General features: G+C 39.2%; 12 protein-coding genes across 12 annotated transcripts in view; 10 read left to right on the forward strand and 2 right to left on the reverse strand.

The window, feature by feature from the left end:
* The first annotated feature begins 5596 nt into the window (after positions 1–5596).
* On the forward strand, positions 5597–25232 carry LOC136178976 (uncharacterized). Its single transcript, XM_065953571.1, has 23 exons — positions 5597–5642; positions 5864–6742; positions 7048–7330; positions 7523–7657; positions 9330–9521; positions 9714–9944; positions 10137–10271; positions 11945–12136; positions 12329–12559; positions 12752–12886; positions 14560–14751; positions 14944–15174; positions 15367–15501; positions 17174–17365; positions 17558–17788; positions 17981–18115; positions 19788–19979; positions 20172–20402; positions 20595–20729; positions 22402–22593; positions 22786–23016; positions 23209–23343; positions 25016–25232. Exons 1-23 carry the CDS (start codon positions 5597–5599, stop codon positions 25230–25232), a joined length of 4908 nt encoding a protein of 1635 aa, XP_065809643.1.
* Positions 25233–26415: 1183 nt separating this feature from the next.
* LOC136179036 (uncharacterized) lies at positions 26416–29673 on the forward strand. The gene is made up of 5 exons (XM_065953660.1): positions 26416–26426; positions 27216–27407; positions 27669–27777; positions 27977–28918; positions 29620–29673. Exons 1-5 carry the CDS (start codon positions 26416–26418, stop codon positions 29671–29673), a joined length of 1308 nt encoding a protein of 435 aa, XP_065809732.1.
* A 562-nt stretch (positions 29674–30235) lies between these two features.
* On the forward strand, positions 30236–32873 carry LOC136179041 (mucin-2-like). The gene is made up of 2 exons (XM_065953719.1): positions 30236–30248; positions 30691–32873. The coding sequence occupies exons 1-2, from the start codon at positions 30236–30238 to the stop codon at positions 32871–32873; spliced, it is 2196 nt and encodes a 731-aa protein (XP_065809791.1).
* Positions 32874–32936: 63 nt separating this feature from the next.
* On the forward strand, positions 32937–38965 carry LOC136179045 (uncharacterized). The gene is made up of 6 exons (XM_065953777.1): positions 32937–32947; positions 33737–33928; positions 34190–34318; positions 34631–34780; positions 34919–34998; positions 36783–38965. Exons 1-6 carry the CDS (start codon positions 32937–32939, stop codon positions 38963–38965), a joined length of 2745 nt encoding a protein of 914 aa, XP_065809849.1.
* Positions 38966–39028: 63 nt separating this feature from the next.
* Positions 39029–41162, forward strand: LOC136179052 (uncharacterized). The gene is made up of 3 exons (XM_065953815.1): positions 39029–39039; positions 39826–40017; positions 40346–41162. Exons 1-3 carry the CDS (start codon positions 39029–39031, stop codon positions 41160–41162), a joined length of 1020 nt encoding a protein of 339 aa, XP_065809887.1.
* Positions 41163–41912: 750 nt separating this feature from the next.
* On the forward strand, positions 41913–51665 carry LOC136180986 (uncharacterized). Its single transcript, XM_065960826.1, has 11 exons — positions 41913–41916; positions 42026–43326; positions 43651–43715; positions 43996–44144; positions 47116–47321; positions 47427–47491; positions 47784–47932; positions 48015–48430; positions 49342–49406; positions 49513–49658; positions 50062–51665. Exons 1-11 carry the CDS (start codon positions 41913–41915, stop codon positions 50163–50165), a joined length of 2670 nt encoding a protein of 889 aa, XP_065816898.1. The 3' UTR covers positions 50166–51665.
* Positions 51666–59870: 8205 nt separating this feature from the next.
* Positions 59871–78211, forward strand: LOC136179055 (mucin-2-like; the record flags this gene model as incomplete). Its single annotated transcript, XM_065953849.1, has 24 exons — positions 59871–59996; positions 62194–62245; positions 62513–62551; positions 64795–66455; positions 66807–66871; positions 67079–67227; positions 67361–67432; positions 69677–69999; positions 70369–70433; positions 70668–70816; positions 70949–71014; positions 72516–73783; positions 73982–74046; positions 74306–74454; positions 74586–74657; positions 74818–75494; positions 75693–75757; positions 76017–76165; positions 76297–76368; positions 76529–77169; positions 77359–77423; positions 77514–77656; positions 77769–77852; positions 78012–78211. Coding segments are annotated over exons 2-24 (6273 nt in total), but the record flags the coding sequence as incomplete, so codon positions are not given.
* A 665-nt stretch (positions 78212–78876) lies between these two features.
* LOC109994142 (transcriptional regulatory protein AlgP) lies at positions 78877–82445 on the forward strand. Its single transcript, XM_020647336.3, has 7 exons — positions 78877–79147; positions 79337–79401; positions 79492–79634; positions 79738–80378; positions 80777–80841; positions 80929–81074; positions 81334–82445. Exons 1-7 carry the CDS (start codon positions 78893–78895, stop codon positions 81432–81434), a joined length of 1416 nt encoding a protein of 471 aa, XP_020502992.3. The 5' UTR covers positions 78877–78892; the 3' UTR covers positions 81435–82445.
* Positions 82446–93859: 11414 nt separating this feature from the next.
* On the forward strand, positions 93860–95783 carry LOC109994121 (5-hydroxytryptamine receptor 4). Its single transcript, XM_065956910.1, has one exon. The coding sequence runs from the start codon at positions 93918–93920 to the stop codon at positions 94992–94994; it is 1077 nt and encodes a 358-aa protein (XP_065812982.1). The 5' UTR covers positions 93860–93917; the 3' UTR covers positions 94995–95783.
* Positions 95784–97021: 1238 nt separating this feature from the next.
* aip (aryl hydrocarbon receptor interacting protein) lies at positions 97022–102171 on the forward strand. Its single transcript, XM_020647302.3, has 7 exons — positions 97022–97179; positions 97712–97894; positions 98859–99047; positions 99582–99758; positions 99861–100002; positions 100683–100906; positions 101031–102171. Exons 1-7 carry the CDS (start codon positions 97081–97083, stop codon positions 101034–101036), a joined length of 1020 nt encoding a protein of 339 aa, XP_020502958.2. The 5' UTR covers positions 97022–97080; the 3' UTR covers positions 101037–102171.
* Positions 102172–102939: 768 nt separating this feature from the next.
* cdk2ap2 (cyclin dependent kinase 2 associated protein 2) lies at positions 102940–109312 on the reverse strand. The gene is made up of 5 exons (XM_020647303.3): positions 109152–109312; positions 107287–107442; positions 106775–106866; positions 105332–105452; positions 102940–103619 (listed from the first exon to the last, which is right to left on the reverse strand). Exons 2-5 carry the CDS (start codon positions 107339–107341, stop codon positions 103552–103554), a joined length of 336 nt encoding a protein of 111 aa, XP_020502959.1. The 5' UTR covers positions 107342–107442; positions 109152–109312; the 3' UTR covers positions 102940–103551.
* A 32253-nt stretch (positions 109313–141565) lies between these two features.
* Positions 141566–144179, reverse strand: part of gpr83 (G protein-coupled receptor 83) — a 17111-nt gene continuing 14497 nt past the window's right edge. Inside the window, exon 4 of the mRNA XM_020647295.3 lies at positions 141566–144179. This exon is cut by the window's right edge and continues 632 nt beyond it. Within this exon, the coding sequence (XP_020502951.2) occupies positions 144094–144179 (86 nt within the window). The 3' untranslated portion in view covers positions 141566–144093.

Genomic DNA, 144179 nt, shown 5'->3' on the forward strand with positions numbered 1-144179 from the left:
ACCAAGTATATTCAGCTAAATATGGAACTAGCTTCAACAGAACTGTGATCAACGGTTTCAGGTAAAGCATGTTGCTACAGATATGATTGCAAACTTTGATGTTACCTTTTATAAACTTTCAAAATGTAAAATATCATTATAATTTGGTTGAACCTTTACTAATCTTAAGTAGAAGTCCAAATGTGGGCATGCTGTTAGCATTGAAGCTAAAGCGCTCCATATGAAACTCTGCACTTCACATTCAAATGAAACAGATATTCCTTTCTTGAATGTTTTTACTAGACTTTCAAATTAAGTGATTAACTCTTTAATAATATTTCATTACAGTCAAGGATCCATTGTGGTAGACGCTGAGGTGATATTCAATAATGTCAGCTCACTACCAACTGCCAGTTCTTTTGCTGAAACTTTGGGGTCTGCTGCTTCCAGCTCTAATTTCTCTCTGAGTATAAACACATCGTCCATTGTCGTGACAAGTAAGACTTTAAAGTTATTACCAGGCTTCAGTGTAAGTTGGTTTACATGCGTTCTTTATTGAGCGTGTCAACCAATGTTTACATCTTTTTTAACAGATTATGTTGTTTGAGTTATCCCTGCATCAACATTAAATACAATTTAACATGTCAACTTTACAGCTGTGTTGGCACCAACTCAAGCTGCTACGACAATTCCATCTTCAACTCCTACCACTTCAATACCTCTAATTGTGACTTCATCGCAACTACATACGAGTTCACCAAAGCTTGGTTCAAGAACAACAACTGGAACGTCTCATTTGCCATCAAGAAGTACAAGTTCAGAAACAGCAACAACTGCATCACATGGAAGTACAACTTTTGCATCCTCAACTGAGACATCCAAACCCCTTGATACCACTTTAGTGCAACAGACCACAACACTGAAAGTCAGTGAAACATCAACTGTATTTCAAACCTCTCCACCAATTGTAACTTCGTCCCCTGCAAAGTCGACTGCAACACTTGTAAAGTCATCCCCAACACCAATATCATCAACTTTAGAGACAGTCAAGACAACGTCAGCACCAGTCAGTGTATCATCAGCAACTCAAACTTCCACTCCACTCACTACAAATCAAAAAGCAAAGAAAACAAGCTCACCAGCAGTCAACCCAACTTCATCGCAACTACATACGAGTTCACCAAAGCTTGGTTCAAATACAGCACCTGGAACGTCTCATTTGCCATCGAGAAGTACAAGTTCAGAAACAGCAACAACTTCATCACAAGGCAGTACAACTTTTGCATCCTCAACTGAGACATCCACACCCCTTGATACCACTTTAGTGCAACAGACCACAACACTGAAAGTCAGTGAAACATCAACGGTATTTCAAACCTCTCCACCACTTGTAACCTCGTCCCCTGTAACGTCGACTGCAACACTTGTAAAGTCATCCCCAACACCAATATCATCAACTTTAGAGACAGTCAAGACAACCGCAGCACCAGCCAGTGTATCATCATCAGCAGCTACTCAAACTTCAACTCCACTCAGTACAAATCAAGCAGCACAGAAGACAAGCTCACCAGCAGTCAACCCAACTTCATCACTACTGAGTACAAGTTCACAAAAGCCTGATTCAAGTGCAGCACCTGGAACATCTCATTTGCCATCAAGAAGTACAAGTTCAGAAACAGCAACAACTGCATCGCAAGGCAGTACAACTTTTGCATCCTCAACTGAGACATCCACACCCCTTGATACCACTCCAGTGCAACAGACAACAACACTGAAAGTCAGTGAAACATCAACTGTATTTCAAACCTCTCCACCACTTGTAACTTCGTCCCCTGCAAAGTCGACTGCAACACTTGTAAAGTCATCCCCAACACCAATATCATTAACTTTAGAGACAGTCAAGATAACTTCAGCACCAGTCAGTGTATCATCAGCAACTCAAACTTCCACTCCACTCACTACAAATCAAGCAGCACAGAAAACAAGCTCACCAGCAGTCAACCCAACTTCATCACTACTTAGTACAAGTTCACAAAAGCCTGATTCAAGTGCAGCACCTGGAACGTCTCATTTGCCATCAAGAAGTACAAGTTCAGAAACAGTCAGTGTATCATCATCACCAACATCTCAAACTTTACCTGGCTTCCCAACTTCCTCATCACCAGTTTTAACCTCAAATGTTCCGTCAACTCTTCTTCAAAGTGGAACTTCACCAGCACCATCAATTGCAACAACTAATGCATTGGAAACAACTAAAACTGCATCACCACCTGAACCAAAAATTATCTTGCAATTCAAATTGCAGCAGAACTTTACAGCCCAGCTTGCAAATAAATCCTCACCAGAGTTCAAAGAATTGAAAAACAAAGTATCCACAGCAGTAAGTAATTTGGAGTCTTTTGTCATTTGAAGAATTTTTGTGAAACTATATACTGTTGCACTTTGTTAAGGGTATATTTCAATTCAATTGGTAATGAAACCTAGGTTAGGATCCAACTGGGTAGGGATTTTGGACAATACAGATCATATCACGTTCAATATAATCAGACAATTTACAGACTCACACATAAAATAAGAAATGCATTTCCTCTGACCTTTTTGCAATATTTTTCCCAAATTTGCCTTCAACAGCTCGACCAAGTATATTCAGCTAAATATGGAACTAGCTTCAACAGAACTGTGATCAACGGTTTCAGGTAAAGCATGTTGCTACAGATATGATTGCAAACTTTGATGTTACCTTTTATAAACTTTCAAAGTGTAAAATACCATTATAATTTGGTTGAACCTTTACTAATCTTAAGTAGAAGTCCAAATGTGGGCATGCTGTTAGCATTGAAGCTAAAGCGCTCCATATGAAACTCTGCACTTCACATTCAAATGAAACAGATATTCCTTTCTTGAATGTTTTTACTAGACTTTCAAATTAAGTGATTAACTCTTTAATAATATTTCATTACAGTCAAGGATCCATTGTGGTAGACGCTGAGGTGATATTCAATAATGTCAGCTCACTACCAACTGCCAGTTCTTTTGCTGAAACTTTGGGGTCTGCTGCTTCCAGCTCTAATTTCTCTCTGAGTATAAACACATCGTCCATTGTCGTGACAAGTAAGACTTTAAAGTTATTACCAGGCTTCAGTGTAAGTTGGTTTACATGCGTTCTTTATTGAGCGTGTCAACCAATGTTTACATCTTTTTTAACAGATTATGTTGTTTGAGTTATCCCTGCATCAACATTAAATACAATTTAACATGTCAACTTTACAGCTGTGTTGGCACCAACTCAAGCTGCTACGACAATTCCATCTTCAACTCCTACCACTTCAATACCTCTAATTGTGACTTCATCGCAACTACATACGAGTTCACCAAAGCTTGGTTCAAGAACAACAACTGGAACGTCTCATTTGCCATCAAGAAGTACAAGTTCAGAAACAGCAACAACTGCATCACATGGAAGTACAACTTTTGCATCCTCAACTGAGACATCCAAACCCCTTGATACCACTTTAGTGCAACAGACCACAACACTGAAAGTCAGTGAAACATCAACTGTATTTCAAACCTCTCCACCAATTGTAACTTCGTCCCCTGCAAAGTCGACTGCAACACTTGTAAAGTCATCCCCAACACCAATATCATCAACTTTAGAGACAGTCAAGACAACGTCAGCACCAGTCAGTGTATCATCAGCAACTCAAACTTCCACTCCACTCACTACAAATCAAAAAGCAAAGAAAACAAGCTCACCAGCAGTCAACCAAACTTCATCGCAACTACATACGAGTTCACCAAAGCTTGGTTCAAATACAGCACCTGGAACGTCTCATTTGCCATCGAGAAGTACAAGTTCAGAAACAGCAACAACTTCATCACAAGGCAGTACAACTTTTGCATCCTCAACTGAGACATCCACACCCCTTGATACCACTTTAGTGCAACAGACCACAACACTGAAAGTCAGTGAAACATCAACGGTATTTCAAACCTCTCCACCACTTGTAACCTCGTCCCCTGTAACGTCGACTGCAACACTTGTAAAGTCATCCCCAACACCAATATCATCAACTTTAGAGACAGTCAAGACAACCGCAGCACCAGCCAGTGTATCATCATCAGCAGCTACTCAAACTTCAACTCCACTCAGTACAAATCAAGCAGCACAGAAGACAAGCTCACCAGCAGTCAACCCAACTTCATCACTACTGAGTACAAGTTCACAAAAGCCTGATTCAAGTGCAGCACCTGGAACGTCTCATTTGCCATCAAGAAGTACAAGTTCAGAAACAGCAACAACTGCATCGCAAGGCAGTACAACTTTTGCATCCTCAACTGAGACATCCACACCCCTTGATACCACTCCAGTGCAACAGACAACAACACTGAAAGTCAGTGAAACATCAACTGTATTTCAAACCTCTCCACCACTTGTAACTTCGTCCCCTGCAAAGTCGACTGCAACACTTGTAAAGTCATCCCCAACACCAATATCATTAACTTTAGAGACAGTCAAGATAACTTCAGCACCAGTCAGTGTATCATCAGCAACTCAAACTTCCACTCCACTCACTACAAATCAAGCAGCACAGAAAACAAGCTCACCAGCAGTCAACCCAACTTCATCACTACTTAGTACAAGTTCACAAAAGCCTGATTCAAGTGCAGCACCTGGAACGTCTCATTTGCCATCAAGAAGTACAAGTTCAGAAACAGTCAGTGTATCATCATCACCAACATCTCAAACTTTACCTGGCTTCCCAACTTCCTCATCACCAGTTTTAACCTCAAATGTTCCGTCAACTCTTCTTCAAAGTGGAACTTCACCAGCACCATCAATTGCAACAACTAATGCATTGGAAACAACTAAAACTGCATCACCACCTGAACCAAAAATTATCTTGCAATTCAAATTGCAGCAGAACTTTACAGCCCAGCTTGCAAATAAATCCTCACCAGAGTTCAAAGAATTGAAAAACAAAGTATCCACAGCAGTAAGTAATTTGGAGTCTTTTGTCATTTGAAGAATTTTTGTGAAACTATATACTGTTGCACTTTGTTAAGGGTATATTTCAATTCAATTGGTAATGAAACCTAGGTTAGGATCCAACTGGGTAGGGATTTTGGACAATACAGATCATATCACGTTCAATATAATCAGACAATTTACAGACTCACACATAAAATAAGAAATGCATTTCCTCTGACCTTTTTGCAATATTTTTCCCAAATTTGCCTTCAACAGCTCGACCAAGTATATTCAGCTAAATATGGAACTAGCTTCAACAGAACTGTGATCAACGGTTTCAGGTAAAGCATGTTGCTACAGATATGATTGCAAACTTTGATGTTACCTTTTATAAACTTTCAAAGTGTAAAATACCATTATAATTTGGTTGAACCTTTACTAATCTTAAGTAGAAGTCCAAATGTGGGCATGCTGTTAGCATTGAAGCTAAAGCGCTCCATATGAAACTCTGCACTTCACATTCAAATGAAACAGATATTCCTTTCTTGAATGTTTTTACTAGACTTTCAAATTAAGTGATTAACTCTTTAATAATATTTCATTACAGTCAAGGATCCATTGTGGTAGACGCTGAGGTGATATTCAATAATGTCAGCTCACTACCAACTGCCAGTTCTTTTGCTGAAACTTTGGGGTCTGCTGCTTCCAGCTCTAATTTCTCTCTGAGTATAAACACATCGTCCATTGTCGTGACAAGTAAGACTTTAAAGTTATTACCAGGCTTCAGTGTAAGTTGGTTTACATGCGTTCTTTATTGAGCGTGTCAACCAATGTTTACATCTTTTTTAACAGATTATGTTGTTTGAGTTATCCCTGCATCAACATTAAATACAATTTAACATGTCAACTTTACAGCTGTGTTGGCACCAACTCAAGCTGCTACGACAATTCCATCTTCAACTCCTACCACTTCAATACCTCTAATTGTGACTTCATCGCAACTACATACGAGTTCACCAAAGCTTGGTTCAAGAACAACAACTGGAACGTCTCATTTGCCATCAAGAAGTACAAGTTCAGAAACAGCAACAACTGCATCACATGGAAGTACAACTTTTGCATCCTCAACTGAGACATCCAAACCCCTTGATACCACTTTAGTGCAACAGACCACAACACTGAAAGTCAGTGAAACATCAACTGTATTTCAAACCTCTCCACCAATTGTAACTTCGTCCCCTGCAAAGTCGACTGCAACACTTGTAAAGTCATCCCCAACACCAATATCATCAACTTTAGAGACAGTCAAGACAACGTCAGCACCAGTCAGTGTATTATCAGCAACTCAAACTTCCACTCCACTCACTACAAATCAAAAAGCAAAGAAAACAAGCTCACCAGCAGTCAACCAAACTTCATCGCAACTACATACGAGTTCACCAAAGCTTGGTTCAAATACAGCACCTGGAACGTCTCATTTGCCATCGAGAAGTACAAGTTCAGAAACAGCAACAACTTCATCACAAGGCAGTACAACTTTTGCATCCTCAACTGAGACATCCACACCCCTTGATACCACTTTAGTGCAACAGACCACAACACTGAAAGTCAGTGAAACATCAACGGTATTTCAAACCTCTCCACCACTTGTAACCTCGTCCCCTGTAACGTCGACTGCAACACTTGTAAAGTCATCCCCAACACCAATATCATCAACTTTAGAGACAGTCAAGACAACCGCGGCACCAGCCAGTGTATCATCATCAGCAGCTACTCAAACTTCAACTCCACTCAGTACAAATCAAGCAGCACAGAAGACAAGCTCACCATCAGTCAACCCAACTTCATCACTACTGAGTACAAGTTCACAAAAGCCTGATTCAAGTGCAGCACCTGGAACGTCTCATTTGCCATCAAGAAGTACAAGTTCAGAAACAGCAACAACTGCATCGCAAGGCAGTACAACTTTTGCATCCTCAACTGAGACATCCACACCCCTTGATACCACTCCAGTGCAACAGACAACAACACTGAAAGTCAGTGAAACATCAACTGTATTTCAAACCTCTCCACCACTTGAAACTTCGTCCCCTGCAAAGTCGACTGCAACACTTGTAAAGTCATCCCCAACACCAATATCATTAACTTTAGAGACAGTCAAGATAACTTCAGCACCAGTCAGTGTATCATCAGCAACTCAAACTTCCACTCCACTCACTACAAATCAAGCAGCACAGAAAACAAGCTCACCAGCAGTCAACCCAACTTCATCGCAACTACATACGAGTTCACCAAAGCTTGGTTCAAATACAGCACCTGGAACGTCTCATTTGCCATCGAGAAGTACAAGTTCAGAAACAGCAACAACTTCATCACAAGGCAGTACAACTTTTGCATCCTCAACTGAGACATCCACACCCCTTGATACCACTTTAGTGCAACAGACCACAACACTGAAAGTCAGTGAAACATCAACGGTATTTCAAACCTCTCCACCACTTGTAACCTCGTCCCCTGTAACGTCGACTGCAACACTTGTAAAGTCATCCCCAACACCAATATCATCAACTTTAGAGACAGTCAAGACAACCGCGGCACCAGCCAGTGTATCATCATCAGCAGCTACTCAAACTTCAACTCCACTCAGTACAAATCAAGCAGCACAGAAGACAAGCTCACCATCAGTCAACCCAACTTCATCACTACTGAGTACAAGTTCACAAAAGCCTGATTCAAGTGCAGCACCTGGAACGTCTCATTTGCCATCAAGAAGTACAAGTTCAGAAACAGCAACAACTGCATCGCAAGGCAGTACAACTTTTGCATCCTCAACTGAGACATCCACACCCCTTGATACCACTCCAGTGCAACAGACAACAACACTGAAAGTCAGTGAAACATCAACTGTATTTCAAACCTCTCCACCACTTGAAACTTCGTCCCCTGCAAAGTCGACTGCAACACTTGTAAAGTCATCCCCAACACCAATATCATTAACTTTAGAGACAGTCAAGATAACTTCAGCACCAGTCAGTGTATCATCAGCAACTCAAACTTCCACTCCACTCACTACAAATCAAGCAGCACAGAAAACAAGCTCACCAGCAGTCAACCCAACTTCATCACTACTTAGTACAAGTTCACAAAAGCCTGATTCAAGTGCAGCACCTGGAACGTCTCATTTGCCATCAAGAAGTACAAGTTCAGAAACAGTCAGTGTATCATCATCACCAACATCTCAAACTTTACCTGGCTTCCCAACTTCCTCATCACCAGTTTTAACCTCAAATGTTCCGTCAACTCTTCTTCAAAGTGGAACTTCACCAGCACCATCAATTGCAACAACTAATGCATTGGAAACAACTAAAACTGCATCACCACCTGAACCAAAAATTATCTTGCAATTCAAATTGCAGCAGAACTTTACAGCCCAGCTTGCAAATAAATCCTCACCAGAGTTCAAAGAATTGAAAAACAAAGTATCCACAGCAGTAAGTAATTTGGAGTCTTTTGTCATTTGAAGAATTTTTGTGAAACTATATACTGTTGCACTTTGTTAAGGGTATATTTCAATTCAATTGGTAATGAAACCTAGGTTAGGATCCAACTGGGTAGGGATTTTGGACAATACAGATCATATCACGTTCAATATAATCAGACAATTTACAGACTCACACATAAAATAAGAAATGCATTTCCTCTGACCTTTTTGCAATATTTTTCCCAAATTTGCCTTCAACAGCTCGACCAAGTATATTCAGCTAAATATGGAACTAGCTTCAACAGAACTGTGATCAACGGTTTCAGGTAAAGCATGTTGCTACAGATATGATTGCAAACTTTGATGTTACCTTTTATAAACTTTCAAAGTGTAAAATACCATTATAATTTGGTTGAACCTTTACTAATCTTAAGTAGAAGTCCAAATGTGGGCATGCTGTTAGCATTGAAGCTAAAGCGCTCCATATGAAACTCTGCACTTCACATTCAAATGAAACAGATATTCCTTTCTTGAATGTTTTTACTAGACTTTCAAATTAAGTGATTAACTCTTTAATAATATTTCATTACAGTCAAGGATCCATTGTGGTAGACGCTGAGGTGATATTCAATAATGTCAGCTCACTACCAACTGCCAGTTCTTTTGCTGAAACTTTGGGGTCTGCTGCTTCCAGCTCTAATTTCTCTCTGAGTATAAACACATCGTCCATTGTCGTGACAAGTAAGACTTTAAAGTTATTACCAGGCTTCAGTGTAAGTTGGTTTACATGCGTTCTTTATTGAGCGTGTCAACCAATGTTTACATCTTTTTTAACAGATTATGTTGTTTGAGTTATCCCTGCATCAACATTAAATACAATTTAACATGTCAACTTTACAGCTGTGTTGGCACCAACTCAAGCTGCTACGACAATTCCATCTTCAACTCCTACCACTTCAATACCTCTAATTGTGACTTCATCGCAACTACATACGAGTTCACCAAAGCTTGGTTCAAGAACAACAACTGGAACGTCTCATTTGCCATCAAGAAGTACAAGTTCAGAAACAGCAACAACTGCATCACATGGAAGTACAACTTTTGCATCCTCAACTGAGACATCCAAACCCCTTGATACCACTTTAGTGCAACAGACCACAACACTGAAAGTCAGTGAAACATCAACTGTATTTCAAACCTCTCCACCAATTGTAACTTCATCCCCTGCAAAGTCGACTGCAACACTTGTAAAGTCATCCCCAACACCAATATCATCAACTTTAGAGACAGTCAAGACAACGTCAGCACCAGTCAGTGTATCATCAGCAACTCAAACTTCCACTCCACTCACTACAAATCAAAAAGCAAAGAAAACAAGCTCACCAGCAGTCAACCCAACTTCATCGCAACTACATACGAGTTCACCAAAGCTTGGTTCAAATACAGCACCTGGAACGTCTCATTTGCCATCGAGAAGTACAAGTTCAGAAACAGCAACAACTTCATCACAAGGCAGTACAACTTTTGCATCCTCAACTGAGACATCCACACCCCTTGATACCACTTTAGTGCAACAGACCACAACACTGAAAGTCAGTGAAACATCAACGGTATTTCAAACCTCTCCACCACTTGTAACCTCGTCCCCTGTAACGTCGACTGCAACACTTGTAAAGTCATCCCCAACACCAATATCATCAACTTTAGAGACAGTCAAGACAACCGCGGCACCAGCCAGTGTATCATCATCAGCAGCTACTCAAACTTCAACTCCACTCAGTACAAATCAAGCAGCACAGAAGACAAGCTCACCATCAGTCAACCCAACTTCATCACTACTGAGTACAAGTTCACAAAAGCCTGATTCAAGTGCAGCACCTGGAACGTCTCATTTGCCATCAAGAAGTACAAGTTCAGAAACAGCAACAACTGCATCGCAAGGCAGTACAACTTTTGCATCCTCAACTGAGACATCCACACCCCTTGATACCACTCCAGTGCAACAGACAACAACACTGAAAGTCAGTGAAACATCAACTGTATTTCAAACCTCTCCACCACTTGAAACTTCGTCCCCTGCAAAGTCGACTGCAACACTTGTAAAGTCATCCCCAACACCAATATCATTAACTTTAGAGACAGTCAAGATAACTTCAGCACCAGTCAGTGTATCATCAGCAACTCAAACTTCCACTCCACTCACTACAAATCAAGCAGCACAGAAAACAAGCTCACCAGCAGTCAACCCAACTTCATCACTACTTAGTACAAGTTCACAAAAGCCTGATTCAAGTGCAGCACCTGGAACGTCTCATTTGCCATCAAGAAGTACAAGTTCAGAAACAGTCAGTGTATCATCATCACCAACATCTCAAACTTTACCTGGCTTCCCAACTTCCTCATCACCAGTTTTAACCTCAAATGTTCCGTCAACTCTTCTTCAAAGTGGAACTTCACCAGCACCATCAATTGCAACAACTAATGCATTGGAAACAACTAAAACTGCATCACCACCTGAACCAAAAATTATCTTGCAATTCAAATTGCAGCAGAACTTTACAGCCCAGCTTGCAAATAAATCCTCACCAGAGTTCAAAGAATTGAAAAACAAAGTATCCACAGCAGTAAGTAATTTGGAGTCTTTTGTCATTTGAAGAATTTTTGTGAAACTATATACTGTTGCACTTTGTTAAGGGTATATTTCAATTCAATTGGTAATGAAACCTAGGTTAGGATCCAACTGGGTAGGGATTTTGGACAATACAGATCATATCACGTTCAATATAATCAGACAATTTACAGACTCACACATAAAATAAGAAATGCATTTCCTCTGACCTTTTTGCAATATTTTTCCCAAATTTGCCTTCAACAGCTCGACCAAGTATATTCAGCTAAATATGGAACTAGCTTCAACAGAACTGTGATCAACGGTTTCAGGTAAAGCATGTTGCTACAGATATGATTGCAAACTTTGATGTTACCTTTTATAAACTTTCAAAATGTAAAATATCATTATAATTTGGTTGAACCTTTACTAATCTTAAGTAGAAGTCCAAATGTGGGCATGCTGTTAGCATTGAAGCTAAAGCGCTCCATATGAAACTCTGCACTTCACATTCAAATGAAACAGATATTCCTTTCTTGAATGTTTTTACTAGACTTTCAAATTAAGTGATTAACTCTTTAATAATATTTCATTACAGTCAAGGATCCATTGTGGTAGACGCTGAGGTGATATTCAATAATGTCAGCTCACTACCAACTGCCAGTTCTTTTGCTGAAACTTTGGGGTCTGCTGCTTCCAGCTCTAATTTCTCTCTGAGTATAAACACATCGTCCATTGTCGTGACAAGTAAGACTTTAAAGTTATTACCAGGCTTCAGTGTAAGTTGGTTTACATGCGTTCTTTATTGAGCGTGTCAACCAATGTTTACATCTTTTTTTAACAGATTATGTTGTTTGAGTTATCCCTGCATCAACATTAAATACAATTTAACATGTCAACTTTACAGCTGTGTTGGCACCAACTCAAGCTGCTACGACAATTCCATCTTCAACTCCTACCACTTCAATACCTCTAATTGTGACTTCATCGCAACTACATACGAGTTCACCAAAGCTTGGTTCAAGAACAACAACTGGAACGTCTCATTTGCCATCAAGAAGTACAAGTTCAGAAACAGCAACAACTGCATCACATGGAAGTACAACTTTTGCATCCTCAACTGAGACATCCAAACCCCTTGATACCACTTTAGTGCAACAGACCACAACACTGAAAGTCAGTGAAACATCAACTGTATTTCAAACCTCTCCACCAATTGTAACTTCGTCCCCTGCAAAGTCGACTGCAACACTTGTAAAGTCATCCCCAACACCAATATCATCAACTTTAGAGACAGTCAAGACAACGTCAGCACCAGTCAGTGTATCATCAGCAACTCAAACTTCCACTCCACTCACTACAAATCAAAAAGCAAAGAAAACAAGCTCACCAGCAGTCAACCAAACTTCATCGCAACTACATACGAGTTCACCAAAGCTTGGTTCAAATACAGCACCTGGAACGTCTCATTTGCCATCGAGAAGTACAAGTTCAGAAACAGCAACAACTTCATCACAAGGCAGTACAACTTTTGCATCCTCAACTGAGACATCCACACCCCTTGATACCACTTTAGTGCAACAGACCACAACACTGAAAGTCAGTGAAACATCAACGGTATTTCAAACCTCTCCACCACTTGTAACCTCGTCCCCTGTAACGTCGACTGCAACACTTGTAAAGTCATCCCCAACACCAATATCATCAACTTTAGAGACAGTCAAGACAACCGCGGCACCAGCCAGTGTATCATCATCAGCAGCTACTCAAACTTCAACTCCACTCAGTACAAATCAAGCAGCACAGAAGACAAGCTCACCATCAGTCAACCCAACTTCATCACTACTGAGTACAAGTTCACAAAAGCCTGATTCAAGTGCAGCACCTGGAACGTCTCATTTGCCATCAAGAAGTACAAGTTCAGAAACAGCAACAACTGCATCGCAAGGCAGTACAACTTTTGCATCCTCAACTGAGACATCCACACCCCTTGATACCACTCCAGTGCAACAGACAACAACACTGAAAGTCAGTGAAACATCAACTGTATTTCAAACCTCTCCACCACTTGAAACTTCGTCCCCTGCAAAGTCGACTGCAACACTTGTAAAGTCATCCCCAACACCAATATCATTAACTTTAGAGACAGTCAAGATAACTTCAGCACCAGTCAGTGTATCATCAGCAACTCAAACTTCCACTCCACTCACTACAAATCAAGCAGCACAGAAAACAAGCTCACCAGCAGTCAACCCAACTTCATCACTACTTAGTACAAGTTCACAAAAGCCTGATTCAAGTGCAGCACCTGGAACGTCTCATTTGCCATCAAGAAGTACAAGTTCAGAAACAGTCAGTGTATCATCATCACCAACATCTCAAACTTTACCTGGCTTCCCAACTTCCTCATCACCAGTTTTAACCTCAAATGTTCCGTCAACTCTTCTTCAAAGTGGAACTTCACCAGCACCATCAATTGCAACAACTAATGCATTGGAAACAACTAAAACTGCATCACCACCTGAACCAAAAATTATCTTGCAATTCAAATTGCAGCAGAACTTTACAGCCCAGCTTGCAAATAAATCCTCACCAGAGTTCAAAGAATTGAAAAACAAAGTATCCACAGCAGTAAGTAATTTGGAGTCTTTTGTCATTTGAAGAATTTTTGTGAAACTATATACTGTTGCACTTTGTTAAGGGTATATTTCAATTCAATTGGTAATGAAACCTAGGTTAGGATCCAACTGGGTAGGGATTTTGGACAATACAGATCATATCACGTTCAATATAATCAGACAATTTACAGACTCACACATAAAATAAGAAATGCATTTCCTCTGACCTTTTTGCAATATTTTTCCCAAATTTGCCTTCAACAGCTCGACCAAGTATATTCAGCTAAATATGGAACTAGCTTCAACAGAACTGTGATCAACGGTTTCAGGTAAAGCATGTTGCTACAGATATGATTGCAAACTTTGATGTTACCTTTTATAAACTTTCAAAATGTAAAATATCATTATAATTTGGTTGAACCTTTACTAATCTTAAGTAGAAGTCCAAATGTGGGCATGCTGTTAGCATTGAAGCTAAAGCGCTCCATATGAAACTCTGCACTTCACATTCAAATGAAACAGATATTCCTTTCTTGAATGTTTTTACTAGACTTTCAAATTAAGTGATTAACTCTTTAATAATATTTCATTACAGTCAAGGATCCATTGTGGTAGACGCTGAGGTGATATTCAATAATGTCAGCTCACTACCAACTGCCAGTTCTTTTGCTGAAACTTTGGGGTCTGCTGCTTCCAGCTCTAATTTCTCTCTGAGTATAAACACATCGTCCATTGTCGTGACAAGTAAGACTTTAAAGTTATTACCAGGCTTCAGTGTAAGTTGGTTTACATGCGTTCTTTATTGAGCGTGTCAACCAATGTTTACATCTTTTTTTAACAGATTATGTTGTTTGAGTTATCCCTGCATCAACATTAAATACAATTTAACATGTCAACTTTACAGCTGTGTTGGCACCAACTCAAGCTGCTACGACAATTCCATCTTCAACTCCTACCACTTCAATACCTCTAATTGTGACTTCATCGCAACTACATACGAGTTCACCAAAGCTTGGTTCAAGAACAACAACTGGAACGTCTCATTTGCCATCAAGAAGTACAAGTTCAGAAACAGCAACAACTGCATCACATGGAAGTACAACTTTTGCATCCTCAACTGAGACATCCAAACCCCTTGATACCACTTTAGTGCAACAGACCACAACACTGAAAGTCAGTGAAACATCAACTGTATTTCAAACCTCTCCACCAATTGTAACTTCGTCCCCTGCAAAGTCGACTGCAACACTTGTAAAGTCATCCCCAACACCAATATCATCAACTTTAGAGACAGTCAAGACAACGTCAGCACCAGTCAGTGTATCATCAGCAACTCAAACTTCCACTCCACTCACTACAAATCAAAAAGCAAAGAAAACAAGCTCACCAGCAGTCAACCAAACTTCATCGCAACTACATACGAGTTCACCAAAGCTTGGTTCAAATACAGCACCTGGAACGTCTCATTTGCCATCGAGAAGTACAAGTTCAGAAACAGCAACAACTTCATCACAAGGCAGTACAACTTTTGCATCCTCAACTGAGACATCCACACCCCTTGATACCACTTTAGTGCAACAGACCACAACACTGAAAGTCAGTGAAACATCAACGGTATTTCAAACCTCTCCACCACTTGTAACCTCGTCCCCTGTAACGTCGACTGCAACACTTGTAAAGTCATCCCCAACACCAATATCATCAACTTTAGAGACAGTCAAGACAACCGCGGCACCAGCCAGTGTATCATCATCAGCAGCTACTCAAACTTCAACTCCACTCAGTACAAATCAAGCAGCACAGAAGACAAGCTCACCATCAGTCAACCCAACTTCATCACTACTGAGTACAAGTTCACAAAAGCCTGATTCAAGTGCAGCACCTGGAACGTCTCATTTGCCATCAAGAAGTACAAGTTCAGAAACAGCAACAACTGCATCGCAAGGCAGTACAACTTTTGCATCCTCAACTGAGACATCCACACCCCTTGATACCACTCCAGTGCAACAGACAACAACACTGAAAGTCAGTGAAACATCAACTGTATTTCAAACCTCTCCACCACTTGAAACTTCGTCCCCTGCAAAGTCGACTGCAACACTTGTAAAGTCATCCCCAACACCAATATCATTAACTTTAGAGACAGTCAAGATAACTTCAGCACCAGTCAGTGTATCATCAGCAACTCAAACTTCCACTCCACTCACTACAAATCAAGCAGCACAGAAAACAAGCTCACCAGCAGTCAACCCAACTTCATCACTACTTAGTACAAGTTCACAAAAGCCTGATTCAAGTGCAGCACCTGGAACGTCTCATTTGCCATCAAGAAGTACAAGTTCAGAAACAGTCAGTGTATCATCATCACCAACATCTCAAACTTTACCTGGCTTCCCAACTTCCTCATCACCAGTTTTAACCTCAAATGTTCCGTCAACTCTTCTTCAAAGTGGAACTTCACCAGCACCATCAATTGCAACAACTAATGCATTGGAAACAACTAAAACTGCATCACCACCTGAACCAAAAATTATCTTGCAATTCAAATTGCAGCAGAACTTTACAGCCCAGCTTGCAAATAAATCCTCACCAGAGTTCAAAGAATTGAAAAACAAAGTATCCACAGCAGTAAGTAATTTGGAGTCTTTTGTCATTTGAAGAATTTTTGTGAAACTATATACTGTTGCACTTTGTTAAGGGTATATTTCAATTCAATTGGTAATGAAACCTAGGTTAGGATCCAACTGGGTAGGGATTTTGGACAATACAGATCATATCACGTTCAATATAATCAGACAATTTACAGACTCACACATAAAATAAGAAATGCATTTCCTCTGACCTTTTTGCAATATTTTTCCCAAATTTGCCTTCAACAGCTCGACCAAGTATATTCAGCTAAATATGGAACTAGCTTCAACAGAACTGTGATCAACGGTTTCAGGTAAAGCATGTTGCTACAGATATGATTGCAAACTTTGATGTTACCTTTTATAAACTTTCAAAATGTAAAATATCATTATAATTTGGTTGAATCTTTACTAATCTTAAGTAGAAGTCCAAATGTGGGCATGCTGTTAGCATTGAAGCTAAAGCGCTCCATATGAAACTCTGCACTTCACATTCAAATGAAACAGATATTCCTTTCTTGAATGTTTTTACTAGACTTTCAAATTAAGTGATTAACTCTTTAATAATATTTCATTACAGTCAAGGATCCATTGTGGTAGACGCTGAGGTGATATTCAATAATGTCAGCTCACTACCAACTGCCAGTTCTTTTGCTGAAACTTTGGGGTCTGCTGCTTCCAGCTCTAATTTCTCTCTGAGTATAAACACATCGTCCATTGTCGTGACAAGTAAGACTTTAAAGTTATTACCAGGCTTCAGTGTAAGTTGGTTTACATGCGTTCTTTATTGAGCGTGTCAACCAATGTTTACATCTTTTTTAACAGATTATGTTGTTTGAGTTATCCCTGCATCAACATTAAATACAATTTAACATGTCAACTTTACAGCTGTGTTGGCACCAACTCAAGCTGCTACGACAATTCCATCTTCAACTCCTACCACTTCAATACCTCTAATTGTGACTTCATCGCAACTACATACGAGTTCACCAAAGCTTGGTTCAAGAACAACAACTGGAACGTCTCATTTGCCATCAAGAAGTACAAGTTCAGAAACAGCAACAACTGCATCACATGGAAGTACAACTTTTGCATCCTCAACTGAGACATCCAAACCCCTTGATACCACTTTAGTGCAACAGACCACAACACTGAAAGTCAGTGAAACATCAACTGTATTTCAAACCTCTCCACCAATTGTAACTTCGTCCCCTGCAAAGTCGACTGCAACACTTGTAAAGTCATCCCCAACACCAATATCATCAACTTTAGAGACAGTCAAGACAACGTCAGCACCAGTCAGTGTATCATCAGCAACTCAAACTTCCACTCCACTCACTACAAATCAAAAAGCAAAGAAAACAAGCTCACCAGCAGTCAACCAAACTTCATCGCAACTACATACGAGTTCACCAAAGCTTGGTTCAAATACAGCACCTGGAACGTCTCATTTGCCATCGAGAAGTACAAGTTCAGAAACAGCAACAACTTCATCACAAGGCAGTACAACTTTTGCATCCTCAACTGAGACATCCACACCCCTTGATACCACTTTAGTGCAACAGACCACAACACTGAAAGTCAGTGAAACATCAACGGTATTTCAAACCTCTCCACCACTTGTAACCTCGTCCCCTGTAACGTCGACTGCAACACTTGTAAAGTCATCCCCAACACCAATATCATCAACTTTAGAGACAGTCAAGACAACCGCGGCACCAGCCAGTGTATCATCATCAGCAGCTACTCAAACTTCAACTCCACTCAGTACAAATCAAGCAGCACAGAAGACAAGCTCACCATCAGTCAACCCAACTTCATCACTACTGAGTACAAGTTCACAAAAGCCTGATTCAAGTGCAGCACCTGGAACGTCTCATTTGCCATCAAGAAGTACAAGTTCAGAAACAGCAACAACTGCATCGCAAGGCAGTACAACTTTTGCATCCTCAACTGAGACATCCACACCCCTTGATACCACTCCAGTGCAACAGACAACAACACTGAAAGTCAGTGAAACATCAACTGTATTTCAAACCTCTCCACCACTTGAAACTTCGTCCCCTGCAAAGTCGACTGCAACACTTGTAAAGTCATCCCCAACACCAATATCATTAACTTTAGAGACAGTCAAGATAACTTCAGCACCAGTCAGTGTATCATCAGCAACTCAAACTTCCACTCCACTCACTACAAATCAAGCAGCACAGAAAACAAGCTCACCAGCAGTCAACCCAACTTCATCACTACTTAGTACAAGTTCACAAAAGCCTGATTCAAGTGCAGCACCTGGAACGTCTCATTTGCCATCAAGAAGTACAAGTTCAGAAACAGTCAGTGTATCATCATCACCAACATCTCAAACTTTACCTGGCTTCCCAACTTCCTCATCACCAGTTTTAACCTCAAATGTTCCGTCAACTCTTCTTCAAAGTGGAACTTCACCAGCACCATCAATTGCAACAACTAATGCATTGGAAACAACTAAAACTGCATCACCACCTGAACCAAAAATTATCTTGCAATTCAAATTGCAGCAGAACTTTACAGCCCAGCTTGCAAATAAATCCTCACCAGAGTTCAAAGAATTGAAAAACAAAGTATCCACAGCAGTAAGTAATTTGGAGTCTTTTGTCATTTGAAGAATTTTTGTGAAACTATATACTGTTGCACTTTGTTAAGGGTATATTTCAATTCAATTGGTAATGAAACCTAGGTTAGGATCCAACTGGGTAGGGATTTTGGACAATACAGATCATATCACGTTCAATATAATCAGACAATTTACAGACTCACACATAAAATAAGAAATGCATTTCCTCTGACCTTTTTGCAATATTTTTCCCAAATTTGCCTTCAACAGCTCGACCAAGTATATTCAGCTAAATATGGAACTAGCTTCAACAGAACTGTGATCAACGGTTTCAGGTAAAGCATGTTGCTACAGATATGATTGCAAACTTTGATGTTACCTTTTATAAACTTTCAAAATGTAAAATATCATTATAATTTGGTTGAATCTTTACTAATCTTAAGTAGAAGTCCAAATGTGGGCATGCTGTTAGCATTGAAGCTAAAGCGCTCCATATGAAACTCTGCACTTCACATTCAAATGAAACAGATATTCCTTTCTTGAATGTTTTTACTAGACTTTCAAATTAAGTGATTAACTCTTTAATAATATTTCATTACAGTCAAGGATCCATTGTGGTAGACGCTGAGGTGATATTCAATAATGTCAGCTCACTACCAACTGCCAGTTCTTTTGCTGAAACTTTGGGGTCTGCTGCTTCCAGCTCTAATTTCTCTCTGAGTATAAACACATCGTCCATTGTCGTGACAAGTAAGACTTTAAAGTTATTACCAGGCTTCAGTGTAAGTTGGTTTACATGCGTTCTTTATTGAGCGTGTCAACCAATGTTTACATCTTTTTTAACAGATTATGTTGTTTGAGTTATCCCTGCATCAACATTAAATACAATTTAACATGTCAACTTTACAGCTGTGTTGGCACCAACTCAAGCTGCTACGACAATTCCATCTTCAACTCCTACCACTTCAATACCTCTAATTGTGACTTCATCGCAACTACATACGAGTTCACCAAAGCTTGGTTCAAGAACAACAACTGGAACGTCTCATTTGCCATCAAGAAGTACAAGTTCAGAAACAGCAACAACTGCATCAAATGGAAGTACAACTTTTGCATCCTCAACTGAGACATCCAAACCCCTTGATACCACTTTAGTGCAACAGACCACAACACTGAAAGTCAGTGAAACATCAACTGTATTTCAAACCTCTCCACCAATTGTAACTTCGTCCCCTGCAAAGTCGACTGCAACACTTGTAAAGTCATCCCCAACACCAATATCATCAACTTTAGAGACAGTCAAGACAACGTCAGCACCAGTCAGTGTATCATCAGCAACTCAAACTTCCACTCCACTCACTACAAATCAAAAAGCAAAGAAAACAAGCTCACCAGCAGTCAACCCAACTTCATCGCAACTACATACGAGTTCACCAAAGCTTGGTTCAAATACAGCACCTGGAACGTCTCATTTGCCATCGAGAAGTACAAGTTCAGAAACAGCAACAACTTCATCACAAGGCAGTACAACTTTTGCATCCTCAACTGAGACATCCACACCCCTTGATACCACTTTAGTGCAACAGACCACAACACTGAAAGTCAGTGAAACATCAACGGTATTTCAAACCTCTCCACCACTTGTAACCTCGTCCCCTGTAACGTCGACTGCAACACTTGTAAAGTCATCCCCAACACCAATATCATCAACTTTAGAGACAGTCAAGACAACCGCGGCACCAGCCAGTGTATCATCATCAGCAGCTACTCAAACTTCAACTCCACTCAGTACAAATCAAGCAGCACAGAAGACAAGCTCACCATCAGTCAACCCAACTTCATCACTACTGAGTACAAGTTCACAAAAGCCTGATTCAAGTGCAGCACCTGGAACGTCTCATTTGCCATCAAGAAGTACAAGTTCAGAAACAGCAACAACTGCATCGCAAGGCAGTACAACTTTTGCATCCTCAACTGAGACATCCACACCCCTTGATAACACTCCAGTGCAACAGACAACAACACTGAAAGTCAGTGAAACATCAACTGTATTTCAAACCTCTCCAACACTTGAAACTTCGTCCCCTGCAAAGTCGACTGCAACACTTGTAAAGTCATCCCCAACACCAATATCATTAACTTTAGAGACAGTCAAGATAACTTCAGCACCAGTCAGTGTATCATCAGCAACTCAAACTTCCACTCCACTCACTACAAATCAAGCAGCACAGAAAACAAGCTCACCAGCAGTCAACCCAACTTCATCACTACTTAGTACAAGTTCACAAAAGCCTGATTCAAGTGCAGCACCTGGAATGTCTCATTTGCCATCAAGAAGTACAAGTTCAGAAACAGTCAGTGTATCATCATCACCAACATCTCAAACTTTACCTGGCTTCCCAACTTCCTCATCACCAGTTTTAACCTCAAATGTTCCGTCAACTCTTCTTCAAAGTGGAACTTCACCAGCACCATCAATTGCAACAACTACTGCATTGGAAACAACTAAAACTGCATCACCACCTGAACCAAAAATTATCTTGCAATTCAAATTGCAGCAGAACTTTACAGCCCAGCTTGCAAATAAATCCTCACCAGAGTTCAAAGAATTGAAAAACAAAGTATCCACAGCAGTAAGTAATTTGGAGTCTTTTGTCATTTGAAGAATTTTTGTGAAACTATATACTGTTGCACTTTGTTAAGGGTATATTTCAATTCAATTGGTAATGAAACCTAGGTTAGGATCCAACTGGGTAGGGATTTTGGACAATACAGATCATATCACGTTCAATATAATCAGACAATTTACAGACTCACACATAAAATAAGAAATGCATTTCCTCTGACCTTTTTGCAATATTTTTCCCAAATTTGCCTTCAACAGCTCGACCAAGTATATTCAGCTAAATATGGAACTAGCTTCAACAGAACTGTGATCAACGGTTTCAGGTAAAGCATGTTGCTACAGATATGATTGCAAACTTTGATGTTACCTTTTATAAACTTTCAAAATGTAAAATATCATTATAATTTGGTTGAATCTTTACTAATCTTAAGTAGAAGTCCAAATGTGGGCATGCTGTTAGCATTGAAGCTAAAGCGCTCCATATGAAACTCTGCACTTCACATTCAAATGAAACAGATATTCCTTTCTTGAATGTTTTTACTAGACTTTCAAATTAAGTGATTAACTCTTTAATAATATTTCATTACAGTCAAGGATCCATTGTGGTAGACGCTGAGGTGATATTCAATAATGTCAGCTCACTACCAACTGCCAGTTCTGTTGCTGAAACTTTGGGGTCTGCTGCTTCCAGCTCTAATTTCTCTCTGAGTATAAACACATCGTCCATTGTCGTGACAAGTAAGACTTTAAAGTTATTACCAGGCTTCAGTGTAAGTTGGTTTACATGCGTTCTTTATTGAGCGTGTCAACCAATGTTTACATCTTTTTTAACAGATTATGTTGTTTGAGTTATCCCTGCATCAACATTAAATACAATTTAACATGTCAACTTTACAGCTGTGTTGGCACCAACTCAAGCTGCTACGACAATTCCATCTTCAACTCCTACCACTTCAATACCTCTAATTGTGACTTCATCGCAACTACATACGAGTTCACCAAAGCTTGGTTCAAGAACAACAACTGGAACGTCTCATTTGCCATCAAGAAGTACAAGTTCAAAAACAGCAACAACTGCATCAAATGGAAGTACAACTTTTGCATCCTCAACTGAGACATCCAAACCCCTTGATACCACTTTAGTGCAACAGACCACAACACTGAAAGTCAGTGAAACATCAACTGTATTTCAAACCTCTCCACCAATTGTAACTTCGTCCCCTGCAAAGTCGACTGCAACACTTGTAAAGTCATCCCCAACACCAATATCATCAACTTTAGAGACAGTCAAGACAACGTCAGCACCAGTCAGTGTATCATCAGCAACTCAAACTTCCACTCCACTCACTACAAATCAAAAAGCAAAGAAAACAAGCTCACCAGCAGTCAACCCAACTTCATCGCAACTACATACGAGTTCACCAAAGCTTGGTTCAAATACAGCACCTGGAACGTCTCATTTGCCATCGAGAAGTACAAGTTCAGAAACAGCAACAACTTCATCACAAGGCAGTACAACTTTTGCATCCTCAACTGAGACATCCACACCCCTTGATACCACTTTAGTGCAACAGACCACAACACTGAAAGTCAGTGAAACATCAACGGTATTTCAAACCTCTCCACCACTTGTAACCTCGTCCCCTGTAACGTCGACTGCAACACTTGTAAAGTCATCCCCAACACCAATATCATCAACTTTAGAGACAGTCAAGACAACCGCGGCACCAGCCAGTGTATCATCATCAGCAGCTACTCAAACTTCAACTCCACTCAGTACAAATCAAGCAGCACAGAAGACAAGCTCACCATCAGTCAACCCAACTTCATCACTACTGAGTACAAGTTCACAAAAGCCTGATTCAAGTGCAGCACCTGGAACGTCTCATTTGCCATCAAGAAGTACAAGTTCAGAAACAGCAACAACTGCATCGCAAGGCAGTACAACTTTTGCATCCTCAACTGAGACATCCACACCCCTTGATAACACTCCAGTGCAACAGACAACAACACTGAAAGTCAGTGAAACATCAACTGTATTTCAAACCTCTCCAACACTTGAAACTTCGTCCCCTGCAAAGTCGACTGCAACACTTGTAAAGTCATCCCCAACACCAATATCATTAACTTTAGAGACAGTCAAGATAACTTCAGCACCAGTCAGTGTATCATCAGCAACTCAAACTTCCACTCCACTCACTACAAATCAAGCAGCACAGAAAACAAGCTCACCAGCAGTCAACCCAACTTCATCACTACTTAGTACAAGTTCACAAAAGCCTGATTCAAGTGCAGCACCTGGAATGTCTCATTTGCCATCAAGAAGTACAAGTTCAGAAACAGTCAGTGTATCATCATCACCAACATCTCAAACTTTACCTGGCTTCCCAACTTCCTCATCACCAGTTTTAACCTCAAATGTTCCGTCAACTCTTCTTCAAAGTGGAACTTCACCAGCACCATCAATTGCAACAACTACTGCATTGGAAACAACTAAAACTGCATCACCACCTGAACCAAAAATTATCTTGCAATTCAAATTGCAGCAGAACTTTACAGCCCAGCTTGCAAATAAATCCTCACCAGAGTTCAAAGAATTGAAAAACAAAGTATCCACAGCAGTAAGTAATTTGGAGTCTTTTGTCATTTGAAGAATTTTTGTGAAACTATATACTGTTGCACTTTGTTAAGGGTATATTTCAATTCAATTGGTAATGAAACCTAGGTTAGGATCCAACTGGGTAGGGATTTTGGACAATACAGATCATATCACGTTCAATATAATCAGACAATTTACAGACTCACACTTAAAATAAGAAATGCATTTCCTCTGACCTTTTTGCAATATTTTTCCCAAATTTGCCTTTAACAGCTCGACCAAGTATATTCAGCTAAATATGGAACTAGCTTCAACAGAACTGTGATCAACGGTTTCAGGTAAAGCATGTTGCTACAGATATGATTGCAAACTTTGATGTTACCTTTTATAAACTTTCAAAACGTAAAACATCATTATAATTTGGTTGAACCTTTACTAATCTTAAGTAGAAGTCCAAATGTGGGCATGCTGTTAGCATTGAAGCTAAAGCGCTCCATATGAAACTCTGCACTTCACATTCAAATGAAACAGATATTCCTTTCTTGAATGTTTTTACTAGACTTTCAAATTAAGTGATTAACTCTTTAATAATATTTCATTACAGTCAAGGATCCATTGTGGTAGACGCTGAGGTGATATTCAATAATGTCAGCTCACTACCAACTGCCAGTTCTTTTGCTGAAACTTTGGTGTCTGCTGCTTCCAGCTCTAATTTCTCTCTGAGTATAAACACATCGTCCATTGTCGTGACAAGTAAGACTTTAAAGTTATTACCAGGCTTCAGTGTAAGTTGGTTTACATGCGTTCTTTATTGAGCGTGTCAACCAATGTTTACATCTTTTTTAACAGATTATGTTGTTTGAGTTATCCCTGCATCAACATTAAATACAATTTAACATGTCAACTTTACAGCTGTGTTGGCACCAACTCAAGCTGCTACGACAATTCCATCTTCAACTCCTACCACTTCAATACCTCTAATTGTGACTTCATCGCAACTACATACGAGTTCACCAAAGCTTGGTTCAAGAACAACAACTGGAACGTCTCATTTGCCATCAAGAAGTACAAGTTCAGAAACAGCAACAACTGCATCGCAAGGCAGTACAACTTTTGCATCCTCAACTGAGACATCCACACCCCTTGATACCACTCCAGTGAAACAGACCACAACACTGAAAGTCAGTGAAACATCAACTGTATTTCAAACCTCTCCACCACTTGTAACCTCGTCCCCTGTAACGTCTACTGCAACACTTGTAAAGTCATCCCCAACACCAATATCATCAACTTTAGAGACAGTCAAGACAACCTTGGCACCAGTCAGTGTATCATCATCAGTGGCTACTCAAACTTCCACTCCAGTCACTACAAATCAAGCAGCACAGAAAACAAGCTCACCATCAGTCAACCCAACTTCATCACTACTTAGTACAAGTTCACAAAAGCCTAATTCAAGTGCAGCACCTGGAACGTCTCATTTGCCATCAAGAAGTACAAGTTCAGAAACAGCAACAACTGCATCGCAAGGCAGTACAACTTTTGCATCCTCAACTGAGACATCCACACCCCTTGATACCACTCCAGTGCAACAGACAACAACACTGAAAGTCAGTGAAACATCAACTGTATTTCAAACCTCTCCACCACTTGTAACCTCGTCCCCTGTAACGTCGACTGCAACACTTGTAAAGTCATCCCCAACACCAATATCATCAACTTTAGAGACAGTCAAGACAACTGCGGCACCAGCCAGTGTATCATCATCAGCAGCTACTCAAACTTCAACTCCACTCAGTACAAATCAAGCAGCACAGAAGACAAGCTCACCAGCAGTCAACCCAACTTCATCACTACTTAGTACAAGTTCACAAAAGCCTGATTCAAGTGCAGCACCTGGAACGTCTCATTTGCCATCAAGAAGTACAAGTTCAGAAACAGTCAGTGTATCATCATCACCAACATCTCAAACTTTACCTGGCTTCCCAACTTCCTCATCACCAGTTTTAACCTCAAATGTTCCGTCAACTCTTCTTCAAAGTGGAACTTCACCAGCACCATCAATTGCAACAACTACTGCATTGGAAACAACTAAAACTGCATCACCACCTGAACCAAAAATTATCTTGCAATTCAAATTGCAGCAGAACTTTACAGCCCAGCTTGCAAATAAATCCTCACCAGAGTTCAAAGAATTGAAAAACAAAGTATCCACAGCAGTAAGTAATTTGGAGTCTTTTGTCATTTGAAGAATTTTTGTGAAACTATATACTGTTGCACTTTGTTAAGGGTATATTTCAATTCAATTGGTAATGAAACCTAGGTTAGGATCCAACTGGGTAGGGATTTTGGACAATACAGATCATATCACGTACAATATAATCAGACAATTTACAGACTCACACTTAAAATAAGAAATGCATTTCCTCTGACCTTTTTGCAATATTTTTCCCAAATGTGCCTTTAACAGCTCGACCAAGTATATTCAGCTAAATATGGAACTAACTTCAACAGAACTGTGATCAACGGTTTCAGGTAAAGCATGTTGCTACAGATATGATTGCAAACTTTGATGTTACCTTTTATAAACTTTCAAAATGTAAAATATCATTATAATTTGGTTGAACTTTTACTAATCTTAATAAGTAGAAGTCCAAATGTGGGCATGCTGTTAGCATTGAAGCTAAAGCGCTCCATATGAAACTCTGCACTTCACATTCAAATGAAACAGATATTCCTTTCTTGAATGTTTTTACTAGACTTTCAAATTAAGTGATTAACTCTTTAATAATATTTCATTACAGTCAAGGATCCATTGTGGTAGACGCTGAGGTGATATTCAATAATGTCAGCTCACTACCAACTGCCAGTTCTTTTGCTGAAACTTTGGTGTCTGCTGCTTCCAGCTCTAATTTCTCTCTGAGTATAAACACATCGTCCATTGTCGTGACAAGTAAGACTTTAAAGTTATTACCAGGCTTCAGTGTAAGTTGGTTTACATGCGTTCTTTATTGAGCGTGTCAACCAATGTTTACATCTTTTTTAACAGATTATGTTGTTTGAGTTATCCCTGCATCAACATTAAATACAATTTAACATGTCAACTTTACAGCTGTGTTGGCACCAACTCAAGCTGCTACGACAATTCCATCTTCAACTCCTACCACTTCAATACCTCTAATTGTGACTTCATCGCAACTACATACGAGTTCACCAAAGCTTGGTTCAAGAACAACAACTGGAACGTCTCATTTGCCATCAAGAAGTACAAGTTCAGAAACAGCAACAACTGCATCACATGGAAGTACAACTTTTGCATCCTCAACTGAGACATCCACACCCCTTGATACCACTCCAGTGAAACAGACCACAACACTGAAAGTCAGTGAAACATCAACTGTATTTCAAACCTCTCCACCACTTGTAACCTCGTCCCCTGTAACGTCTACTGCAACACTTGTAAAGTCATCCCCAACACCAATATCATCAACTTTAAAGACAGTCAAGACAACCTTGGCACCAGTCAGTGTATCATCATCAGTGGCTACTCAAACTTCCACTCCAGTCACTACAAATCAAGCAGCACAGAAGACAAGCTCACCAGCAGTCAACCCAACTTCATCGCAACTACATACGAGTTCACCAAAGCTTGGTTCAAATACAGTACCTGGAACGTCTCATTTGCCATCAAGAGGTACAAGTTCAGAAACAGCAACAACTTCAACACAAGGCAGTACAACTTTTGCATCCTCAACTGAGACATCCAAACCCCTTGATACCACTTTAGTGCAACAGACCACAACACTGAAAGTCAGTGAAACATCAACTGTATTTCAAACCTCTCCACCAATTGTAACTTCGTCCCCTGCAAAGTCCACTGCAACACTTGTAAAGTCATCCCCAACACCAATATCATCAACTTTAGAGACAGTCAAGACAACGTCAGCACCAGTCAGTGTATCATCAGCAACTCAAACTTCCACTCCACTCACTACAAATGAAAAAGCGAAGAAAACAAGCTCACCAGCAGTCAACCCAACTTCATCGCAACTACATACGAGTTCACCAAAGCTTGGTTCAAGTGCAGCACCGGGAACGTCTCATTTGCCATCAAGAAGTACGAGTTCAGAAACAGCAACAACTTGGTCACAAGGCAGTACAACTTTTGAAGCCTCAACTGAGACATCCACATCCCTTGATACCACCTCAGTGCAACAGACCACATCACAGACAGTCAGTGAAACATCAACGGTATTTCAAACCTCTCCACCAATTGTGACTTTTTCCCCTGCAGAGTTGACTGCAACACTTGTAAAGTCATCCCCAACACCAATATCATCAACTTTAGAGACAGTCAAGACAACTTCAGCACCAGTCAGTGTATCATCAGAAACTCAAACTTCCACTCCACTCACTACAAATCAAGATGCACAGAAAACAAGCTCACCAGCAGTCAACCCAACTTCATCACTACTTAGTACAAGTTCACAAAAGCCTGATTCAAGTGCAGCACCTGGAACGTCTCATTTGCCATCAAGAAGTACAAGTTCAGAAACTGCAACAACTGCATCGCAAGGCAGTACAACTTTTGCATCCTCAACTGAGATATCCACACCCATTGATACCACCTCAGTGCAACAGACCACATCACAGACAGTCAGTGAAACATCAACTGTATTTCAGACCTCTTCACCACTTGTAACTTCGTCCCCTGCAGAGTCGACTGCAACACTTGTAAAGTCATCCCCAACAACAATATCATCAACTTTAGAGACAGTCAAGACAACCGCGGCACCAGTCAGTGTATCCTCATCAGTAGCTACTCAAACTTCCACTCCACTCACTACAAATCAAGCAGCACAGAAAACAAGCTCACCAGCAGTCAACCCAACTTCATCACTACTTAGTACAAGTTCACAAAAGCCTGATTCAAGTGCAGCACCTGGAACGTCTCATTTGCCATCAAGAAGTACAAGTTCAGAAACAGCAACAACTGCATCGCAAGGCAGTACAACTTTTGCATCCTCAACTGAGACATCCACACCCCTTGATACCACTCCAGTGCAACAGACAACAACACTGAAAGTCAGTGAAACATCAACTGTATTTCAAACCTCTCCACCACTTGTAACCTCGTCCCCTGTAACGTCGACTGCAACACTTGTAAAGTCATCCCCAACACCAATATCATCAACTTTAGAGACAGTCAAGACAACTGCGGCACCAGCCAGTGTATCATCATCAGCAGCTACTCAAACTTCAACTCCACTCAGTACAAATCAAGCAGCACAGAAGACAAGCTCACCAGCAGTCAACCCAACTTCATCACTACTTAGTACAAGTTCACAAAAGCCTGATTCAAGTGCAGCACCTGGAACGTCTCATTTGCCATCAAGAAGTACAAGTTCAGAAACAGTCAGTGTATCATCATCACCAACATCTCAAACTTTACCTGGCTTCCCAACTTCCTCATCACCAGTTTTAACCTCAAATGTTCCGTCAACTCTTCTTCAAAGTGGAACTTCACCAGCACCATCAATTGCAACAACTACTGCATTGGAAACAACTAAAACTGCATCACCACCTGAACCAAAAATTATCTTGCAATTCAAATTGCAGCAGAACTTTACAGCCCAGCTTGCAAATAAATCCTCACCAGAGTTCAAAGAATTGAAAAACAAAGTATCCACAGCAGTAAGTAATTTGGAGTCTTTTGTCATTTGAAGAATTTTTGTGAAACTATATACTGTTGCACTTTGTTAAGGGTATATTTCAATTCAATTGGTAATGAAACCTAGGTTAGGATCCAACTGGGTAGGGATTTTGGACAATACAGATCATATCACGTACAATATAATCAGACAATTTACAGACTCACACTTAAAATAAGAAATGCATTTCCTCTGACCTTTTTGCAATATTTTTCCCAAATGTGCCTTTAACAGCTCGACCAAGTATATTCAGCTAAATATGGAACTAACTTCAACAGAACTGTGATCAACGGTTTCAGGTAAAGCATGTTGCTACAGATATGATTGCAAACTTTGATGTTACCTTTTATAAACTTTCAAAATGTAAAATATCATTATAATTTGGTTGAACTTTTACTAATCTTAATAAGTAGAAGTCCAAATGTGGGCATGCTGTTAGCATTGAAGCTAAAGCGCTCCATATGAAACTCTGCACTTCACATTCAAATGAAACAGATATTCCTTTCTTGAATGTTTTTACTAGACTTTCAAATTAAGTGATTAACTCTTTAATAATATTTCATTACAGTCAAGGATCCATTGTGGTAGACGCTGAGGTGATATTCAATAATGTCAGCTCACTACCAACTGCCAGTTCTTTTGCTGAAACTTTGGTGTCTGCTGCTTCCAGCTCTAATTTCTCTCTGAGTATAAACACATCGTCCATTGTCGTGACAAGTAAGACTTTAAAGTTATTACCAGGCTTCAGTGTAAGTTGGTTTACATGCGTTCTTTATTGAGCGTGTCAACCAATGTTTACATCTTTTTTAACAGATTATGTTGTTTGAGTTATCCCTGCATCAACATTAAATACAATTTAACATGTCAACTTTACAGCTGTGTTGGCACCAACTCAAGCTGCTACGACAATTCCATCTTCAACTCCTACCACTTCAATACCTCTAATTGTGACTTCATCGCAACTACATACGAGTTCACCAAAGCTTGGTTCAAGAACAACAACTGGAACGTCTCATTTGCCATCAAGAAGTACAAGTTCAGAAACAGCAACAACTGCATCACATGGAAGTACAACTTTTGCATCCTCAACTGAGACATCCACACCCCTTGATACCACTCCAGTGAAACAGACCACAACACTGAAAGTCAGTGAAACATCAACTGTATTTCAAACCTCTCCACCACTTGTAACCTCGTCCCCTGTAACGTCTACTGCAACACTTGTAAAGTCATCCCCAACACCAATATCATCAACTTTAAAGACAGTCAAGACAACCTTGGCACCAGTCAGTGTATCATCATCAGTGGCTACTCAAACTTCCACTCCAGTCACTACAAATCAAGCAGCACAGAAGACAAGCTCACCAGCAGTCAACCCAACTTCATCGCAACTACATACGAGTTCACCAAAGCTTGGTTCAAATACAGTACCTGGAACGTCTCATTTGCCATCAAGAGGTACAAGTTCAGAAACAGCAACAACTTCAACACAAGGCAGTACAACTTTTGCATCCTCAACTGAGACATCCAAACCCCTTGATACCACTTTAGTGCAACAGACCACAACACTGAAAGTCAGTGAAACATCAACTGTATTTCAAACCTCTCCACCAATTGTAACTTCGTCCCCTGCAAAGTCCACTGCAACACTTGTAAAGTCATCCCCAACACCAATATCATCAACTTTAGAGACAGTCAAGACAACGTCAGCACCAGTCAGTGTATCATCAGCAACTCAAACTTCCACTCCACTCACTACAAATGAAAAAGCGAAGAAAACAAGCTCACCAGCAGTCAACCCAACTTCATCGCAACTACATACGAGTTCACCAAAGCTTGGTTCAAGTGCAGCACCGGGAACGTCTCATTTGCCATCAAGAAGTACGAGTTCAGAAACAGCAACAACTTGGTCACAAGGCAGTACAACTTTTGAAGCCTCAACTGAGACATCCACATCCCTTGATACCACCTCAGTGCAACAGACCACATCACAGACAGTCAGTGAAACATCAACGGTATTTCAAACCTCTCCACCAATTGTGACTTTTTCCCCTGCAGAGTTGACTGCAACACTTGTAAAGTCATCCCCAACACCAATATCATCAACTTTAGAGACAGTCAAGACAACTTCAGCACCAGTCAGTGTATCATCAGAAACTCAAACTTCCACTCCACTCACTACAAATCAAGATGCACAGAAAACAAGCTCACCAGCAGTCAACCCAACTTCATCACTACTTAGTACAAGTTCACAAAAGCCTGATTCAAGTGCAGCACCTGGAACGTCTCATTTGCCATCAAGAAGTACAAGTTCAGAAACTGCAACAACTGCATCGCAAGGCAGTACAACTTTTGCATCCTCAACTGAGATATCCACACCCATTGATACCACCTCAGTGCAACAGACCACATCACAGACAGTCAGTGAAACATCAACTGTATTTCAGACCTCTTCACCACTTGTAACTTCGTCCCCTGCAGAGTCGACTGCAACACTTGTAAAGTCATCCCCAACAACAATATCATCAACTTTAGAGACAGTCAAGACAACCGCGGCACCAGTCAGTGTATCCTCATCAGTAGCTACTCAAACTTCCACTCCACTCACTACAAATCAAGCAGCACAGAAAACAAGCTCACCAGCAGTCAACCCAACTTCATCACTACTTAGTACAAGTTCACAAAAGCCTGATTCAAGTGCAGCACCTGGAACGTCTCATTTGCCATCAAGAAGTACAAGTTCAGAAACAGTCAGTGTATCATCATCACCAACATCTCAAACTTTACCTGGCTTCCCAACTTCCTCATCACCAGTTTTAACCTCAAATGTTCCGTCAACTCTTCTTCAAAGTGGAACTTCACCAGCACCATCAATTGCAACAACTACTGCATTGGAAACAACTAAAACTGCATCACCACCTGAACCAACAATTATCTTGCAATTCAAATTGCAGCAGAACTTTACAGCCCAGCTTGCAAATAAATCCTCACCAGAGTTCAAAGAATTGAAAAACAAAGTATCCACAGCAGTAAGTAATTTGGAGTCTTTTGTCATTTGAAGAATTTTTGTGAAACTATATACTGTTGCACTTTGTTAAGGGTATATTTCAATTCAATTGGTAATGAAACCTAGGTTAGGATCCAACTGGGTAGGGATTTTGGACAATACAGATCATATCACGTACAATATAATCAGACAATTTACAGACTCACACTTAAAATAAGAAATGCATTTCCTCTGACCTTTTTGCAATATTTTTCCCAAATGTGCCTTTAACAGCTCGACCAAGTATATTCAGCTAAATATGGAACTAACTTCAACAGAACTGTGATCAACGGTTTCAGGTAAAGCATGTTGCTACAGATATGATTGCAAACTTTGATGTTACCTTTTATAAACTTTCAAAATGTAAAATATCATTATAATTTGGTTGAACTTTTACTAATCTTAATAAGTAGAAGTCCAAATGTGGGCATGCTGTTAGCATTGAAGCTAAAGCGCTCCATATGAAACTCTGCACTTCACATTCAAATGAAACAGATATTCCTTTCTTGAATGTTTTTACTAGACTTTCAAATTAAGTGATTAACTCTTTAATAATATTTCATTACAGTCAAGGATCCATTGTGGTAGACGCTGAGGTGATATTCAATAATGTCAGCTCACTACCAACTGCCAGTTCTTTTGCTGAAACTTTGGTGTCTGCTGCTTCCAGCTCTAATTTCTCTCTGAGTATAAACACATCGTCCATTGTCGTGACAAGTAAGACTTTAAAGTTATTACCAGGCTTCAGTGTAAGTTGGTTTACATGCGTTCTTTATTGAGCGTGTCAACCAATGTTTACATCTTTTTTAACAGATTATGTTGTTTGAGTTATCCCTGCATCAACATTAAATACAATTTAACATGTCAACTTTACAGCTGTGTTGGCACCAACTCAAGCTGCTACGACAATTCCATCTTCAACTCCTACCACTTCAATACCTCTAATTGTGACTTCATCGCAACTACATACGAGTTCACCAAAGCTTGGTTCAAGAACAACAACTGGAACGTCTCATTTGCCATCAAGAAGTACAAGTTCAGAAACAGCAACAACTGCATCACATGGAAGTACAACTTTTGCATCCTCAACTGAGACATCCACACCCCTTGATACCACTCCAGTGAAACAGACCACAACACTGAAAGTCAGTGAAACATCAACTGTATTTCAAACCTCTCCACCACTTGTAACCTCGTCCCCTGTAACGTCTACTGCAACACTTGTAAAGTCATCCCCAACACCAATATCATCAACTTTAAAGACAGTCAAGACAACCTTGGCACCAGTCAGTGTATCATCATCAGTGGCTACTCAAACTTCCACTCCAGTCACTACAAATCAAGCAGCACAGAAGACAAGCTCACCAGCAGTCAACCCAACTTCATCGCAACTACATACGAGTTCACCAAAGCTTGGTTCAAATACAGTACCTGGAACGTCTCATTTGCCATCAAGAGGTACAAGTTCAGAAACAGCAACAACTTCAACACAAGGCAGTACAACTTTTGCATCCTCAACTGAGACATCCAAACCCCTTGATACCACTTTAGTGCAACAGACCACAACACTGAAAGTCAGTGAAACATCAACTGTATTTCAAACCTCTCCACCAATTGTAACTTCGTCCCCTGCAAAGTCCACTGCAACACTTGTAAAGTCATCCCCAACACCAATATCATCAACTTTAGAGACAGTCAAGACAACGTCAGCACCAGTCAGTGTATCATCAGCAACTCAAACTTCCACTCCACTCACTACAAATGAAAAAGCGAAGAAAACAAGCTCACCAGCAGTCAACCCAACTTCATCGCAACTACATACGAGTTCACCAAAGCTTGGTTCAAGTGCAGCACCGGGAACGTCTCATTTGCCATCAAGAAGTACGAGTTCAGAAACAGCAACAACTTGGTCACAAGGCAGTACAACTTTTGAAGCCTCAACTGAGACATCCACATCCCTTGATACCACCTCAGTGCAACAGACCACATCACAGACAGTCAGTGAAACATCAACGGTATTTCAAACCTCTCCACCAATTGTGACTTTTTCCCCTGCAGAGTTGACTGCAACACTTGTAAAGTCATCCCCAACACCAATATCATCAACTTTAGAGACAGTCAAGACAACTTCAGCACCAGTCAGTGTATCATCAGAAACTCAAACTTCCACTCCACTCACTACAAATCAAGATGCACAGAAAACAAGCTCACCAGCAGTCAACCCAACTTCATCACTACTTAGTACAAGTTCACAAAAGCCTGATTCAAGTGCAGCACCTGGAACGTCTCATTTGCCATCAAGAAGTACAAGTTCAGAAACTGCAACAACTGCATCGCAAGGCAGTACAACTTTTGCATCCTCAACTGAGATATCCACACCCATTGATACCACCTCAGTGCAACAGACCACATCACAGACAGTCAGTGAAACATCAACTGTATTTCAGACCTCTTCACCACTTGTAACTTCGTCCCCTGCAGAGTCGACTGCAACACTTGTAAAGTCATCCCCAACAACAATATCATCAACTTTAGAGACAGTCAAGACAACCGCGGCACCAGTCAGTGTATCCTCATCAGTAGCTACTCAAACTTCCACTCCACTCACTACAAATCAAGCAGCACAGAAAACAAGCTCACCAGCAGTCAACCCAACTTCATCACTACTTAGTACAAGTTCACAAAAGCCTGATTCAAGTGCAGCACCTGGAACGTCTCATTTGCCATCAAGAAGTACAAGTTCAGAAACAGTCAGTGTATCATCATCACCAACATCTCAAACTTTACCTGGCTTCCCAACTTCCTCATCACCAGTTTTAACCTCAAATGTTCCGTCAACTCTTCTTCAAAGTGGAACTTCACCAGCACCATCAATTGCAACAACTACTGCATTGGAAACAACTAAAACTGCATCACCACCTGAACCAACAATTATCTTGCAATTCAAATTGCAGCAGAACTTTACAGCCCAGCTTGCAAATAAATCCTCACCAGAGTTCAAAGAATTGAAAAACAAAGTATCCACAGCAGTAAGTAATTTGGAGTCTTTTGTCATTTGAAGAATTTTTGTGAAACTATATACTGTTGCACTTTGTTAAGGGTATATTTCAATTCAATTGGTAATGAAACCTAGGTTAGGATCCAACTGGGTAGGGATTTTGGACAATACAGATCATATCACGTACAATATAATCAGACAATTTACAGACTCACACTTAAAATAAGAAATGCATTTCCTCTGACCTTTTTGCAATATTTTTCCCAAATGTGCCTTTAACAGCTCGACCAAGTATATTCAGCTAAATATGGAACTAACTTCAACAGAACTGTGATCAACGGTTTCAGGTAAAGCATGTTGCTACAGATATGATTGCAAACTTTGATGTTACCTTTTATAAACTTTCAAAATGTAAAATATCATTATAATTTGGTTGAACTTTTACTAATCTTAATAAGTAGAAGTCCAAATGTGGGCATGCTGTTAGCATTGAAGCTAAAGCGCTCCATATGAAACTCTGCACTTCACATTCAAATGAAACAGATATTCCTTTCTTGAATGTTTTTACTAGACTTTCAAATTAAGTGATTAACTCTTTAATAATATTTCATTACAGTCAAGGATCCATTGTGGTAGACGCTGAGGTGATATTCAATAATGTCAGCTCACTACCAACTGCCAGTTCTTTTGCTGAAACTTTGGTGTCTGCTGCTTCCAGCTCTAATTTCTCTCTGAGTATAAACACATCGTCCATTGTCGTGACAAGTAAGACTTTAAAGTTATTACCAGGCTTCAGTGTAAGTTGGTTTACATGCGTTCTTTATTGAGCGTGTCAACCAATGTTTACATCTTTTTTAACAGATTATGTTGTTTGAGTTATCCCTGCATCAACATTAAATACAATTTAACATGTCAACTTTACAGCTGTGTTGGCACCAACTCAAGCTGCTACGACAATTCCATCTTCAACTCCTACCACTTCAATACCTCTAATTGTGACTTCATCGCAACTACATACGAGTTCACCAAAGCTTGGTTCAAGAACAACAACTGGAACGTCTCATTTGCCATCAAGAAGTACAAGTTCAGAAACAGCAACAACTGCATCACATGGAAGTACAACTTTTGCATCCTCAACTGAGACATCCACACCCCTTGATACCACTCCAGTGAAACAGACCACAACACTGAAAGTCAGTGAAACATCAACTGTATTTCAAACCTCTCCACCACTTGTAACCTCGTCCCCTGTAACGTCTACTGCAACACTTGTAAAGTCATCCCCAACACCAATATCATCAACTTTAAAGACAGTCAAGACAACCTTGGCACCAGTCAGTGTATCATCATCAGTGGCTACTCAAACTTCCACTCCAGTCACTACAAATCAAGCAGCACAGAAGACAAGCTCACCAGCAGTCAACCCAACTTCATCGCAACTACATACGAGTTCACCAAAGCTTGGTTCAAATACAGTACCTGGAACGTCTCATTTGCCATCAAGAGGTACAAGTTCAGAAACAGCAACAACTTCAACACAAGGCAGTACAACTTTTGCATCCTCAACTGAGACATCCAAACCCCTTGATACCACTTTAGTGCAACAGACCACAACACTGAAAGTCAGTGAAACATCAACTGTATTTCAAACCTCTCCACCAATTGTAACTTCGTCCCCTGCAAAGTCCACTGCAACACTTGTAAAGTCATCCCCAACACCAATATCATCAACTTTAGAGACAGTCAAGACAACGTCAGCACCAGTCAGTGTATCATCAGCAACTCAAACTTCCACTCCACTCACTACAAATGAAAAAGCGAAGAAAACAAGCTCACCAGCAGTCAACCCAACTTCATCGCAACTACATACGAGTTCACCAAAGCTTGGTTCAAGTGCAGCACCGGGAACGTCTCATTTGCCATCAAGAAGTACGAGTTCAGAAACAGCAACAACTTGGTCACAAGGCAGTACAACTTTTGAAGCCTCAACTGAGACATCCACATCCCTTGATACCACCTCAGTGCAACAGACCACATCACAGACAGTCAGTGAAACATCAACGGTATTTCAAACCTCTCCACCAATTGTGACTTTTTCCCCTGCAGAGTTGACTGCAACACTTGTAAAGTCATCCCCAACACCAATATCATCAACTTTAGAGACAGTCAAGACAACTTCAGCACCAGTCAGTGTATCATCAGAAACTCAAACTTCCACTCCACTCACTACAAATCAAGATGCACAGAAAACAAGCTCACCAGCAGTCAACCCAACTTCATCACTACTTAGTACAAGTTCACAAAAGCCTGATTCAAGTGCAGCACCTGGAACGTCTCATTTGCCATCAAGAAGTACAAGTTCAGAAACTGCAACAACTGCATCGCAAGGCAGTACAACTTTTGCATCCTCAACTGAGATATCCACACCCATTGATACCACCTCAGTGCAACAGACCACATCACAGACAGTCAGTGAAACATCAACTGTATTTCAGACCTCTTCACCACTTGTAACTTCGTCCCCTGCAGAGTCGACTGCAACACTTGTAAAGTCATCCCCAACAACAATATCATCAACTTTAGAGACAGTCAAGACAACCGCGGCACCAGTCAGTGTATCCTCATCAGTAGCTACTCAAACTTCCACTCCACTCACTACAAATCAAGCAGCACAGAAAACAAGCTCACCAGCAGTCAACCCAACTTCATCACTACTTAGTACAAGTTCACAAAAGCCTGATTCAAGTGCAGCACCTGGAACGTCTCATTTGCCATCAAGAAGTACAAGTTCAGAAACAGTCAGTGTATCATCATCACCAACATCTCAAACTTTACCTGGCTTCCCAACTTCCTCATCACCAGTTTTAACCTCAAATGTTCCGTCAACTCTTCTTCAAAGTGGAACTTCACCAGCACCATCAATTGCAACAACTACTGCATTGGAAACAACTAAAACTGCATCACCACCTGAACCAACAATTATCTTGCAATTCAAATTGCAGCAGAACTTTACAGCCCAGCTTGCAAATAAATCCTCACCAGAGTTCAAAGAATTGAAAAACAAAGTATCCACAGCAGTAAGTAATTTGGAGTCTTTTGTCATTTGAAGAATTTTTGTGAAACTATATACTGTTGCACTTTGTTAAGGGTATATTTCAATTCAATTGGTAATGAAACCTAGGTTAGGATCCAACTGGGTAGGGATTTTGGGCAATACAAATCATATCACGTACAATATAATCAGACAATTTACAGACTCACACTTAAAATAAGAAATGCATTTCCTCTGACCTTTTTGCAATATTTTTCCCAAATGTGCCTTTAACAGCTCGACCAAGTATATTCAGCTAAATATGGAACTAACTTCAACAGAACTGTGATCAACGGTTTCAGGTAAAGCATGTTGCTACAGATATGATTGCAAACTTTGATGTTACCTTTTATAAACTTTCAAAATGTAAAATACCATTATAATTTGGTTGAACCTTTACTAATCTTAAGTAGAAGTCCAAATGTGGGCATGCTGTTAGCATTGAAGCTAAAGCGCTCCATATGAAACTCTGCACTTCACATTCAAATGAAACAGATATTCCTTTCTTGAATGTCTTTACTAGACTTTCAAATTAAGTGATTAACTCTTTAATAATATTTCATTACAGTCAAGGATCCATTGTGGTAGACGCTGAGGTGATATTCAATAATGTCAGCTCACTACCAACTGCCAGTTCTGTTGCTGAAGCTTTGGGGTCTGCTGCTTCCAGCTCTAATTTCTCTCTGAGTATAAACACATCGTCCATTGTCGTGACAAGTAAGACTTTAAAGTTATTACCAGGCTTCAGTGTAAGTTGGTTTACATGCGTTCTTTATTGAGCGTGTCAACCAATGTTTACATCTTTTTTAACAGATTATGTTGTTTGAGTTATCCCTGCATCAACATTGAATACAATTTAACATGTCAACTTTACAGCTGTGTTGGCACCAACTCAAGCTGCTACGACAATTCCATCTTCAACTCCTACCACTTCAATACCTCTAATTGTGACTTCATCGCAACTACATACGAGTTCACCAAAGCTTGGTTCAAGAACAACAACTGGAACGTCTCATTTGCCATCAAGAAGTACAAGTTCAGAAACAGCAACAACTGCATCACATGGAAGTACAACTTTTGCATCCTCAACTGAGACATCCACACCCCTTGATACCACTCCAGTGAAACAGACCACAACACTGAAAGTCAGTGAAACATCAACTGTATTTCAAACCTCTTCACCACTTGTAACCTCGTCCCCTGTAACGTCTACTGCAACACTTGTAAAGTCATCCCCAACACCAATATCATCAACTTTAAAGACAGTCAAGACAACCTTGGCACCAGTCAGTGTATCATCATCAGTGGCTACTCAAACTTCCACTCCAGTCACTACAAATCAAGCAGCACAGAAGACAAGCTCACCAGCAGTCAACCCAACTTCATCACTACTTAGTACAAGTTCACAAAAGCCTGATTCAAGTGCAGCACCTGGAACGTCTCATTTGCCATCAAGAAGTACAAGTTCAGAAACTGCAACAACTGCATCGCAAGGCAGTACAACTTTTGCATCCTCAACTGAGATATCCACACCCATTGATACCACCTCAGTGCAACAGACCACATCACAGACAGTCAGTGAAACATCAACTGTATTTCAGACCTCTTCACCACTTGTAACTTCGTCCCCTGCAGAGTCGACTGCAACACTTGTAAAGTCATCCCCAACACCAATATCATCAACTTTAGAGACAGTCAAGACAACCTCGGCACCAGTCAGTGTATCCTCATCAGTAGCTACTCAAACTTCCACTCCACTCACTACAAATCAAGCAGCACAGAAAACAAGCTCACCAGCAGTCAACCCAACTTCATCACTACTTAGTACAAGTTCACAAAAGCCTGATTCAAGTGCAGCACCTGGAACGTCTCATTTGCCATCAAGAAGTACAAGTTCAGAAACAGTCAGTGTATCATCATCACCAACATCTCAAACTTTACCTGGCTTCCCAACTTCCTCATCACCAGTTTTAACCTCAAATGTTCCGTCAACTCTTCTTCAAAGTGGAACTTCACCAGCACCATCAATTGCAACAACTACTGCATTGGAAACAACTAAAACTGCATCACCACCTGAACCAACAATTATCTTGCAATTCAAATTGCAGCAGAACTTTACAGCCCAGCTTGCAAATAAATCCTCACCAGAGTTCAAAGAATTGAAAAACAAAGTATCCACAGCAGTAAGTAATTTGGAGTCTTTTGTCATTTGAAGAATTTTTGTGAAACTATATACTGTTGCACTTTGTTAAGGGTATATTTCAATTCAATTGGTAATGAAACCTAGGTTAGGATCCAACTGGGTAGGGATTTTGGACAATACAAATCATATCACTTACAATATAATCAGACAATTTACAGACTCACACTTAAAATAAGAAATGCATTTCCTCTGACCTTTTTGCAATATTTTTCCCAAATGTGCCTTTAACAGCTCGACCAAGTATATTCAGCTAAATATGGAACTAACTTCAACAGAACTGTGATCAACGGTTTCAGGTAAAGCATGTTGCTACAGATATGATTGCAAACTTTGATGTTACCTTTTATAAACTTTCAAAATGTAAAATATCATTATAATTTGGTTGAACCTTTACTAATCTTAATAAGTAGAAGTCCAAATGTGGGCATGCTGTTAGCATTGAAGCTAAAGCGCTCCATATGAAACTCTGCACTTCACATTCAAATGAAACAGATATTCCTTTCTTGAATGTCTTTACTAGACTTTCAAATTAAGTGATTAACTCTTTAATAATATTTCATTACAGTCAAGGATCCATTGTGGTAGACGCTGAGGTGATATTCAATAATGTCAGCTCACTACCAACTGCCAGTTCTGTTGCTGAAGCTTTGGGGTCTGCTGCCTCCAGCTCTAATTTCTCTCTGAGTATAAACACATCGTCCATTTTCGTGACAAGTAAGACTTTAAAGTTATTACCAGGCTTCAGTGTAAGTTGGTTTACATGCGTTCTTTATTGAGCGTGTCAACCAATGTTTACATCTTTTTTAACAGATTATGTTGTTTGAGTTATCCCTGCATCAACATTGAATACAATTTAACATGTCAACTTTACAGCTGTGTTGGCACCAACTCAAGCTGCCACGACAATTCCATCTTCAACTCCTACCACTTCAATACCTCTAATTGTGACTTCATCGCAACTACATACGAGTTCACCAAAGCTTGGTTCAAGAACAACAACTGGAACGTCTCATTTGCCATCAAGAAGTACAAGTTCAGAAACAGCAACAACTTCATCACAAGGAAGTACAACTTTTGCATCCTCAACTGAGACATCCACACCCCTTGATACCACTCCAGTGCAACAGACCACAACACTGAAAGTCAGTGAAACATCAACTGTATTTCAAACCTCTCCACCAATTGTAACTTCGTCCCCTCCAAAATTGACTGCAACACTTGTAAAGTCATCCCCAACACCAATATCATCATCTTTAGAGACAGTCAAGACAACCTCGGCACCAGTCAGTGTATCATCAGAAACTCAAACTTCCACTCCACTCACTACAAATCAAGATGCACAGAAAACAAGCTCACCAGCAGTCAACCCAACTTCATCACTATTTAGTACAAGTTCACAAAAGCCTGATTCAAGTGCAGCACCGGGAACGTCTCATTTGCCATCAAGAAGTACAAGTTCAGAAACAGCAACAACTTCGTCACAAGGCAGTACAACTTTTGAAGCCTCAACTGAGACATCCACATCCCTTGATACCACCTCAGTGCAACAGACCACATCACAGACAGTCAGTGAAACATCAACGGTATTTCAAACCTCTCCACCACTTGTAACCTCGTCCCCTGTAACGTCGACTGCAACACTTGTAAAGTCATCCCCAACACCAATATCATCAACTTTAGAGACAGTCAAGACAACCTCGGCACCAGTCAGTGTATCCTCATCAGTAGCTACTCAAACTTCCACTCCACTCACTACAAATCAAGCAGCACAGAAAACAAGCTCACCAGCAGTCAACCCAACTTCATCACTACTTAGTACAAGTTCACAAAAGCCTGATTCAAGTGCAGCACCTGGAACGTCTCATTTGCCATCAAGAAGTACAAGTTCAGAAACAGTCAGTGTATCATCATCACCAACATCTCAAACTTTACCTGGCTTCCCAACTTCCTCATCACCAGTTTTAACCTCAAATGTTCCGTCAACTCTTCTTCAAAGTGGAACTTCACCAGCACCATCAATTGCAACAACTACTGCATTGGAAACAACTAAAACTGCATCACCACCTGAACCAACAATTATCTTGCAATTCAAATTGCAGCAGAACTTTACAGCCCAGCTTGCAAATAAATCCTCACCAGAGTTCAAAGAATTGAAAAACAAAGTATCCACAGCAGTAAGTAATTTGGAGTCTTTTGTCATTTGAAGAATTTTTGTGAAACTATATACTGTTGCACTTTTTTTGAACATGGGATAAATTTATTAACAGCTAATAACTTCATGAAAACAGTCCTTTTAACAGTCAAAAAAAATGTTAAGGGTATATTTCAATTCAATTGGTAATGAAACCTAGGTTAGGATCCAACTGGGTAGGGATTTTGGACAATACAGATCATATCACGTACAATATAATCAGACAATTTACAGACTCACACTTAAAATAAGAAATGCATTTCCTCTGACCTTTTTGCAATATTTTTCCCAAATGTGCCTTTAACAGCTCGACCAAGTATATTCAGCTAAATATGGAACTAGCTTCAACAGAACTGTGATCAACGGTTTCAGGTAAAGCATGTTGCTACAGATATGATTGCAAACTCTGATGTTCCCTTTTATAAACTCTCAAAATGTACAATGTTATCATAATTTTGTGGTAGTCCAAATGCAGGCATGCTGTCAGCATTGAAGATAAAGCGCAGATATTCCTTTCTTGAATTTCTATTTTGTTTGTCTTCATTTAAACAATTCTTACTATTTATCACGAAGTGCATTAATACAAAAAAAACATTTGTAATTAAACTGTACTGTAATTAGTGATTCACTTTTTACTATGTTTTCATTACAGTCAAGGATCCATTGTTGTAGATTCTGAGTTGATATTCAATGATGTCAGCTCACTACCAACTGCCAGTTCTGTTGCTGAAGCTTTGGTGTCTGCTGCTTCCAGCTCTAATTTCTCCCTGAGTATTAACACATCGTCCATTGTTGCAACAAGTAAGACTTTACTTCCAAGATATATTTTTTCACTGACAACTTTAAAGTTTATTTACAGCCTTCCTTGTGCAAAAATCTAGAATGTCATTTATAAAACCCCAAGGATTCAAAATTGAACTTTCAAATTTGCAGCTGTGGTGGCACCAACTTACACGGCTGCCAAAGTTTAATTTTGAACATCTATCATGTAATTTTTTCAAAATGTGACTTCATCACATCTCAATGTTAGCACACCACCAGTCTTGAGCCAATTCATCTATTTCTGACCTTAGCTCTGAAAGTTTTCGAACAAAAAACTACTCTTTACCAGCAACAACTGCAGAACATCACCAGTTGTGACAATTTCACCACCATTTCAATCAAGTCCTGCACCAGCAAGCTTTTTTTTGCATCTATCAGCAGAAGTTCAGAAACAGCAACAACTTCATCACAAGGCAGTACAACATCATCATCAAAAACTCAAACTTGACCTGACTTCTAAACTTCCTTAATACCAGTTAATAGGAGCTCAAGCTCCACCATGAACAAAACTTCACCTCAAACTTTTTCAAGTCGATCACCACTTTTATGGTATTGCTTCCAGGCATTAAGACATCACCAGCTGTGTGTGACAATTTCACCACCATTTCATCTGAGTCCTTCACCAGCAACATCATATTTGCAATCTATCAGCACAAATTTAGGAAGAGCAAAAACAACTTCATAACAAGGCAGTTCTACTTTTCAGCAGTCATGGGCATCTCCATCCATTTAAATAACTTTAGTGCAACTTATGACATCAAAATTTGTGAATATTATATTTAGAGTAGGTCAGACTTTTTCACAAAGTGCAACTTTTCCAGCAGTCATCACAACTGTAACACCAGGAGCAACAATATTAGGGTCAGTCAAAACAACTCTTCCAGTCGCAAATTAACCCTGACCCTCCCATCTCTGCAAGTCATGAGCATATTTCACCTTTCAGCACAAGTATTGAAACAGCAACTTCAAGCCCTAAACTAGGTAGAACAACTTGCCAAGACATTTTCAAATGTCAGTGAAACTGATCACATCAAATGGTCAATGGTAAATGGACATGAGCTTGTATAGTGTTTTTCTAGTCTTCTAACTACTCAAAGCGCTTTAACCCACACACCTACACCTACCCACTCACACCACACACAGTCACACACTGATGGCAGTGGTTGCTATGTAGTGAGACCATCAGAAGTAACTAATCCCATTCATACTAAGGGTGTGCATGTGTACCCAGTTAGTAAATCATAACCGTTTAGGAAAAATCAGTAAACGAAAACCGTTTAAAAAAAATAAATAAATAAATAATTTTAAAATGTTTTAGAGACACGCATTCAATCATCTCTGATCGGGTTCTGGCTTTCCATGTCGCCCTTTCGCAGCGGCGGTAACCGGTTGAACGTAAGTCCGTGAGCCTCTCTCAGGCTTGCGCAGTCCCGATGGTCAGGCCCATTCGACTACGACCTCAGATCAGACAAGACAACCCGCTGAATTTAAGCATATTACTAAGCAGAGTGTTAACCTTCTTGCTTCGCGTTCCAACCGTGGTCAGGGCGCACAGGGGAGACTTATTTCTGAAAAGCGGCCACACCCTCCATTGGTTGTATAGCGCGATTGCGGTCCACTTTTTTTTTCTTCTTGATTAATAAAAAAAAAAAAAAACGGTTAACCGTGTACACGAAAAAAATGATGTTGTGTAACTGTTTCCAATTTTTGTGTAACCATTCACACCCCTAATTCATACGCATTAATTCACTGCGAATGAAGCAGCGGGAGCAATTCTGGGTTAAGTGTCTTGAACAAGGACATATCATACATGTTGCTGAGGAATCTAGGGATTGAACCCTTGACCTTCCAGTTGAGAGACGACAACTCTACCAGCTGAGCTACAGCCACCCCATCACTGTTAGCCAATTATACATCTACTGCAGATCAACCTTTTTGCCACTTGCCTCTACCAGTATTAAAGTTGAATATCACAGGTAACTTGTGTTAAACACAAGTGGTATAACAGAGTTAATGAAACAGTTGACAACTTAAAAACCTAACTAAATCTTTCTCCCCAGAAAATATTCTATCAACTTTAACTCCCATCACTGCAAGTCGAACATCAAAAAACACAAACGTCATTCAGCTATATCACCATTGCTTACAATTTCACCACCACTTGATCCAAGTCAAGCATCAGCATCATCAGATATTTCACCTATCAGAATAAATTTGAAATCAGCAACGACAACTTTACAAGGCAGCACAACTTCAACAACAGTAAAGGAGACCTTCCTGTACAACTTCTGAAACCGAGGACCTCACTGCAAGTCAATGATACTGTACATCAACTTTAGATAAAACCTCTTCAGCAAGTGTAGTTTTACCATTGGTCAATACAGCTGGAACATTTGCAAAGTCATCTCCAACACAATTAGTTCCAACTTTAGAGTTGGTCAACACAACTATATCAGTAGAGACAAAAACTTCACCTACAGCAACTCAAACCTCATCTGCCACCTCTTCAATTTATGGACTACTTAACACAAACTTGCTATCAGTCAGTCCAAATTGATCACGGCTACATGCAAGTTTATCAAAGTTTGACTGAAGTCCATAACCAGGAACATAACTTGTGCAATTGATCAACATTGGTTTAGAAAGTGCAACATCATCACAAGGTAGTACAGCTTTGGCACCTGAGCCCTTGCTAACTATCAACAAAACTTCACTGCAACTAATGACATCACTGCATGTCAATGATACATCAACTTCTGATCAAACCTCTTCACCACGTGTAATCTTTCCACCTCTCGGCACAAGTGTAACACAAGAATGTATCATTAATAAAACTGTACATTCAGTCAAGATCACTTTGCAATCAGTCAGGCAACCTTTACAGTAACCTTTACAGCAGTGAATGCAACACCACCTGTCAGTGAGAGCTTATCACCATTTACTTCCTCAGATCCTCTATCACCTTCTCCAACTGCTGGAACTTCAGCAGCACCAACAGAAGCAACAACTGCTGCCTTGGAAATGACTAAAACAGCTGCCCCAACATCTGAGCAAAAAGTCATGCTGGAATTTAAATTGTTGCAGAATTTTACAGAACAGCTAGCAAACAAATCCTCCTCAGAGTTCAAGGAACTGGAGAACACAGTTTCCACAGCTGTAAGTCTTATGTTTATATAAACACGCACATCCACAAGTTTTTTCATTCTAAAAAATGTTTTTTTCCTGTTACTCTTGCAATCAGTCTCATTAATATTTCTACAGCTCAACCAAGTTTATTCATCTAAATATGGAGCGCTCTTCAAAACAACTGTGATCACTGATTTCAGGTAGATGATTATGTTTCATATGTATTTGAAGACTGCCGTTTTACTTTTTGACCTCTAAAAATGTTCAAAGACTGTTGAAAAAAATGTTTATTTTTTTATCTGGTAAAGGTTAAAGTTAAAGTTTTGTTTTTCAAACTAACTACCGTTTGCAATGGGCCATAGTCCTTCATTTGCACATTATTCTGCATCTTCCTTCGCCTTTTGATCTTGTCTTTTTTTCCCTCTAATGATCAGCCAAATTGATTACAACATTTGAATAACTAATTAAAAAATTTATATATTTCTGTTACAGTCAAGGATCAATTTTGGTCAAAGCTGAAGTGATATTCAATAATGTCAGCTCACTAGTAAATGCCAGTTCTGTTGCTGAGACTTTGAAGACTGCAGCTTCCAGCTCTAATTTCTCCCTCAATATCATCTTATCATCCATTGTTGCAACAAGTAAGACAGCTTTTATTGTCAGACAATTGTCTAATGGTCAACATCACCAATTTTTGTTGTAAAAATGTTGTTATTATTACAGGCTCAAGTACAGCAACAACTGCTCCAACAACTCTTACTACATTGCCTCTTGATCGAACGTCCGTCCTCAATACTACAGGGGCTTCAACTAATACTCCTTCAGCTAAAGCTGCCTCCTCTGCCACTCCCAATGCAACACCAACTATGACTGCAGCTTCTGCAGCTTCTGCGGCTTCAACTGAAACTCAATCCCTTGCTCCTAGTGTTACAACTGTTTCAACCACCCCTCCAACAGATCCACCTTCTATGATGACTTCTTCCATTACAGAAGCCACTACTATGGCTTCAACGAATCCTCCCTCGTCCAGTGAGGGAACACTTGGTCTTCAGTTTAGTCTAGACCAAACATTTACATCAGACCTATCAAACTCGTCCTCCACAGTGTATACAACGCTATCTTCAACAGTGGTCTCTCAGGTAAAAAGATGGTTTTGTATATCTTTTGACAAAGGGGCCATAATTATCTAGAGTAGCTGAATGTTTGGCAGCACTTTGAGTCCAAGACAAATTTCCCCAAGGGGACAATAAAGTGTATCATATCATATCGCATCTCAAAGATTAGGAGTGAGACATTTCTTCTTACAACTGTTAAACAAAAAACACCTGGTTAATGCTTAAGTGCCAACCTGGAAGCCCCCTCTGCTTATAAGCTCATATACTCAATTCTGAGCTATAAAGAAATCTAACAGCTATATCTATTAATTTACATATTCTCAAAATGCGTACAGCCTAGTATCACCATCTGCTGGGCTGAAATACATGTACACAGAAAATACATAGAAGTTTCCATTATTTAACCTAGGAATCCACTTTCAAATAACGCACTAACTCACCATATTGTCATCAGAGAATAATCACCAGGTGATAGTGATCAGGATTCTTCTTCATCTACCCTAAAAATGTTAAAATCTTAACACATAAGAAATAAAGCGTAAGTCAAGAACAATAATCAACAAAAGCAGAAAACTATATTTCCAAAACAATTAGGAAGGCGGTGAGGAGAGAATCTTAGTTTTCAACCCAATTCTTCCTTGTCCCTCAAACAGAAATGATCTGGATTTTATGAGGGGAAAAAGTTATATTGAATCAAAATAGTAAAACATCATACAAGCAGGGGTATGGTTTTTTGATTTGTATGCTTCATAAATAGCTGCTACTTTACCATACCTTTTTTTGTACAATCCAATGATGACAAAGTTATTTTAGGAAAAAAAATACAAAGACTTAATATAATTTTTGGCTCATGTTTATGAAACACAGATGAGTCTTTTTGTATTACTGCTGCTAAAAACTATCATTATATAATTAACAGCTTACCTCTCCTTTAGGTCAACATGATTTGTCGGAAAGTTTATTCGTCAACTTTCAGTCGCTCAATTGTTAACATGTTCACGTAAGAATAAAACTTATTTACTATGCAGTCTACTTTTTTCACTTTGATATTAACTAATACTGATCACTTCCTATATTAAGAGTTTGATTTCTCCTTGTCATTGCAGGAGAGGATCCGTGGTTGTTGACATGACTCTTGTCTACAAAAATAAATCCTCAGTTCCTTCAGCAAGCAGCGCAACTGCAAAACTCAGCACTGAACTAACCAGCAACACCACCTCCCTCAACATTATACCTGGCAGTGTTATTGCATGTAAGTTGCGAGTAACTCATTTTGATCTTAATAGAGTACAAACTGGCTTAGAGGCAGGGTTGGTAATTTTCAAAAAACTAACATGATTTTGAAAGTAGCATTCCCTCAGTGCTGTATCTGCACCCACCCCGCTCTCCAAAGTGGATCTGGAGTAAATTATCAACCCTGCCTTTAAGTAATGTTAATAATTTTGCTGAAATTAATGTTGGGTTATGATTTTGTGGCAATATTTATTATAAATTAGAAGAGTACACTACATGAAACACAGTTATTAATTTTAAAAAAGTAACAAAAAAACAATGCTTCATGGATTATCTTAATTATTCACACCTGATTTTTTTTCCTTATATTTTTAGCAAAGATTATTTAACTTGCTTCTTCATTTGCATTGCTTACATTTCAGATTCATCAACATCAGACAGCCCTCCGCGCCCTCAGGGGGTCACCGTGGCCATTCTTTTTTCCTTTTCACTTCTAGCTGTGGGACATATGCTAACAGTATTCTAGCTGAATCATGAGACTATCGCTCACTGCATGAATGGCTTTTGAAGTTGTATCAAGCATATAGTGTGGAGAAATAATGTTCAAATAAATTCAAAATGTATTTTCATGTACGACCAGTGTAGTAAGATGCACAGTTACAACTTCACACAAATTATTGTTCTTCACTTTTAAAGGCAGGGTTGGTAATTTTCAAAAACTAGCATGATTTTGAAAGTAGCATTCCCTCAGAGCCCCGTCTGCACCCACCCCCTCCCCTCTGTGCTCCCTCAAAAGCCACGCCCCTCACTTCCATACACGAGTGCGATGCTAATAAAGCAGACCTCAGCTCATGCTTTTGAGTGTGGGCCCATTGGGTAGAGAATGAGCAGGGAGAGGACCTAAAGACAATTTCAACCAAAATATTAAAAAGTGTATCTGGAGAAAATAAGCAACCCTGCCTTTAATATGTAATACTTAAGATGTAAAAAGATCAACCCATTTGCAAATTTACTACACAAATGAGGTAATCACAGGTCTTGCATGGTTTAAGGTATGTCATCTATGCATTTATTAATTTGATTGCAAAATGTTATTGGAGGACAAATTGCAAATCAACTGTTTTCTGTTGCTAGGAACGAACTGTAACTCATGTGACACATCACTGCACGGCATCTATAAAACTAGAAGATAATGTAACCATGTTTAAACCTCCTGTCATTGTTTCCAGTCAGTTTAAGAAATTATACTGATTATGTTTAAAGCACTTAATGGTTTTATTCCCATTTTGTATATCAAAATAGGTGACCCATCTAGTCTGAACTGTCATGTATTGAATTCCCCCCAAAAAACAGTGGTGCACTCAAATGCAGTGTAAACACTGAAAACTAAATGTAGGATTATCAACAGAAAAATTCAAACTGTGACATAGAGAAACACAAGGATAAGAAATTACAAAATAAAACAGGACACACTTAAGACGTAACTAGTTAAGATTAAAATTAAGAAACAAACAAGGGAAACAAGCTACACCAGGGATGAATGAGACAAAATAAAAAATCTAAACACTAAAAATATATACAATATACATAACTAAACAAGACCAAATCATGGCATGAACTTCCTGTTGAAGGATCAGTGACAACCTTTTAAACCACTTTTATTTCAAACATGTCTTTTCTGTTTTATAACTGGTTTCTTAGAACTGTTTTTATCTGGGGTGTTTTAATCTTTTGCTCAATTCAATTTCATGTATGTATTATTTTCAGTTGTCTCATTTGATTTACTTCATTACATTCCTAAGTGTCTTTTTTATCGTGCCTCAACAATGTAAAACCCTTTACCTTTGTATTATAAAGGTTAGTTTTGTGTTATTATTATTGTGTAAATGAGAAATATGAAATATGTATAAAATGATTTAAATTTACAGCTGCAGATTTGTAGATCCATTTTTTTAACAGAGCCGCAACAGCATTATGTTGTAGTTTTGGAATATGTACCATGATTCGAAATAAAACATTAGTTATATACTTTTTTTTTTTTTGGGGGGGGGGGTCTTTTATTCGAGTGTGACATTTATATTGTTGATCATTTGCAATTCAGATCTCTTTAAAGCTTAGTTTCAGGTTTACTTCCATCAGTATGTTGCGCTATTGCAGGAGTAAAGCAGGCTGTGGGGTTTGTGGGGGGAAAAGTCTGCTCTGAAGGTCAGGTATTAATAGGAATGGTAAAAAAAAAATGTTTCGATGGTGCAGGGGTGGGGGTTTAAAGCATCTGGTGTTTGTGGAAGCATATTAATGCAGCCGCCAGCGTAAGTGGTGTTCACTGACCACATCCTGTGTGCCACTGGTGGGAGCGACCAGGATGTGGCCATAGAGCAGTCATAGCTAGCATAGAGTCTCCCCCTCCTCCTCTGTTAGCTACACACTGATACTGCACCAACGTAACCTACAGTCAGAGTCAGCTGTCTGTGATTCAGTATGCTGTTAAACTTTTTTCCTGGCTTTTGGGCTGTTTACCGTTTGTATTTCCTTTTATTGCTTCTATCATGATTTACAATTACTTGCTTAATTTAACTGCTTTAAGCTTTCTTGATTTTTCTACCTATTGTTGGTGCAATTATTACTTTATGGATTTTACCTTTTTACTGCTGCTTTTATCAGTTTTTATTGTTTATGTTTGCTTTCATCATCTTACATATTTGGCACCTCTGGTCTTAATTCATGTTGGTTGGTTTCTTGCATTGTCTGGGTTCTTAGGATGGTTTTTATGGTATTTGGGTTTATTATGTTTGTTGGGATCTTGCTTAGCCTGGGTTCTTTCAATGTTTCTTATGGTGTTTGGGTTTGTTATGTTGGTTGGGATCTTGTCTTGCCTGGGTTCTTTGGATTGTTTTCATGGTGTTTTGGTTTATTTTGTTGGTTGAGTTTTCTGTTGTTGTATTGGTTCTTTTACTGTTGAGTTCTTGTTGCACCAGCAACAAAGACAGGTTTAAATCCTATTTATCAGATCGAGTTCAGTTTGTACATGTTAATGACAGGTCCTCTGTGCACACCAAAGTCAACCATGGAGTGCCACAAGGCTCAGTGCTTGGACCAATTCTCTTTACATTATATATGCTTCCTGTGTAATATTATGTGGAAACTCTCCATACATTTTCGTTGTAATGCAGATTATACTAAGCTATACAAGAATGTACAATAGAAACGTGCCTTAAGGACATTAGGACCTGGATGACCGGAAATGTTTTGCTACTTAACTCAGACAAGACTGAAGTTATTGTGCTTGGCCCTAAAACCCTCAGAGACTTTATCTAATGATATAACATCTAGCACCCCTGCTAGGAATCTAGGAGTTCTATTTGATCAAGCTATGTGCTTGAACTATCACATAAAACCAACTTCAAGACAGCCTCTTGTCACCTTCGTAATATCTCTAAAATCAGGCATATCCTGTCGCAAAATGATGCAGAAATCTAGTCCATGCATTTTTTACCTCCAGGTTGGATTATTGCGATTCTCTTTTATCATGGTGCTTTGGTAAATAAAGTTACTATTATTTTTTTTGTATTCTCAAAGGTTTATTTCACAAAACGTATTAATGCTTTAAAACCTTGTAATATGTAACTTTTTTCTTACAGTGCTGAGTTGGAGAACTGCAGGAGGGGGATGTAATATGGCCTTGGAGAGGCATGCAGCAGGAGCAGCAGCAGCATCTGGGATTAGTGCATGGTGCTGAGGATGAGAGAGTGGCAGAAAATATGAAATATAAGTAGCAGATTGTAATAGGCTGTTCCATTTATGTGCGTCATAAATGTACTAAAACCTTGCTCGTCTAACCTCATTAATCTGCTGAATAATCGCTCACCTCATAGAAAATAAAATAAATAAACTTTGATTGTTGAAGACTCGTAGATGGATCATCAATCTCCAGTTAAAATGTTAAAGGTCTGCTGATAATACAAGCTTGTCACTGCTAAATGTTGGCAAACCTGATCCAGTGTTCAGTTGACTTAAATTCCGGTACTTTGATGGTGACTGAGAGGATTATGTAGGGTGTTTCAAGCAGACAGAGAAGAAGAATTAAACAAATGGCATAAAAAAAGAGTTCAATCATGTAATGTGACAAATCATGCAATCTCAATCTACTGCAGTGTTCAAAACATGTAGGCTTTTTTCTTTAAAACCTTTAAGCCTCTACAATAAAGTCTTTGAGAATCATTCTCCTGATGTTGCTTGTTTTAATTTGGAGCCTTTTTGTTTGTTGCACTTTCATGTTATCCCTTTTTTCCAAGAAAACCGATTCAGTCCGTCTATCTATCTCTCGCTCGCGCTCTCGAAATAGCTCTATATATTTGAAGCACTGCTGTCAAATAACTTTAATATTTGTTTAGTTCAAGTCACACAACATGCATTACCTCGCTTTATTGTGTAGTTCATCTATTAAAAATAAAATAAGATACATAAATTGGCCAGCTGAAATGAAATAATTTTTTGTTTTCAAATAAAATAGTCTTGTCTACATGAGTTGTTGTGTTATTTTTAAAAATGTTATTATACCATTGTATACATACTACAGCACAGATGTCAAATTCAAAGCCTGTACAGTCATGTTCAGCCTTCAAGATAATATATTTTTTCTATCATAACTGCCCCTCTGGTCTTAAGCACACACACCACTGGGCACCCAGAATGCCCTCCAGCTCCCCCTCCCCTCAGACACTGACTGTTAGATCACAGACATGTTTGATGCAATGAGAGCTTTCTGAGAAAAGTTGCGCCTGTGGGAGACCTTACAAGAAATTAGATGCTCTCTTTTCTGAATATCAATTTTGTGATTGAGGTGGTGTCAACTTGTTTGATCATCCTATTTATGTTAACAAAATATATTAAATATAAGAATTGTTACAACCCGGTCTCTTAGGCTGCAACATAAAGAGTCGAAGACAAGGCATACCAACAGTGACAACAAATTAATTTACAACATAATAAAAAAATTGTGAAACCGCGCCACTATGTTCACAGAGGGTGTGAGAACAAGAGGAGAGTGGAAGTCTGTCTGGAGAGGAGGACTATATGGACTACCCCGGGCCCAAGTGTAGCTCATCCCCTGATTACGACCCCGCCTTGACCGGAACCTGCAACAGAAAGACAAACCAGCAACACGGGAACACCAATAGGTGTTAGAATATATATATATAGAATAATTCATGGTTAGTTATTTAAGAAATCCCATAACAGAGAGGTCCCCGCAGAAGCTTTTTAAAGCTTACTGTAATCCGCTGTATACTGCTCACTTGTGGTGCATTACTGTAAAGCTAAAATGAGACCGTTACAGGCGGCATATAATGATGCATTTAGAATATTTCTCAAATCACCTAGATGGTTGAGTGCAAGTCAAAGGTTTGTTATAAATAATGTCTTCACATTTAATGCTGTATTGAGAAATTGTATGTATAAATTTATGTGTCGATTAATTGATTCAGATGATGTCATCATAGTGTCTCTCACTCAGCCCAAACTAAATGACTCAAGGTCGTCCTCAATTTTCTGGAAACACCGGTGCAAATGTCTCTTTGTATTTTAATCACTGACAAATTGTGAACTGCATCGATTCCTTTTGTTGATGTCCGTCCATCCATCCATCCATTTTCTTCCGCTTATCCAAGGTCGGGTCGCAGTGGCAGCAAGCGCAATAAGTCAACCCAGACTTCCCTATCCCCAGAAACGTTGTCCAGCTCCTCCCGGTGGATTCCGATATGTGCAGGCTAGATGGAATACATTTTCCGACAGACTACATCACATCCCTCCTGTCCTCACTTCCCTCCACTGGATTCTGGTAAAAAAAACCAAAAAAAAACAAGCTCACCTCCTGTGTTGTCTCCCAGGGGGCAAGATGACGAGTTGTCATTGAAGCTCAAAGCTGAATTCGTCGGCACACCCTGCGGAAGAGAGGGGCGGAATGAGAAGAAGCTCATTGCATTTAAAGAGACACACACACCAAAACGGAGCGTTCTGAGAGAGCTAGTTTATACAGGGTCACAAACCTACTCTGGTGCTTGATTCATGTTATATTTTGACCAAAACACAGAACAGATGTTTCATTTAGACGACAGGGGACTGTTTGAAAAGGTAGAAAAGGGGTATATGTCCTCTTTAATTATGAATATAAACTTAGCCCCTTTAATCAAACACTTAACAAAATCGATAACAGAACTGCACAACAGGATATTAAAAAGACAAATTAGTTTTAAATAAATGTAGGATGCTGTCATTATGAACAAATGTGAGGTATGGCCATTGTCTCTCCTGTTTCCAATTGTTTTATCCCAAAAATTTCACTTTGCTTACTTCATCTGGTGTGGGTCCTTTTCTGGTGACAGTGTGATGTACGTAGTATTGGATGACAGCGTTAAAAGTGATAGCTGTGGTTGTGTTCCAGTGCTCAATCGAATGAAAATTCCAATTCTGGCATTCCTGACGTAGCATGACTTCGCTTTTCCATCCAGTGTGACTTCTGCGTGTGTGTGTCTGCGTGTCTGCGTGTCTGCGTGTGTGCGTGTGCGTGTGCGTGTGTGTGTGTGTGTGTGTGTACACGTGCGAAAACACGTGCGTGAACTCAAAGTTTACAAGGACATTGCATTCCTCAATTGAAGAACAGTAGTGCAAACTTCAGTTCAAGAACACCTCATGAATCTGACTGGGTATTTCTTAGGAACATTCAAATCTAACACAAAATCTTAAGAAGAAATTGATGAATGAGGCTCAATGTCTTTCCAGTACATATTTGTATAAGTCCCCTTATGTGCCAGCACAATGCAATAGAGAGCCAATGTTTTATATTCTTGTAGAGACTGTCTGTGAACAGAAAGGATTGGACTCCAATGAGAACTGGTAATAAAGGGATAAACCAGAATTGGAATATATCAAACTTGCTGTTATCACCCCATTGAGCAAGGGATGGGGTTTGGTTAGGGGGGAGGAATGGGTGTTGTTCTGCAGGTTGAACGTGTAGTATTTCTTCCTGTCATTCCTGTCATTTTTCTGTATCAGTCGACAGCCCCCACCCATGTCTGCTGAGCTGCTCATTACAGTGCATCTTATCTCAACAGAAACTTCTGAAAAATGAGTCACAGCAGACGAACTAAATGTGAAGAAAGTCTTTGTGTATAGATTTACACAAAAAAAAAGTTCTTACAACAATCAACCAGTTTATTTCAAAAACTTTTTAAAAAAGGGTTGTCTTCTGCTAAAATGCAGGAAGCAGAGATTTTTGGTTTTAGTTATTTTGGTCTCATTTCAAGTACTTCTCTAGAAATAGTTTAATTTATTTAATAAGGGTAAAAAGGGAAAGATTAAACAACAGCCAATATTTTTGGAGCAAACCTTAACATAAAATGTTAATCTTGAAAATGTGTTTGAACTTTCCTAAATGATTTTCTTCACTACAGCTGTTCCATAAATGAACCCCCTTTATTGTGATACAAATGAGTTTCCCTCTGAGATGGTGTTTACTTTCCCTCTGCTGGAGAAAAAACTTCTGGACACTTTTTGGTAGCGGGTGATGTTTTACTCTATACATGATTTGGATGGTTTTAAAGAATTTCAGTGTATTCAGTTTGATGAAGAGTGGGTTTGTTGGTTCTCTGTTGGTGGATTTGGTTATAATTTGTATGGCTCTAAAAGCAACTTGACAGGCAGGAACAATCCAACTGTAACTTGAACAATTTTTCATTTGGAAAAAAAGGCTGCAAAGTCAGAAACATAGCAATGTTCTTTCCTTGGTTTTCTCGTATTTTCCACTCAACGTTGCTTATGCAGTCGTTTCAGCTTTTTGAAGCTAATTCTATCATTTGCAGCGTGTTTCCGTCTTTGTATTTGTATTCATACAAGTGTCACTAAAAGTCCACTTAGGTTAAATCAATCTATGCATCCTGATTAGTCATTACAGATAAAGATTTAGAAATTTGGTTGTAAGCTTAAGAACAATTTAGAGCATCTTCAGTTCATATTACTTTGTGAAGCTACCAGTTGAAAGGGCAAGAAATAACCTACTTTCTCAAAAAGCCAATATTATTTACTAATAAAATATCCTTTATGTAGCTTGGAGAAGTTTTATTACAGAATAGAAACATGCTGCGATTCTATTTGTATTGTGCACACCCTTAAACATGACGCTATTAGTCCTTCGGCAAAAAATGTCCTCACTGTAAAAACACGCCAAAAAAAGACTCTTATAACATCTCTCCTAGTCTGTTGTTCCAGCAAAGGGCATTCACCTCTGTGTAACTGACGCAGGTGTTTCCTTGACAAGGTGTATTCTTAGTGAGGATTAGTTAAAAATAATGGAAGGCATGCATTTTGTGCTCACACATGACAAAAGAGGCTGGCAATCCAAGATTATTCAGACACATGGTTGCAACAATGAAATAATAGAAGCTGTAAGAATTGTCTTTGTTCAAATACCTCAGCCAGAGGTCAGAATGTGGAGACCTTTATTCATGCTATGTATTCAACCTTTGACTCCTCAGATAAAGTCTATATTTAACAGAGACAACATAGAAAATAATATTGTCTTTTGTATGTGGATTTTAACAAGCTAGGGATGTAACGATTCACTCAACTCGTGATACGATTCTCTCACGATTTAGTTAACAAAATGAGACTGTAGACAATTATTGTGACTGAAAAAGATTCCTTAAGGGGCTGCAAATCCACTTGCTTTTTAATGGTTTTTTTCTCCCAACAAGGGGAGGTGATTGGAGCTTCTCGTTGTGGTGTTGATTAAATGCTGCATCATGTTGGTTGTGCTATTTGTGTAGTTCCCTGTCTTCTTGTAATATTTGCACACAGTTTTTGTCTTGTCTGTTATCTTCTCATCTCTTTCATTGTCTGTCTCAGGGAAGCCAAAATGCTTCCACACCTCCGATTTAAAAGACGGTGGTGCGTCCTCAATTTCAAAATCTCGTGTGATGTGATTTTTCAGAGCACCGATGTGAATCTCGACACCTTCGAATCGATTTATCACGATTTTACGATTAATCTTTACATCCCTATTGTTGCTTTGTCAACTCTTTCTGCCTCTCTGAGTTTATAGTGAACTATAATTACTTAATCCATTTCACACAAGTGTCCACATTCTTAGTCTGAAATGGTTTTGGCCGTTAGTTATCTGGCATAACTGCATTAGAAGCTGCAGATGCTTTATTGGCACAAAACAATCAATAGTAATATAACATCTAAAACATTTAACAATTATATTATATCTTAATATATACATTTTTTCAAGCTAGGCCACCATTAATCTGTTATCTAGCTTGCTAATTGTCTATCTCTTTATATAGTAGGACTGCATAATCTCTACACTACAGTGTTTTCCTTTTGTCATCTTTCACGTCATGGATAGTATGACAGCATGCCGAAACAGTTAGCATACCAGGACTTTGTGTCTAAAATTAGATGTGTTCATTTTTGTCTACTTCCTTTGATGAGTTGAGTACAAGATGAATTTATTGTGTTTCTGTCTTCAACACACTTCAACAGTATCACTCTCATTTAAATGCTAACGCTCAGAGCGTTGGACTTTAACAGTCAAATACCTGATTTTGTGGCATAACCTGTTGGAGCTGCTGGCAATAAATTAAGGACTGATGCATTCAGTCTGACTTTTCAATAGGAAGCAGTGCAAAACCTGCTGTAGCTGAAGATTAAGACAATAAAGAAATGACTGTGTGTGGTTCTTTAAAGAATATCTTTTTAGGACTCTGCTGACCTTAAAATAAAAAAAATAAGTTTCATACAAAGTTGCCACAAAGTGACATACCTATCCTCGGTTGCTCGAGATGCAAAAAAAAAGGTGGTTGTAAAGTAATAAATCAGTCGTCCCCGTGATCATCATTAAAGGTAATGGTGCAGAGCAAGATGCATTGCTCGCTCACAACCATGTTACAGACAATAGGCTACTGGATCTTTTTAAGTATTAATGGTAAGGGTGACATATGGAACCAGAAGCTTAGACTAAATTGTGACACCTTGCACATGTTTGAAATAGTAGGGATGCGTTCACTGCTCGCAATGCATGCATCTCTCAACGGCCATGAACTGTACTTATTGTGCCTTGAGCTCTGCTCCATCCTTTCTGCCTGGAAATGATGCCCAGCAAAACAAGTCTGGCAAGTTATGTCATGTGTTTGAAAGAGCAAGCATTTCTTGTCTCTAACAAAAACCTCACTCACCGACAAGTTCTCACTTCCAATTTCTGACCCAAGCAGGTGAGACACTTCTAAGTGTCAGCTCTTACAACAACTGCTGTGAATATAACAAGACTTTTTTGCAAAGTTGGACTTAGGACTCCACAGGGGTAAGAGAAAATAATTTCAACATGGCTTTTAATAACTGAACATTTCAGACATTTACAACACAATCTTACACTGCATCAGATTAGAACAGATTAGATTAGATGTTTAATGCCATTTGTAAAGAAAAAAAAGATAAACTGTACAGAAACTATCAACTCTTTTGAAGATAAAAATTACAAAGGGAGACACTGTACAATGAAATAAAAATATAAATATGTTTTCTTGTCCTGCAAAATTCTGTACATCTCTTACATCTGTTATTGCACCTAAGATTATTGCAGACATATCTTTTTCACATTATATATTTGCACTGTTTTGTTTTTGTTTGTTCGTCACGATGTTTTACTTCTACTAATTTGAAAATGTGTCTTCTAATAAGCCACAGATTGTGCATCAATTTTCTCTGCTTAATACCAATATGAATACACACTACTTTGAATCGGTTATTTTAAGTACTGATTTTTTTTGTTGTGTGTATTGAATATTTTTATTTTGAATGGAAGATTTCAATTTGGGTTCAGAGGCAATCTTTTACAGGAATATTTTCAATATGCTGTCCATCTTTGTTTCTCCTTTGAAGTTAATTTATTTACGACTACTTTATACGTATTTGCTCAGGCACAGCTTTGACCTCTGTTGTGCTGTTAAACAAAATAAAGTAAACTTAAGCTTAAGCTCAACAAAACATTAGTTAAAAACAGTGCCTATTATTCTGAAGGCTTTAACTGTTAAACATGCATTCATGCAAACATGCATTCATTGTTAACACTGATGGATTGCAATGCTAGGTGTCGTCAGGGTGTGGCTCGCTATCTGCAGCTCAATGCATTGACCGCTTGATGTAACATACATAAGAGCAAAGATATTCCACTGTAGCAACTCAATTAATCTAACATGGATTTCCACAAATGAAGATTTTATTTACATTGTAAAAAACAAACATGTTATTACAAATACACAAATTGAGTTAATCCCAGACCCTAACTGAAAGTTCATACAATTTAATGTCCTGAAATTGTGAATTCAATTCTATTAATTAATGATCAAGAATGTTTGATTTATTAAGGCAGTAACTGCAGTACAGAGTCCCAAAAAAAGTCCCCTACAGCTTAATCAAAGTACACCTTATCTTATCTTACAAGTTTACTTGTGTGGTTGCCTCTCCCCGCTAAGACAATCTGCATGACAAAACAATGAGATCTTTTTGACAGACAACTGACAGACTTTATTTGCTAATTTCAGCCCATATGAAAGTTGATGATCTTACTTTTATCATCCTAGCTGTGGAGATTTGTAAATATATTTTAGCTTTGACACTTCTTTCAGGATTCTATCCTGAAAATATTGTGGAGGTTTAGAGTTAGGGCACAATTTGATAACTTCCTTCTAACTTATAGATATAATACTTAAGTTAACTACAAAGAAAAAAAAACTTGTAAAGTGATCACTTAGTATTCATTACCACTAAACAGGCTGGCTCATTGGGCAATAAGTCCCCAAGATTCTGCCCATCTCCGGGATCCTTCTCTGTGGTACCTTAGATGTGTTGGTGGTATTGGAGCTCTCTTTCATTGCCCTGCAAAATGTAGCTATTCTCTCTATTTTTTACCCTCTAGGATTCAACATGATGCCACAAGTCAAATCCAGATCCGCACTGCTCAATTAAATAAGAGTTTTCTGAAAGGAATCTGAGTTATAATTGTGTTATTATGAGTTGTATTGGTGGAGACACTTTACTAGTCTTGCACATACAGTGTGTGCCTGTGTTTGAAATCTTGAAAAACTAAATAAATGGAGCTGTGACACTCCCTTACCAGATAAGGGAAAACTAGCCATACTGGCCCCTCCAGATTGTCTGCATACTTGATGAAGCATGTCACACTCAGCATGTTTTCAGTCTCTTAAATTTTGAGTGCCTGCCAAATCATGTGTGTGACAAGCATCTCTCAGAAATAACAGTGTAAACCAGAATTTCCCTCAGGGATTAAAAAAGTATTTAAAAAACAATTACAAATAATCCAAAAAATTCAGTTGCCAGATTATCAGGTTCTGACTATACATTCTGGTAATGTCTGAGGCTGCTGTTTGTGGTGTTGTAGATCTGTTTACTTTACAATGAGATGGGTTTTTAATATAGTAGTATTCATGGACAATATACATGTATAAATGTATAAATAATGAATTCTCAACTTCTCACAGGAAACAAACGGCAGGAAGATGGACCCCCCCATACTCCTTCTCCTATTAGCAGGTATTTTGTTCGAGTGCATTAATCTTTGTGACTGTGTGTGTGTGTGTCTGCGTCAGATTTAGTATTTTTTTTTTTTAAGATTTATTTTTGGGCTTTCCGTGCCTCCAATGGAGAGATAGGACAATGGATAGAGCCGGAAATCAGGGAGAGAGAGAGAGAGAGTGGGGAATGACATGTGGGAAAGGAGCCACAGGTGGGATTCGAACCCAGTCTGCCAGAATTTGACTGATTATATATTTGACCATTTTTACATTTTTTCTCCTACAGGACTTCTGGGAACAGCATCGACCACCAACTCGACAACGGGTAAGATCACAGTGCAACTGTACATTCTTTAAAGACTTGTGAGTACAAAATCAAGAACAACGTGTTCAAATGGTGCCTTTTTTTTATTATCTGACATCACGGCTAACAAGGAATACATTTTTTTCAACAAGGAAAGAACAGTCTAGGAAATAGTAAATAAAACTTGTCATGAACAGGAAGTGAGAAACAGTTTGTTGAGCTCATTGGTTAGCCTGCTGTCATAAACTCTGGACCCACACAGAGACCCTATGACAATGTCAAAAAAAAGTATACCACATAAATAATATTAATCACATTGTTGTACGTACATTAAGTTTAAATGTTTATTTATTTATTTATATTTAAATGTTTTTATTGAGTTTGATTGAAGCTGCAGAGTTTATCATTGTTGTTTGTAGACCTCGGATGTTAAAATCCTGCATACAATTTTAAAATGAAAGAGTACCTAAAGGTATTAAATTAATTCCTAAATTTAAGCTTGATTAGCAATATGTTGATATGATAATGTTTATGGGTCTGTAGAGCGTTAAAGGGAATACATTAAGCTAATGACTGGCTCTGAGTAATAGTAAGCAGAATTATTAATAGTAGAATAATTATTTGACGGACAACAATACTGTATGTATATGATCAAATTATTACTTCAAATTATTAATAGAAAAATATAATCACAATCAATAACTAAATTTCAGTAGTCAATCGTGATTAATCAACTGTTTGATCGCAACTCGTGTGAGTTTGATATGTATTTTAGTCTTTAAGAGGTAGACACTCCTAAAATATATGTTCAAAAACACTGTGACAGTTGATTTTTCCAAAAAGTGGATGTCCCTTTTAATAATATTTTTAATTGACCAAAAGATTTCCAACACACTTTTGAGTTGGTGAAACCAACCTTTTACATGACAGTTTTCTTTTAAAGTGTCATTAAATATTTACACTCTATTTAAAAATGACTTTAAAGGACCATTTGACTTAATTGGTTCTAGAGAGGTTATATCTTGAAAATGAACCAATGGGAATGGGGCTGGGTGCAATGAGGTAAGGTAAACGGAAATATTATGGGAAGAGCAACAACTTCATGCTTTCCATCTTTTAATGGTTAAAAGCTCTCAAAATCGTATCATCCTATCTGGCGCTGGATTGGCTACATAACTGAAGCTTATTGGGTTGGACCCGAGAAGACTGTTGATGGAGATCGGAGGTCTCTTTCGAGTATTGACCGCAGCGTGGGTCTTCTGCATTGAATAGGACATGGATCACTAACAAAATTTGGTCTCCAAAAAATAACAATCTTTTGTTTTTGTGAGAGACTGATTGTTTAGCCAGGTTGATATGTAAGCCACTGAATATGTTCAGGGTGTCTAGTGTTGCAGTGAAATTGTTCTTTAACATAACACATTTAGAATTATCAAGATTCAAAGTGAATTTATTCCATTTAAATTTTGGTTTATATTTTAAAACTCTATAAAATGAATATCTGATGCAATGTGGGTGTTGTATTTTGTTTGTATTTATTCTGAGAGTGGACTGGCACATCTTTATAACCCCCACATCTTGATTAAAATTATATCTGAGTTCGACAAAGTACAGACTTACTTTGTGGGTATGTGAATGAGGCACTATGATTTTATTTACCGTCTTTGTGGTTTAAAACTGTTACAGCAGGTTGATGAGTTTAGTTTGTTATTGAAGCTTATTGTCTGAAATGTCATGAAAATGTTGGTAAATTTGATTAATCAAAATATGAGCAAAGCAAAACATAAAAGAAGCCAAGGACTGTACTCTAATTATGTATCTTTAAACATCAAAGTTATTGTGAAGGATAACAGAAATAAAATCAATATACAATTTGAAATAACCCCATTGTTAAAGACTGAATGGATACTTTCATAACTTATCTACACATAAATGTCTGTTAGTGGTAGCACAACATCTAGTGCTTAGACTACAGACTATAAGACTACAACAATGAAGGAAAGGACACTTGTAACTGGAGGATTTGATACATTTAAGGTTGATGATTTTTTTTAAATTATTTTGTTCAAACCAATATGTGATTGAAAACATGTAGAACTTAAACTTATCACAAAGTTGTAAAATAATATCAAGGTTTCCGACCACAAATATAAAAACCTTAATATTGTATCAAAAATACTTTTAGTGTATATCAGAAACAAAAGGAAAAAAGTTATTCAACTGTTTTCAGTAACTTTGTTTTTGCTTATTTCACATTCCTACAGTTAACACAACATCACCAATCAACATAACATCATCACCAATCAACACAACGTCATCACCAATCAACACAGCATCATCACCAGGCAGCATATCTGCAACATTCAAAAGTGTCTCACAACAAACCACTTCAAAGTCTCAATCAATCAAGACAACATCTTCAGTCAATGTAACCTCACCAACAGTCATAATAACCTCAACACCAGTGTATGACACCTCATCCATGGTCAACAGGGCCCCAACACCAGTTAACCAAACATCATCACCAAACCAAATGACCTCAGCCTCAGTCAATGTAACCACACCACCAGTCCATTTGAGCTCAACACAAATTAATTTAACAACTACACTTGCAAATACTATTTCACCATTCCTGAAAGCAACTACTCCAATAAGCAATACAATCTCACATGTTGATGTCACATCATCATCAAGAGAAATGACCTCAACTCAAACTAATGCAACTTCATTTCTAGACAATACAACCTCACTGCCAAGTGATAAAACCTCAACAACTGTCATGGAAACCTCACCTCCATACAGTAAAACATCACCATCCATCCACCTGACCTCAAACCCATACAATACCTCATCATCACCAACTGAAACCTCACCAATTACAGATTCAACGTCTCTAACAGAAAACCCAAATTCACCAAATATTAGCTCATCCCCAGTTAACACAACCTCACCACCACTCAACGCCACATTACCAACAGACAATGTAACCTCATCATCACATCACCTGACGTCATCAAATGTCAAAGCATCTACTCAAGATGTAACCATGATCTCACCAACAAGCAATGGAACCCCATCAACAGGTCACTTTTCTACAAAACTGTTAAATGAAACCTCTGCAGGTGCCATCAAGACTACACCCTCTGCCAAAATGACTTCACTGCCAGTCAATGCAACCTCAACTTCAATCAATGTCACCTCATTCACAGTCAACAAAGCCACACCACCATTGAGTCAAACCGCAGCAGGTGTCACCATGACATCATCAATTGCTGAAATTACATCTCTAACCACCAGTGCAACTTCACCACAAGCGAACATGACCTCAACAATTGTCTGCGTTTCCTCTGCACCTGTCACTAAAAGTGAGGCATATACCTCAAATCCAGTAAATTACACTTCATCACCAGTCAACAAAACTTCACCATTGGTCACCATAACATCACAAACAGGCATTGTAACCTCATCCCTGCATCCATCCGCAAAAACTCGAGATGAAAGCTCAGCAGGTGTAACTGTGACTTCACCAATAGCTGAAATGACATCTCTTAATGCCAGTGCAACTTCACAAAATGCCAACATGCCTTCAACAATTGTCAGCATTCCCTCCTCACCTGTCACTAGTGAGGAATTTACCTCAAGTCCAGTAAATTACACTTTGTCACCAGTCACTGCATCCTCACCAATGACCTCACCACAAGTCACAATGACCTCACTTTTGACTCGGATGACTACAACAGCAATAAGTGCAACCTCAGCACAAACAATTACCACAACCGGTGCACCAACCACGACAACTACAACTGCCCCACCAGCAGAGCCAAAAATTAAGTTGGAATTCAAGTTGCAGCAAACATTTACACAAGAACTTACAAACCAATCCTCGCCAGAGTTCAAGAAATTGAATGAGCAAGTAACCAACACAGTAAGTTCAAATATACTTAATTGCAGTTTCTGCATCTTTCCACATCAGATTTCAGATTTGTTATTCAAGTCCAGCTTAATGTTTATATATTTTAAAACACCAATATTTTAGAGGCTAATCAATGTGGAATATTGTAAGATTCTTTTGACTAGCAAACAGTATGAAATAAATAAAAATGCTGGTGTTTGAAATATACAGTATAATTATGATGATTGACATGACGAGGGACATTTAACTTATTTTCAAAGAGTAATTAACATTCATGGACGCAGAATAGCTTACAATAGACCAAAAAAAAGATACTCATTCTCTTTTATTGATTGAAAATGTTCTTTAAAAAATAATTTGCAGCTCAACACAGTCTATTCACAAAAATTTGGACCCACCTTCAATCGAACTGTCGTCAAAGGTTTCAGGTATAAAACACTGCTTGCTTTTCAATTTTAAAAATTGTTTCATACATTTTGATAATTTATTAATTAATTTCTTCCATGAGAAATAAGAAAATGTATGTTTTTTTCTCCTTGATTTTACATTGTTCTCTCATTCAAAAATGTTATCCTCCTTGAGACTTTATACAAAGGAAATAATAGCCAAATATTTTAAAACTATTTCTGTCACAGTCAAGGATCCGTTGTGGTAGATGCTGAGCTGATATTCAATAAGGTAGAAACACTACCAAATGCTAGCTCTGCAGCTGACACTTTGAAGACTGCTGCTTCCAGCTCTAATTTTTCTATCTCTGTAAACACATCATCAATCACTACAACTGGTAAGAAATGTCATCTATCTCAAAATGTTAATGCCAAACATTGTTGTAGATTATTTTTTTTTTTTAGGAAAATACTAACCCAAAATTACTAATAAGAGAACATCATCACATATTAAACACATCTTGTTTTTAGTTGTGTTGGCACCAACTGAAGCCCCAGCCACGGCTGCACCTTCAACACAGATGAAAACCACTCTCGCATCAGGTACAGTCATGACACAATCATCCATTGAATTGCAAATCCATTCAGCTTAGCAAATGAAATACAGCACAACTTAGATGGACTTGCTGTCACAATATGTCATTTCTGTCACTTAAATATGAGCAGCTTATTAGAATTCCTCTTCAATTGAAAAACTCACTCAGCAACTGAATCTCTGTTTAAACGATTATTTTAGGAATACTCTTCCACTAAACTGTCTACACTCTTACACAATTATTGATTGGGATAAAAAATGTTCCATTTAACTAACATAATCAAATATTTACCCAGTCAGACAAACCTCTCCTACTGTAAAATCATCCTCACCACCACCACCAACAACCTCTGAATCACTCCATTTGACCACATCGGCAAGCATTCCAACCACATCAACAGAACATGTTACATCATCATTAGCCAATGTAACCTCAACACGACGTGCCATGGTTACATCAGTAGCCAATATGTCCTCACCAACAGTTAATGAAACCTCAACTCCAATCCATATTACCTCATCAACAGTCCATGTAACCTCCCCGCCATTAAATGAAATCACAGCGGGAGTCAACAGGACTTCACCAACTGTTGAAGTCACCTCAGTACGAGTCAATGCAACCTCAACTCCAATCCATATTACTTCATTAACAATCAACAAATCTTCACAAATCTTCACCAATGTCACCTTAACATCACCAGCAGTCTCTGCAACCTCATCAACTGAACACAATACATCACCATCAGCCAACATAATTACAACACCACTTAACATGGTTACAACAGTAGTCAGTATGACCTCACCACCAGTTAATACAACCTCAACTCCTATCCATATCACCTCATCAACAGTCCATGTAACCTCCCAGTCTGTAAATGAAATCACAGCGGGAGTCAACAGGACTTCACCAACTGTTGAAGTCACCTCAGAAAGAATCAATGCAAACTCAACTTCAATCCATATTACTTCATTGACAGTCAACAAAACTTCACCATTGGTCACCATAACATCATCAGCAGTCACTACAACCTCATCAACAGAATACACTACATCATCATCAACCAATGTAACTTCAACACCACTTAACATAGTTACATCAGTAGCCAATATGTCCTCACCAACAGTAAATGAAACCTCAACTCCAATCCATATTACCTCATCAACAGTCCATGTAACCTCCCCGCCATTAAATGAAATCACAGCGGGAGTCAACAGGACTTCACCAACTGTTGAAGTCACCTCAGTACGAGTCAATGCAACCTCAACTCCAATCCATATTACTTCATTAACAATCAACAAATCTTCACAAATCTTCACCAATGTCACCTTAACATCACCAGCAGTCTCTGCAACCTCATCAACTGAACACAATACATCATCATCAGCCAACATAATTACAACACCAATTAACATGGTTACAACAGTAGTCAGTATGTCCTCACCACCAGTTAATACAACCTCAACTCCTATCCATATCACCTCATCAACAGTCCATGTAACCTCCCAGTCTGTAAATGAAATCACAGCGGGAGTCAACAGGACTTCACCAACTGTTGAAGTCACCTCAGAAAGAGTCAATGCAAACTCAACTTCAATCCATATTACTTCATTGACAGTCAACAAAACTTCACCATTGGTCACCATAACATCATCAGCAGTCACTACAACCTCATCAACAGAATGCACTACATCATCATCAGCCAATGTAACTTCAACACCACTTAACATAGTTACATCAGTAGTCAGTGTGTCGGCACCACCAGTAAATGCAACATCAACATCAACTCTAATCCATATCCCCTCATTAACAGTCAACAAAACTTCACCACTGGTCATTATAACATCATCAGCAGTCACTACAATCTTATCAACAGAACACATAACATCATCATCATCATCCAATGTAACCACAACACAAGTTCACGTGGATACATCAGTTGTGAGTGTGTCTTTACCACCAGTTAACACAACCTCAACTCCAATCCATATCACCTCAATGACAGTCAACAAAATTTCACCATTGGTCACTACAACATCACCAGCAGTTACCACAACCTCATCAAAAGAACACATAACATCATCAGCCAATGTAACCTCAACTCTAATCCATATAAATTCATCAACAGTTGATGTAACCTCCCAGCCTTTTAATGAAATCACAGCAGGAGTCAACAGTACTTTACCATATGTTGAAATCAACTCAGTACTAGTCAATGCATCTTCATCTCCAATCCATATCACCTCATCTCCAGTCAACAAAACTTCACCTTTGGCCAGCATAACATCAACAACAGGCATTGCAACCTCATCCATTCATCCATCCACAAAAACTCGAGATGAAAGCTCAGCAAATGTAACCATGACTTCACCAATTGCTGAAATGACAACTCTGACGACCAGTGCAACAAATGTCAGTATACCTTCCTCACCTGTCACCACCTCTACAACCACAACTGCTCCACCAGCAGAGCCAAAAATTAAGTTGGAATTCAAATTGCAGCAAACATTTACAAAAGAACTTACAAACAGAACTTCGCCAGAGTTCAAGGAATTGAATGAGCAAGTAACCAATGCGGTAAGTTCAAAAATGACTTATTGCTGTTTTTGCATCATTCCATAATTAGATTCTGTAGTTGTTATTCAAGTTTATCCTAGTAATTCTATATTTATACACCTTTGATCAGAGGCAAATCATGAGCAACGTGAAAAAATTTGGGATTTACTTGAATAATAAGCAGTTTTGAAGAAACCACAATGCTAGAGTTAAAAATGTATAATCAGGTTGACTGAACAAGGCACATTTAACTCGTTTTCCAAAAGTAATGAAAATTTAGAAACACAGAATACATTAGAACCATAACATCTGATTATTTTTAACATTACAACTTCATTCTCTTCATATTTATGGAAATTTATAATCTGTTCTTTAAAAAATAAATTACAGCTCAACACAGTCTATTCACAAAAATTTGGACTGACCTTCAATCGAACTGTCGTCAAAGGTTTCAGGTATAAAACACTGCTTGCTTTACATCTTAAAAAGTTTTAGACTTTTTAAAAATTGTATCAGCTCTTTTCTTACAGTATGTAAAACAATAAGTATTTTTTGCCTAGAGTTCTTACATTGTTTGCTTGTTAAAAAATATTGTCCTTCTCCTGGAGACAGTATTCAACAACAATGGCAACATTGGCCAAATATGAGTAGGCCGAAAAAATGACTCATTACAACTATTTTTGTCACAGCCAAGGATCTGTTGTGGTAGATGCTGAGCTGATATTCAATAAGGTAGCAACACTACCAAATGCTAGCTCTGCAGCTGACACTTTGAAGACTGCAGCTTCCAGCTCTAACTTTTCCCTCTCTGTCAACACATCATCAATCACTACAACTGGTAGGACATCATTTTATTACCAAATAATGAATGTACAATTTGCAACTCTTCATTCCGCCCTCAAGCTGAATCTGTGACATTGATGATATATCCTAAAGAAAACAATAACCATTTGATAATTCTTATTTTCAGTTGTGTTGGCACCAACTGAAGCCTCAGTTGTCTCTACAACACTGACAAACAAAACTCCCTCACCAGGTATTAAAATGACATCAGTCCAAAAACATTGTCCAAGACACGAGTAAAAAGTCATTGTCACAGTTATAACAGTTGAACGTAATCTCAACTAAAAGGGGAAAGGTCAAATCTTATATTTAGTTCATCAAAATGATTGGACTTTACAGCAAGACTTCTCAAAGTAACCTCAAATACAGTTCTAATGACCTCACTACTAATCAACATGATCTTAACATCAATCGATAAGCAAACCAGCAGTAAATGTAACATTCTAAACATTTAATGCAACCTCAACAGCAGTCCACATGTCCTCACAAACTGTCAATGCAACCACTCATACTGTCTCTGGCAGTCCATTTAAACTCCCGAAAGTATGTGTGTATGTGTTACATAACCAGTACCACTAAGAAACAAAGCCTTGCTACAAGATACAACTGCATGAAAACCAGTTCACACAACTCTATTTTCAGGTAAAACTCTTCACTTTCTTTGAATTTCTCTGCTGATGATTTTAAATCTATTTTTTCCCATTCTTTTGTTCTTTCATATTTGGTTATACAACTATAACATTAGCTGTCTGTTTTCTAAAAGTGGTGAAATTAACTAGTTAACTGCTAACTGTCCCTGAGAGGCAAAGCTTCAAATCAACAAATGCTAATTAGCATACATCCACCCCAAATCTAAAATCGACTTAATTTGACATACTGAAGAGAGATGAGGTTTGAGTTAATTGAAAACAGTATTTCTTGATTTTGCAACAGTAAATTATTTTTATTGTATTTCACGTGGATATCTTCATTTAAAACTTTCCATTGTGTCTTGTCTAGAAAGAAGAAGAACATAAGGATAACTTTTCTAATGTATTATTGTAGTTATGGGTCATATTGGGTCAACGCTTATCTGGTATTAAACAATGTGAACATACTTCCTATAGAAGTGCTGCAAAAGATACTTTGTTGGCTGCTGAAAACACTGTCTATACTCAGCATCAACCCATCATCTATATGTTTGTTTTTTCAATATTTTACAGTAGAAATAGACATACTACACTACATAGACATACCGTTGAAACATAATTAAAATGTGATTGAACATATGTGAATAACACTATTTTAATATTTTTTCCAGTTTTTCTTGAACAAACTAATCACCAACTTCAACTACTGCTGCCACAGTTATACCATGAACATCCAGTTCATGTCAATGTTACTCCCATTCATGTAACTCAAGACATTCACCTTGATGCTTTGAATACAATTTCTTAGAAAAACTAAATTCTTTAAACCATGATTTTACTGTACAATGGCATTACAAGATACTGTTTAAAATGTCAAAGTATGTTATACAAATAAAGTTGCCTTGCCTTACCATGCTTGTATTGTTTCATTTTCAGTTACTTAGGTGTTGTATTGTGAAATTCAATGAAATTCTGTTTAAAAGAATTAAGGGTGTCACTTAACAACTCACACAAATACATTGTAATTATCACATCTCCAATGAAATTTTCACGCTTTCCTTACAGAAACTTCACCGCTGGTCAACATGACCTCACCACCACCTGTCAACATGACCTCACAACAACCTGTAAACATGACCTCACCACCACTCAACGTAACCTCACCGCCTGTCAACATACCCTCACCATCGCTCAATGCAACCTCACCACCTGTCAACATGACTTCACCACCACCTGTAGAAATAATATCCACACCTGTCAACATGACCTCACCACCACTCAACATGACCTCACCACCACTCAACATGATCTCACCACCAGTCAACATGACCTCACCACCAGTCAACATGACCTCACCACCAGTCAACATGACCTCACCACCACTCAACATGATCTCACCACCAGTCAACATGACCTCACCACCACTCAATGCAACCTCACCGCGTGTCAACATGACCTCACCACCACCTGTAAACATAACCTCACCACTCATCAATATGACCTCACCACCACTCAATGCAACCTCACCGCGTGTCAACATGACCTCACCACCACCTGTAAACATAACCTCACCACTCATCAACATGACTTCACCACCACCTGTAAACATAATATCCACACCTGTCAACATGACCTCACCACCACTCAACACAACCTCACTGCGTGTCAACATGACCTCACCACCACCTGTAAACAGAACCTCACCACCACCTCTAAACATGACCTCACCTCCAGTCAACATGACCTCACCACCACCTGTAAACATAACCTCAGCGCCAGTCAATATGACCTCACCACCTTTCATTGCAACCTCACCACCTGTCAACATGACCTCACCACCACCTGTAAACATAACCTCACCACCAGTCAACATGACCTCACCACCACCTGTCAACATGACCTCACCGCATGTCAACATTACTTCACCACCACCTGTAAACATAACCTCACCTCCAGTCAACATGACCTCACCACCACCTGTAAACATGACCTCACCACCACCTGTCAACATAACCTCACCGCATGTCAACATGACCTCACCACCACCTGTAAACATAACCTCACCACCAGTCAACATGACCTCACCACCAGTGAACACAACCTCACCACCTGTAAACATGACTTCACCACCACTCAATGCAACCTCCCCAGTAGAAACTGGAACATCAGGACAACCAGTTACAACAACTGGTCCAGCTACTACATCAACACCTCCACAACCAATAGAACCAAAGATTGATCTGGGATTTAGTTTGCAGCAAACGTTCGAACAAGATCTGGCAAACAAATCCTCACCAGCTTTCAAAGCGTTAGAGATGCAAGTCACCAACTCAGTAAGTCAAACTGTTTTCTATTGTGGTTTTTGCTTGCTTCAAAATCATATACAGCATAAGCATGAGATGTGTATACTGTATGACAAGCTTTGGAATATGAAATCAATGAAATAGATATGTATTTAATACATGTGATATACCATGAACTGTTTATCATTGTGTATATTGAATATTTCCATGTAAATATTTATTCCACAGCTCAATAAGGTATACTCACAAAGATTTGGAGATTCCTTCAATCGAACTGAAGTCACAGGTTTCAGGTATTGATCACTTCATGCTATTACATGTTTTTATAGATTTGTTTTTGTATTCTTAGGTTATATCTTGAAATGGAGGTATATGTTGTACTTTGCTTTGTTTGACTATGCATTTTGGTTTATCATTGAAATTAGAAAATAGTTTTCAGGTTATATGGACAGATTTTGGGGGATTATTTGTTCAGAAAACAACAATGGCAATTAAAAGTTAAAATGAAAAAAGGGCTGAAAAAATATATTTTTCAATTCATTTCTGTCACAGGCCAGGATCTATTATGGTGACTGCTTTGCTGATCTTCAATGATGTGCAAACACTGCCAAATGCTAGCTCTGCAGTGGACACTTTGACGACTGCTGTTTCCGGCTCTAATTTTTCCCTCCCTGTCAACACATCATCTATTAGTGCAGCTGGTAGGACATTATGTGATAACCGAATAGTTGATGCGAAATTTTGAAATAATTTATTGAAAGCACAAACTGTATCCGTAGTGATGAGAATATAATTTAAAGAAAACAATAACATCTTTAATGAATCTTTTCAGTTGTGTTGGCACCAACTCAAGCTCCTGCCACAGATGCCCCTACAACATTAATGAGCACAACTTCTCCACCAGGTATTACACAGTCGTACTGTGAAATTGAAATTAAATTCCATTTAAGAAGTGAAATGTTGTCACTTAACAACTCACACAAATATATAATTTATGTACAAATACAAATACGTAATTATCACAACTCCGGAGAAAATTTTGTCTTTTTCTCCTTTCCTTACAGAAACCTCACAACTGGTCAACATGACATCACCACCACTCAATGCAACCTCACCCCCCATCAATATGACCTCACCACCTGTCAACATGACCTCACCACCACCTGTAAACATAACCTCAGCGCCAGTCAATATGACCTCACCACCTTTCATTGCAACCTCACCACCTGTCAACATGACCTCACCACCACCTGTAAACATAACCTCACCACCAGTCAACATGACCTCACCACCACCTGTCAACATGACCTCACCGCATGTCAACATTACTTCACCACCACCTGTAAACATAACCTCACCTCCAGTCAACATGACCTCACCACCACCTGTAAACATGACCTCACCACCACCTGTCAACATAACCTCACCGCATGTCAACATGACCTCACCACCACCTGTAAACATAACCTCACCACCAGTCAACATGACCTCACCACCAGTGAACACAACCTCACCACCTGTAAACATGACTTCACCACCACTCAATGCAACCTCCCCAGTAGAAACTGGAACATCAGGACAACCAGTTACAACAACTGGTCCAGCTACTACATCAACACCTCCACAACCAATAGAACCAAAGATTGATCTGGGATTTAGTTTGCAGCAAACGTTCGAACAAGATCTGGCAAACAAATCCTCACCAGCTTTCAAAGCGTTAGAGATGCAAGTCACCAACTCAGTAAGTCAAACTGTTTTCTATTGTGGTTTTTGCTTGCTTCAAAATCATATACAGCATAAGCATGAGATGTGTATACTGTATGACAAGCTTTGGAATATGAAATCAATGAAATAGATATGTATTTAATACATGTGATATACCATGAACTGTTTATCATTGTGTATATTGAATATTTCCATGTAAATATTTATTCCACAGCTCAATAAGGTATACTCACAAAGATTTGGAGATTCCTTCAATCGAACTGAAGTCACAGGTTTCAGGTATTGATCACTTCATGCTATTACATGTTTTTATAGATTTGTTTTTGTATTCTTAGGTTATATCTTGAAATGGAGGTATATGTTGTACTTTGCTTTGTTTGACTATGCATTTTGGTTTATCATTGAAATTAGAAAATAGTTTTCAGGTTATATGGACAGATTTTGGGGGATTATTTGTTCAGAAAACAACAATGGCAATTAAAAGTTAAAATGAAAAAAGGGCTGAAAAAATATATTTTTCAATTCATTTCTGTCACAGGCCAGGATCTATTATGGTGACTGCTTTGCTGATCTTCAATGATGTGCAAACACTGCCAAATGCTAGCTCTGCAGTGGACACTTTGACGACTGCTGTTTCCGGCTCTAATTTTTCCCTCCCTGTCAACACATCATCTATTAGTGCAGCTGGTAGGACATTATGTGATAACCGAATAGTTGATGCGAAATTTTGAAATAATTTATTGAAAGCACAAACTGTATCCGTAGTGATGAGAATATAATTTAAAGAAAACAATAACATCTTTAATGAATCTTTTCAGTTGTGTTGGCACCAACTCAAGCTCCTGCCACAGATGCCCCTACAACATTAATGAGCACAACTTCTCCACCAGGTATTACACAGTCGTACTGTGAAATTGAAATTAAATTCCATTTAAGAAGTGAAATGTTGTCACTTAACAACTCACACAAATATATAATTTATGTACAAATACAAATACGTAATTATCACAACTCCGGAGAAAATTTTGTCTTTTTCTCCTTTCCTTACAGAAACCTCACAACTGGTCAACATGACATCACCACCACTCAATGCAACCTCACCCCCCATCAATATGACCTCACCACCTGTCAACATGACCTCACCACCACTCAACGCAACCTCACTGCCTGTCAGCATGACCTCACTACATGTCAACATGACCTCACCACCACCTGTCAACATGACCTCAGCGCCAGTCAATATGACCTCACCACCTTTCAATGCAACCTCACCATCTGTCAACATGACCTCACCACCACCTGTAAACATAACCTCAGCGCCGGTCAATATGACCTCACCACCTTTCAGCATGACCTCACTACCTTTCAATTCAACCTCACCACCTGTCAACATGACCTCACCACCACCTGTAAACATAACCTCAGCGCCGGTCAATATGACCTCACCACCTTTCAATGCAACCTCATCACCTGTCAACATGACCTCACCACTTCTCACATCAACAGCTGCACCAACCCCATTACAGACTGTGAATATTACATCAGCTACTCCCAATGCTACAGCTGGTCAAACTGCAGCTAGTGAGGGAACCCTGGGTCTTCAGTTTAGTCTCAACCAAACATTTACATCAGATCTCTTAAACACATCTTCCTCAGAGTTTCAGGCTTTAGCTTCAACAGTGGAGTCACAGGTAAGATTTCAATGCACTCCTACCATGCACAAATATTCTTATGAAGCCAAAGACAATTTTCCACATTATAGACAAAAACAAGTTCTGATACAAAGATCTGTACAATATAAGTTATCAAATAACATGTTGCAGCCTCCATAACAAACAAATCACAACCTATGAGCAACTGACAATAATGTTGTCTTTCAGTTAAATGAAGTGGGTCGCAGACTATATGGACCAAGCTTTATCTGCGCCAAAGTTAACTCATTCATGTAAGCCAAAATTGAAATTGCTTACAAATTTTGCTTTGTATTTGCGGCTCACATGCTTTGACAGTATATGTTTCCCTTTATTTACTGTAGGAGTGGATCAGTGGTTGTCAGCTCAACCCTCACGTTCACGAATCAAAGTTCAGTTCCTGAAACAAGCACTGCTACCTCACAACTCAGCAGTGAACTAACTAGCAACTCAACTCTGAACGTTTTAGCAGGCAGTGTGACTGCAGGTTAGTAATTGGAGACATAGAGATCAAATTGAATTACCCTGCAAATGTATACAGGTACATACATGATCAATGCCATATTTTCTTTTTTTGTTAATTATTTGTTCCGGTTTAGTTTCTTCAGCTGCCACTACCACAGCTCCAACAGCAGCAACAACTGCTGCCCCTTCAACATTAATGAGAACAACTTCTCCACCAGGTATTACACAGTTGTACTGTGAAATTGAAATTAAATTCCGTTTAAGAAATGAAATATTGTCACTTAACAACTCAGACAAATACATAATTTGTGTACAAATACAAATACGTAATTATCACAACTCCGGTGAAAATTTTGTCTTTTCCTCCTTTCCTTCAGGAACCTCACAACTGGTCAACATGACCTCACCACCACTCAATGCAACCTCACCCCCCATCAATATGACCTCACCACCTGTCAACATAACCTCACCACCTGTCAACATGACCTCACCACCACCTGTCAACATGACCTCACCACCTGTCAACATGACCTCACCACCACCTGTAAACATGACCTCACCACCTGTCAACATGACCTCACCACCACCTGTAAACATAACCTCACCACCTGTCAACATGACCTCACCACCACCTGTCAACATGACCTCACCACCACCTGTCAACATAACCTCACCACCTGTCAACATGACCTCACCACCACCTGTAAACATAACCTCACCACCACCTGTCAACATGACCTCACCACCTGTCAACATGACCTCACCACCACCTGTCAACATGACCTCACCACCTGTCAACATGACCTCACCACCACCTGTAAACATAACCTCACCACCTGTCAACATGACCTCACCACCACCTGTCAACATGACCTCACCACCACCTGTCAACATGACCTCACCACCTGTCAACATGACCTCACCACCACCTGTAAACATAACCTCACCACCTGTCAACATGACCTCACCACCACCTGTCAACATGACCTCACCACCACCTGTCAACATGACCTCACCACCACCTGTCAACATGACCTCACCACCACCTGTCAACATAACCTCACCACCTGTCAACATGACCTCACCACCACCTGTAAACATGACCTCACCACCACCTGTCAACATGACCTTACCACCACCTGTCAACATGACCTCACCACCTGTCAACATGACCTCACCACCACCTGTAAACATGACCTCACCACCTGTCAACATGACCTCACCACCACCTGTAAACATAACCTCAGCGCCGGTCAATATGACCTCACCACCTTTCAATGCAACCTCATCACCTGTCAACATGACCTCACCACCTCTCACATCAACAGCTGCACCAACCCCATTACAGACTGTGAATATTACATCAGCTACTCCCAATGCTACAGCTGGTCAAACTGCAGCTAGTGAGGGAACCCTGGGTCTTCAGTTTAGTCTCAACCAAACATTTACATCAGATCTCTTAAACACATCTTCCTCAGAGTTTCAGGCTTTAGCTTCAACAGTGGAGTCACAGGTAAGATTTCAATGCACTCCTACCATGCACAAATATTCTTATGAAGCCAAAGACAATTTTCCACATTATAGACAAAAACAAGTTCTGATACAAAGATCTGTACAATATAAGTTATCAAATAACATGTTGCAGCCTCCATAACAAACAAATCACAACCTATGAGCAACTGACAGTAATGTTGTCTTTCAGTTAAATGAAGTGGGTCGCAGACTATATGGACTAAGCTTTGTTCGCGCCAAAGTTAACTCATTCATGTAAGCCAAAATTGAAATTGCTCACAAATTTTGCTTTGTATTTGCGGCTCACATGCTTTGACAGTATATGTTTCCCTTTATTTACCGTAGGAGTGGATCAGTGGTTGTCAGCTCAACCCTCACGTTCACGAATCAAAGTTCAGTTCCTGCAACAAGCACTGCTACCTCACAACTCAGCAGTGAACTAACTAGCAACTCAACTCTGAACGTTTTAGCAGGCAGTGTGACTGCAGGTTAGTAATTGGAGACATAGAGATCAATTTACCCTGCAAATGTATGTACATGCATGCTTAATGCCATATTTTCTTTTTTTGTTAATTATTTGTTCCGGTTTAGGTTCTACAGCTGCCACTACCGCAGCTCCAACAGCAGCAACAACTGCTGCCACTACTGCAGCTCCACCGGCAGCAACAACTGCTGCTCCTTCTGTAGCTGCAACAACAGCTGCCCCTTCTGCAGCTGCTGCCACTACTGCAGCTCCACCAGCAGCAACAACAGCTGCCCCTACTGCAGCTGCCACTACTGCAGCTCCACCGGCAGCAACAACTGCTGCTCCTTCTGTAGCTGCAACAACAGCTGCCCCTTCTGCAGCTCCACCGGCAGCAACAACAGCTGCCCCTACTGCAGCTGCCACTACTGCAGCTCCACCGGCAGCAACAACTGCTGCTCCTTCTGTAGCTGCAACAACAGCTGCCCCTTCTGCAGCTCCACCGGCAGCAACAACAGCTGCCCCTACTGCAGCTGCCACTACTGCAGCTCCACCGGCAGCAACAACTGCTGCTCCTTCTGTAGCTGTAACAACAGCTGCCCCTACTGCAGCTGCCACTACGGCAGCTCCACCGGCAGCAACAGATTCTCCAACATCCAGTGAAGGAACTTTGGGTTTACAATTTAGTCTCAACCAAACTTTCACATCAGACCTCTCCAACCCATCCTCAACAGCTTTCCAGACTTTAGCTACAACGGTGGTCACAGAGGTAAGATTACTGTGAACAACAATCTCTTTTACAAATTCTTGGTAAAATATATGAGACTGAATTTTGGTATTGGTAGCGTTCAAAAGGGGAGCAAATGACTTAATGCAATCCCGGTATCTATTGGCTGTCATCCTACAATGATTTTGCTTAAATTAGTGCCTAAAAATAGATCAATAGATACCATATATTCATAAAATTGCAGCCAATAATCTACTTTCTGGCATTGTTTAGTATTTCTGACTCCATTCTAGCTAAGTTGTTCAGATGGAACTTAATATCAGATTACACAGTGCATCTTGCTCCAAATTGTATTCAAACCTAATCAATACATCATTGTTTTTATATGTGCTTTCAACCATTTATTTTTTATATAATCAAACACTGATATTTTCCTTAAGGTAAACAAAGTCTGTGTAAGGGTCTTTGGACCATCTTTCAGACGCTCCATTGTGAACTCATTCACGTAAGACAAAATTCCCTAACTTTCTTTTCCTTGAAATTTACCGCTCACTTGTTTATTAAATGTTTATTTATCATTTTGTCACTGTAGGAGTGGATCAGTGGTTGTCGCCTCAACACTTGTGTTCAACAGTTCAAGCTCAGTACCTGCAACAAGCAGTGCAACTTCACTTCTCAGTCGTGAACTTACAAGCAACTCAACATCCCTGAACATTATTGCTGGCAGTGTCTCTACACGTGAGTTATCAGACATCTTGAAGTAATCTTTTATTTGTGGTTTACATTTACTTCTGTTAACAAACATGGATGCACATAGCATTCAACATGCATGTTAAATTGACAAATTTGTCATTCTTTTTATTTCTTAATATTAACGTATAAGAAGGACTCAATGCTGGGCCGAACCTCTGGCTAAGACAGTATTTTGATTTTATCTTGTTACTTTACGTCTGAAGGATTTCACTGAGTAATACCTCTGTTTTTTCTGAAATTTCAGAGGCAACATCAACATCAAACAGTCTAAGGCCTACAATGGGCTCATTGGTAGTCCTAATAGTAACACTGCTGACTGTGGCTCAGATGCTGATGGACTTGTAACCAGCACCAATGGCAGATTCACTGACTTAGGCAATAGCTTGACGCTATAAAGTCGGAGGAAAAAATAAATTTTCGAAGAAACAAGAACCAAAGGCACAAGAGGTGTACATTATGAAAGTTACCAGTACAATGTCATATGGTAAAAAGATGTGTACTGTTTGTCAAATTCTAAAAAGATATTTTCTTTCATTTTAATTTTACCTCTCTCATTTATTTAAAGAAATACTCTAAAGGATTGTAAGATTAAAACTATCTATGTTTGAGACTACTTTGTGTTTTTGTAGAACTTGCAATTCTTTTTTTTGTAAACGTCTCTTTGTGTACTATTTTTATATGGCACTGTGAGGACATGTTTTATTAAATACCAACTATTTATTTTCAGTTAAAGGCATGTCAAAACATAAATTTCTAGATGCGAATGAAGGAAGAACTGTGCAGTTGTAGTTTGTCAAGCCAAAATATTTGGGTGTGGCAGTTCAGTAGGAATATTGGTGGAGACCAATAATTCATATTATATTATTATTGTTTTTCATCTGAAAACAAGTATGCAGTTGGTAAAGACTCAAAACATATTTTAACATAGAGATCTAACTACAACCATGTTTTAGGAAGCTAAGGTTAACGGCATAGCATAGTTAAGTGAGTGCAATAGTACTGTTGAGCATAATAGTTACATTGAATAAAATGTCTGGTTTTGTACTTTTAAGTCAATGATGGCAATTGGGCTACTGCTTGTCTATAGATTCCAGGTACAATAATATCATTTAGCAAAATTATTTGTTTTAATTCCCAGGTTGAATAAAGTCCTTCTTCTTGAATGTTCTTTTTGATATTGGGGTTGAACAAGTGCATTTTGTATTCATCATTTAAGTATAAAATATTGCCTTTAAAATCACCAGTTGTTTTTTCTAATTTCTTTTATCTCTCTTAAAAAAAGATATAGCAAAATATATTTGTACTTAAAAGTATTCACACCTCAACTTGATGGCAAATTAAACTATTTATATGTAATGGTGTGATTGATATACTACTTTAATTTTCTGTTCAGTTCAGACATCTTAATTGAGCCCAAAAAGCAGTTAAATCTTTACAGTCTACTCAAACCATGAATTGATTTATAAAAAATAAAAAAACATCAAAATTGGAGTATGTTACAGGCAATAAGAAATAGAGATGCACACGGGCATGCTGGCACCCTCGTGTGGCCCCATGATAAATGAAAAACAGGAGGGCGGGGCAAAGATTAAAATAAACAGTTGAAAGTTTTAAAAAAAGATGAATAAATAAATAAAGGATACATTTATACAGCTCTCATTTTGTTAGATGATGTTTTATTAACCCACATTGTATTTAATATCTTACACGTTTCACTTGATATAGTTTAACCAATGTTTTCAATAAAAATTGTAGTTTTTCTTCTCTTGCTACAACCTCATTTTATTACTTTAACGGATATCTTTGTTTTGTTTATTATCTCTATTAACGCTTTCATAGTCTTATTACTACTATTATTATTTTTTACTGCTATTTATTCCTTTTATACAGTTCATCATATGTATTGACCCTATTTAGCATTGCTGTATTTCATGCTTTTGTCTTCTCTTTTTATTCTTTATACCTCTTTAATTGCTTTAATCTCTTCTTATAGCTTTTAACTTTTAATTTACTCTTATCCCTTCTGATGTTTCTCTTTTAGTTGCCAACATAATCTGATCCTCTTGGTCTCAGGGGCTCACGGTTGGCTGGGTTCTTATGATGTTGGTTTATTTTCATTGGTATATATTCATGAACAATCCTGGGACTGATCCCAGGAACTCAACTATTGGAAGTGATTTGGCATAACCGTGTGGTCAGCCTGCCACGCTGCCTCCCCAATGCCGTCTACCTCACTATGTGGACCTGCCTGTGCCTGCTGCCATGGTGTCAATGATTCTTTCCTGGCATAACATCGCAAGTGTGGATGGCACAGACACTGCCAATGATGATCACCCACGGCTCTGTGTTGCTTTATCAGGGCCCACAGGGCTGCTTACCTTTGTTTGATCTACAGCTGCAGTCAGCATAGCAGTTTCACGGAGCGGTACAACTCTCCAGAGCTGCACCGACTCATACCAATGAGCAATACCCAATGCTTTCCAGCACCCCCCTGGATTACCCACATCAAACTCCACTTTCTTTGAATATGTTAAAAGACTCCAGGATATCACACAAACTGCCATCCACATTAGCTGTTCCACAGATGAATCCGACGAAAACAGACAATGGTGCGTGGGATTTTGTGACACCTCGTACTACAACAATAACTATGAACAAAAGTTCCACTCTAACAATGAGGCTACAAACACTGAACCCTGTGACAAAGGGACAACACAAATTAATGATGCCAAAATAATTTGGGAGTCAAACCAAAAAGACTGATGTCGGGTCATATTCAGTAGTAATGAATAAAACAGAGTAAATAGAAAGCTTACTGACTGATTCTAACATTGATAATATTTGTCGGCTTACTCTTTCTCAAACTTAGATTTAGACAACTTTATTGATCACAGAGGGCAATTCAGTTCCATAGTCCACCCAGACCATGCATACATTTACATACAAACAACTGATGGAGTATGTCAGAGACAATAAAACCAATCAGTACTTGACAAAGATGATCGCTGGCAAGCTGACACCCTCGTGTGGTTTCTTTGGGTAATAACACACACAAGGGCCAGGCAAGATAGGAAGCACAGTTTAAAGGGATACTTCACCCGTTGAAACATGAATCTGTATTGACATTGGGTCATATATGTAGTAGAAATGTGAAATACACATTTGAAGTTGGTGCCTTCTTGGCCGTGAAAAGACAGAAAGTGTCTTGGGCCTGTCAGCAGCCGTCTCGCCGCTTTATTTACATTTTTTCGCCATTATCAGCTTTCTCCATAGAGCCTGTTGGCATAGCTTCCAAGCAATATGGCGGACGTTAAGTTTCGATTCTGGGAGTGAGTTCCCACCCACTGATCTGTGATTGGTCTGTAGCTTCAGTGGTCGAAAATATGAGGAACTAGCGTTGTAGTTTCACCCCGCTAACCGCAACAGCTTCCAGTGACGCAAAAATCATAATTTTGCGTCACTGGAAGCTCCTTCTCAGACTTAGAAATACAAAGATTTCCCATCTCAGGGAAAAATGAGTGCGGGATGCACAACCATTCAAAAATATTACCAGGTTTCTAATGATACAAAGCTTAATGCAAATGGGTAAAGTATCCCTTTAAGGACAACAGAATTAAATAAATAAGTCAAAAAATACATGAACAAGATATTTTAGGGCGCATTGCACATCACATTGTAAGATTACATTCAAGGATTATACGCACAGGCCACTGATGCACAAGTCAGAGGAATAAACCACTATATGGTTAAACACAAGAACAAGGGGCATGATAAGGTAAAAATACAACTCCACTTAAGGAAAACTATTTCTGATGAACATACAAATATTAAGAGAGGTATTGAAAGGGTTGAAGAGCAATGTTTCAAGCTTTTACTTCAGACTTTCACAGGATGCATATTCACAAAGCCTTAAATAAACACTCCATGGGTTATTCACTATTATTGGTATATGTTGCCTCAGGATTTAATTCTGAAATCTAACAAAGAAAGTGTTAGTAAATTTGCTAAATTGGCAAAACAGGAAGTACCTCAGTTAGGATGTGAACCCCCTTTTTAGCAGGCAAGATGTGTTGCATTGGTAAAATAGATAAAGTAATAATAGATGGGTAATTGTTAGAATAAGCTGAATCAAAAAAGGGGGTCTTAAAGGTCCAATATGAGATATTTACTTAAGTAAATCATAAAATGACCTAACTATATCATCAGGCATTAAGGAAACATGCTATTTTGAAGTGCTGGCTTCTCTGTCAACAACAAAGCAGCCAGTATGGCCTCCTTCTAAGTTTCCAACTGGTTCAGATATACAGTAACTGAGTCTACCCAACCTAAAAAGCCTTGGCGTTTATCTAATAAGCTCCACAACCAGAAACCTGGTAAAACTAGGATATATATTGTAGGAGCTGTTATAAAATGCAGAGAGGTTAGAACGCAGAAAGGTTTCATGACCAATACAGAGCTAGTTAACACTGAAGAGTCAGTGTCCACGACATGGTAACCTGCGTGCACATTGACTCTAGAGAGGAGGGGGCGAGGGTAGACAGCTCTCTCCAGTGTTTTGAATTTCGACTGCAGTAGCCTACCAATTATAAACATTAGGTGCACGAAAATAACATGACAATAAGCCAAAAGATACGATCGGTGTGATTGTTTTTTTTTTTTTACACAAAAAGAGGACTGTGTTGCTAATTAACACAATAGTTATAGCTTAAATGTTGTTGATGCACAGCCATGTTGGATTTTAATTTTGGCTACTGAAATTTTCCAAGTCGTAATTCCAACTACAGAACCAGAAACTCAGATTTCCCGACATCCGAAATCAAATGCAAAAATAGTCCCTCCTTCAGAAAGATTAACGAGATTATATACTGATCGATGATAGTGATCATATAAAAGTATAGTACCTTTGGTTAGTGTTACACAGCTGATAATGAAAAGCGTAATCGTATTAAATAGCTCACACAAAACCTGTGAATCAACATCTGCTCACTTGAGAAACAAAAGAACAGATGTGCAGCCAGTCCAACACCTTGTTCCATTACACATATGAATGACTGTTCTGAAAAATTCATAGTTAATAAAAGCCAATGGGCCTTATATAGCACCCTTCATTAAAAATCCCCCATGTTTAATTAGATCACATCAGTCACACTTGAGGTACATCTGTCACTGACTGAGGCCCAAGATATTCAAGCCCCGATGAGTGGCTTTGCTCGACTGCACATTGAAAATCATGAAAGGGAATGATGAAAGCTGTTTAAGGGGGACGAACCAAATGAATTTGCCTCCATGTGAATCAATGATCTTATTTCATATATTGTATGTACGTAAAATCTCATTTGTAATTTTATGTCTTCCCCTTTTTGTGTCTGTGTTTAATACTGTTATACATTGTTTTCTTACAACTATTGATGAATATTAAGATGTTTATTATTGCAAAAAATAAATAAATAAAACTAACAAGAAGTTACTATTTTTGCAAGTATGGCCAATATAATTCCTACTAATGACTAGACACTTTAGTGACCCCCAACCCAGGTGTTTTCATTTAAAAATGACAGTCTTATTCAAAGTCTTGGCTGTGCTGCCATTCATTCATGTATATTTGTAGCATCTACAATTATGTCCACAGTTGATGAGCTTTGACTTAACATCAAATATGTCAACCTGCTGGTTGTGCAACAGAAAAAGCCATAAGCAAGTAAGATGCATGCACAGGAGACCCTAACGGTACAGTATATACAACACAAAAGCAGCAATATATAATTTTATACATTTTAGTCCATTTTTAGTCAATACAATTAATTTTAGTGAAAAGTTTTTGTCAAGATGTTTTCTCTCTTAAAAGAAAATTAATCAGCCTAACACAGGTATCACACTGATGTCATTTGAATAAAAGGGCTTTCACTTGTACCAGAAACATGCCCATCTTGAGCCTGACATTAAATAGTAAACAAATGTACTGTCATTACATTTATAAGGGAGGAACAGTATTAAGTAGCCTTATGTTATGGTTCTGTTTCTTTCCAAGAACAGAAAAATTAAATATGAATCTCAAACCTGGTTGTTTGATTAAAGTAAAGCCTTCATTACATCAAATGCAATGCAAAAGACCTTACTCGCTGCTATATTACAAAGACCCAACTTTAATCCATCGTGAGCACAGCACTTAGCAACATTTAGCAAAGAGGCAGAAATCTTGGGCAAATCCAGGCTCATGATGAACAGCCATCTGGCGAAACTGCGCCGGGCTTGAAAAATGGGACAGAGGGAGATGCAGGAAGGATAGGGACCAACAGGAGGAGGGTGTCCATAGCAGCAGGCCGTCCCAACCAACGTTCCAGCATACCCTACGAGATATGAGAGCTCAGGAGCTCCCAGGAAAATATGTGGTTAGTAACTAAGATTTACAGATAGCGACATGCAGTATTATGATATGAATTCCCCCGGCAATCTAAGCCTATAGCAGCCTAACTCGTAGAGTCCATCTTGTTTGAAGAACAGCCACATGACCCATCCAGCTCACCTTTACCTGATGACCTTCTGGGCTTAATTGAGGAGAAAAATTCCTCTTCATCTGCTAAACGATGCCCACTTTCTTCAGCCCGTTCTCTCCCATGTGGCCAAGACCTGTAGTAACACGATTTATATTCTTACAGCTTGTAATTTTAATTGTATTTCATTTTCCATTCCAAATTTCATTGACTAATGATGGATGCATGAGTGATAGTGCCTGACTTTATGTTTGGGCACTATAATAATACCTTTTTATTAGAAAAAAATGAGAGTATAAGAAATTCTGAAATTGCTGTGAATATGTAAGGTATTAACTGAAAATCCAAGTCTTTTTTCCAAACCTGGTTCATTGCTGCTTTAAAATAGTGATCTTGCTTTAAATACATGACCATCTGCTCAGCTGTGAACTCAACATAATAGGCCCCGTGTCCACCTAGCGTTTTTTCCAGGCAGAAAAGAGCTAGCTGTGTGCTCAGCTGTGCTTGCATGAAGGGTTTGCGCGCTGAAAAGGAAAGCGCTGCCTGTCCCTCCTGTCTCTATGACAACAGTCTGTTGACAGCGGTCGCTGTATGACCGTCAAGGCTACATTAATTTTTCCTGTATGTTTTTTATCATTTTCTCAATCAGACACGGAGCAACGAGGATGTGGGTACAAGACACGATCCATAGGCGGCAAAACTACAGGGAATATCATACAATTTAGAAAGGAGTGCCAATTACATCAACAGCGCATTTCTGAAAAATTGAAAGATTTTCAGTTTGAGCGCTCGAAGCAACCGCACAAAAAAAGGCAGAGCGCTCGGTAAAAAGATGCTGGGTGCTGCGTTTTTTCTCCAGGTGGCTGCCTGCTGATGCAAACGCTCTCTCCTCAATGAAAACAATTGAAAAAGAAAAAACACACCAGGTGGACACGGGCCCTTACTGGCTAATATGTTATAAGTACTGCAACTTCATTTGTAAAAACACATTACTTTTGGAAACGCATTGACAATGCAATCATGTTTAACTCACCTCTGTTTGCGCAGGTTTGATGTAAAGCTCCTGTTCTCTGGGCAAACACAGCGTACACTGCAGGATAAAGCTGTAGACTCTTTTGCACCTAAAGCCGAACTACTCGTGTCCACATGACCGGAGCTCACGGTTTCCCGATGCAATGTCGTTGGTGGGGATGGCCTGCTGCTAAGGCTCATCTAATGAAACCATGACCACAGTTTGGTGCTCGGATTTGAAAACTGTGGGTACGGATTTGCTATCGGGTAATTTATTTTCACGTATTTTTTACTTCAGAGGCTCTGTGTAACACAAAAAAAGTTTCACCTGCAATTACGTTATCACAAGAGATGAGCCTCCAGTGGAGAGGCTTGTTATCAAGATGCAGAACCAAGAGAAAGAATAGATTCACGTCAGCTTCAGAGAGATAGGGAAGTGAGAGGGAAAGGTCAGCTGTCCGTACATCTCTCTTCTAAATGCACCAATTTAGATGCAACGCTCATGTCAAAACGGTCAAAACAGATGCTTCATTTCAGTGTTTTTGTGCAGCTGCTTCCTGCAGATGCTGTCCTGCACTCCTAGGATGTAGTTAGGATAATGTTCATCATCAATAAGCCTCCTTATACACGAATCACCTGATGTAATAACGCAGTGTTTCCCCTACCATCATATTAGGGGGGCGGCCAGCGTTTTTAAAACGCTAGTAATCTTATTTGAGCTTCTTAAACGTCCTCCCAGTTGATAAAGTAGTTTGTTACAAAAGCAAAGTAAGTTCGTTAAAAAAAAAGCATTATTAATATATTAATATAGCCTATATAAACCTTAAATTCAAAATATACCCTAAGGTTACTTTGAAAGTTAAAGTATAAAAAATTTACATACCCTTTAACCTTTGCACCTTAAATGTATCAATAAACAGCAGGCTTCTTTAAAATATCAGAGCAAATAACTGAAAGAACACACAACAGCAATTATTCACTGTAACATTTTTTGCAAACCCTTACAGAAGCACTCTCCTCGGACAACTCTTAATGGCTTTGTTTGGAAATTAACGTGCGTGCCCATCCTTCCGGTGGTCCTGCGATCTTCCCGTCAGTCGTCAATTTAATGCCCTCTCACGTCAATTAACAGTGCGAATTTTCGCTGAAACTCAGGCAGACAAAAGTGTCTTTCTTCCAACTGGTTTATTTCAAACCTATCCTCCAAATTCACCGTGAAAACTAAACACAAACGTGACAAACACAAAATGTTAGTGAAACATTAATAAAAGCATGCACAACACGTGGATACAATTTTACTTTAAGTAAAATACAGACACAAAAAAAAAAAAAAAAAATTACCTCGTTGAATGCATTCTACGGAGAGGGGATAATTTCCATATTCGCCCAGCATAAACTTTAAACGAAGCACTAAAGAACATTCTTGTTGCTTGCTTGTGGTTGATGTCAGTCTCACGCGAGAGCAGCCTAACAACGTTTCAAATGAAACTTCAAAATAAAAGCAGCATTACAAACTGAATTGTCGACCCAAATATATTATCCCTTTTTAATAAAAAAGGTAAACAATATTTTTATTAATATTTGCAGTAGAGTAGCCTACGCGAAGCACACTACTGAGAGAGTTAAAACCCAAAACTTGTCAAGCCAATGTTGGCTTGACAAGTGGTAGGCCTAAGCATCTCCCATGTCAGACTCACCTGAATTGTAAAAGCCACTTGAAGACAATTACAAAGTTGGCTACTAGTCCCAGAAGTATATATCAAGAATTAGACAACATTTGTCCCAGCAGGACATGGAAAAACTTGTCCATATGCCATTGACTTTAAATATTAATGGATGAAGTCTGAGTGATGCCACCCATCTGTTACTGCAGGGGGCTTCAGAGGCTCATCGGGGGCAGCCGCCATGCTGGAAATCAAGTCTCAGCCTAACTTTCAGTCAACCTAACAACAAGCAAAGGGCTGGAGCTGAGGCAAGTTTTAAGCCTATTGACAAAACATTACACTGCGCCTGCCCATCAATCAGGTCAGCTATGTAAACCTAACTATGCATAACACATATTGTTCATCAAATTGTAGTAGTAGACTGTTGAACTGAGTAACATGGGAATCAGGATCAATAGCCCATTCAAGCAGCCGTGTAAAAGCTGAGACAGACCCCTCATCACACCTTGCTACATCTATGATAGATTTGTATGATCACGAATAACTCATCCTAAGATGATATTTTCCAGATTGTGATTTAACCGATACAGAGCAGTAAAATATGATTTGACATCATAGGTCTGTTGTTAACTCTTACAGGCTATAATGATAACGCTTGGGGGTTTCAAATACTGACCATTATAGAATTAAAAAGTAAATGCATGTTACATGTATGCTAAAGGAGACTAACTGAATGTTACTGTTGAACAGTTTAAGGTTGAATTAAAGAGCATATGATGACACCAGTTAGGCTGACTTGTTTTTATCAATTTAAGCCCACACACCAAAGAGCTCCAATTAAAGGAGGTTTTTAGCAACAATTGTTGTTTCAAACATGCTCTTCCTCAGACTTTGGAGACTTGCAAGTATCCTTGGTGTTCTGATCTTTTTGTGTCTTAATGCCTGTTCGTTTTAACCCAGCACCCACTAGGGACGTGCATAGTTTTTCTTTTTTTTTGTAAGAATTTGTGTCAGGCACAAAAAAGATATGTTTTGATGGGGTAGGGAGGATAGCGAGAAAGGAGGTGTGTTGTGTTTTTAACAAAGCTGTAACTTAAAAAAAGGGTGGATGTTGATGAGGTAGCCCCCCGAAAGATAAAAGGATGAGAAGAAGAAAAAGATGAACACTGCCTCTCCCTGACCAAACACTAATAAACCCTATGCCTGGGCCCTAAAGGACCATAACCACAGACATCTAAGCCCTAGAGTCCAAATTGTGCTTTCTTTATTATGCTTCCTTGTGCTGTTTTGAATAAAAATAGCAACAATTTAAGTTCTGCTTCCTCAAAAAATGTTTGTGGTAATGTTGTTCTCCTATTAAGTTTCAAATATAATTTCTATCTGTATATTTTTTGGAACCACAAAATTTCTCACAAACCTCAGTAATATATGTAGCCTATGATTATTACAGTAAATCTTGTTAAGATGCTTCTCTGCTCTTATTCAACCCTCAAATATATGAACGGCAGAGTGGAAAGGAAATCAAAAATATGCATGCATCCTGGATGCTCTTTGTGTAGTCAGTTTGAGTGGAGATGGCTGGGGATTTGGTAGCAGTCTGTATTGTTTGCCCGTGATTATTGTTGCATGTATTCATTACAGACCCACCCCTCCCATCCCTCTCATATTAGTAAAAACCAGGTTTGCATACATGCAGTTTGCTGCAGACATGAGGACAGGGGATCATCTGCTTAACAGGTGAGCCATTGATTACATTTTCTGGTATAGTGTCTGATATAATCTGTTTGTTTTTTTAATCAAGTTGAATTTAAAGGACCTGAAGCTCTTAAAACTCTAAATAACCAATTTTAAGTCTTGTTTGATTTGACAGTAATTTACATTTTTGAGTATTACACTATAAAGCTTGTATACTTAATTTGAATTTTTTATCATCTCAGAAATATTTCAGAAATAAAATCAGTCTTTACTTTTGAATGCACAAAGACAGCGTGACAGGCTTTTAACCTTTTAACTCAATGTGACTTGATCATGGCAACGTCGTTTTACATGCCTGAATCACTTATCTTTTGATGAATGCCAGACTTTAGAGAACATTGCTGCTGGGCTTTTAACAAAAAAAAATGTGATCTCATAAATTTAGTTTGAGCATCTTTACAGACAAAACATAGAATAAAAAAGACTCCTTGCATTACCTCTGATCTCTACTGTAACAGCTAATGATTTTCTCAAAGTATTTTTGGTATCTCTTAAAAGTCCCTTCTTAAAAGAACCCTTCGATAATGGTTTACAGAAGGTTATTATTATTGAAAAATGCTGTTTTATTATTATTATTTTTATTATTACAACTATACATGAATACTAGTAAAAGAAAAAACCTTAATTTTCACCCCTCATCACTCTCAGATCAACACTGCAGAGTCCCTGAGGTGTTCATTAAATTTGTTGCAAGACAGCTCACAACATCTGTTCGTTGTGACCAACTGGCTTTGGATATTTAATATGATTAATTTTATGACAATCAAATCCATGTACGGGTTCACACAGGCAGAAAGCAGTAATATGTCTGTCTTCTAAATTTATCAAGATCTGAGTTGATGACAATATCATGGGCTATGCTTTTGACAGAAAGCAATACAATGGCAACTTGGATATGGCAACAAAATTAGAACTTGTGCCTTTCAGAACAACAGTGTGATGTGATCCATATGTGAAGCAAACTAAAGTTTACAGCCTAGAGATGAACTAACTATTAACTATTAACTAACTAATGATATAGAAGAACCCTAATTGTATTTGAAACAAACACAACAGGATGCAATAGCTCAGTCTGAAGGGACTTGGGTTGGGAACTGGAGACAAAAACCGGTTGCAACACATTAAAGTGGCCAGTTAGATAATTGGGGTGAAATTACCTGATCTGTGACTCACCTTCAGAAAGAGAGCTGCAGCTAAGGTTCGAGACATCGATCTTACAGTGTCCTCAACATCCTCTGTTTGGTGAGTTTGAGCTTCTGCCTTCAGGCAGGAGATACAGATTGCCAAAAGCCAAATCCAACAAATGATTTTATTACTCAGGCCATCAATCTCCTGAACTCCAATGATGACCCTGAAGACTGATAATGGGTTTTTATTCTGGTTTTTGATGATGGTTTTATGGACGTGTTTAGACATTCTCAGTTTCCTGTTGTTACCTGATGAACTCTTGTATTTATGTATTTAATGCCGTTCACGGTGTTTATCTTTTCTTTTTTTTTCCGTATTGTTCTCACCTGGCTACGAAACAAATTTCCCCTCGAGCAAAAGTACCGACCCCCCCCCCACACACACACACACACACACCACCACCAGCAGCTCAGGAGCGTTCACTGTGGGCAGCCCCCCTTACTCTGACATCTCTCCAATAATGCATGTAAGAATCTTGTTTGTGTATGTGTGTGTATTTCAGCCTATGTGTGTGTTTCATGTCTCAATAACAGAGTGTAAAAATTGAATTCCCCTCGCGGGATTAATAAAGTCTATCTTCTTCTTCAACTCTGGTTGGTTTGTCAACTTTGAATGTAATGTAAAGGAGTGTGGGCAAGCTGCTTCAAAATGCCTCCTTTTTTGCAATTCAGATCAAAACATTCCATTGTCTTGTGTGTTTGGACAGGTTTGATTAAACCATGGATAACGTCAGCTTGGGATTGGTCGCTGATACCAACACATCTCTTCAGGATGAACTTTACTCCTGTCACACATTGAGGAACCAGGCCTCTCGTATTTTCCTGTATGCCTTCCTCTCTGTTGGCATTGTCTGCACAGTGGTGGGGAACTTCCTGGTGGTCTTGTCTATTGCCTACTTCAAGCAATTGCAGTCGCCCACAAACTCCTTTGTCATGTCCCTGGCAGTGGCTGACTGCCTTGTTGGACTGGTGGTGATGCCTTACAGTATGATTCGGACTGTGGAGGGATGCTGGTACTTTGGTGTTCCTTTTTGTGGGCTTCACTCCAGTCTGGATGTCATGCTCTGCACTGCCTCCATATTCCATCTGAGCTGCATTGCCTTTGACCGCTACTATGCCGTCTGTAACCCCCTTGTATACTCTTTAAAGATGTCCCACTGTCGGGTCACTTTCTTTATTGTTGTGTGTTGGGTTGTACCCATGCTTATTTCCTTTGGCCCCATTATGCTTAATCTCCATATCGCAGGTGTTAACATTGTGCTCCCTAACAATGTGTGCGTGTTTTTAGTCAACCGTGTTTATGCTGTCATGGCCTCCTTGGTAGCCTTTTACTTACCAATGGCTATCATGCTAATAGCCTACTGGAAGATCTTTAAAGCTGCCAAAAGGCAGGCCATGCAGATCAGCGCCATGGAAAGCCAGATGGCTGCTGGAGTGGGCAAGGACTCGAGTAAGAAACAAAAGCACCGGAACACCATGAAGAGAGAAAGGAAGGCAGCTAAAACTTTGGGTATCATCATGGGTGTTTTCCTTCTCTTCTGGATGCCCTTCTTTACAGTCAACATTGTAGACCCCTTCATTGACTACAGCACCGAGGGTGTTGTTTGGGATATATTTTTGTGGCTAGGATATATCAACTCGTCTCTTAATCCCTTCCTTTATGGTTTCTTCAACCGTTCCTTCCGTAGGGCTTTCCTCATGTTCATTGGCTGCAGGGTCTTCCTGCCAGGATCCTCCCCTTGGATGGAGCTATCTCACACCAGGAAAGAGGCAAATGAGCGTGCAGATAAACGATAGAACAAGTCTGGATATTTTGTGTACACAAACTAATTTTACTCAATAGTGAGGATTTCTGTGAATCAATGGGACAATTGAGACAGGTCTTACGCCTTTTTTATCAAAAGTATTGAATCATGTGTGAATAAATATGTAAATTAAATATAAAAACTATCAGTGAAGTCCAACCAACCAAAATCAAGTGGCTTCAACGGTTATGTAAAAAAATCCTTTGCTTTATTTTGAGACAGAAAAAGACCTTTCAATGTCAGCTTTGTCCAGCAGCCTTTGAGATGTTTCAAGTAAATTCTGTATGTGTTCTGACCCTGTCAAGATAAGTCTCAATAGAGCATACTTTATAATACTCTTTTCTGGGCTAAGTATAAAAGGGTCAGCAAAAGTAGAAAATTACTTATAATGAGTCTATGAGGATATTACCACAAAAAAAAGATGTGATAGTGCAAGTCAGAATCAGAATCGGTTTATTATTTAACCTCTATGTACAAATATTAAAAATGTAATATTACATGAAGTGAAGTGTTTTTTTAATGCAGGAGTCAACACGTTCCAGGCTCATATGAGAAACATGATATATTTCTCCTAAGGATTCTCAGAATTCCACTACAATGCTGCTGATGAATCATATTTCTGTGTTATACCAGTCATCCCTGTGGAGAGACTGGTAAAGCGTTTTAAAAAAAAATAAAATCAGTGGTGTTCTTTTTGTTGTTTGTTTTTGACCTTGTTTTTTTATCATTTTCTGTTTTTAATGCACTCCCTGAGTCTGTTAGTGAAGATAATGACGATGATGACAATAAATATTCTGCATATGGTCGGGGTCCAATTTATTAGTCATTATTACTACTGATTAATTCAAAAAAGTCTTTTTTCCATTCAAACAATCACGTTTTGTATATGTTTCAGAAGAAAATAAACTAACGTTGGCTCAAACTAAACCTATGGCTCAGCAGGTTTTAAGTCAGTTTGACAGCACTGTGAAGGTGTGAAAGGCTGTTATTATTTACCATAATCCAATCAAATTTATTTTCTGCACCTGCAAACATACAACTGTATCACGCTAATGAAATACAACCTTTTTTTAGTGTTGGTTCATAGATAGATTGATTTAAACTTGCTATTTTATGTTTATTGAAATCTATAAAAGAAGTTGAAGATTTTTCTTTGTTGTGTTATGTTGCAGAAAAGATAATTCTTCATTATATAGGGCAGCCTGTAACGCAGTTTTTACCTTTACAGTTATATTGTATATATTAGTTCTGTTGTTCCATTATTCACCATGCACCTTATTAACTTATCATTTAGTATTTAGCCTACTTGCACATAGCTCTGTATATACATATTTATTTCTTGTTTACTGCACATAGTTCTGTTTACATCTGGTCACTACTGCACATAGTTCTGGTTACATCTGTTTACATCTGTTAGTCCGATCACTGTCCACTTATATCTACTCCTTTACATTTTATATTTTTAAGTTCAAAATCAAAGTCAAAGTCAACTTTATTGTCAATTCCAAAATATGCCAGACACACAGTGGAATCGAAATTGAGTTTGTCTCCGTCCCACGGTGCAATACAACCAAAATAAGGTAAAATAGATCAAATAAAATGAGGTAAAAATAAGATAAACAATATTTACAGTAATAAATTCTAAATTGTGCAAAAGGTACAAAATGGTAAATGAAATAAAATAAAATTTAAAGAAAAAGTAAACTTGTGCAATATGTGCAATGTGCAGTAAACTGAGTGTACTTTTGTACGTCTGTATATTTAGTTCTATATATTTGTATATTTATAATAGTTAACTTGAATAGTTAAAGTTAAGTTTAAGCTTTAAGTTGTATTTAAATTGACACTGTTATTTATATTTATATTTATATTTAGGTTAAAATGTTTCGTACTTGCACTGTTTTTGTTGTTTGAGCATCTTTGCACTGTTGTTTTTGCACTGCATTTACTACTCCGTATCCACGTGTAGAGGGCGCTCTAACGCCTTGCTTTCGAAGCGTAGACGCGCAGTGACGTCACACGAAACGATTGAGCTTCGGCGAACTTCGTTTTCAGTCGGAAACCGAGACGAGTCAAGGATGGAGGAGGAGGCACGCAAGCTTCTCGAGGAAGGGATAAGAAAGAAATTGGTCAGTCCCGGTAAAGGAGAGCTGTCGACTTTTCCAAATGGAACAAAGGTAACAACACCTGAGTGAGCGATGAGAAGGCTTCAGTCCAGATCTCTGACTCGGACTGAGAAATGCGACGAAGCATTTAAGCTAATGCTAACGGCTAACATAACACACTCTGATTCTAGCAACTAAAACATCGCGCTCTTGTTCAACCTTTACTGATAGTTTATGGGCTTTCTGTATCTATGGTGATAAAACGTTAGATTTATATATATATTTTAATCCCGTTGTGTTCTCCCATCTAGCTTATTTTTTATTTTTTTCCTCATCTGATGGAAACATCCAGGGGGGCGGGACAGGATGGGGGTGTGTTTTTGAAGACTTGGTTGGCCAGCCTGTACTGTCAATCAAGTGTTCATGGCTTTGATTGGTTAGAAAGTTTCAGAGCGAGTAGACTCGGATCAGGCTCGTCAAAAAGTAGTGCAGATTGCTTTTATGTGTTCAGTACACAAGAGTTATTACAATGATTATGTCAAAGTAGTTTTTTTTTTTTTATTGTAGATTTGTGTGTAATGGTGTGCTGTCCTTGTTTCACCAGGTGGTTTTCCATTATCGCACCAGCCTGTGTGATGGCACGGTGCTGGATGATTCCAGGACCATGGGGGATTGCAGCAAACCCATGGAGCTCATCTTGGGCAAGAAGTTTAAACTAGCTGCTTGGGAGAGAGTGGTCATCACCATGAGACAAGGCGAGGTTTCAGAATTTACCTGCGACACCAAGGTTAGTGGGCTTTGAAACAGACATGGCATGCACTAAGGTCCTTCACTTTTTAAAGATCTTTTTATGTGATGTTATCTTCTCTTTGCGTTTTAATCATATTGTTTGATCTTTAACTTATTGTTAAATCTTTTTTTTTGCTAAATGTGTCTTTCATTCAAAATGTTTTTATTGCATTTACTTCTTCTTGCTTCATTTATTCTGTTTGCCTGCTTTTTATGTCCTCACTCATTTCTCTTCTGTTTCCTCTCTTACTGCATTGTGAAACCCACGTGTCCACCTAGCGGGTTTTTTTTTTTCCGGGCAGAAAAAAGTGCTGGCTGTGCGCATACAGTGTCTGTATGAGGCATTTGTGCTCTGAGAAGAAAAGTGCTGCACATCTGACAACAGTCTGTTGACAACGACCGCTGTCCGTTACTTTTTACTGCATGTTTTTTTATTTGAGATAGTTCCCCCCCCCCCCCCCCCCCCCAGAGGACACGGAGCAAGGACGATGTGAGTACAAGATACAATCTGTAGGAGGCTAAAATACAGGGAATCTCATACATTTTGAAAAGAACGCCGCTGTGACGTCAACAGTGACTTTTCTGAAAAGTTGAAAGATTTTCAACTCAAGCGCTCGGAGCGGCAGCACTAAAACGGCAGGGGGGAAAAAGACGCAGAGCGGTGCACTTGTCATCCAGGCGGTTGCTTCCTGCTGCGAACGCTCTCTAACAAACAAACAACTGAAAAAAGACGCTGGCGCTGAGAAAAAAACGCTAGGTGGACATGGGGCCTACAGTGTTTTTATAATTTGATTGTTCCTGAGATTTGTTTTTCTTGGTTGCCACAACACTTAAGCACTTTGTAAACTCTTGTTTTTATTATTATTATTGTTATTAATTGCTATTATTACTTGTCAGCAAGGGTGCAATTGAACAGCAATGTGTTATTTCTGCACATTTGACCATTTCTGCTCTCCCCTCAGCACACAGCACTCTACCCGCTAGTGTCACAGTCCCTGAGAAACATCAGTGCTGGTAAAGATCCCCTGGAAGGCCAGAGACATTGCTGCGGCATTGCCCAGATCCACTCCCACCACTCTCTAGGGCACAAGGATCTGGATCAGCTTCAGGCCAGTCCACAGCCTCTCGTCTTCACTATCGAGCTGCTGGAGGTGAGTAGGCAGGGGGAGGCCCAAAGTTTAATATTAAAGGAGCAATAGATCGATAGAGAGATACTTTATTAATCCAGAGGGAAACTCAAATATGCTACACTGACATGTAGAGCTGTTTCTAGGTCGGGTACAATCACTTCTATCTGTGGACATGTTATTTTCTAGCACAAACTATCAGGTAGTGTGCTGTTATTGCCAAGCATAAGCTAACAAAAGAAAGGTGCTCCTGGAGGCGGCGATGTTGCTTTTCCGACTTGTTACCAACTTGTAACTGGAACGTGGTTAACGCGGATGTGACGTCAATCCCATCTCTGAGATGTGAGTCCTGAGGTAAAGGGAACGCACTGTAAAGTAGTCCAACATGACAGTATTATGATTGAGTTGGATGAACACCTCCATAACACAGTGAAGCAAAACAGACGTTTAAAGCCTCCCTAAAGGAAAACATCCAGTCAAGAAATCTTTTTAATTTGACCCTTCTCTGATTGAAGCTCTAACAGCTGATGATCTTCCTCCTCTTCCTGTCCCTGTCAGGTTCTGCCTCCGGGATCTTTCCAGCTCGATGTTTGGGCTATGACAGACAAAGAGAAACTCGAGCTTGTACCTCAGATCCATGAGGAGGGCAACATGCTTTTCAAACAGGGCCAGGTTAAGGAAGCCTCAGAGAAGTATTACAATGGCATCGCCTGCTTGAAAAATCTACAGATGAAAGTAAGGTCACATTTTAATCAAAGAAAATCCAAATCTGTTTTGTTTTTTTTAAGTTTGATGTTGTAACAAACTCTACTCTGTGACTTTTGTCTCCCCTGGTAGGAGCATCCTGGAGATGAAGCGTGGGTAAAGTTGGACCTCATGATCACACCACTGCTCCTCAACTACTGCCAGTGCAAGCTGCTACAGGGCCAGTACTACGAAGTCATCGAACACTGCACGTCTTTGGTCTTCAAATATGAGGGTAGGGCTTTGTTGTCAGAGCTGTGGTGGGAAAACACACTCGCCACTCGGGCAATTAACACACACAGCAAACAATATAGACAGTACAATCACAATACTTAACAAGGTGATAAATAACAAACTATTATTTACAGCCATGAGTCAGAGCACTGTTAGTACTACAGATTGTAACATGTTGCTATTGAAAGAAACTCTTATCACATCCTTCCTAGATTTTTTATTTCTCATTTTCCTTCAGATAAATATCTTGAAAAATCAAAGATTATTATCTCGTCCTAAAAATCAAATGTTCTATTGTTTACTGTAGCACTACTGGCTATAGTGCATATGAAAGCTGTTTGCTAATCTCTAGTTATTAACAAAAGAAGAAAGCATTAGTGCCAGTTGTGTGTAAAACAGCTGTGGCACTGTGACACCGAACTTCCACCAGATACGTGTGCATTGAGTGTCTGCTCCGGTCTGATACGGCTCTGTACACCCTCGTCCGTCAACACCCACTGGCTGCGTTCTCAGTGCGCAGCACTGGTTTATACAGGGTCAAAATCCTCCTCTGGTGCTTGATTGATGTTACAGTATATTTTGACCAAAGCACAGCACAGATGTTTCATTTAGACCACTTTGGAATGTTTCGAAAAGGTGGAAAAGGACTATAATATGTCCTCCCTCTCTGTTTTCCTACAGACAATTTGAAGGCCTTCTATAAGCGAGCGAAGGCCCACGCTGCAGTGTGGAACGAGACAGAGGCCCGGGCGGACTTCGCTAAAGTGTTGGAGCTGGACCCGTCTCTGGAACCATCTGTTGCCAAGGAGCTGAGGGCCATGGAGGACAGGATCCGCTCCAAAGAGAAGGAGGAAAAGGGTCGCTACAAAGGGCTATTCAACAAAACACCTGCCACTGCCACTACAGTCAGTCGCCCTTTCTTTTTGCGATTAGCCTCTTCCTGGCCTCAGGTGTTTTCTTGACATGTTTTTTTTTTTTCTAGATGAAATACTCTGAAGTGTAAGAAATGTCTGTTCTTCCTCCTCACAGGGTTGAACCTCAAAGTGGCTTGGAACAAGAGGATGTCTGGTAATTTCAAGATGGAGGAGAGAGAGAGACATTAGACATTGCTGCTGTTCCAGTTTTAGCCATGCGCCCAAGCCAAACACTCACACTGTCTGGCTCCCCACACAATTGCACCAGCAGGTCACACCTATTATACCAATCCTGTTTGTCTGCCTTATTTATCTGGTACAAGTCCTTCACTTAAAATGTTAATTTCCCGATCGATTGCCGATATCATCAGCTTGACTTTAAAGACAGAGACCTGATGTCCGTCCTGGTCAGCAGCACAACACACTTCAAGTATCATCGTCTTCAGTCTCCAAGAAGTCCGGATTACATCTACTTATATATAGTCTGTTGTGTTTTCAGACAATTACGCTAAATAACTTGCTCTGAGTAATTGGCCGCATATCGAATGTTATCTAAGGCATCAATATTCACAGGAAATGCTGCAGTAAGATTTTTTTTTTTCATATAATGAATGATGTATGTATCTGCAGTTTGTGAAGTCATTTTATAGCAACTTAGTATTTAGCAAACACCAATTCACCAATGTATTTTAAATGAGTAGCTTTAGCATTTTTTTTTGTTTTCCGCTTTCTCTGGAAATGTGCAGAGCTGTTGGATTTCCTGAAAAAACACTTGCAATCGTAAGCCTAAAAAATAAAAACCAAACAGAAATGCGTAGAATTGAGAAACCCCTAAATATATATTATATTTGTTTTTGCACAAGGGAAATCATGAACACTCTCACACAAACCTCTGCCTTGAATCATTAGACGCCCTTTTTCGATTCTCTGGTCACTGCAGTGGCACTGGAATACACATTAGACCATTACTTCCTCCTGGGGACGCAGAGCTGACTGTGACAATCACTTTATAACACACATGGGCTTGTGTTACTTTGCTTTCTCCTTTGTACCACCTTCATATATGTTATACTTCAATTGTGTTGTTTTTGGTTCTTCAAAACCCTCAGCGTCTCCTTCACTTGTTAAGAGCTTCTTGTAACGTCTTGTTGAAGGGAAGTACTTTTTGAGTATGTGCGGCAGAGCTAGCTGAATCTGTGTACGCTGAGATGTTACCGAGGCTGTGATTATGTAATTGAAAAATAAATGTTAATCCCCTGAATTGTGTTGTTTTGAACGCAGTATGTTAATTCCACCGCCAGGGGGCTCTCAATCAAAACAATAACAAAAGATAACTTTTGAGGCTCTCGGGGAATCATGGGAGGGATTCTCTCTGCTACTCCAACCCAGCACCCGCAATGATAACGACCTCCGAGTTGACCGTAGTGAAGATGAACAGGCGAAACAGACCTGAGGAAGAGGATTTGTTTACCAACGATTTATTCAAGGATAATTTGACATTTCTATCAAAGCAGCACATACAGCAACAGTTCAGCAGCTTTCGGTTGCAGTTCACGCTTCCTTTTGAGCGGCCTTTGGTGTTTCCATGACAATGTTAAACATGCCTATGTCAAGGCTGCCCATACAAAAAACACGTCACAACTATAAAATGATGGATTTTCTAAGTACTTAACCAAAAAATACAGGTTTAGACAATTCTAAATTTATTTAGATGTTTTAAGTGTAAAAATTCTACACATTACACCTATAAGCATTTGCTGCTTTCAAACAGATTTAAAAAAAGGATTGATAATCTCTAGTTATTACCCCAGTGTGTTTCTGAGTTGAATCAGTTCACAGTATTAAAAATCTTAACTCTCCATGTTTTTCTGAGAACTCATGTTGTAGGAGTCCACGTTGGTCACTAGATGCCCTGCAACTTTTACAGTCAGCCATCTTTAAGTTGTCTCATCACAGTCTGATAAATCTGCAGGTGAACCACGACAAGTATCAGATAAAACCAATTTCACATATGAAACAGCCAGCACATTTTATTTGTTTTAATTATTTAATTAAGATATACATACTGAACTGCAAAAATCTGGTTTACAAAATTGTCTTACAAACAAAATGACTTGAGATGTAAAGAGTTCTTAGGGTTGAAAAAACATCTTGTGTGTGTTTACTCTACAAAACACGTTGAAAACAAAGACAGGATGAATGGAAATGGGGCATAGTGAAAATGCACAGTTTGAAAGAAGAATATTCACTGTCTGTAAGGTTGTGTTAAGAAGAAGAGGAAATGAGCTCAGATGCAGTTCGAACATGGATTTCATCATCGGAGAAAACAAAACTTCCTTGGTCAATTACTGTAATTGAACAATGAACACTTACAACACTTCCAATCATTTGACTAAGGTCAATAACCAGAGCTTTTCACTTGAACTGCATTTTGTGTACACCATAGGTCACTGGAAGGTTGTAATGAACAAAATGTGTGTGGTGGAATGCAGAAACAGTGGAGAGACAAGGAGGATATAATGCACATATAAAAAAGCCATTGAGAAAAAGTGGTGGTTGGGGGGGGGGGTAAAAAATCCTTTCAGAGATCAGGCTCTACTGGGACAGAGTGAGGTGAAGGGGTCTTTCTGAAAAGGTTATGTGCGGGCGCTTCTCTCCGTCTCTGCCAGACACTCCCTGACCAGTGCACGAGCGTGGATTATACCTGAGTGGGACGAAAGCAAGGTGCAAGGAGGTGTTAAATAACCCACTCTGACATTAATGAAACAGAATTGCGAAAGCAATTGGAAGGACTTTCTGCCTTCTATCTCACATCTAATGGATCCAAGGCTGTCAATCCAGCTGAGATAACAATAGGGCAGCAGATCAAGTAGAGGCTAAATGAAGTTTTAATTCAATTCAATTCAATTTATTTTGTATAGCGTCAACTCATAACAAGTGTTATCTCAAGACACTTTACAAAAGGCAGGTAAAATACCTTACTCATTGTTATGTTACAAAAAGCAGGTAAAATACCTTACTCATTGTTATGTTACAAAAGGCAGGTAAAATACCTTACTCATTGTTATGTTACAAAAGGCAGGTAAAATACCTTACTCATTGTTATGTTACAAAAAGCAGGTAAAAGACCTTACTCATTGTTATGTTACAAAAAGCAGGTAAAAGACCTTACTCATTGTTATGTTACAAAAAGCAGGTAAAAGACCTTACTTATTGCTATATTACAAAGACCCGGCCTATCCATCATGAGCACTTTCAGTTTCAGTGATCTGTCCTTTCTATTAACATTCACTGCACTTACTAAAGCCCCATATTCATGTGATTATTCTTCACTAAAGACAGTCAATTTTACCCATGAATCTTAACATTAGAGGCAGAAGCTAACGTTCTCAGGGTCTTAGGTCTTCTGGACTTTGTTTACATTTGAGTCACCTCTTATTAGTGTCCAATACACTCCAACATAGTATGTGTATATCATATATAGCTTAAAATTTTATTTTTTTAGCTAAACTTGTTTTTTAAGCCACCAGCTGATACCTGTATGATCAATACAGTCGTGTTTGAAACAAAGTAACCACACACCATAACACTTTCATAGTAACATGTTTCCGTGTTAAAGCCTGTAAAAACCATATCATCAAAGACTGAATTTACTTCCTATTTATACAGTGAATGATCTGCAGATCACGTGTGGCCTGAACTGTGAGGGGTGATCCGAACTGAGTATCAAACAGCAACAGGAGCAGCTGTTGGATCTCACATAGAGGCGAAGGAGGATTCTAATCAATTTGTTTTTTTTCTACAACGAGAGGGCAGAGGGCTTCTGTTGTTAAGGCTTCATCATAAAGTGCTGTGGGAAACACTGTAAAAAAAAAAAAGTGTTAAATGGAGGATAACTCTTTTGCTCACAAGTTGGATAAAGAATCTAAATGAAATCAGAGCCTGAAGGTCTTATATTAAAAACAATATTTGGTAACACCAACAACAGATATCTAAATACAACTGATGTCCCTAAAGTGTGAGTGTCACATTTAAAAGGTGGTTTTTGTTTTATTTCTGTCAACCTAACAACAAGCTGAGAGCTGGAGCTGAGGCGGGTTTTAAAGAGTCAAATCTGCTACGCTATATAACACGTGTGTTTTATTTCATTAAAGTAAGCCTATTTTGACCAAAAGCATTCTGCATGGAATAAATCATCTCTGCCATTACCGAAAAATTAAAGAGCAGGTTCTTTCATTCCTATCAGTCAGTGACCTAGGTCATCAGTCTTACTGGGGTGGGGCTTCATTTCCATCACAAAAGCACAGAAAGTACAGAGGGAACAACACAATCTGCACTTTCATTAACTATTCAGGACACACACATGCACTTCAACCTAGCACTGAAACTGGTGTTTTTTTGACAAGTACAATGTACCTCTCTTTAGCCTCTCCATGGCGCTCTTACTCCCTGCGTATGTTGGCCTGATCTCGCGGCTCATCTCCTCAATGACAGAGAGGAGCTCACTGTAGGTGGACCCTTGAGACACTTTGACAGGCTGTTGCATGTAAAGAGAAGGGGGGAAAAAAAACACTATTTAATACCTTTAACACCTCGTAATTTAACATCACACGTACAGAAAGGACAATGCCAGGTGTACTCTTTCTAAATAATAATGTGATGTCAAATACAAAGGAAAAGCATGGACGGATAATCATTATTTTTTTAATTATTATCAAAATGATAATAAGATGATATGCTCAATTAAAGCTCAACATGGCTAACCTCTTGGCTAACTCAAGATCCCTCTCACACAAACAGTCTCCCAGCAAATATTTGCGCTACTGTATGAATACAGTGTCGCCCAGGTATTACAGCTGCCCGAGTATAATTGCAGACCATTCATTCCTTTTTTCAAATCTGTATTTTATTGCCATCGATGTGAGAGAGAGGGTCTGCTGCAACGTTCCTCCTGTAAACGCAACAAGTGACGTGTGATGTCTCGAGTTAAAATTGCAGCTTCATACGCCACACTTATTCTTTTTATTCTTTTTGCGGCTGCTTGCTGCCGATGTTATCCTTCACGCTGATCATGGTGATGAAATATCGCGTGAAATATTGAGAGTGAAACGCGATAAACATTATTTGAGCATCTTCATTAAATGTACTGCTGATGATGAAAGTCAAAAGGGAAAAAAAAACACAGACAGAAGTGTGTCTGTGTAGATATGAGAAGAAAGGAAAGTAAGATGAGCAGATTAAAGCTGTTTGTAAGGGCACACTCACACTTGGCAATCCGTACCGTGCCCAAGCACAGTTCACCCCTAAAGTCCAGTTCCTTTGGCTAGTGTGAGTGCTCGGATCAGTGCTCAAACAACGGTACACTTCAAGCACAAGCACGCGGGTACACAATGAGGACATCCTTCATCATCAAGAAATCCCTGAGTGTTATGAATGCATCTGACTTACATGACTCAAAATAAGCCACAAAGTCAGTGAAGTAGCAGCCATGCTCTCTGAGTTGTTCTCCAATGCGAGGATGCTGACCCGAAAGCTCGTCCCTTTTTTTCCTTTTTCCTCGATTCCGCCTGAAGCGTGCTTCATGATCACGTAAAGAAATTCATGTGTTGTATTACAACATTATGTGCAAGGCCCGGTTAGTCCTGGAGCACTGTGAGTGCAGACAAGTGGGGGAATGAGGAGGGGGGACAATCCTGCTTAAGCACGATACAGGACTGTGACAACTTTGCTAGTGTGAGTGCGCCCTCAAACACATAAAATAAGTTTGAGAATCAAGAAAAACACAGGCCTAAAATGAATAGCCTATATAAACTAACCTACTATAGACGGGTTAAGCCTATGTCTGTACAGCAGACATACCTGAACAAAGCCCATGGAGGGCGGACCGAAGTCGCTGAAAGCCGGCCGAAAGTTTGAAGATGAGGGTAGAGATGGAGACGGCACAGAAGAGCCTGGACAGAAGAAGAGGAAGATCGATGTAACAAATTATAAGACAGGGTAGAAACCTGCCTCCTGAAACACTGCATGGCATTAAGGTAAAAGTCATATTTTACTGCAAAGTTCTCTGATACACATAAGCTTGAGCAAGTTTATTATTTCTTACAAATAAGAAAACCCATTTCTATCAGTTCTGTACCAGGGCTCTTACTGAATCCACAGTAAATGTGCAGATTATTTTACGTGTCACTATAAGCTTAGCTTCCATCAAAGTATTGTATGTCACATTATCACAGTCTCATTGGCTAGACAACCTTTCATTTGTTATGTCGATGGAGTGTCTGACCTTAAAATAATCCACGGCATTCAACGTTTTAGAAGTATAAATTACAGAAATGTCAGATAACTGCATAAGCGTTGTGTTGTGTTCAAACCTGGAGGTGTATGGTTAGAGCCAGAAGGCGCAGGAGCAATGGGTTTGTAGCTCATGGCGATGTCAGCAGGCAGCTCCCCGTACGACGCGCCACTTCCTTCGGTCCCGTCAACCCGGTGCTTATACAGCTTTACTGGTGGTTTTGAGCTCCTAAGAGCTGATTCAAAAGACAAAACACACACAGATATAACACAAATAGAAACAGGATAGTGTTCATTTTATATTCATCCAAAAACGAACAGAAGAAGCCAAGGTTTGAAGTAACCAAAGCAGTGAATCATATTTGAGAAATCAGTTTCAAACTCAAGCAAATTGGCTACATTTTTGTCACATGCATGTACCGGTACATATGTAGCAACAGTCATGATTTCTCTTCGATATGCATCTCAAATTCAGACGACTAATTGGAAAGCACAACAAACATTTTGCCAACACCATGGAGGGTTTGCTGACCTTTTCTTAGTCATTGGCGTACGTCAATCACATATAAATCTGTATGACACATAACTGTCTTCCTTTCCTGTTTTATGAATTTTGTATTTCACCAACAAAAAACACCAACACAGAAGACTTGTTTTGTAAAGACAGAGTGAAACAATGGAAATACAAGAAGAGGAAGATGCATTCTTCTTGGCTGGTTGTGGCTTATGACTGGCACATTCGCAGTTAGCAAAGGGGTGCATGCACAGTTCAGTTCTATCAACAGAACTGTGAGGAAGTGATCAATTGAAGCTTAAAGTGAATTAAGCTTTATCCAAACTGTCCTTGTAATTGCATTTAACCTTAAGACCATCAGCCTGGCTTGCACAGCAAGCTGCAGATATTTAATCAAACAATTCTCTAGCACAAAGTTGAAACAGTTATGTAGGACTTTAGAAGAGGTGATTTAGTAAGATGCACAAAACAAACCAGTCAAAGTCTTGAATTTCTAATCATTGTATTATAAAATCCCCGACTGCCTGGCTACTAGAAACAATGTATTGACTGCTGTGTTTTTACTAATCTGTCCAAGACATTAACCTACTATTTCCCCCAAATTGCTTTTGGTTTCCATCCTTTAAATGTGTGTTTCCTGTTGCATTTCCTATGGTTTGTGCATGTTATTTTCATTTTGGATTGGTCTTTGAAGATGGCTTGGCTGCATCAATTGATTTACCTGAAGCTGTGAAAGACACAAAGTTATTGTGAACAACATGGTGACACGGTATACCAAAGATTACAGGTCCCTTATATCCATGTGCTTTACACCATGTGTGTTTTTAAAACTGGTTGTATATTTCCAAAAGTGAAAGTTTACAAAGTATATACCAATTATTACTACTTCTACTGATCTTCTTGTATTTATTTACTGTAAATAAGTTAGTTGTCTTTAACATTTTGTTGCTTATTACCTTTGCCCTTTATTGTGAGATAAATTTCACAATACAATTTCCCCCAATAAGAGAATCAGAAGAAGTTTATCTCATCATAAAGTGTTATCACATCCCTGCAGCTGTCAGTGCAGACGGTCATCAGGTGTCATTCAAACTGGTTCATGTTTTACCTGATAGCTTACAATGAACACGATACGCTTCGTTCCTGCAGGTTTTCACAAACCCCTGTCAGAGTACGGATGTCAAATGCCTGAGGTGAACGCATCAGAGCTAGAAACAAAAGCTGACGTTAGCTTAACAGGAAGGTGACTGGCTAACTACTTAGTGATCTTAGCCTAGCCAGACGAGCTTTCACCGGTTAGCATAACAACAGAAGTAGAAGGCAGGAAAAACGAAATACAATACCGTGATATTATTCTACAGACAGACAGCAAGGTTATCAATAATTTTGACCATTGAGAAGACCATGGACGAATAAAAAAAGTGTTTTTACCTTTGTAAGGAGATTTAATATCCTCTGTGGGAAGGAGAGAACTAGCTGGCTTTTCCTGTGCGTGAGTCTGCGGCTGCGCAGAGGAGTAGCGTAGTGTACTTCTATTTTTTTACTTTTCCAGCGATACGATTGGACGATGGAGTATGACGTCTGTTCAGAACGCCCCCGTGCTCCTTATAGTTATTTACATAACCCCGGTTCTGAGGGGCTGTATCCGAATTGCCAAGTACCTACTCAATCTGTCAGTAGACAGTACGTACTATCCGTGCTGCATACTGTTTAGTACATACTATTCAGTAGGCGTGCACAGTAGGCAGATATTTGTTCCAACCTCATCTGATTCATTCAGTAAGGAAGTGACGTCATTTACGTTACGCGAACCGGCCGCATTCACCGGTTTTTTGGGGTTTTTTTTGTATAGAGTAACGCTCATATACAGTCAAGTAAACAAAAAATATCACAATGTAAATCAAGTAAAAGGCAGATTAAATAACTAAATAACATACAGTAGCCTTCATAAAGAAAAGTACAAATGAAAGACAGTAATATACAGAATATAAAGTAAAATAAACAAATAAAGACGCATTTAAATAGTGAAATCATTATTTAAATAGAGGGGGGAACGGTTTTATAATAATGCAGACATTTGTTATATTTTCTGTTGTTAATTAAAAGTAGTGATTTCAGACGGGACTTCAAATCTAGATTAAAAATTGATTCAATTAATCCACGCTCGTTTGTTTTGATTTGGAGGCGGACGTGACGATTTACGTTTAATTTCGCACAGCATTGTGGGTGGTAAAATAGAATTAATTTCCTGAAAGCACGCATCCGATCCATACTGCATGAAACCCGGAAATGTTCAGTATACTGAGGTGGACCCAAAAAATGCATACTGAATGACCACGAAAGTTCAGTATACTAAAACTCCCTACTGAAAAGTACGTACTGCATACTGAACTGTGACTATTCGGAAAGGGCCAGTGTCTCACTATGGGAACGCCTCCTGCGTGACCTCGTCAGAAGCTTAATAACACTACGCCAGCCCTCATTGGCTGGCAAGGATGACGTCTAATAATAGGCAGGCATAGCGTCAGCCGTCATTCAAACAACCTCACCTCTTCTTTGCTTCCATAGCAAGGAGGGTGGTCTGGTGAGACACTCACTCATGCTACTCAGAGAACCGGGGTTATGTAAATAACCTAAAGTTCTCTTTCATAGCATTCGTTTCGTATACTGATTCCCGTATTGCCAGACAAGCCTGATATGAAGACAACTGTCCCCAGTGGCCCTTCTCACAATGGGAGCCACGCCCTAAGAAGAAACTGAACTGAGGACTGAACGTGCCATGGTTGGCGCCGTGACATCCAATTTATAAAATCTAGCAAAAGTGTGGGGTGAAGCCCAGCATGCTCTCTTGAATACACCTCTTGAATAGAGACTCCTTTAAAGAGAGTCCATGAGGTTGCTAGCCCTCAGGTGGAATGTGCCCGTAGGCCTGCAGGGGGCTGGAGGCCCTTGCTCGTGTAAGCCAGAGCAATAGCCCCCACAATCCAGTGGGACAGACGCTGTTTGGAAACTGGCTTTCCCATGTGTGGGTTCGCCCAAGACACAAACAGCTGGTCGCCGTTCCTGAAACTCTGGGTCCTTTCCAAATAAATGTGCAGTGCACGGACAGGGCAAAGACTATGCAGACGCTTGTGTTCCTCAGAGAAAAAAGGCGGTGGGTAAAAGGCAGCCAGCTCTATTGAAGAGCAAGTGCCCATAACCTTGGGTATGAAGGCGGGGTTACGCAGTAGACTGACCCTGGTGTTCCCCGGGGAGAACTTAGTACATGCACGATGCACAGAGAAAGCATTTATCTCACCAATGCGTTTAGCTGAAGCTAATGCCAGCAATAATGCCACTTTCAGGGACAACATCTTTAGCTCGACCTGTTCCAAAGGTTTAAATGGGGAGCCAGAGAGAGCCTCCAGTACTGTTGGGAGATCCCACAATGGAGCTAGTGGTCTGGATGTAGGCAGTTTCTTCCTAGCACCCTTCATAAATTGACACACCAATGGATGTTGACCCACAGTCCTCTCATCACAATATAGCAAGCCGAAATAGCTGCCAAATACACTTTGATGGTTGAGAAAGCCTTACCCTTCTCTATAAGGTTCTGTAAGAATGTAAGACAAAAAGGCTTTGGCCTGGGCCGAGTCCAGGGTGAGCCCTATAAATGTGACCCGTTGAGCAGGTATCATCATGCTCTTTTCCACATTTATCTGAAAACCCAGACCCATCAGGTGTTGTGAGAGAACCTCTGTATGACAGACCGCCTCTTGTTGGGAGGGAGCTGCCACCAGCCAGTCGTTGATATATGTGGCTACTCTGATGCCCCTCTCCCTGAGAGATGCTACAGCTGCCTCGGTGCATTTTACAAACACCCTTGGGCTTGGAGATAGGCCAAATGGGAGGACCATATACTCGTAAGCTATCCCCCGAAAAGCAAATCTCAGGCATTTCCTGTGCGGGGGATAAATCGGAATATGGAAATAGGCGTCCCTTAGGTTGATTGACGTGAACCAGTCGCCTGCGCGCACGAAACACAGCAGCGAAGCGAGTGTCAACATTTTGAACTTGTACTTTCTTAGATGACGGTTTAGGGCTCGGAGGTCTAAAATGGCTCTCATACCCCTCCCCCCTTTCTCAGGGACAAGAAAAAACCTTGAGTAGAAACCGCTGTGGTTCTCCTCGGGAGGCACAACTCTTATGGCTCCTTTCTCCCGTAGTGTGGAAATTTCTTCCAAGAGAAAATCGGTGAGTTGATTATTTCTTTGAAACGAGGGGGGGCGATATTGAATTGGAGCCTGTAGCCTTTTTCTATCGTCCTCAACACCCATTCTGACTCGGTGCAGGCAGCCCATCTCTCTCTCTGCTGAGACAGAGGGCTGACAGCCCAACCTGTCAACTCTGGTGTTTTGGCGCCCTTGTGCGGCTGGGATGCACAACACACACTGTCCGAGCGCCGGAGCGCAAGGCATGGAGGAGTGTGAGCAGTGTGCTTCACAGCTGCGGGAGTGCTCAACCCCACAGGTTGTATTATTGCAGATAGTGATCTGTTTTTCAACATTTTTATTTTCTGCATATTTTGTATTTGTTTGGAAAGAGCCCTCGGCCTTTTGCCTGGATGCGCCTGTTGGGACATTTTTATTACAGAGTGCATTAAAATGCTTGCATGACATTGACCGTTTGGTTCCGAACATTGTCTCTGCTTTTCCCTGGGTGGCGTTGGAACACACGCGCTGACCCGGGCTTTGCACTGTGAGTGGAACACATCCCTCTGAACTGGCTCTGGAACGGAGCTGGAAAGGGAGAGAGCGACAGAGGGGACAGAGGGCTGACAGGGCTCGCTCTCCCAGCGAGGGGAGGCTATCAGGCCGCCCGCTTCTTCCTCTTTAACATCGCAGCTGTGGGACGAGGATAAAGTCTGGCCTGAGGAGACTGCTTCCTTGCCTAAGGGGTATTTCGACCTCTGGGGGCCTGGGAGGCTGCCTGCGGTTTGGGCGTTTTGGGGATCCTAAATGCAGCCTGGGAGACAGCCTGAGCATAAGTCTGGCGCGGCGCACTGGATGCGGCAGGCTGCGTCTTCCTCGGGAGGCACAGATTCAGCGCCGCGTCGTCTCTCTTTTTCTCCTCACATCTCTTCTGCATGGAGGTGACCACTGCACCGAAGAGACCCTGTGGAACGATAGGAGTGTCGAGGAGCTCCTCTTTTCCCTTCGTCGACAGGTTGGTGAGCGCGAGCCAGCGTGCTCTCTCCTGGAGGACCATCAGACCCATGGCTCTCCCCGTAGCCTGGACGGCTACCTTGTGGAGGTGGAGGATGTGGTCTGTTATCACACAGATTTCTTCCCACACGGAGGTATCTGGTTTAAGTGTCATGTCCTCTTCTAGTTCAGCCTGGTAGGCTGACAGAATGGCGGAGGCATTTATGGCTCTCGCTGACAGTGCCGTTGCCTTGTAACACTTGTCAGTGAGGCTGGACTGAAAGCGGTCCATCTTGGAAGGGAGAGACGGAGCTGAAGAAGACATGGAGGTCTTCGGGTGGAGATGACTCGCCACCAGCGGCTCAATAGGCGGCATATTGCAGAGTCCGCGCGGCTCCATCCCTTCACAATCCAGTAGTGAACTTCCCGGTGTGACGGCCAGAGCCTCGGACATGACAATGTCTCCCTGCGGCAGCCCGGCAGCCTCGCCAAGAGGCGGGTCTCCCCTGGACATGTTAGCCTGGTGGGCTAGCCGGCGACGGAGAAGCTTTTGGGGGAACGCAGCGCAGTGGATACACTCGTCCGTTGAGTTTACGGCAGCCCGGGTGTGGGAGAGTCCCAGACACGCCACACAGACAGGGTAAGTGTCCCAACTGGAGATTTTATTGCCGCAGGGGCATAGCTTATAGCGGCTTCACTGTCGTTAGCCAATGGGGTGCTAGCGAGACCGACAAGCTTGTGCAGCTATGTCGGCTGGGAGGGGGTAAATATCGCTATTTCAAGTAGCATTTAGAGTGAAAATGGTGTTAAACACTCTTAAAATTTAATCGGTATTGCTACCTATAACAGAAAAAACAAAACGGTATCGCTACCTTTATTGATAAGCGGAGTATTGCTACTCTGGGTGAAAAGTATTGCTACTTTGAAGCTAAAGTGTTCCCACTTCAACCACGAACTAACTTGAAAGAGTATTGCTACTGCTTCAGGAACTAGTGACACCGTACGACCAGCAAAGCGCCCAGCGACCGAGTTGTGCGCTCAGTCTGCAGACAGTTCAGCTTAGCTTAGTTAATACATGTGTCGAAAAGGCTTCTGTGAGAAGCGAGAAGAGGTTTTTGAATGACGGCTGACACTATGCCTGCCAATTATATAGGGGGAGGGTCCCCTCCCCTCCAGACATGTTATTAAGTGTTATTAAGTTTCTCACGAGGTCATAGTAGCCTAATTAATAAATACATGTAAAGTATACATTAATATGTCATTTTCATATTAACTCTGTACTGGTATCTTTTGTCAATGACTTGGAAGACTTGGCCTTCATTTTCGCTAATTAAAAAACTTGAATTTGACGCCAATAGTATGAATGAATATGAATAGAAAATGCAAGTCAGTGTCACAAATGTTCAAATCATTAACTCTGAAAGTTAGAAACCTCTCCCATCTATTAAATGTCTCAAATTTGAATATCAGTCTTCAGTAATGAAAAAGAGAACATGTGAATGCATAAGTCTGCTTAGGAGTAATACTAACCAATGCAAGTATTTTATTTCAATATATAATGTATTAGCGTGCATCAAGAGAAATAATTGGTCATAGTTGTTGCTTTTTAAATTCAGCTCCTACCGCAAGCACACCATCAAGTAACCTCGCTCACCATACTTCTAGCTTTGTAGAGCACGTTTCATGTGAGTTCGATCTATTACAATGTTGTTTTGCAGAAAGGGATGTCCTGTCTAAATATGAATTTGAGTCGAAGGAAAATATGAGAGAGCAGAATGTTCCGTGTTTGACCTCTTAGGGTAGCATGTTCTGTACTGTAAAGGAAGAGTGTAATCCAGTCTCCTTTGCTTGCGACAGTCAAGGTGAAAGACATTTCTGTCATATTCAGAAGCTTTTTGTTAGTGTCCTGCAATTGTTGTCAATTTCAGGACACATTTTGTATTTTTATTTTGTACATGAAGGGGATCTTACTTGAAAGTGTTGTTCTCAAATGCTTGATAGAATATATGTTTTGTGTTACAAACCAGTTGTCATGATTTGGTATTATTTATTTATTTTGTATTTTCAGTGTTTAGTGTTTCTCTATGTTCTAGTGTATTTTGTTCATTCTTGAGTTCTGTGTGTCTTCAGTGTTTCATGTATTTATTTTGTAGTTGTCCTCAGTGTTTCTTGTATTCCTGCCTCTGTTTGTTTCCCAGTGTGATTGCCCTAATTGTCCTCACCTGCGTCTTGTTAGTCTCACCTGTGTCTGATTACCCTATGGCTATTTAGTCTCTGTGTTTCTTCCCTGCTGTGTCAGTTCATTGTTGTTTGTATGTCAGTTATCAGTAGATGTCTGTTTTCCGCATGCTCTAGTGTTACTTGTGGTTTCCTCGTGGCTAGTTTTCTACTGTAATAAGTTGTGTGTTTGACTTTGGCCTTTTTGTTTAAATAAATATTTTTTTGTTAGATCTGCATCTGGGTCCTCCTCTTAGTTTTTCTTGAACCTTGACACCAGTACCTTAACACTTTCTTCTACAAGCTTTTACATAACTGATCCTTACTTTCATATAGGTTTCTCATAACTCGTGCTAAATATCCTTAGTTTTCTAAACTTACCAGATGACAGCTGATTGGTTAAGAGATTTGTCTGTTGCTGAGTTCATTGCCCTTCGAATTGGAAAAAAAGTAAGATGACATTTAAGAAAACTGTGCAGGATTTTGTTGTGCCATTGGACACTAAACCATTTTTTTCCTCTTTATGATTTATGAATAGTTAACAGGTTCTTAGAGGCTATGAACTTTGAAGAACTGAAAAGGGAGAACATAATTAACAACAAAAGAAACATTTTTCCAACGTAAATCTGAGATTTCTATAAATAAGAGTTTTTTTTTTTTTACTTGACCGCTGGATGCAGGCATCTTAAAACCCTTCAAAGGATGTCCCCATTAAAAGCTAATAAAAAAAAAAAAAAAACATATATTACTCAGAACTGGAATATAAAACACTTCAGAAATTTCTATACCAGCAATAAATTCAGAATGATCAGAGCCACAGAAACCCAGATGCATATTCTTGAATGAAGGATAAATGTCAATTCAGTTCAATCAACCACCAGGCTGGAGAATTACTTTGAAGCATTAACAAGACAGAGTCGCAGTTTTCCAGGCTCAGAATGACAAAATCCTAGAACACGGAAGGAAGCAGAGAGATTTGATTGAAGAGCAATCGACACAAAAGATTGTGATTTATTTCAGTTTCATCCAGGGCAAACGACTACAATGGAGATAGTCAATGTTTATTTGGTCATCTACAATAAGAAAACACATCCCACTGGTCTTCCTCTGTACAATAGAATCACTTTTAAAATGTAGCTCTCGCGAAAGTTCCGTCAGGAAGATTTTATTTTCTGCACACTGGTTATTGTTCATTCTCCTACTGTGTCACATCGCTTATCCAAGCAAGCTCACTCATTTTCTTGTAATCATTAGCTGTTCATGTCACATCTTTCCACTCTCTCATTGCTAGCCTCTCATATTACTGCTGTCCTTTTTAAATATGGCTTTCTTTCTCTTCCACTAGGTCATTCATGTCAACATTACGTGCAACCCGGTGTCTCCCCATCACCACCAAGCATTCACAATTTCATCCCAGTCTTCATCCCATACGCCCAGAAGATGTCATCAGCTACTGCCTCCACTACTAGTGTCTGGACTCCACGGGGGGGGGTGTACCAAGCAAGTTCAAGCACCAAAAACATTCTCTGACAATAATTCAACATCATGTTATGTAAAATAAATATTATCTTTGATTAAGTTGTTTCCACTGATTGAAATACTATTACTAATCCTTAACACTCTCAATGGTTCAGCTCATGAGCTCACAGTCTACCAACCGACCCAAGCCCCCAGGTCATCAGGTGGAGGTCTTTTAGCTGTACCCAGAATTACATTAAAGTCCAGAGAGGGGGCCTTTAGTTGCTCCTTCTCTCTGGAACAAGCTGCCTGTTGACCTGAGGTCCATCCCTATACTGTCTCTACTTAACCTAACTATTCTCCAAAGCGCATGAAGAATTACTCTGTGTGTATGTGTTATCTCTTGTGCAATTTATTGTATGTGTTTTTCTACGTTAAAATGTAATTGCTTGTCATGCTTTATGGTATTTAATTGCTATGTCTGATGTGCACATGTGATTTATTACATGTGATTGGAAACATCTGTTAATTCTTGGACTTTCATGTTTTTACCCCCCCATTTAGCACATTGAGCTTACCTGTAGTGAGATGTGCTGTATAAATAGAATTGCTGTTGCTAATGCTATAAATATGTAATGGCCTGCAATCAAAAAACAACTGCAAAGAAAAAAAAACTGCTGCTTACCCTTAGTGAGGATAAATCTATAATTTATACCGACCCCTAGGCATATGAAGGTATTCAGGTGTGATTTAATGTTCAATTCAATTTTATTTGTATAGCGTCAACTCATAACAAGTGTTATCTTAAGACACTTTACAAAAAGCAGGTAAAATACATTACTTATTGCTATATTACAAAGACCCAGCCTATCCATCATGAGTTCCATTTTCTTTGTGCAGCAACCATTTATGTTTCAGTTATATATAAATTACATCTGGTAAATAATTTACTCTATAACCTCGCTAAGTCCAGACATACAGATGTACCAGTCATGGAAAAATGAATGTAAGATATTTTAAAGTGCAAGGACACTAGAACATATTCCAAACGGGTTGCTTATTGTGTGAGCAGACTCTGATTCATCTGGTACAATCAGCTGTCAATGATGGTGTGACTGTAAGAAAACTAGCTAACTCGTGGATTAAATGAAGCATTCACCCACTAAATCACTGTTGCATTTTATTCAAGCAGCACATGTACAGTATGTGTGAGTTGTTTATACACTGAGTGAGGTTAACTGCTGCTCTTCCTGATTGAAGAGCTGAGGTCATGTAAGCAAATTACCTTAAGGCGGTGCAGCAACCTGACAAACTGATCACTTCTTCCGGAAGTGTACCTAATTAATCCAGATATAGCAACATGTAGAAAGGTGTTGTACTGCAGGGGGCTGCAAGAATAAATATGCTTCATGTTTTTGCTGTACTTTATATCTCTAGTGGTATGGTTCACAGAGCTTTATCAGTTACAATTGTTTAGTAAGAAGACTAAAATGCAGTGGAAATACTGGAAAAACACTCAAAAATGAATCATTTGAATGTAAAATTAAAGTGATGGAGGCCCATCTACCGTAAGTGAACTGTAATGCCAAGTTATTGCTGTAATCAATAAGAAGGAAGAAGCTACTATATTCTTTGGTAGGTTCGTTTTTACTTCCACATTTGGATGAAGTAAAATGGGGGAAATATCAGAATATAATTGTCTTCCTAAAATTGAATCCTATGGACAAGCATTCATGTCAAGTCAAGTCAAGTCAACTTTATTTATACAGCACATTTATAACAGCCGAGGTGGACCAAAGTGCTGTACAGTAAATTAGGCAAAATACATTACATCCAAAACATCATAAAGACACGTAAAAGCAAAAATTAAAAGTAAATTAAAACACAAAACAATAGTAAAAGTTCCAGTAGACACTGCTGCTGGGATAAAACACTCAACTAGAGGTAAAAGCCAAGGAAAAGAAATGGGTTTTTAAAAATTCAGTTGTAGCAGCAGATCTTATATTAAATGGTAATCTGTTCCTAAGTGTCGGAGCTGCAACAGAAAAGGCTCGATCGCCCCTAGTTTTGAGCCTTGTTTTGGGCACGTCCAGGAGCAGCTGGTTGGAGGACCTTAGTGCTCTGGATGGAGCATGAACATGTAGTAGTTCACTTAGGTAGTGAGGTGTTGAGCCATTTAATGATTTAAAAGCCAGAAGTAAAAGTTTAAAATCAATCCTGTAGCGAACAGGAAGCCAGTGGAGAGAACAGAGCACAGGGGTTATGTGGTTCCTTCTTTTTTGTGCCTGTTAGGAGGCGAGCAGCCACATTTTGGACATGCTGCAGGCGTTGGATGGATGACTGGTCCAAGTCCACATATGGTGAGTTGCAGTAGTCCAAGCGAGATGTTATGAATGCATGTATTACTGTTTCTAGATCATTGGCAGGGAGGTATGATTTTATTTTGGCTATAAGTCTGAGCTGGTAAAAACTAGATCTCACAACAGTGGATATCTGTTTGCCAAATTTAAAAACATGATCAAAATGCACACCAAGACTCTTAATTCATGGAGAGATGTCAGCGTGAGAGCGCTGCCCTAACGCATACAGAGCCCTGGAGGGGCCATTATGAGAAATTCAAGATAAGAAATTAAGTCGCTAGATCACATAAGTAAATCATTGTAGAAAGCCAAATGCTATATTATTATGTCAAAACTATTTTATGCATTATGTGCAATAAATGCTTGAATTGGGATGAGCAAACTCATCAAGAAGGCCTGCTCTGTGATAGGCTGCAAGCTGGACTCTTTTGTAGTGGTGACAGAGAGGAGGACTCTTGAAACTGTTATCCATTATGGATAATCCTGATCACCCTCTGCACACCCTAATGGACAAACAGCGGAGCAGCTTCTCCAACAGACTGATACAACTCCGCTGTCACAAGGACAGATACAAGAAATCTTTCTTACCGAAGGCCACAACTCTGTACAACAGCTCACCTCTTGCGAGCAGAGAACTGTCAATCATGATAATGTCTGTCTCGCCATACTGTAATCTGTTCTGCACGTTAAATTTACAAATTATCCCTGCACTCGCGTTCACTTCATTTGGCTGTCTACTCGCCGTTATATTGTATAGTTTCTGCTTATAATATGTCTACACTCATGCACTTTAACTTATGTCAATACTGTCCATTTACTACTCTGTTTTTGCACATTTACATTTAATCTTTCATATTTAATTTATAATCATCTACGACTCTGTTTTTGCACATGTACATTCAATCTTCAATATTTAATCTTCCTATTTAAGACTAGTAATGTTTAGTTAAATCCTGGTTGTATATATTCACATTCTTATTTTTGATATCTTTTAGTACTTATTCACTTTGTAGTTAATATTATATTGTGTTTAGATTTGCTAACATTGTGTTTTTTACTCATATTGTGTGTTGGATAACCTGCTGCTGTAAAGCCACAATTTCCCAGTTTGGGATCAATAAAGTAATTCTATTCTATTCTATTCTATTCTAATTACATATCTAATTTCTAAACATGTTTCTCTCCTGTTAATTTTGAATTTAAAGATGAATTAGAGACGCCCCACACGGCAGACAATTGTGTCTAATCAGGGCGCGATATTCATCATGTTTTTGTCATGTTATATCCTGTAGCAACGAGTAAATCCTATAGCTATGAAAAATATTTTTTTACAGAGTCCAAGCAAGCCATGACCATATGACAGTGCTAACCTCGCTCAATATCAAGACCCTGAAACTGAAGCAGTTCAATTGAGTTTAGTCATTGTTCATTGATTTAACACCACACCTAATTTTAACTGAATGTGTTAAATGAAGAGAGCATGGGCACATATACACAAATGTATCGACTAGTACTCTTAAAATGTGTTGCTGCTGAAGGTATAAGGGAATTGAAGCAGGAAGCCTTTTTTATGTTCCGTGTTCACTTCACCTCCATCTCAAACTCCAGCTGAATAATAAGCCTTTTTGTTGTCATAGTATACTTGCAGAGCATGGAAAAAGCCGATATGCTCAGTGAAACAATAATAATTTTTTTTTAAAATGCAAAGATTTTTGGGCATTTCATGCCTTTATACGAGAGATAGGACAGTGGATAGAGTTGGAAATCAGGGAGAAGGAGAGTAGGGGATGTCATGCAAGAAAGGAGCCACAGGTTGGATTTGAACCTGGGATGCCTGCTTGGAGGACTTTGGCCATGTGGCGCTCGCTCTAACCACTGCACCACCAGCGCCTCAACACATTTTTAAATAAATGGGTCAAGGTGCAAAATTTGTTATTGGATATAAACAATTGTATTGACAGACTTTCAGTTTGTACGCTTCGCTCTATGGAAGAGATTAAAATAATAACTACACCTTCAAATTAAACTAAATAAGAAGAAACTCATTATGCCCATTCATTATGATAAATGATATGTTAGTCTACAGCAGCTTACATTGTAGAATTTTGTATTTCTAGCTGTGCTGTTGGGAAATTTTCTCTGATGCAATTCATTACTGATTTTTGAACTGTTTCTCTTAGTGAATTTGACACTCAGATACTTTACCAGAAAGATATCAAACCCCCCGGTCAGCATTCAGACATTTTGACGAAACAACATGCATGCACTTGTAGCCCACTAAGTGCTTTGATGATGTCTCAAACTGTGCAGAAAGTATGGTCGACGGGAGGCCCTTTAAACTTTTTTATAAAGATTTGACATCAAAGTTATGTAAGCCTGCTCTTTACTACCTTTGAATTAGAGCTTTACATATAAGACATGAGCCTGCTGTGTCCAGCTCAATTTGCATACATACATGCAGGCCTCCAGGTTAGTACTATCAAGACATTTTCAGGAGTGAAGTGTATGTGTAAAATTGACTGAAGTTGTACTTATGTTAAGCTGTAAATGGGGGTAGTCTTATCTCTGCCTTAGTGTTCCTTTATGTAAAAACCTCGAAATCAAGGTGTCCGCCTGCAGAGACTATCCACAGAAATCAAAGTGAAAAACACTTATGAGGGAAGTTCTTGAATATTTTGTTCTTATGAAGTCAATGGGCTGGCACTAAAAGAAATTACCTTGTTATGTGACTTATAGTTAAAGATTTGCTTAAACACTGGCAAAGACAATTACAGGGGCTTATGTGATGTTATCTCAGTACATCTGACACTGGCTCATACATCTCTGCATGCTCCTCTTACAGCCTATACTGAAAGGCAAAACCTTACCTTTCCCATTTTCCTACATTTCTTTCTTTCTTTTAGACTTTTTTTAATTTCACTTCTTTTCATCTCAGTTGGCTCTTGTCACAGTGTGAACAAACCTTCTCACTTCTTTAATCACACCCCATTTATTGTTAAAATTGAACATTTAATAGTCTTTCCAAAGAACCCTCATGGATCATATCTTTTTTTGATGACTTTTGTGTTGTGGACTACCCCTCAGCAGACAAAATCCACATGATGTCTGCCGGAAGCTGTAGCCAATTTAAAGGAAGCAATTGAAGCAGCGGCAATCATTCAGTGCCGTGTTTCAACACAACAGAAAACTTTTGTGCAAATATAATTTTCTCTCTGCTTGATTTATTTGATAGTGTGTCATTCTCAATTAAAATTACAGTTGATTGAATATTAAAAAAGATATCAAAACAACAGAGGCCCGCCCAGCTCCATCATCTAACTTCCAAACGTGTATAGTACTAAAATAAACTTTGGTAACTTGAGTTTCTCTCTCCAAAGATTTAAAAATGTTCTTTAGTCTGGCAAGGTAGTCTTAATAAATACTGAGGGCATGCTTGAGGTGACTCTTCCTTGATATGATTTTTTTTTTTTCATGTGTCCATGTATTCAAGTATTAAAGTTGTTTTTTATTCACGTGATTATTCAATAAATTTCTTTGCATCGAAGAAGGTCTTCTTGAAATCATTAAGACACCAAGAACTGTAGCCAGGCTAATAGAGACTCATCTGAGTCAGCCATGTGTTCATATGATTTCATGAGCTTCATTAATGATAAAGGCATATCATATAAGATTAGACACAATTCAAAGCTCCTGCCCTAAAATGAAGCAGATTCAGCCTCCAGATGAGGACCTTTCAAGCACCTTAAACCTGATTTATGCTGTTTTCACATCAACAAGCTATGTACCCCAATATTTTGAAATAGCTTTAAATAAACCTCTCCTTAAAAAGGCTCTCATTGATTTAGGCAACTTAGCTAACGATAGACCATTGTCTTACTTTAACTTTCAACAACAGCCAAGTCAAGAAGTAGAGTGCACCATAGCACTGAGACAGCACTGCTGAAAGTTACCAATGATCTACTTCAGACAGACCAGCTACAATGGCAAGAACAGTTGCCAATAATTCAACTACATTTGGTTGGTTTAAATTGTGAACATTGATATCAGTTTGTACCTGTATACAGTAAGTCCTAGGTGCACAACAAAGATAGTCCCAGAGCAGAGCCGGCCCTAACCATTTTGGTGCCCTAGGCAAGATTCCAGCCGTTGCCCCTTAAATTACAGACAGTTTGACCACCAAAGACAATATTCATCTATTTAAGAAAACTGGCTTACAGCTTTATATTTAATAGAATTTCTTTATTTTAAAATAAAAAAGACTTATCAACAAACATGAATAAAATGGTTATAACTCTAAGATTTCTAAAAACAAAATAACAAAGAAAAGACTTATTGATACTCAAATATCATGAGTAAGACTTATGCAAGGCAAGGCAAATTTATTCATATAGCACATTTAAACAACAAGGCAATTCAAAGTGCTTCACACAAGCCACAGAAGCATCATGACAGAGGAAAGAAAAGAAACATTAAAATAGAACATTTAAAATTGTTTAATTAAAGGCAGCTGTAAACAGGTGTGTCTGAAAAAAGCGTCTGTTTTCATGTACTGCTCCTCCTTGCTGCACTCTGTTGAGCCCACACTGTTCTGCTCTGATTGGTCTGCCGATCCGCTCTGTCGTTATTGGTCAGTTGCTCAGCACGTTTCTTGGAAATTTCAACATGAGCTGCAGGGCTTGCCACAACAAGCCAATGGGCTTAGATCAGTGATCTCACACTGACAATGACGCCGCACTGACAAATTTTTATCGAGGGGGGCTAGAACCGAGCGTTACATGCAGCTAATGCTACAGCTAACAGGAGGACGTAGGAGAAGCTGCGTTTCCGCAGACTTTGAATTTTTGCACATAGATGTGCCTAAACATGCACAGGGCACTTGGAAAAACACGCTAAAGGGCATATGAAAGCAGAAAAAGCATAATATGGGACCTTTAAAAGAGCTGCAGACCTGCAGTTTTCTGGGCGTTTGTTCCAGATTTGAGGAGCATAGAAACTGAATGCAGCTTCTCCGTGTTTGGTTCCGACTCTGGGGACAGAGAGCAGACCTGTACCAGACAACCTGAGCGGTTCGGATGGTTTGTAGTTAATCAGGAGGTCACTAATGTATTTTGGCCCTAAACAAAACTTTAGTTATTGTGCTTGTCTGTATGATACCCAAGAGATTCATTAATTCACGATAAAGATTATTAAGCCTGCCATCGAGCGCCATCAATAATAATAATGTATACTTCATTGATCCCGCGAGGGGAAATTTTACACTCTGTCTAGTTAACATGCTACACAAACATAGGCTGAAATATGTCATAAAACTCCCAAGTAAAGCATATTTCAAGGCCTTTTTTTGCCAACATAACAGTTAAAAATCAGGTACATTCTGTCCAAAAACGGTGCATAAGACGTTGCCCATGCTTCAGTTACTCTCAGGTTGGCTTGTCGGTGTAGGTTCTTAGTCATCCAGGTCATGGTAATTCAGATTTGGAATAATTGGCTTCGATCTGGGTTGGCTTATTGCAGTTCCTATAATCAGGGTGTTCCTATGGGTCTGAAAAGACCTATCAGTCAGCCTGTACAAAATGCTGTAGCACGTGTCTTCACTTGAACAAGGAAAAGAGGTCTTAATTCTCCTATAAAAGCTCCCCTGCACTTTACCTTTAATGGTAGCATTTCTATGTTTCATGAGATTTAACGTAAAACCTTTTTTTTCCTTTTCTTTTTGCCCAAGTGAGTAGAAGAAAATGGTTTGTTTATTTCAGTGAGAGGTTACCATGAGACTTTTGATAGTTTATGCTGCTTTGTGTCTTGGCAAAAGCTTTTCAGTTTGGAAACCGGTTAGTCGTTAAAAATTGTGGGTGACATGTGCCGGGGTATGCTCAATAACAACAATATACAAGTTTTTGTTTGGTCTCCCACTCACAAGTTTATATTACAGAAGCCCATTGCATTCACCAAAGAAAATAAAAAATGACCCCTTTGAGTGTAAAAAAAAGTCGTAATTATGAGATCATGATCTCGTAATTATTAGAAATGATCTCATTCTAAAATCCTGATCCATTATCACAAGATAAAGAGTCCAAAATGTGTATTCTTTGAAAAATGTAATGCTTCTTCTACTAAAACACTGTTAAATATAAAAACAGGTTTACTTGCTGATGTCACGCTGAAAAGCATTGTATGAGTTCATTTTATTTCCTTGAGAAAATCAATTAATCAAATAGTTTTTTTTGTTTGTAGAGTGCAAATTCTTAACAAATGAAATCTCCCTTTACAAAAAGAGCAGGTCTTGACTGTACTCTTTATCATATCATTTACAGAAACCCAAAGTCAATCCACCGTGAGAAAAGCACTTGTCAATAGTTACCTAAGAGCTGTGAGAGGCAGAAACCTCGAGCAGTACCAGACTCATGTGTAACAGCCATCTACTGAGACTGTGTTGTGCTTCGAGGGTGGGATAGAGGGAGATGCAGAAAGAAAATAAGAAATGGATAAAGACAAACAATCAGAGAGAGCAACAACAACAAAACCGCTAGAACGGACTTATGGCCACAATGCCAATAATAGTAAAAGTATGTGTAATATTAGCAGGAAGAGCAAAGTGATGATAACAGACTGATGAAAATAATTATAAAAGTTTGAGTCAACGTGTCAGCTTTATCAACTATAATTATGAGAAGACGGGATAACTGATAATATTAATTATTAGTTGGATTCAATCTCTCTCGAAGAGGGCCTGAGGCCAAAGACATCATCTGAATAAAAGATGTATCCATATGTCGTCAGATTATGCACCTCGTGTTTCCTCCTCCTATAAATCTGCTTCCACTGATCAGACCATCTCTGTAAACTTCAGTGTGGAAAACTTTCCTGTTATACACTAAACTCCCTTGACCTTCTAACACACAGCAGATATAAAAGTAGACTAAAAATGTGATCTTAAAAGTGATCACATTTGAGCTGCACATCAGTAACATTTTCTCCATTAAATAATCATTCTGCCTTCACATCCGGACAAATTTCCACAAGGGGACAATAAAGTGTAGCAGGTAGGTTCTCAGTCATACAGGTCATAGTAAATTTGAAGTTTCATCCAAAGGCAACTAGACTTAGTTGAAGATCTTGAAAACATTTCCCCTCTCGTCTGAAAGGCTTCTTCAGTTCTAAGCTTACTGGTGGATGGTGCTAGAAATGTAAGCCTCTGTGGATCAATAGGATGCTAATGATCAGGGATGACTCACAGTCGTTGGCCTAGTTTCACCTCGAGTCGTTAACCCTCCCGGTTGTCTGTAGGTAGTTGGGGTCACATGTTCCAAGGTGGGACTGGGGCTCAAAACATCATTTGAGGTTAGTGAAAGATGCTGACTCAGCCCACCACCGCAGTTAAGGAATGGTTTTTCCGCCTTAACGTAGATGGCTTTTTAACACCCATTTCAAACCAATGGTCTTCCCTGGCCAGGATGTGAACTTTGTCTTCTTCAAAGGAGTGTCCTTTGTCATTCAGATGAAGGAAGAGGACAGCAGGATCCTGTCCTGAAGAGCTCGCTCTCCTATGCTACATGTGTTTGTGTAGTGGTTGAATTAATTGCGTTCATCGAGATAAGAAAGTTGTTTTGGCAAGGATTACAAATAATTGCACCCAAAACATAAGATAATTTACCTTGAAACTAGTTAGTTAATTTGTGAGTATAAGATTATGAAAAAAAAAAAAAAACTCCTCTGCCAAAAGGCCTTCCCTGGCTTTTCAGACGATGTATAGGCTTGACCTGGCTTGCTTGGGAACATGAATGGGCTGTGTTCTGTGGCTTTACAGGATAACAGTTGGTCATTCAGAAATAATCAGGAGAGGCTACAGGCCTGGGATATATGTACCAGGGCTTGTATCTCAGTAGAAAAGGGGGAAATGTTTCTTATTTATTACTTACTTATTTTTTTCTTTCCCTTGAAGAGCGCCAGGTCCTCTATGGCCTCGGGCTAGAAAGGAAGATGGAGACATCAGTTAATCAGAGGGAAAGGAACAGGGGAAAGACGGAACAGAAAAAGAAGGAACTGAGTTAAAAAATAAAATGAGGGAAGCTGACCTTCTATGTGCAATCGAATCTAAAACGTGTGCTGCATAATTGAGGACTTAATGAAGGTAATAATTTTTTACTTTTGCAGATTTCTTTGAGCATGACTTCGGGCAAATACTCTTTGAAATGGCTCCTTGGAGTACTTTACTGTCTCAATTCTCAATTCCCCCCAGTTAACTTCATCATTTATTTTGTACTGTATATACCCCTTGTTTTTGTTTTTATTTTTATTTTTATTTTTATAATTTATTTTTATCTATTCTGTTTAATGTGTATTTTGAGCTTTCTTGTCTGTGCTGCTGTAACGCCCGTATTTCCCTTCTGGGGATCAATAAAGTACTATCCTATCCTATCCTATCCTTTATGAAAAGAAAAATGGCAGACCTGTCAAAAATATACATTTATGTGGTGAAAGTGTGGGGTCCTTTTTTTGTGAGATCAGTTTTATATTTCAAAGACTCAGAGAACACTTTGTCTACACCCCTTCTCTTGTCTCAACACTTATTCAGCCTCGACACCTGCGGCAACTGAAAGTGTATTTTCTTTGGCACTAGACTGTAATGCCCTTATCCAAAGTTTGACAAATAACCAAAACACTCCTTTGGCTTTAGCAACCTCACTTTGGCTTCAAGCTATTTTAACTGTTGATTTTTTAGGTTCTCCACTGCATTTCTCAAAGCTATTTATAATTTATTCTGAACATGCAGCAGATATCACATAGCCAGAAATCCTCAGGCAGAAGTCTTTATTCTCAGTCAATTCCCAAAATTATATGTATTGAGATGCATGAGCACAGAATAATCAGTAAATATAACTGGATTGTGGTGGAACTAACTTCTGTGGGGGATCGTCAATAGAACCCCAGCATGACAGATGCTTTCAACCTCTTATTATAAGACAATGTTGAAATGATCTGAGATCTCTGAGGTATACAATATGTGCTCTGAAATTACAAGGCAGGGTGCCAAGGAGGCTGCGATCCTCAGGGAGCAAGGAAGAGAATGTGCCCGGCAGAAAAGTGTGAAGGAAATCCGGTGGAACAATGGTGAACAGATTATATAGGCTAACAAAAATCCATTGTACTCCCTACCTTCTCAGAATCAGCAGATAGTTAATAACTTACTTGTGAACACAGGGATAAATTTAGCAGCTATTGAGATCAATTGTTCGCTCAGGTTTGGAAGAAAGAAAACCAAAAGTCAATGGAGAAAGTGATTATAAAGTTATATTCATGTGGAAAGAAACCCTTACACGTCATGCTGTGCCTGCTGCATATGTAAATGATAACTGTTGCTAACAACTTTGTATCAATTTAAATGAAATGCTAGATGATGTGTGTATATGTGTGTATATATATATATATATACACAAATGTTGGTTAATGTTAAATTATATTATTTCACCAACACTAAATATCTGTAATAAAACACACAAGAAACTATAAAAAGTTACACAGGTGAGGATGCCAATGTACTGTATACTGAGGAGCTTAGTCAGGGCACGTTACCACTTTTTGTCCACTTGAGGGGCACCCCGAAGGACACGTTACCACTTTTTGTCCACTGGAAGGGCACCCCGAAGGACACGTTACCACTTTTTGTCCACTGGAAGGGCACCCCGAAGGACACGTTACCACTTTTTGTCCACTGGAAGGGCACCCCGAAGGACACGTTACCACTTTTTGTCCACTGGAGGGTCACCCCGAAGGGCATGTTACCACTTTTTGCCCACTTGAGGGGCACCCCGAAGGACACGTTACCACTTTTTGTCCACTGGAGGGGCACCCCGAAGGACACGTTTCCACTTTTTGCCCACTGGAGGGGCACCCCGAAGGACACGTTTCCACTTTTTGCCCACTGGAGGGTCACCCCGAAGGACACGTTTCCACTTTTTGCCCACTGGAGGGGCACCCCAAAGGACACGTTTCCACTTTTTTTTTTACCACAAAATGTTGCTCTTTCAAGGTTTTCTTACAGTTATGATTGTCTGGTGCTGTTTTTCAGAGTTACTGAGAACAAGGAACAGAGATGGCTACACTGTAAAAGAAAACCTAGTTGCTCAAATTGAATGTATATTTCTATTTTAGTAAACTTAAATCATTTTAGTTTATACATTTTTTTAGTGATTCTCATTGCTTTTATGGAATCTTTCAACTTCCTTTCAAATAAAAATTTAAAAAAGATATCTCTACAGGTGTTTCGTTTTATCTTAGAAACCAACCAACTTTAGTTCTTCAACCTTTAATAGCAGATCAGATCAAAGAGCACATCTAAACATTTTCAAATGTTTGACCTCAAATACTGTGCTGGCTTGTTGGTAAAACATTTCCACCAAAGAATGTGCTAAAACCAGTTGTCTTTCTTTTACTGCATTTTCCATTTATCGGTCACATTTCTCACCATTTTCAGATGCAATAAACGTATAGAATCAATAATTTACACATTTAATGAGGTGATCGTACTATGGTAAAACAAACACTTCAGAAAAGATCTGTGAGACAATGTCCAAATATTTCTTGACAGCTTTCAAAAAACAGGCCTTTTTTTTGTTTCTGTTTTCTAGTGATTTAATTTTTTGTTTAATGAAATAGAAAATGAAAATTGAATCATTTTTTTAAATTTCCCTCCTCTCTTTTTGACCATGAAAAAGAAAAACGCCTCTTATTTCAGTTTTAATTTTCATATTTTTTAAAACGAAAATCAAATAACTGCTTGTTTTTAGTTTATTTAATACCCGTTTCTGAAATGAAAATCGAATGACTAAAAGATACACTGACCGTGAACACTATTGTGCCGATTTGTAATTGTGGAAATGCTGTTTTTTTTTCAGGTACAGGCAGATCCCAGTCTCTCCTCCTCCAGTGTTTCAAACTGTTGTATTGTTGTTGCTGATAAGACGGTCCTGTTTTGATCAGAGTTATCAAACCATCCTGCTGCTTCTTCACTTTGGTCATCTCAGTAAGTTCCTCTCGTCTCTGAAAAGGCTGTTTTTGAAACATCAGGCCGCCGGTGGTCCGGAAGACCCGCGTATAGGTGAGCTGACCTAACCTCATGTTTTCCTGTCGTGAGAACCAGTCCTTTCTGTCGCTGTCATCTCTTGACCGCTCTGTCACACTTCAGGTTAGGGCTAGCATTTTGTTGTATTTATATGTACAGCCGGTGCTAGTTTGCTGCCAAGTAGCATAGTCTTTCCACTAAAGTCTTAGTGGAAGTCTTTCCACTAAAACCTATAAAAGCAAAAGCCTTTTGGTACAATTATTTTCAAGGGTGGGCTTCCCTTATGAAATATTAACTGATCAGGGAACTAACTTAATGTCTACTCTAACAGGTGTACAAGTTACTGGGTATCAGAAGCCTCAGGACCACACCATATTATCCTCAAATGGAAGGGCTAACAGAGCGCTTTAACCAGTCCCTGAAAAAGATGCTCCAGAAGTTTGTAAACGGCACTCGTACAGACTGGGATCAATGGTTGCCCTACCTCCTCTTTGCATACAGAGAAGTACCCCAATCCTCCACTGGTGTCTCTCCTTTTGAACTTTTGTATGAAGTTCGGAGGATGTTGGTACTGTTGAGAGAGATCTGGGAGGGGGGCAAGGGGAGGGTGGGATCTGTTAACGTTGTATCCTATGTCAACCAGATAAGAGAGCGGCTAGATAGTTGTGCATGCTGTAGGTCTTGTTGTAAGAACAACGTTTGGGCTCAAATGAAAAATGATGCTGAGGTTTCTGTACTGCTCTGAAAATAAAATAATATTTTGTGTTCACACTATATTATAAAATGCCCATTGTTTCACAAATGCTCATCTCTCTCCAGATGCAATCATAAAACATTTAAAGCCATCCCGGGCCGTCTGTGACCACTTCTGCTCCCTGCACTTTTTGATATCGTTTGTTCTGTTACACTGGTTATTCTTATTTATGTATAAGAAATATTAGAGTTATTACCATTTTATTCATGTTTGTTTAGAAGTATTTTTTATGTTTAAAGGGGCTATATGTAACTTTCAAAAATACTTTGTTTGCAGTGACACCACATGGCCGTTAGGCGAACTGCACCAGTAACCTGTTGTTTGCTCTCCCTCGCGTGCTCGTCATACGTGCTCGTACATACACAAACAAGTATCATCATCGGCCGGGAAACGCTGGATATTTACCGACAAAATGTTTATATAGGAGGTAAGTGGTCATACACATGTGAAAGTCTGTGAAGGAGTCTGTGTGTGGAAGGCGGCCTCTGGCTGTAGCAGGAGTGTGTGAGGAGTTTGTACTGTTGATCTCTGTAAGCGGAGCGGAGTGAGGAGGACGTTGAGAACGTGCAGAAAATGTCACTTCCTGGAGGTTTTGCGGAAAATACGACCCGGGGAAACTTTTTATACAGGCAACACAGATAGACAGTGAACATCTACTTTTTCACATCAGTTAACCGTTCGCTTATAATTGGGCAATAAAAAACGATTTATACATGTAAAAAGTTACATATAGCACCTTTAAAATAAAGAAATTCTGTTAAATATAAAGATGTATGCCAGTTTTCTTTAAGTCTATGAATATTGTCTTTGGTATACTGTCTACAATATAAGGGGCAACCGCTGAAATATTGCCTAGGGCGCTTTGTGTTCCAATATTATGCAAAATACCCTTTACCATGATTTTCTTACTCTATTACTCTTGAACTGACTTTGACAGGGAAGTGTACGGAGTGTGGAGTTCTTCTTGCTGGACAACGAGCCGGCTCCAGAGCTGATCGCCTCCACATTGGAGAGCAGTATCCTGCCTCGTGACAAGCTTCTTCGTCTACGGTATATCAAAGTAAGACAACACCACTGCTGGAACATTAACCCTTGTGTCCTCCTCAAATTCATTTATATTTTTCTGCTGTGAAGTTAAACAACTTCTGACTTGTGCAAAACTACCACACATTCAATTATTTTCAGGATTGTAATTCTTTGAATGCTAGGTTATTAGTTGAATGGTGATTAGAGTCTTGGATATGTGAAAGACCAGCAACAAAGTTGATTTCATTGCATTAGTCTTTTTAATGTACCCTCTGGACACCTTTGTGGCCAAAATGCACAAATAAAACAGGCTGCTCCTGTCTGATCCCAGATATACTGTGTATATGTGCAGGACTAATAGATTCAAGAACTCATTGTCCCTTGCACCATTCACCTCCTTCAGCTTCATGTGACTCATTGATGCCCTTGAAGTGTGTATTTCAGTGCTCTTTGTGTGTATGAGACTCAGTGTTTTTTTGGTTTTTTTTGCTTTAATAACCGTTGGCTATAATACAAATGTACCCTCAGGGAAATCAAACTTGACCTTGCTGCTTCTGCTTACTTAAACATAATTTATCTTTTCTGATAAAATGGCATAGATCTTTCAGGTCAGTTCAGTCCAAAGCAGAATTAATATCTGACTGAGTCTGAAGCAGACACTCACTTTCAAGGAAAGTTCATGGTTCCTCCTCTCCTCTGCTAATCCTTTAAAGAATACTGCAGGAGCCGCATTTATCAGCAGAGCTGTCATCATAACATAAAATGTGCTTCTTTCACATTAAATAACACATGAAAACTTCTTAGAAAAAGGAACTCTTGGATATAAATCAGCACAATAACAACTAACTGTGATGTCAGAATCCATGTTTGGATCAAACTTATTTGATGTGTATTGACTTCATAGTTTGACCCATGCCACATCTGTTAACACGGAGGAGGTTTATGGCCTAATTGTTCAGCCAGTCAGCTGGGGGAGCTCCCGATATTTTAACATGTTGTCCATCTTTTTACAGTCTGTGTGTCCATTAACAGAGTATTTTTCACTGGCAGTGCTCAAGTCCTCAGAGTCTGAGTGCTTCTCACCTGCACTTATTGTTGTTGAGTTACAAAAAGTGGCTTCCACTTCCCCTTTTCCTTCCTTTTTTTCCTTGTTGTCGATAGCTCTTTGTTCCTTAATTCAAGGCCATATGCCATGGTGTCTAGGCAACATGTAACATACACACATCCCATCCCATTTGTTCTTTTCTGTGCTAAATTGAGACACATATCAGTGTAAGAAAAACATGGTGAAGTGGATTTTGTATGTAAGATTTCATGACAAATTGATGAATCTTGAATTTGATGTCCACAACTAAGAGTCCTTTGTTAAGTTTCAAGAGTCAATATTTAGAGAAATAGATGAGCAACAACTTGCCCTTGAAATTCATAGTCAGTGGATGTAGGAATGGTTAAGTATAAAAAAGTAATGTTGTGAAAAATAAATAAAATTCATGGGTAACCATGTAATTACAATGGAAATCATGAAACATTTTAAATAAAAAGAAAAACGAAATATCTTTAAAAGACAGGAGGAGGACAGGCCTGTGTCTGTCTGTAGATTGTGGAAAAATACAATATATTAATTTGTGATTTTGAGCTGCAGACTCAACCTACAATTCTGACAGTACTGATCAGCATGATATTTCAGATTTGTTTTTTAAGTGTGAGAGAGAGTTGAAGTAGATCATTTTAGATGATGGAAAAACAACAGAAAGCCGACTGATAATTTCATCACATGTAGCAGCAAGTGTGTCTGAATGTTAAGGATAGTTTGTGATCATTTTGTAAGCTGCACTTACCTTCTTTGCCAGCAGTAGTTCTCCAAGTGTGCAGGGAGTTAACTTTTTGCTTGAAATTCATAGATAGTTTAATTATTTTCTTAACTTAGGGTCACTGTGGGCAGCTTCACAGGCCGTGTAGCACCAAACCCTGCATCCCTTTGCTTCACTGGGCCATCTCCCCCTTTTAATGCACCTATTATCCCCCCTGCACAAACAACTGAATCATCAAAGAAAGTTATCAGGCATGACTTCAAGAAATTCTGCTCAATCAAAAATCTTATATTTCTCACCCTTTTATAAAATACCAAACAAAAAATTTCACTTTTATGAAGGTTTCACCATGTGGTTTTATATTAGTTCAATCTTGTTTTTTTTTAAGCTCATCATTTTGTCACCGACATCAAACAGACGTGGTAAATCTCTCACTGGTCCCTCACTGATGAAAGGATAATGTGTTTGATGTAAAAGGCAACCATGACTTCTATGAGATAGAATAGAATAGAATATAACGTTTATTTATTAAGCACATTTCATTACAGGTAAGCTCAATGTGCTTTACATTGATGATAAAAAAAACCAACTACATAGGAGAGACAAATAGCTATCTACAATCATGAATATGATACAGAAATCAAATATAGGAACAAAAAAAAAAACATACCCACACATACAAAGTAATTATTTGTATGCTTGAGAGAATAGATAGGTTTTGAGTTTAGCTTTAAAAGTAGAGACAGTTTGTGATGGACCTCAGGTCAGCAGGTAGTTTGTTCCAGAGAGAAGGTGTAGCATGTCCTGGACATGCAAAAATGGGTGAATAACTTTACTATAGCTAACGGAAGCTCACCACACATTAGTTAACTAATTATTGAACTAAATGAGAGCTCACTCCCTACCAACCTGCTCGTCTACTCTTTCTTGTGGAAGGAGCTATGTAAAATTACTCCTCTAACACCCTTTGGAGGACAGATGAACAAGTTATAATCACAGCCCCAGGATTACCTGCCTAACATTCATTTCTAGAATAATTAGATTCAAGGATAACCCCTGGTATAGGACTCTAGATTATCCCCAGAGGGGGAATAACTGTGAACTCCCCTCGCTAGGATGTTAGGTGTGTATGAAGTGTGTAATGTAAATCAGTAAGACAAGCGTGCCGTGGTGTGACTGCTCAAAACTTACCTTCCGAGGTACACAGGGTCCTTAAGGGGAACTTTCAGTCTTTGTGGTATGAATGATTTCAGTCAGAAAATGATTTCAAAAAGTTTCTGAAAATGTATTAAAAAATGTCAAATGATATTCCAAATGCAAATACAAAACAGTAAAAGTAAAAGATATAAAAAATGGAAAAGGAAAACAAAACTCAAAGACCAAACCTAAACCTGTGAGTGTAGACACTTGAGGTTTTAAAAGATCTTGGCTCAGAGACTAAGTCCCAAAATGGGATTTCAAAAGTCGGAGTGGCGTGGATTCGTTTTGCAAAGCAAAAAGGAACCTCGATCAGATTTTCTACAGAGTTTTTATAGCCAAAAAGTCTCTCTTTTTTTTCAAGATCCTTTAACACCTCAACAATGCACGTTTGCAGAAACGTGATGCATCCACAGGTCATGCCAAGTTCAGGACATAGGTAATACCAAGTTCATATGTGGTTTCAGCTCGAAGACCGTGAACAAGTTTCAGGTTACATAATTTACATATTAAGCAATACTACAGGTCTGTTGGGCGGTGGGCCCACCAGAGAATAAACCTTCATAGAGGCAAATAAGGTGGTGAACAAACACATCTGGAATGACCTACACAAACACGACAATGGACTCAGAAGAGCTGATACTCAGAAGCGCTATACGCCTACGAGCTCCTATGTGGTTTTGCTTCAATGTATGTCACACTTATCTTGACCTTCACAGGAGCGTGGGCACTACGAGTGTGTGTAAGTTTAACAGGAAATGTTGAAAGCAGAAAAAGGTTATGACTTCATGACCTATGTATTAAATGATGAAAGAATTAAATGATACTAAAAGGAAAAAACAAAAACAAATTCAACAATTGCATAACTCTTTCTTATCTTTCAACAAGGAGCACAGTAATTAAAGTCTCCCTCTCTTTGATTTAATGGAGTGACTGACAGACCTTCACTTGATGACCTGAGGGTCCGGGTTGGATTGCAGTATCAAAGGAAACCCACAGTGTTCCAGTCTGACAAAGGTGTTTAAATTGACTGATCTAAATGCAGGTAATAAAGTTCAGTCGTAACTCAATCTAAGTAAACGATAAGTAGGTTTGTTTACACCCTGGATGAAGCCAATGGAGTCCAATAATGACATGAAACTGTGCTAAGGCAATCATTTACTATATCACTATACACATTGATATAGAAGTCACCTTCAAAAATTATTTTATCAGTGCTAAGGACTACATCTGATAGAAATTCAAAAAAAAAAAATTCTGTTCAATTTGGATAGAACAGAAGTCCGTAGGAACCCAAGTACGTAGGGACTTGGGTTGGGCACCGGAGGGTCGCTGGTTCAAGTCCCCGTGCAGACTATAATTTGGAAGTTGGTCTGGCAGCTGGAGTGGTGCCAGAGTATTGCAGAGCTGCCCTTGTGCAAGGCACCGAACCCCCAACTGCCCTGGTGAGCTCCATTTGTAGCAGTGTGTAGCAGCCCCACTCTGACATCTCTCCACTAATGCATGTCCACGGGTCGTGTTTCTGCATGTGTGTGATTCGGGCCCATGTGTGTGAGAAGCATGTCTCTCAAACAGACAGAGTGTCAGACCCTCAGGAAGGTTGTTCCACCAGCTTTGAGCATATCAGCTGAAAACAGCATCCTCTTTTTGTCCTCCTCTGTGGAACAACTAAAAGAGAGGAACTGGAGGATCTCAGTTCATAGACTAAAATCATCTCTGATAAGTAGTCTGGTGCAAGGCCATCTGGTGCTTTAGAAACTGATAAAATTATTTTAAAATCAAGATGAAAACTAACAGGCAGCCAGTGTAGAGATTTTAAAACAGGTGTGATGTTCTGCTCTCCTTCTGGTCTTTGTCAGTACTCTCTGTTTGGCTCAGAGAGAGAAATGGCCTCACTTTGGCGATGTTTTTCAGGTGGTAAAATGCTGTTTTTGTGACACCCTTTTAAAATAAAAATCTGAGTAAGATCACCCCAAGTTTCCGTGCTTCTTGATTTGGGTTGAGTCCTATTTTTTTGTGATTTGGGGGTCAGTTTCTCTCTCTGAGCCTTCGAACCGATGATTAAAACCTCTGTTTTGTCCTGGTTGAGCATGAATGCCATATGATTAATTTTCCTTATGAATGCATTTTGGTCTGCTGATTTAATCACATGCATTACTGATTTAACACTGACAGACCTAGAATCAATATGTTATACCACTGGAGGAGGCAGAATTCTCCAGTGACAAAGAGTTTCCTGGTCGCTGCATTATTGAAATGTCTCTATGGGAATCAGAGGGGGTAATTCAGAGTAAGGACTCTGCAGAGGAGATTACTTACTCGATGTTAATCACTGTTAAGGTACTTCTAGTGCTGTAATTATCTGTTAAGTGTTTCCAACGCTGAAAATCAAAAAAGCTTTTTTGTGACATTTTTATAATGGCCAAATGTGTTTTGCAGGACACTGCTTGAACAATCAATTAAAGGCTGACTCACACAGAGAGTGCAGTGTTACCCAGTCCTGACACATCATCCTTGCATTAAGTGAAAACCTGCGACAGTTATGTTCTATAAATGGCGTTGTGTTGACATTCCTGGGCAGAGAGACCTTTTCAGCTCTAGATCTTATATAACACATTTGGTATTGCTGTTACGACTCGGCACAAAAGTAAGGACCCAAAAACAAGACTCTGAAAACTGAAGGACAATAGTGCAAAAAAGGGGCGAGGGGAGGGAGAGATATAGGACACTCAGGCGACGAGTGGTGAAAGACCGGAGTAGATATACTGCTTGAGGGTGAGGTAGATTGTCTGCACCTGACTGCCTGTGGAGATAACCATGCCCACCTGCACTCACACACACAGCCATGCCCTTCAGACAAACAGGAGAAGAGACACAGAGGGTTGAGACAGACAGACAGAGGGAAACGAACAACATACAAGAGGAAGCAAGGAGCTTTCTATGGGTGAACCATAACAATTGCCCACCTTTCCATTATTGCCAAAGGTCTTCCATCAGTGACAGAAGGGTGCAATCATTTGAAGGTAATCCTGCAGCTGCCACGTAGTATTTCACCTTTTCTGGAAGAGCAGTTGAGTGAATGTTTCAGTTCCTTTGAGGAAGTTGTAAGTTTGAAACGCCAGGGCGGAATTAGAGTCCTCTTCCCTCTTCCACCATTGTTGTTTACTTGCAATGCAGTCTGGGTAGCATTATGAAATGGTTGCACCGTTCTTCTTCATATCCTCTACATTAAGTGAGATACTCGCCCACTATTAAGTCTTCTTAATTTTCACCTGTGCACAGTGTAAGTGAAGAGAACGCCTTGCAATGCAGATCAAAGTGAATACGGTCAGAGAGATGAAGGGGGGAAAAGTGGGGCTAAAACGGTCGTGACTGTACGGCAAGAAAAGTTGAGCAAGATTACAGCACTGGTTAGAGCTGGCAATGAATAAGCAGAGGGAGAGACCAGAAATCTTGTAGCCAAATAGACCACAAATTGGAAGGAGTTTATTGAGGATAATGACGCATCAAGTCTCGAGTTGTCTGCCTATATGTGTGGGCTGTTATGTGGTTATGATAAAAGGATGCTCCTCCCTGATGAAAAGGTATGACGATGGTTCTCACAAGGTTTGAACAAAGATATTAATGATGCACTGTCTCACTCTCTCTCATCCTGTTTGTCACTGCCTTTGTGTTTTTTATTGACTTTAAGCTCAAAACCTGATATTAGACATTTATATATACAAACAATGCAAAATCAATTGCCCATTAACTAGACAGAAAGTGCCTCCTTCTCCATCTCATCCCATACAAATGTTCACCTTCTTTTTGTCATAGGGATCAACAATGGGTATGCTGTCGTGTCCTTTTACTATTTATTTTTTTTATAGCCAAGGACATTGTGCTTCAACAATGCTGAAAAAAGAAACAATGATAATGATGAGCAAATGCTTCTGCAGTGGATATGGATTTGTGAAAATGTGTGTCTGACAAGAACACACTTAGTGAGCATGTCTTCCTTACTAGCTTAATGATGTCTTTACTGTCTCCCCAAGCGCTTTGTACACAACATTGTATGAGAAAACACAAACCCAATCAGAGTTATTGATGGCTGTACATGCAATTTCCAAAGTCCACATTCTCCTAATTGTGAAGCTTAATTTTTGTGGAGGGGAATTAGATGCTGTACTTTCTTTCTATGCTTTTAATGTTTTTCATTGAATGTACTATATGAAATCCCAAAGAGTTCAAAGTGGTTTCAGAAGACAGATGGATAGAAACAAGCCAATTAAGTCTGTGCACTGTGTATACAACACTGTGCCTTTGTTTTCAAAGTACAAATATTATTATAATAATTATAAAATACATTAATTCTAAGCAAAAAGTACTAAAAAGTAATTTGCAATGTAAGACCCTTGAAACACATGTGAAAATGAACTTTGTTGACTGATTTCAAAAAGCATAATCCTCTTTTTCATCAGCTCCGAGCAGACAACTACAGGCCTTTTACTGAAATAGTCCAACTATTGACTTGTGCACCCAATGTTTCTTTCTTTTGAATCAAAGCTTGGAATCATTTCATGTCATTGTTAGGCCCAGCATGCTCCCCGCCTCAAGGCTGATGCTTCTGGTTCTCTTAATATTTAAATCTGCACCACCACACATAACCCGATTACAGACCAGTTCTAGTATTCAGACTGTAATCCTGTGCAGGGAGAGAGCATTACACCTGAGACATCCCAAACCCTTTTGTTTTCAAACACAAGACGCACACTTACAGTTTGTGCTTTAGCTTCAGTGCCCGAATATAATGTCCCAAAATGTCTTGCTATTTTACCTGAGGTTCTTTTTTTTCCTCTCACCCCCAAATCATGAGATCACTGCTAATGCCGATTATATTTAACAGAAAAATAACCATTACAATATGCAGATGACAGCCTTGTTTAAAAGCAGTAATTTGGAAGCAGTAATGTTTTTTCTGCAGCTTCATCAAAAAGCATTTTCCCAAATACCATCTTCATTTGATCATATGTGACTGCTTCTCTCTGACGATGGGGTGGGAGCCTCTAACTGATGCCTTTTTGTATTTTTACAACTTCATTTTTATACCAGTCTCTCTTTAGCTGACTGGCACTCTGTGGGTGTGGAATCGCATGAGTCAACTTTAATTTCATGTTAAACAAACCTGATGCAACACACACACAGTACATTTAACTGTTGACGACTAAATCATGTCATGCCAAATATCTGTTTATTGTCAAGAAAAGCCAAATTAATTACATGTTCAAATGGTCCCACTAGTTAGCTGCCTATACTGCTACTTCACACATGTCCTTGCTCTCAGTGGTTGTTGAATCCAAAGATACTTTGGTCTACACCAGGTGAACAACTGTTGTAAACTTTGCTAGTCTTGACAATTACCTCGAGTCACTCCAAAAGCCATCATCTGACATGTTGACGGCAGTTACAATCAAACCTTTCTTGCCATAATAAGGTGTCCGTCAACCCTCTGTTTATTATGACATCACAGCATTGCTTCCCTAAATTGACTTTTAATTTTTGACAGCAATGTTTCACTTTTTCATGTGAGTCATGGTTGGTCAGCTTTTCTGAGACACAATTAAAGTGATTGGGAACCACTGCTCTACTTTTTCCTGCATGACTCTGGTCCATTAAATGAGAGTGCTCTCTCCCACGAATCGGACAATACCTGTCTGCTTCCTGATGGACACATTCAGCTATTTCTGCAAGGCTGTTTTTCTTCTTCATGCTGTCATGCTTTAGGCTAGATATGAGACCGAATCGGAATATGAATTTGGAAAGGCATGGATAATGAGATGGACATGGATATTTTTTACATCAAAACACACTCATTATATTGATAAATTCCGATATAACAAGCATATTCCATACATTTTTGGTTGAACAGAACCAGATACAGACGTCTATACGCCCCGTCTTTAGACCAGGGGTGAAATGTGTGCCTTTAAGCGTATAGGTATGTATCTACACAACAGCTTTTGTATGTTTGAAAGGAATAAAGCAGATTATTCGGTTGTGTTGAAATCTGTATGGTATCATCTGCATGCAGAAAGATGTAAAGGGCATAGCATTTTTTTTCTCTCACATGCAGGGCAGCCTAAATGGTACCACATTGCAGTCTCCTCTCTGAAAGGGCAACCTTCTGAGGGTCCATCATCATGTTCATCATCAATGTTAGAACACCCTAAAGGAAGCTGTACACCTGCCAGGTCCAATGTTTCAAATTCTGTTTTTGTCTCTGGAAATGTCTTGGATTGAACACATCCTATGTCCATTATCCATTCCCTTGAAGGTAGAGTTTGGTTGAAATGTAACACAGGCATCTGTATGTTTAAACTAATCTAAGGGGCGGCTGTGGCGCAGTTGGTGGAGTTGGTCGTCTCCTAACTGGAAGGTTGGGAGATCGGCTCAGCAGCTACATGTCCGATGTGTCCTTGGGCAAGACACTTAACCCCAAGTTGCTCCTGCTGCTTTGTCGATGGCCTATGAATGTGTATGAATGATTAATTAATACTGATGGACACTTTACATAGAAACCTCTGCCATCAGTGTGTGAATGTGTAGGTGTGACCTGCAGTGTCAAAACGCTTTCAGTCGTCAGAAGACTAGAAAAGCGCTACAATAGCCACTTCACCATTTATATTTAAAGGCTTGAAGACACTGATCAATCAATACCAGCCAGTTTGATTGGCTACTGATTATTCTGGGTAAAACTAGATAAAACACAAGGATTATTAAAATTGAATAAAACAAGCGCAGTCATTTTTATTTAATAAATTTGTTATTAAAATTGTACATTTAACATTTACAAATGACAGCAAAAACATGTCAAACAACAGGTTTTTAAAACACACATACAGAGAATTAAAACCTGTAAAGAGGAGAGTTACATCAAAGATTTTTGTTTTGGCATATTGATCTTTTTCCCTCAACAATCTTTAAGCAAATAAATTATTAAAAAAAAAAAAAAAAAAAAAAACAGTGAAAAAAAGTCATTCTTTTACTTTCTTACATCAAAGTGTGCATGTCCGCCAACTACACATGCACATGAACTTCACTGTCTTAACTACGACCTAAATGATATGTCGTCCACAAGAAACACTGACAGACTCTAACAGATGGTGCGTTCACTGCCATGCAAACACTGGATGTATGAATGCTGCTAATTCCATGTAACTTCATAACACAAGTATCAAGTCTTTAACCCTTTAAATCAGAACACTTATTACACTTTTTTCTTCTCACAACAAAGCCTTTCTGTTCAACTGTGACTGCCACGAGGACAAAGCAGATGTGTTCTTTTTACATTTACTTATCACACCCAATATTTTTCTGATACAATAAAACACTCTCCGTCTGAATAAAACTCATTAACACACATTAATTCACAGCTCATGCTGTTGCCCTTCCTCCTGTAGAAACTTACCTGGTATCAATAATAACTAATATACTCATGAGTCATGTAAAAAAAATAACCCTATAACAGCCAGAAGATTTACTTTACTTTTAGTACACATGTTCTGTAAACCATTTGCACTTCTTTTATGGAGATCATTTCACTACAGCAGCTGCCTGAGCTAAACACCATCAGAGATTCTTGGACTTCATATTTCTAAGTAGTGGTAGAAAAGATAGGCCTGACACAGAACTATCTTGAAGGAGTGCTTTTTCCCCATTTCAATCATCTGTACACTTCTCAGAATGAGATGGTTCTATGATGAATAGTAAGAACACTCTGGTGTAACAATGTTACCTGTGTGGATTTTCATGATCATGGTTTCGCTTCCTTTCACTGGCACGTTTATTATTCAAGAAGTGGATATATGAATCCGGCCTGTAAAGAGCTAATAGCAATGGTACTATGATGGTTGCACTGAGTCACTAAAGAAGAGGTTGTTAAGGTTACTGCATGTGAGGTTCACATGAGGTATAATTAACTTTCACAGCTTCCTTTGTCTCCATTGTAAACTGTAAACGAGTAACAGTGAGCTTTATTTCATGTCCCTTGATTATTACCATATATGGACGTAAAGACTGAGGGAAGATAACAAAACTGTTTGAACTGTTTTTGATACAGTTATCCAATGTGTGATCTTTAAACGACCCTCTGAATTTCATCTCAGATATCCTCAGAACACACAGTACCAATGGGGCTTTTAAGAAGTTTTAGAGACTGAACAATAAGGATTACAGAGCGATACGGTGAATACTATGAACAGTGAATAATTGCTGAGGAAGTTCAGTCACCCACACTGCTGCTCGACATACATACTTGACAATCCTTCGGGGTATACATATGTATTACAAGGAAAAAAACATGGAAAATGACAGGTTTTAAATACCCTTAATCAATATTCACGTTTAATTCCCGACATGTTTCCTATAGCCACTGAGATTGTGTCCTCGTAGGCAGAGCTGTGAAGGCAAACAGATGCTGTCAGAACAGAGCGTTACATTTTTTCACTATTTCTTGGAGATTAGAAGAATAGAAGAATGAAGGAACTTGCTAATCATGCAGGGCTGCCAAGGACATTAAAGAAGAAGAGAGGCAACACAATTAACAGCTACATTAGAACATCAATTTAAATTCCTGACAATTCACAAGATTCTTTTGACATCCGATCCTGACTTCTGGGGCCAAAAAAAAAGATGATGAATGAAGTCTGTGTCAATTTGCATCCTTTCCAAATGACGCAACTAGAAACCTGTAGCAAGGGACAGGGTTTGCAAATTAGCCACAGCTAAAAACCTGTATGCATGGGATCTACTGTGTATTTTACATTTGAAGCAATGTTCATTGCATATGTCCCTGTCGAATCAACCAGTAAAAAACAGAAAAGAAACTAAAGCGCACTGATTTGTGTATCATTGTGTCAAAGCCACAACACTAACAGGACCATTATTAAAAAAAATAAATTTAAACATGAACAGGGCCAACATAGTCTGCAAAAGAATATGTGAGATACTATCAAAAGTTCCCAAACAGATGTTCAATAGACCATAAAGTGAGCTTCTTCTCTCAATTTTAAGACAGACAAGTTTGTCAATCTCTGCACCAGAGAGAGAGAGCGAGAGATATGGAACTTGGGGAAATTGAATAGGACGGCTACAATCACGGGGCTATCCTTTTATGATTGCAGTTTCTTCAAATTCATAATCTGATAAAGTCCTTCTGTGGGTTGAGCCATGCTTCTTTGAGGTTTTCAGATTTCCTGTCCTCTTTGGAAACTTGAGTTATTTAATCGGTTTAAAAATGTAAAATAAAAATCCCATCATGTTGTTTTAAGTCAGCTCACAGCCACAATGGGCTCCACTGAGAGGATGTCAGTCCTTTCGGTTAGGGCCTGTCTGGGTGCGAAAAGAACATGCATGT

The sequence above is a fragment of the Labrus bergylta genome, chromosome 1 (assembly GCF_963930695.1).
Source record: "Labrus bergylta chromosome 1, fLabBer1.1, whole genome shotgun sequence".
NCBI lineage: Eukaryota > Metazoa > Chordata > Actinopteri > Labriformes > Labridae > Labrus > Labrus bergylta.

Excerpts from the sequence above, each read along its gene's own strand:
- LOC136178976 (XM_065953571.1), top strand. The coding sequence starts at position 5,597 with ATGTCAGCTCACTACCAACTGCCAGTTCTTTTGCTGAAACTTTGGG. Across the intron at positions 12,137-12,328 it reads AACAACTGCATCACATGGAA|AGACAGTCAAGACAACGTCA; the intron begins GTACAACTTTTG and ends CATCAACTTTAG. Across the intron at positions 17,789-17,980 it reads AACAACTTCATCACAAGGCA|AGACAGTCAAGACAACCGCG; the intron begins GTACAACTTTTG and ends CATCAACTTTAG.
- LOC136180986 (XM_065960826.1), top strand. Across the intron at positions 48,431-49,341 it reads CTTCAACAGTGGTCTCTCAG|GTCAACATGATTTGTCGGAA; the intron begins GTAAAAAGATGG and ends CCTCTCCTTTAG. Across the intron at positions 49,659-50,061 it reads ACCTGGCAGTGTTATTGCAT|ATTCATCAACATCAGACAGC; the intron begins GTAAGTTGCGAG and ends CTTACATTTCAG.
- LOC136179045 (XM_065953777.1), top strand. Across the intron at positions 33,929-34,189 it reads AACAACTGCATCACATGGAA|TCACTACAAATCAAGCAGCA; the intron begins GTACAACTTTTG and ends CTTCCACTCCAG. Across the intron at positions 34,781-34,918 it reads AACAACTTGGTCACAAGGCA|AGTTGACTGCAACACTTGTA; the intron begins GTACAACTTTTG and ends TTTCCCCTGCAG.
- cdk2ap2 (XM_020647303.3), bottom strand. The coding sequence starts at position 107,341 with ATGAGCTACAAACCCATTGCTCCTGCGCCTTCTGGCTCTAACCATACA. Across the intron at positions 105,453-106,774 it reads CCTCCATGGGCTTTGTTCAG|CCTGTCAAAGTGTCTCAAGG; the intron begins GTATGTCTGCTG and ends TACATGCAACAG. Across the intron at positions 103,620-105,331 it reads CATGGAGAGGCTAAAGAGAG|GTATAATCCACGCTCGTGCA; the intron begins GTACATTGTACT and ends CGTCCCACTCAG.
- aip (XM_020647302.3), top strand. The coding sequence starts at position 97,081 with ATGGAGGAGGAGGCACGCAAGCTTCTCGAGGAAGGGATAAGAAAGAAA. Across the intron at positions 97,895-98,858 it reads AATTTACCTGCGACACCAAG|CACACAGCACTCTACCCGCT; the intron begins GTTAGTGGGCTT and ends CTCTCCCCTCAG. Across the intron at positions 99,759-99,860 it reads TGAAAAATCTACAGATGAAA|GAGCATCCTGGAGATGAAGC; the intron begins GTAAGGTCACAT and ends CTCCCCTGGTAG.
- LOC109994142 (XM_020647336.3), top strand. The coding sequence starts at position 78,893 with ATGACCTCACCACCTTTCAATGCAACCTCATCACCTGTCAACATGACC. Across the intron at positions 79,635-79,737 it reads AGCAGGCAGTGTGACTGCAG|GTTCTACAGCTGCCACTACC; the intron begins GTTAGTAATTGG and ends GTTCCGGTTTAG. Across the intron at positions 80,379-80,776 it reads CTACAACGGTGGTCACAGAG|GTAAACAAAGTCTGTGTAAG; the intron begins GTAAGATTACTG and ends ATTTTCCTTAAG.
- LOC109994121 (XM_065956910.1), top strand. The coding sequence starts at position 93,918 with ATGGATAACGTCAGCTTGGGATTGGTCGCTGATACCAACACATCTCTT.
- LOC136179036 (XM_065953660.1), top strand. Across the intron at positions 27,778-27,976 it reads TCAAATACAGTACCTGGAAC|TCCACTGCAACACTTGTAAA; the intron begins GTCTCATTTGCC and ends TCCCCTGCAAAG. Across the intron at positions 28,919-29,619 it reads CAGTCAGTGTATCCTCATCA|TGGAACTTCACCAGCACCAT; the intron begins GTAGCTACTCAA and ends TCTTCTTCAAAG.
- LOC136179052 (XM_065953815.1), top strand. Across the intron at positions 40,018-40,345 it reads AACAACTGCATCACATGGAA|TACAAGTTCACAAAAGCCTG; the intron begins GTACAACTTTTG and ends ATCACTACTTAG.